Below are 136,333 nucleotides of genomic sequence, written 5' to 3'. Positions count from 1 at the left end.
TAAATGGCCACCGAAGACTAGGCCTTGGAGCTCGGGTGTGAGGTCCTTCTTCTCAACCTTCGTTCGAAGGAGAGAAGTGAGCGCTTGAAGAGCTTCACATTTTCCGACATCGTGCACTTGCTGACATAGCTTGCAACGACGGTAGCAGTAGTGGGCCGAGTGACCGAGCCCTCCGCATGCAGCGCACGGTCCATATTGACGGGGGCGACCCTCGCGGTTATCGCGGCCGAGGTTTCGATTTCCTCGGTCGACGTTTCGACGGAAGTCGCCACTCTTGCGCTGACGGTTGTCGGAGCGGGCATAGGTCCCGTCTGCTGCTGCACGTCTTTCATGATCGTTCGCCGCGGCTACGTGCCCACCTTCATCTTCGGAGTCGTAGTCATCACTATAGTCGCCGTCACTTTGATCGTCCTCAGAGTAGAGGCCGTTGCCACCTTCGCTATCGCTACTGTTGTACGAGTGTCGGCGTCGTGACGAACGTTCGGTCCGGCCACCCCTAGACCCTCGGACTTGGAGTTCGGTCATCATGTCGGCGAGCGAAGCCTCTGCCATCGAGATTCGTGGCACATGGCGCGAGTCATCGCGACGGCGGTCAAAGTCTCGGTCCCGACGATCGTATCGGTCGCGACGGTAACCGTCACGCGAAGAGTCGGTGCGTCGGTCATCGTGTCGATAGCTGTCCCGCGAAGCCTCGGGGTATTTGTTATCGCGGCGGCGAGTACTCTCACGGCTTCTCGGTGGGTAAGCCGAAGTCTCGCGGGACTGTCCACGCTCTTCCAATTTCAAGATGTCATTAATCATGTCTTCCAACTCGTGAATGTCCTTCACTCGAACGTGGTAGAGCCGCCGTTCGAAGCCTCGGTCCCCACACGACTCGAGGAACCGGTGCACATGGTCTTTCGCATCGAGACCACCCTTCTCGAACTGGAGGCCAGCGTTGCGAGCGTTGCCATTCAGTCGATTTAGGTAGTCGGAAATGTGCTCGGCACCATCCCTCTTCGCCGAGTATTACCGAGCCTTCGCAGACTGCTTGAATTGCGAGCAGTAGTACTTAATGAAGGCGTCGCTGAGCAACTTCCACTGACGTTTGGTTTTGCTCGGAAGTTGACGGTACCAGTGAAGGGCACCGTCCCGAAGGCTTCACTCAAATGCCATGCACCACTCGTTGGGCGGTGTGTGAGTGCCCTTCATCTCGTAGACGAAAGCTCGGAGCCACTGCATCGAGTTTTCACTCTTGTTGTGGGCTCCAGAAAAATGCTTGATCTGAGCGAGGGGTCGGTGGGTCGCGAGCTCAAGTCTCGGCGTCGAGCTCAAGCGCTCCATCTCGCTCACCTCCCGGACCTGGCGGCACTAGGACTGTCGCGGCCGTCAACGTGGTCCAGGTAGTCATCATCATCATCAACCTCGTCAGAGGAGGCCGACCGAGGGGCGAACCGTCGGCTCATTTTCCCGCGTTGTGTACTGCGAGTGGGCTTCGACCCCTCGGTGCGCGTAATGCGTTCCGCGCGACTCGTCGACCGGGGAGTCACCATGTGCGAATCTTGGAAGTACGGCGTACCCTCGGTACGGACCGAAAACACACCATCAGTAGTCTGCCGTCTGGCCAAGCTCTCTGGTTTCTTCTGAGGCGTCTGTGGGAGTGAGACTTTCGACGGGTCGTCCTCCTCCTCCTGCTCCACCGAGGCCTTGGTTTGGCCAACCAGGCCGATGTCTGTGGCGCCAAAGCTCAGACGAAGCTTGCGCTTCGCACGACGGTGTGTTTTCCACGGCCACCGCTCCCAGCTCGCCCTTCAGCTATGTATTGCTGGGGGGCAGTTTGCAGCGCTGATTGGGCGGCGTAACCGACGCCGTAGTGTATTGGGGCTCGCCGAGGTTTCCACAGCCCTGTGTAAGCAGATGACACATCGTCGTCCGTCGGCCACCTGAGATATATGGTCGCTAGCGACGGTTGACGAGTACTCGGTGGGTCCGCGCGTCGACTTTGTCGGCGTTGCTGGTACCGCTGACTTGGATCCGTTCGCCATCTTGTTCTCTTCTCTCTTCTTCTTCCTTCTCTCATCAATGCTCGTTAAGGGGTAATACCTACACAGACCGTAACAACAAACACTCGGTCACACCAGTCCCGGGTCGCGGCACCAGTTGTCGTGTAGGAATTCGCGATTTTACGAATCCTCGTCCCTCAGCCTCGACAAATGGGACGAGTCCTACCAACAACACACGCCTCCCTCTAAAGGTCGGCGAAGATTGTTGGGATTAAACCTGAAGACCAGGTCCGATCTCTTACACCGGGCTGGAAATATGCCTTGTGTTGAAGTATCGGTCAGGTAGGTAGAGCCTACACACAGGCACCGCCAGCCACGAGCAACGGCTGGGGTGCGTAAATATAAACGCTTTCGCGCTAAACCCGCTGTGGCCCCTCAGAAAGGAAGGGTACCGGGCCGGTCAAGGCCTTTAACAGGGGCGCCGAGGTGAAACCTCGGCCAAAGAGTCAAATACACTGGGGGGGCCACGCCACGCACCCAGGTCAACGTACAAACGTACAGGGAGGACTCTCTACCTCCCAACACTCGGCCACTATCCACTCTTGGCCTTACCAGGGCGAACTCTCGGTCAATGTACCTTAAGCTCACCGGCAGACATACCCCGCGTCGGCCGAGCGTATCCAGACCCTACAGCTAAGCTAGCTAGACTTACCGTAGACGGACTTGACCCTGATGGCTTGGGGGGAGTATTCTGCTCTGATTTAAGAGTTAGAGGCGGTGAGGCCTCGACTATAACTGATCCCTAATGTCTATACAAATATCTAATATAGACCGAGCCTTCGGTCTAATCCTACAACCGGACGAGCCTTCGTCTTAAGTCCGGATTCCAAATAGGAGGCAAAAGGTGTATCCACTGTGACTACCTGGAGAGCTCGGCGAGAATTTATTAGGACCCGCCGAGCCTTGCAGTCACTAACTAGCTTTCTGTCACTCTGGCGCGGTAAATGTGAGTAGCCAATAGGAGACCTCGGTTATCTTCTCTCAAACTCTCGACGCCGTTAGACCTCGGTCCAGTGGCTCCACTCCGCAGTCAGAACCCAATCTCACACCTGGTTTCGTTGAAGCTTGGAACACGGGAATCATGAAACGCCTTCATCTCCGGTTTGAGTTCGGGTCGTCGACCCAGAGCATCAGCGAATCTGCTCTTAGCTCCCGGTAGAAACGCAAATATAGGTTAGTACAGCGCGTATATCATACCTACGAGCCAGGCGTCGATTCGTTATCTTCTGCTGGAAAATTCCGGTAACGACTGAAACTCGTGGAATTCACTTGGCGCCTGAAATGCCGTGTACTTGGCGTTGCACCGCTTCATGCGCACTTGAAAGTACGCCGGCATCAAATCTATGTACGAGAAATAGTAAGCACCCGCCATAGAGTCAAAACTATCCACCTTGCGCGTCACAGCTATACCCTCTTGGATCGTGTTGCTGTTCAGGTACCTATAGTCGTGTACGATACGCCACCCCACAGGTTTGCGAACACAGAAAATTGGAGCAGCGTGTGGGCTGATGCTAGGTCGTATCACCACTTAGCGAACATCTCGCGCACCCACTTGTCGCTTTGTGCCTTCTGCTCAGGTGAAAGGTGTCACTAATGTCGATACATCGCTGTATTAGAGTACATCACGCCGATGTGGTGTTTCATATCACGCTCCATCGACGACCCATCAGGTAGCTCAGGTTTAAACACATTGTTCTCGTTCTCGACGAAGACGGGGGGGGGGGGGACGACTCCCAATCTTTTTGAAGGAATTGTTTTACCTTCTCTGTCCCAAAGTCGTCAGGTTCATCCGCTCGCCTAATATCACGCTGGATCTTCTTGATCGTATTGTTTGTCAGTACAATCATGAACGTCTTCGGGCTGGTTCTTCGCTGGTACCCGTGGGAACTTCCGCAGCTTCTTTCGTGTCATGTATATGTTTGACGTCATGAAGTTGAGGGGTTTGTAAGGTTTAGGGTTGAGTAAGATGAGTAATCCTGCACTAGACGATAAATGGTTTCTGGGTAAGCCAGTCGCTTACTGACGGAAGACCTAGTTATCTACCATATCCCAGGTACAGATTCCGTAACAAGGTTAACTACGCGGCAGAGGGTTTCCAAGCACCACTTTAAGTTTCTGGTCATTCTCAAATTTACCAAGTTTTCAAGATAAAGCTTCTACGATACTTACTAGCGATGTTCTCACCTCCACCGGAAGCTTCATCTTGGACATGCTGATCGAATCGCAGCTCCAGCGCAAAAGGGTGCGGTCCAAAAGCTGCCGCGAAGAAGCTAGAAAAAACGAATGAGGCGAGCCGCCTGTCGAGCAAGGTGCTGTACATACAAAACAGCTCAACAAGAGCAAGGTGCTGTACATACAAAACAGCTCAACAAGATCGGCCGGTGGGAAGAGCAAGAAGGAAAAAAACGGCGACAATGACAATCCAGTCAGCCTCACTCGTCATTGTGTCTGAGTAACCCATCCTGATAATTTGAAGCGTGATAAGGCGCTTGTGAGCGTAGACTGGCCAACAGTACTCGATTTACGCTAAATCTGCAGCACCAACGCAGTGGTAAAAGTACTACTGTCCTAGTACTATGCTTCATGACTACAATATTTTGCATAATCGACTAATACATTCCTTTCTTGCTTAAAAATGGTCATAATCGGCAATAGTCTTATTGGCTTGTGTTGACCCAACCTGAATCAGGTCTTGGCCATAACTTTGTCCGAGACAGTTCTTTCTCAAACACGTCATAGTCGTTCTCGCAATCACTTCGAGCCATGTCGTTAATTAGGCCATGTTCTTCCCTGGTGAGGGAGATGTCCTCGTAGTGACACTGCCCTTGATACGGCGGAGTCAGAAGCGATGACCAACCAATGGGAAACTACTTTAACAGCAGATAATAGTCCGTTTTGCCGGTCAGACACTGCTGTGACGCGATCTACTTCCGGTAGCGCGTCACGGACAACTTTCCAAAACCACACCCAGTGATCGTAGTTCTCCACCAGAATGAGAGAAAATGCAAACTGCAAGATGCGGTTGTTGTAGTCTTTTGCTGTGGTCAAAATGAAAACGCCATAGTTGTTCATTTCGCCCTTTCAAATGATCCCCGTCAAAACTAAACCAGCGACGTGCCATCGTGGCAACCCGGATCCCGGAGGAAGGAATAGAACATGCTTACTTGAACACCCCATAGCCCACTTTCCCCAATCGCCAGATTGAACCCGTTTTCTTGCAGGTAAATTTTCATGTGGTAACTGACCAAGCGTTAAAAAAGACTGCCATCGTCTATAACCGGTTTGATCCGAGATACTGCCGAAAGCGAAACCTTGATACCTTTTCAGCCAGGAACTCCAATATGGTTTCCCTATCCTTCGGTCGATCTTGCCCTCGTACGACGCGCGCATTTCTGTCTCCACTAGAGTTCTACACTCCTTGATACAACGTGCCATATTTCTATTGTGATTCAACGGTCGAGGAATAGTACCCTCTGCGACGGGGCGGCCTAAAACCCCAACATACGTTATGTGGTCCTGGCAGAAATTGGCTCGTGAAACCTTCCAAAATCCATCACATTCGCTGCCATTGGTGGAGAACGGTTCGGGCGCGTCTTTGTCAAAGAATTGTTGACCGTTGAGTTTCTTGAACACGTACTTTGCGTTGCCACCTCCATTGCTTTTGCTGTTGAAGCGTTGTACAACCAACTGGAAACCACACCCTCTCGCAAATTCCTTGCACCGTGCCTGCATTGACTTCTGTGATCCATGATACTCTGTACCCACGTTGTCTCGACGAGCAAAGGCGACGCCGTAGCCATCCTTCGTCGGGTCCGCTTGATAAATAGCAACACGTGGGCGCAAAAGACCCATGTCCTTGTTTTTGCTAGGTCGGATGCCTCGAGGATAAACGTAACGTCTCCGTAACATGGAGCTTCCTTTAGATTCCCATGTGCCATTGGGTAGAAGCGTGGTCGATGAGAACGCGCTTGAAGTCGTTCAGAGTAGGTAAGAGGAAGATGTATGAATGAGATCTGCGCTTTCGAATTCAAAATCTCTAAACCGCTTCCCTTCCGTTTCCTTTATAGCAGATTGTATCCGAACCCTTCTTCTTTCACCAGCGCAACGGGAAAACAAGCTCATGCAAAAATAGTTTAACCAATCAATAGTGTGAAATCAGAAAAATTAATATTGGCCAATAAATGGGGTTAGGAGCGCATTTGATTCGCACATCGCGATATAGCCAGGGGGATGGCGACACGCGCGCCGCACGGCAGCGCTGTAAAGACGCCGTGCGACGCGTATGGCAAGGCGATATTGCGCACCAACCTTTCCAAGCACTAGAAGAAGTGCAAGGGCGCCAATGAGCAGCTCTCACGCAGTGAGATTCAAAAGAAGTCGTGGGAGAAGAACCGCGCCAGGCGTGTCGGCGCCCAGCGTGCCGAACGTGCCGCTCGTGCATTCGAGCGACTTCAAGGTGGGTTCAATATATAGTGACCATAAGTTACCGTTATTTCTAACACGTGTATCCAGAGCTACGAGCGGAGCTTCTCGAACTAGAAAGTGTATCTCTTCTTCCGAAACCCGAGCCTGTAGGCTTGAAAGGGCACGAACCGGAAGATGTAAGTTGCAATTCAGACCTATTTGCGTACATATTCACCCAGGTAAGTGTTAATGGATGGAAGTCAAAAGGTTCCCATGTCTTTATTAATATCACTGTTCAGATGGTGCACAAGGACTTGCTGTCGCAAATTTGGTTTAAAAGAACATTTCTACTTTTGCATCCCGATAAGCGCCATCGCAAGTCACCTTAGTTTCAGGTGGAGCCCGCAAGCACTCTACTTCATCCACATGCAAGCGGTTGTCTTCTATAGGCAGTGTATTCTCAAGGAAGACGCAAACACGCTGGAGAGGAAGACGCAAACACGCTGGAGAGCGCGTTCGACTCCAAACGTACCGCATGTACTTACAGAAAACTCTCAAAGCGAAGATCGACCGGTGGCTTGCGATTGAGAGGATGCGCGTCACGAGAACTATTTACTTAGGACCCCTGGCCAAGACCAGATCGACGAGTTTGGTGAAGGCAAGAACTTCAAAAGGTTGGCTGAGTTTGAAGCTTCGTAATTGACGCGTTTTGCGCAGAAGGGCGAGGCTTATTAGGCTGAGGCGAAGAAAGAAGTAGCGACATCCGCCCGGGAGCGCCGTTTCGAGACTGTTTTTGCTATTGAATCTGACCCCGAGGGTAATTAAGTGATTGGGTAAACTATATCAAACCAGACTGCCGAGAAGATAAGAGCTGCCGTTGCAAACTACTAAACTAGCCACGAGCGTCGTGATGCCGCCGGTTCAGACAAGTGGATGGTGGTCACCGACGAGAATGGAATCACGTACGGTCTGAGAAACCCAGCAAAGACCCGTTTGTTCTGCAGTTCATGCGCGGACTCAAGAAGCGCAAAAGTGCGGAGTTGACTCAGCGTCAACCCACGCCTATTTCGCTGGACATGCTTAGCGTTCTACACAGCCATTTGGCGAGCACAGCAGGATTAACGAAGCGAGTCGCTTGTGGTTTACAGCGGTATCCGCATTTGCGTTCTATCGTATGTGCCGAATTAAAGAGTTGCTTGGAAACCTTTAACGCTAGGGCTCACGCGACAAAGTGTTTCGGACTTTACCTCATCCACATCGTTTGCATCATACACGATTTAAGGACAGAAAACTGAGGTCGAAGAAGGCCGCTGCTGTAGTGGGTCTAACTTGACTCACTGCTTTAGCTTACACGTTGCGCAACGTGTATGAGGAAGCGTAAGTACTTAGTAATTACTTAGGTTAATTATATTTGAATACACAAGTATAATATAAATCAGATAAGACTCTAAGTGACTTAGATTAGGTAAAATGAGAACTGTATTGTTTGTAAATTGATCTTCCTCCTTAATCTGCTAAAACTGTTTATCATCTATGAAAGGGGTTGACAGTCAGAGCCCCGCCAATATGCACGTCTCTAATTGGTAGAAAGATGCTGCTTTCTACCAATAGGATCTTTGGGTATGTGTGGACCACTCATTGTGGTGGTCCACTTCAATGTATCCATTGGTGTGTCTTACGCCAAGGTGAGGAAGCATCCAAAACTTTTAACAGATAACCTATCTGTTAAATTCACAAGTGGCTTGCAGCCACTTGTGCGTGTAACCCCGTTACACCCCCCCCCCTTAAGGTTAGACGCGCGGGGTCTCCGCACGTCAATCTTCGGAATTGACCATTCGTCAATTCTCCGCGTTTGGAGAAGAAATCCGCGCTCATTCAACGATGAGCGTGCCTCAGAAGAAGTCCACAAAGTCGGTGGGGAGTCATCTCTCCATCGACGACTACTTCGAACGCCAGAAGGCGAAGTACAGCGACGTCGTCGACTTCGACGACGACGGTGAAGACATGGAGGGCGAGGAGGACTCGCCCTCAAAGCGTAAAGACTCAGTGTCGAGCGAATCGCTCGACCCTCACGCCAAGAATGTTCGCCCGCGTGAAGGGGACGAATCGGACGCTTCGAGTTCGAAGCGTTCGCGTACTGAGAGTGATACACCACTCGCTTCAGCTGGGGCTCTCAGTACTCCGCGCGCTGCAGGTGCAGCGCGCGATCCGTGGATGCCGTCCGCGTCCGAGATCGCGGACCGGTATGGGAACTCGGTACCTCCGAATGAGGTGCCACTGTACGTGTACAGCGCCATCAAAGATGACGCTGTGGCTGCCGAGCTGCACTTTGATGCGGAAACGCATCAAAGGCGCGATTACTACATCGGACTCTTCCATGAGCTCTGATGGTTTCAAAGCAAGAAGACATCTTCTCGCAGCAAAGTGCCCGAGTGGTAGGCACTTTGTCAAAGCTGGAACGCCTCTGTTGAAAACTTCAACAAGCGGCCGAGTGCTTACCGTGATCGGATTAAGCAAGCGCGTGATCGCTTCGAGACGTACTCGAAGCGTGGAAAGTTGGAGCAACTCCACGTTGCTGCTGAGGAGGCAAATGTGCCGTGCGCTGTGCCCGAGGGCTTTCAGTGCGCGAAGTGCTTCCCAGACGCGGTCCGCTTGAGCGACCGCGACCTGAACGGGTACACGTCGTTCCGTGTGCTCGAGAGTCTCAAAGAGCTCCGTGCTAAGTTCTTAGCACGTGAGGGTTCGGGCGCTAGCGATGACCGCAGCGCTCGCACTACTTCCGCTGTGCCAGCGCGTACTGCTCCTCGTACGCCCTCACCATTTCCGGAACGTCCTCTAGCAAGACGTTCCGCGGCTCCCATGTATCTCGATGGGGAGGAAATCCTCTCCAACGAATACGAAAACGAGCCCCTCGAGGGTTCGTTTTCGGGATACTATGGTCAACAATCCGCTCAACAATCCAGCGGGTTGAGCCGCGGGCGTCACGGATCGGCGGTGGCGGGGGTGGGAACACGCCCCGGGTATGATCAGCCCCGGGCTGATCAGTATGCGCCGCTCCACGACCGGGTGACCGCCGTGGAGCGTCTGCAGGGCTCTGAGTTCGCCGCCTTGAAACAGGAGTTGGCGAACCAGAAGGCCCAAGTCGCGGCGGTCTCGCAGACCGCCTCGAATATCCAGGTCGAACTGGGGACCCAGATGAAGGGGTTGCTCCAGCGCGTCCGCGCGCTGGAGGAGAGGCTGCTCGTCGCCGAGGCCAAGTCCTCCGCTTCTGCCTCGGCTCCTGCCGAGGCTTCGGGTCCGCCGAGCGAGATGGCTCGTGCTGCAGGTATGGCTTCAGCCGTCCGACGTAAAAGGTCGGATGGAGGCGCATGCTAGACGGTATGTCTAGCGTGTATGCGTTGCCGTGCCGTGTCAACACAGTGAACGGCCCGATGAAGCGCGGAGCAAGCTTGCTTGCCCCGAAGTCCGAAACTGCATGTTTAGGCAGGTTTTGCGTAGCTAACAAAACCAATGAACTATCTTTGAATTCATTTGTGTTGCTTCTGCCCGCATTGTCTGCGTTCAGCTTCTGTCTATCCACAGAAGCTGCTATTGCATCCTGGACAAACCGGATTACGGCTTGTCGTTTGGTAAGGAAGTTTATTGCATCCGAGCTGAAGTCATTCAGGTCGCACTCCGCTAGAAGCCCGGCCTCTGCGTGGTTCTTTGCGGTGTCTGCGCCCTGCGCAGACCCGTGGTCGTTGGCCTTGTTGTTGGGGGAGTCTGCGTCCTGCGCAGACTCATGTGGTTTGGCCATTGTTGCAGCTGACACTGTGCAAGTGTCAGCGGTTTTCTGCGGCTGCTGTATTGCAGTCGTAGATCCTCCCCCACTTAAAGTGGGAGCCATCACTCCGAGTAAACTCTGTAGGCGTGGATGCCGCATGGCATTCACATAAAGCGGTGTATGCCCGGTCGAGGCATGCACCGAGTTGTTGATGGCGAATTCCGCCATCGACAAACACTCGCTCCAGTTTTGGAACGAGTGAGCGTAGCTCTTCAAAATGTCGACGAGCACGCGATTCACGCGCTCGGTTTGACCGTCCGTCTGCGGATGATCCGCAGTCGACATGGAAAGCTGGCTCCCAAGAAGTGTAAACACTTCTTTCCACAGATTCGCTGTGAAGCGTGGGTCTCTGTCCGACACGATGTCGGTCGGCATGCCATGGTGTTTGAACACAATGTCAACGAACAGATGGGCCGTCTGCTTCGCGGTCACCTCTGCCGGCACCGCAGCAAGATGTACCATCTTGCTGAAGCGGTCGACGAAGACCATAACACCGGTGTTCCCTCCGCTATCCGGGGGAAGGCCAAAGATGAAGTCCAAAGACATGGACTTCCAACACTCCGACGGAGTCGGTAGTGATTGCAGTGGAGCCTGCGCGAATGGCGCAGGCTTTGCGCGTTGGCATACCTCGCAAGCACGGATGTACTTGCGCACCCACTTATACTGGTGGTGCCAGTAGAAGTCGCGTGTCAGAAGGACGTAAGTCTTCTCACGTCCGAGATGTCCCGCAGTCGGGGCATCATGATACTCGTACATGATCCTGAGTCGCAGGTCATGGTCATTCGGCACGACAACGCGATCCGCGTTGTCGTCGACTGCATTGTAAAGCAGTAGTCCGTCGTGCACACGAAAGCGGTGTGCACGCGCTCGAAGGTGCTTGGGCAGCTTCTGACGGGACTTGTCAGAAGGCGCTGTGCCATAGGCCAGCAAGAGCTTCGCGTCCGCGTCGTGCGCGTACGCGGCCTTCACATCATCCAACAGAGATGATGTGGGTTTGCTCGATCGCATGGCGTCAATGGCATGGACGTCAACCGCTTCTGCATAGTCCGGCCGACGTGATAACGCGTCGGCCACTACATTCAATCTTCCGTGATTATATTCGACCCGGAAGTTATACTCCGCAAAGAATGAGAGCCATCTCGCCATTCTTTGTGATATATGTGGCGACTTCACTGCGGTGCGCAGTGATGCATGATCGGTGTAGACCACAAATGGTCTACTCCCAAGCAAATACACTCGGAACTTTGCGAGTGCATATTTCATGGCAAGGAGTTCCTTGTCATGCACCGGATAGTTGCGCTCAGCTGGCTTCAGCTGACGCGATTGGTAATAGACGACACGATCACGGCCCTCGTGATCGTGCTGCATCAACGCGCATCCGATCGCGAAATCGGATGCGTCACACACTACGTGAAATGGGCGATCTTGGTCAGCCACTGCCAAGATCGGCGCCTCAGTCAAGCCCCGCTTGACTGCATCGAATGCCTTTTGGCAATCGGGTGTCCAATTCCACACAGCTTCTTTCTTAAGAAGTTGTGACAGCGGGCGGATCTTGCCCGCATAATCCTCCACGTACTTGCACAAGTACGTGGCTAAGCCAAGGAACTGCCTCAGTTCCTTGACACTTCAAGGCGTTGGCCATTCATTGATCACTCTGACCTTTTCCGGGTCAGGGCGAACACCATTCTTCCCTACGAGACACCCGAGGACGGGTATCTCGCTCGCCCCGAAGATACACTTCTTCAGGTTCGCGTAGAGCTTATGCTTTCGCATAAGCTCAAGTAGCTTCCGGAGATGCACCCTGTGCATCTCTACGTCGGTCTTCCCGTCCACAGCCCGGCTGTGGATGAACACATCATCGAAGTAGCTCGGTGCGAAGTCGCGCACCGAGCGCAACAAGTGCGTCACGCACCTGTTGAAAGTCGCAGGGGCGTTATTAAGCCCCAGTGGCATTACTAGCCATTCCCAGAGCATGCCGCTTGGCGTGCTCACTGCCGTGAGAGGGATATCGCTCTCACGCATTAGGATTTGATAAAACCCATCTCGCAAGTCGAGAGCACTGTAAACGGTGCTCCCGGCCATCGAATCGATGATAACATCTTTTCGCGGTATCGGCGTCTGCGCCGGTACCGTCGCATCGTTCAGCTTGTTGTAGGCATGAACAATGCGCCATCCGCCCTGTTGGCTTTTTGACACAGAACGTCGGAGCACTGTGCGGGGACTTTGATTCCCGCACTTGTCCTGCTTTGCGACGACTTTCAAAGAAGTCGTCGATCGCTTTCACTTGCTCTCGCGGCAGTGGCCGCGTGACACAGTACTTCGTGCCCGGCACGAGATCAATCTCGTGCTGAATGCCCTTATCCTGCGGAAGCTCCGCAGAAGTTTCTTCCGGGAGTACGTCTTTGTACTCCCTCAACAGTTCGTAATAGGGACTCGACTTCAGCGAGTCCCAACCCTGTTCCTCGAAGCGCTCTCGCTACGTATTCGAACTGATAGTGTTTTCATTCTCAGTGGTACTTCCCATGAAGAGCTGTCTCAGCACTTCGCTCTCACTCTCCGTTCTTTCGCTGTCCGAAAGAACGCAGACTTGCTCGATGCGTCCATCGTGCAAGTCGCGCGTGAAGCGCTTCCAGCTCATGGCCGGAAGCGAAGTCAACTCCGACGCCGTCGTCGGAGGATTAGCGAGTTCCATCTCACGATGCTGGAATCCAGTGTCGGTGCGCGTCAAGACGCTTGGCGTCTCGACATCCGGCGTCACCGCCGCAGTCTGCCCAGCAGACTGTTCTGTTGCGTCTCGGTCCCGGACCGAGACTTGCGCAGCGTTCTCCGCATGCGCCGTCTTCTTGTTGTGCGGAGCCCGGGCTCCGCACAGTTGTTGTTTTGGTCCAGGCCCGGCCGTGAACAGTTGTTCGCCGGCGGACTCTGTCCGCGGGCGCGCGGTATCAAGCCCGGCTTGACCGCATTTTCCTTCGTGCAGCCCGGCAGCACTGTATTGTGTCCCTTCGCTGGCAGACCCTGTCTGCGGGCGCGCGATATCAAGCCCGGCTTGATCGCATGGCGCTTCATCGTGCAGCCCGGCTGCACGACAGCATGCAAATTGCGTCAGTGTGGTACGTTTGCAACCGTCCGCACTGTTTGCAGCGTCAACCCCCGGAGTTGACACGCCTTCGTCACCTCGACGCCATTCATTGGCGGAGCCCCTCATGACCGAGGGTGCGTTGGCTCCGGGAGCCGACGCGTCGTTGTCGACCTGACCGCTTCGGGTCAGGGACTGTCCCGTACACGCTTGAACGCGAGTGTTGGTTCCCGGAACCAACACATCTTTTTCTTTCGACGTCGGCAGCATTGCCGACGTTGGTCTCACTTGTGCGCGCCCTCGCTCACTTCTTGGGCACTCCGGGACAGCGGCATAAAGCGCTGTCTCGACTGGTGAGCCGCGCGCACCTGCTGGTGCGTGCGCTGCGGTAACAGGGCCATCGCTCTCTGTTCCGCTGTCGCGTCCGAAGCGCACGAGCGTGCGCTTCTTCCAGTCTATCACCGTATCATGCCGTGCAAGCCACGGCATGCCCATTACTACGTCGAACTTATCGTCCAGGTCCAGGACGATAAAGTGTTCGACAAACACTCATTGTTTGTACAAGAAGCGCACGTTTACGACGCGCTTCTCGGTCTTCATGATGGCACCTGTTGCCAGTCGTACCTCCAGAAGACTTCGAGGTACATTTACTTCCTCGAAGTCAAGTCTCGACAGGCTTCGTAGTCGAACAAAGTTGTTCGACGCGCCTGAATCTACCAAAGCTCGAAGAGAGTCTCTCGCTCTCTTCGAGTAAACCTTCAAGATGACTAGGTTCGGCCTGTCATCTTGTTTCTTGCAGTGAGAGCTGGTCTCACTGGGGGCTGCAGTCCTCAGTGTCGCGTGCCCGATGTCGGCACGCGCGACTGCATTACCAGTAGGGCGCCCCGCGCCTACTGGATGTTCGCGTTTTTTGTTGGTCCGCGGCGATGCCTAGCATCGCCACGACGGCCACCTCCAGGGGGCATGGGAGCTGTGCACTCCCTTGCAAAGTGACCGATCCTTCCGCAACGGAAGCATCGCACGTTACCTCCCTGCTGCTGGTAACCAGCAGTTGTTGCGTTCGAGAGGTCCATTGGCTCCGGACCTCCCGTCCTCGCTACCGGGCGCGGTTGCGGCCTCGGTACGTTTACATGGAGTTTAGCCTATCGCAGGCTAAACTCTTCTTGCACGGCAAGAGTGATTGCAGCTTCGAGAGTACTCGGGTACTCTCGGAAGAAATAGGTCTTCACGGGCCCATCTCTAAGTCCTTTCATGAACGTGACGACCTTGGGCGCCTCGTCAATCGGGATAGTCACGATGTTCGAGACCAAATATCGTGCGCGCTGCGCGTAAGCATGGACGTCATGCTTACCCTGCTGCAGGTCGAGGAACTCCGCCCTCGACCGGAACTCGTTTTGCGGGGGCTCAAACGCTTGTTTGAGCTCCTCTTTGAACACTGCGTACGTGCTGAAGCACGTAGGAACGGAGAGTCGGCGTCCATACGCCCAACTCCTTGCGCGTCCGCCAAGGCAGGACATGGCGAACGCGACCTTCGACAGCGGGTCGACGATGCGTCGAGCCGCTATGGCTGTGTCGAGCTCGACAAGCCATCGGAGGAGAGGCTCGCCCTCTCTTCCCACGTAATTGCTTACGCTCAATTTCAATGATTGAGCTCGCGGTGTCGTCCCTGACGACGCCGTCACTGAGGAAGCAGCATCACGCTGCTCCTTCATGATGAAGCCCAGAGCAACACCATGTTGCTCCGTCGGCGATAGCGTACGCAGCATCGTGGCTATCGCCGCCTCCCCAATGACTGTTGACAGTCGTTGGAGGGCTTCCCGCTCTGGGTCAGACAGGTGGGGGCAGTCAGCGCGTGCAACATGCGTTGCAGGCGTGTTGGAGCTCTCCATGGGCACCTCCGTGCTCATGTGGTTCTCCGCTCCGCGTTCGTACACCGCGTACGAACGTCAAGCAGTCGGTCGTTGGACGGACTACAAAGTGCTACCAGGTGTAGTGGGTCTAACTTGACTCACTACTTTAGCTTACACGTTGCGCAACGTGTATGAGGAAGCGTAAATACTTAGTAATTACTTAGGTTAATTATATTTGAATACACAAATATAAGTTAAGTAAGAAAGGATTCCAAGTGACTTAGATTAGGTAAAATGAGAACTGTATTGTTTGTAAATTGATCTTCCTCTAAAATCTGCTAAAAACTATTTATCATCTATGAAAGGGTTGACAGCGACTGGCTGTCAGCGCCCCGCTAATATGCATGACCTGATTGGTAGAAAGATGCTGCTTTCTACCAATAGGATCTTTGGGTATGTAGTGGACCACTCATTGTGGTGGTCCACTTCATTGTATCCATTGGTGTGTCTTACACCAAGGTGAGGAAGCATCCAAAACTTTTAACAGATAACCTATCTGTTAAATTCACAAGTGGCTTGCAGCCACTTGTGCGTGTAACCCCGTTACAGCTGCTATAATCTACACCACTTGGACGAGCGTGAACGACCAATTGATGCTTTGTATCATATGACGGTCTGGTTGGCGTACATCCAAACGAAGACAGATCATCGATGGAGTGACACAGATATGTATTTCCGGCACTTCCAAATATTTCAAAGCATGTTTTCAATACGGACACAGCTACAACGGGATGTGAAAATGCGCGCGTGGAATGGGGCAAAATATGTCAGAACAGGCATTCATCACCTTGCTTAACTGTGTGCTTCGTGATCTCAATCGAAATGGAACGAAGGCTCGCGGCTACATTAGACAAGCGTGGAGAGATATCTGGTTTACATCGCATACCTTTCGGCGGGCTGTGTGGTGTAAGAAACATCAGTTTTTTTTAGCACCCAAGTGGAACAGCGTACCAAATCCGCCTAAAACCGGAATCGACTGTGGTGGGTTGGTACACTGTACCAGTCAGCCGAGCTCACCGAGCTAGCAGGCTTCAGGGACGCACCACGCCCGACTGATGAGGATTCAAGACCACCGGAGACCAAGGATGGGTGGCGTCATGCAAGTAGGGGACACATGTACTGAAGCACGAAGGATGAGAGCGCTAGGAGACGCTCAGCCGAGTCCAAGGCAGTTTTCGGGCCTCGAGCTTGGCTAAACAGGGATGCCGGCCGCCCAGACGGAGTGGGGCACGGTCAGAGGCAGCGCAGGAGGACCAAGCGTGAGCCCGGTGAGCCCAGTAGCAACCAACCGAGTCAGACAGACTCCCCGCGGAGCTCGCCGGGTTATCTGGACAACTTATCCGGCTCCGCCGAGTTCGAAGCGTCGCAGCGAGGGTGATGGGTCAGCCGAGATCCGATTCCATTTCACTTGATATTTGTATAGGCACTTAGGAATAGTGGAGGCGCCCTTTCAGGGCGCCCAGAAGACTTATGAACAAACAGAGCAGGATTTGCTAGGCCCACCACACGTGTACACTTCTCCGTAAGTCACTGCGCGGGGCGGGTTATGCCTGCCGTCGGTACTCGAGAGGCATAGCTTGGAGGGTACTCGACTGGCAGCGCCAAGAGATTAGGTCGGCCGGGTTGGGCAAATCTCGCCAAGCGCGAAAGGAACAAGTCTCGCCAGGTCGGCGAGCTGGTACGCCGGACAGCCCGGGTGCAGTTACTCTTCAAGTCGGGTTGCTTCTGCCCCGGCGACCTGTAAAAGCGCTCACGCGCCGTCGTCTATCCTTTGGTGGAGGGCACAGGATTTCTGAACCCGGAGGCAGGTAGCTCAGCTGACCTCCGTGATTTGACTGGCTTGGGGTACTTGGTCTCGGCGGAGGCGAGTCGCCTCTGTCCCGCAAGGGCCGAACCGCTTGAGGCAGCTTAGCGCAGGCCAACAAGAGCCGACTAGCTCTGCAATTGTTGTGGTTTGTGCTAGTATCCACCTTTGTCGATTTTGTGCGTGCTACAACATCACAGTTGGCACACAGTACCGGTTCATGTTTGCCCTCCCTGAAAGGCGATTGTCACTCAGAATGGCAAAGTGGTGGGCTGGCTGGACACAAAATGAATCCGCGGAGATGCTTGTGCGCTATCTTCTTGACCAAGCAGCTTGCGACGAAGATAAACAACTAGCGAATTGTTTGGCCTTAGATCATGAAGTCTACATAGGTTGCCCGACGACGTTTACCGAGCGAAAGCGAAGTGCGGAAGCTAATACTAGGCATACACCTTCAAAACTCTCACTGGAAAAGCGTTTGAAGGCCCTCGAAAATTCTAAATGCGCTTTAGAAGAAAATCTGGATACCCTAATAGCGATACTACAGCCTGCTAGGAGCCCTGCGCATGAGCCATCGCGCGATCGGCCTGGATGCAGTGAACAGGCATCCATTTTTCGTCCAGCAAAACATTGGAAGAATTGTGTCGCACGTATTGGAAGGCGGATCCTTCAGGTCATTTATTCAAGCCGGTATGCGAGTGGACCAATCTGGACAAAAATAAAAGTGATATGCTTCCCAGTCGCTTTAGCGCTGCCAATCTAATTGCCCAAGATGAGTTGGAGTTTGCCACCCAAAAGGGAGTTGCTCACCCAAGGGAGGTTTCGGATGCTACACTCACCGCGGTTTTGGCTTACTATATTATCACACATTGGTTAAACGATGGTGTTATTCCAAACATGTGTGTACTCACGATTGACACAGTTGCACGATATATTCGCCTCGACAAAAAGCACCGACTTGTGAAGACTCGGTATGAGTACCTGCAAAGAATTGTGTAGTAGATAACGCCATCGTATTGTAGGGCTTGTCCTAGTACAGCAAGTCTTGTCCTAGTACTTTTAAGTTTGCCGTAGCAATTTTGGTCTTGTCTGAAATCGCTAGTACTATTAGTCTTGCCGTACAGAACGGTCGTCTCTAAGACCGTATCAAAGCGACCTAAATGCGTACTGTAAAAAAATATTTGTTCGGTCGTCCAACGATTGGTGTATATTCGCAAATAGGATATTCTGATTCGTCATACAACCCGATTTTGCATATTCCATGAGTTTCGTAACTCCTGTGATAAGAAGGAATTTTCTACCCACCTGCATCCGTTACACGGGGAGAAGTACATCAAGTAACTTGGACTGGCAACAGTTGTGCGTGTATGGTGTCACCTATTGCGTGGGCCTCATAGTCACATGTGCACTGCAATCTGCAAGATAAAGTATTATATCACAATATAATACACTAGTAATATCACTTTTACCTACTATTTCTACTATAATACACGTCTACTGAGTACGAGCTATTGTCACCATCTTAAAAACAAATCTCTGTGCTTAAGGTAGAATTATGGAAATTCATATTTTATATATGCCTCTGTGTAATATATCGACTGTTGCGCAATTAACCTAACACTTTTTTTACAGTACTGAACTCGGTCTATGACTGTACACCAGATAACCACACACAAAGTCGGCATCATGAACACCATCCCCGTAATAAAAGTGCAAGAAACCCAAGCAGATAAAACGATTTAAAACACGCCAATGGTTTCATAAAACACACGTCAATTCGTATAAAGCAAATGCCATACAAAGCTGATTGTATAATATATTATGATTGGCTGGTGAGTCCTTATTGTGCATTGCACGACTTTGTCTGTCGGCTTTGTATATAAGACATGACTCAAAGAGTTTCCAACAAAGCCCACTTGCACGGATGCCGCTCACTGCTAGGCGAACCGACGGCGTTATCAAGCGGTCCCTGCGAGCAGAGAAGATCACCAAAGATGAGGAAGACAAGACGGAAGAGGAGGAACGAGTTCTGCCGGGAACCGAATGGGCTGCCAAGCTGGCCCCGAAGCCGGAGAAGGCGCTAAGCAACAATCAATTGGTTACTACGATGATACACACGGAGCGCTGGCAGTTCGCCTTGTGGACCAGGCATATATAGAATGGGCATTCGTCGTTAAAATGGGCAACAGTGCCACTTCCTAATTTTAGAAATTGCCCAGTATAAGGAGGGGGGTTACAAGTGCTGTGAGGCGCCGCCAAAGCACTGCGAGAACGCTTTCTGCACTGGCGGCAGCACAATGGGGGAGAGATCGACAACAAGAACCGATATCTCTCTGTACGACGCGATACAGTAAACACCCAAGCCTAAGTCGAAGCAAAGGTCGACTCCTTTTCAGAGTGCCCATGAGCTCGAGTTTGAGCTCCAGGTTAGCGAGCGAGAACCATCAAATGGGAACAACGTGCTCAGCGTTCTTTGCCGTTTTTGCGCCGTCTTCGGCAGGGAAGAAAAGGTAGGCGCTAAGCGCAAGAAGACGACAAACATCAAGTACTTCCGCCGCCCCTTTCGTCCTGAGCACTATCGAAAACACCACTACAATCAGCATCCCAACAAGTGGAAGCAGTACCAGCTTCTGACTGAAGCCGAGTGCAAAACGTTGTTTGACGACCGATCTCTACATCGCTCCAGTATGCACCTGTACCTGAATGAGAACCAAGCTCCACTGGTCATCGAAGTTGACCGGGCTATTGTGGAGGGCATTATCGACAGTTTCCTCGTCGGAGACGACGTGGATGATATCTCGTGGGACCGCATTCGCTCCCGCCTGTGCTGCAATGTTGACAACACTCATTATGTGCTGAACATCGTGAACCCAGTCCAGTTTCACCTGATCGTTGACTACTTAAGCATTGGGATGTCTTTCCGCATGGCGTTGGCAACTTTGACTAAGACAAGACATCGAACTGGTTTAGCTTCGCTGGGCTCCTGTACACCCGAGTTACCGGCAAAATATGCGGGCTTTGCGTGCATGATCAATCTGCAGAAGTTGAATTCTCTAATGGCGGCCGAGTGGACGTTTGCAATTGCGCTTGACATGTCAACGCATCTTTCCGTGTCGTATCTGGATATTCGCGTTCGACTCTACTTCAACGGGCGTCTACTTAATTTCCACCTGCTCGCCATTCCGATAAATAAATGACACACTGCCGAAGTAATGTTTGGTGCTGCCGCGGCAGTGCTAGATGTGATGTGCCCCCACTGGAGGGATGTGATCATCGGCATTACCACTGGCGGCGAAAGGAAGATGACTGGCCGAATCAGTGGCCTTGCCACGCGCTTTCAGCGTGTATGTCGCGAAGGCTTCGTTCGTGTATGGTGTGGGTTGCACCAGCTCGACCTCATATTACAGTCAGCCATCAAGACGCTGAGGAATGGTCATTTCTATCGTGTTTTTACTCGAATGATAACCCAATTTCGCCGACAGCAAAACCTGATCTCCAAGATGCAAACTACCGCACCGCTACTCTCGGACACTAGGTGGGAATCAATGAGAAAGTGCTGCAAGTGGTTCAAGAAGTACCGGTCAGAGCTTGAGGCTCATCTTCGCGACAACGATTCAGGTTGTCGGCCACCTGAAGGCTGGTGGTTGGTGCTGACCATCGCCGAATCAGTATCAAGCAGCGCTATTATCTCCTTTCGTACCCTCGAAGGTAAAACGGCGCTCGTGGCCGAGCAGTCCGCGCAATTTCAAAGTCTTTTCGATAAGTACAAAGAGAAATTCAACGCGAAAGTAGGCCTCGACGATACTACACGCACGGAGGTCAAGCTCATAAATTGTGCGGCGCCCGTATGGCCGCCACTTCCTTGTATCTGCTCGCGGTATGCCTTCTCACCCAGTGGAACTATTGCGGTTGACGCTAACAGTCTGCTCGAATTGCTACGAGACGATGGCAATTTCACTATCGCTGCCATGGGCGTGATTTCGCCGGACGAACTGTACAACCTTTTGTTTGAGGTCGCCCGCGTGTTAGCTGAAATTATGGAAGGGCTTAATCAGCTTCAACCTGAAAGGGATTCTAACAACATGCCTCTCGAAATCGATCCACCACCGGTATTACCCCATCACCTGGTCAGTTTGAGGGGCCGCGATCTGCCTACAATCATTGATCAACATCGCGCGCGCATGACTAGGCTCTGGAAGGAGTCCGATCTCGATCAAATCGAGCAGGAACACTCAGCAATGCGGCAAATGTACGCTTCCAGCACTGAGTTCCGCGCGAAGGTGGAGCAAAACGTCAAGCTCGACTTTGCAAACTGCTGGGACTCGCTGGATGTTCAATATCCTGCGTTGAAGCGGTTTGCAGGTGGTTTAGCCACCATATTTCCGGGAACATTTACCGTAGAGAGCGATTTCTCGCTACTTAAGTGGGTGAAGCCGTCGTACAAGAGTCGACTGACGGATTTTTCTCTCGAGGGCGCTCTTCACACCAAGCCGTTTGAGGAGCTAGATAGCATTCCGCTCGATTAGATCACGGTCTGTCGCGAGGCTTCGCCTGGATATCTTGTACTTTGTATAATGCCCACCAATGCCCCTTCCAAACTATGCGATTTGCCCACTTTAGCTTATTTTCGTACAAACCGGTAATTGCCGATCTTATATATGTCTGTTTGTGGTTCATTCAGGGCAAGTACCCCAGCTACGTGATGGGAAACGTTTTGAGAGTCAGCAGCACGGGGAGGGCGGTTGTGACGTACCACCGCTACGTGAACAATACAAATTTACCGGAATCAAGTTCCACTTTAACACAAAGAATTGTAATGGACTGGTGGCGCAATCCGGCTACTGTGGAGCAGATGCGCTTAGCGGTGAATGCGCAGACGACAGACGTGGACGTGGACGACGGGATGCAGACGTGAGCACGACCGAAGTGAAGTCAGTGTACGCTGGATCCGGCGGGTACGGCACCTTGAAGCACCTCGTGGAGGCCAGATCGGCTGCACGGAACGATGGCGGCGCACGACGGAGAGCCGACAGAACCGAATTTGCACCGCAAGACGCAAGCAGAACGTAATTTGCGGTGGAGGACGCACGAAGACCGCGGCAAGACACCGGAACGACAGCGAGCGAGCTGTGACGAGACGAGAACGAGAGCGAGACGAGTACGAGTACGAGTTGACCGCAGGAGACGAGCTCCTGAGGACTGCGTGACGAGAACGAGACGAGCGCAACGCGTGAAGAGGTGGCTGAGTCACTGCTGAGCACTGTTGCTGGACGTGTGGCTGGGCGACCGATTGGGTTTCAGGCGGTATCGGACGTGGGTGGGAGCAACGGCGGACGAGTACGGTCCGGGGGTGTTCCAGAAGCGTCTCGGTGCGGGATCTGGGGACAGTTGATGGTCTAGTTGCTAAGACAGTAAGAGGAGTTGCGAACGAGTAGATTGTTGGCTTAGGCTAGCGTCTATTTACTAACGAGAAATACCAAAATTGGAGCGGACGCGGCGCAGGCGGACGCTCCGGCAGGGGGGAACCAAGTGGTTCCTGACGGCCATCGACGGTGTTAAGTTGAACCCGCGGCGGACAACCGACCACCGCAGCGTAGCTATACGATCTGCCCCACGACCAGGCAAGATAAGAGGTCCGTTACATGGTGGTCATACAGGGGCCTCAGCCAACGAGAACGAGCACGATGACGACTTTGACGTCCACGAGAACGAAGCCCATGACGAGATCCGGCAAGACACGCCGAGTCCAGCACACTATCAGTGACGTGATAGCGCGAAATGATGACGACGGCGACAAAAACGCGAACGACGATGAAGAGCAGAAGAGAGACGACCACGACGAGCAGGCGCGGCCACGCCGAGACCCAAGCAATGACGTTGATCAAGCACCGGCAGGCGGGCATCAGGAACAAGCATCGGCTCCAGCAGCTGACGAGACGGCGCCCACGGTGGAGGATCCTGATGACGAAGGGACGCGCGACGAGTCGTCGCCGGAAGCACCACGGACGACGACAGGCGCAGGTAGCGAAGAAAGTGAAAGACGAGCGACACCCGCACCAACGATGGAGGTCGCGACCCTCGCGACGGCACTCCAGCAACTAACGGCGATGGTGGCGGGCTTGCAGGCGCAAGTGATCTCCGTGACGACGCGGGACGAGCCTCTCCAGCCCAGACAACCAACGAATGACGATCGACGCAGGACTACCGGCAATCCGATGCCTACGGTGGCGGCGGTCACGACGGACGAGCAGACTCTGGTGGGCGTGCACCAGCGTGAGATGAGCAGGCAACCTCCGGTGGCAACGGAGACGACGGGTGAGACGCGAATGACGGCAGCAATGAGTGAACGACGGGGTGAAGCGCCTCGGTCGGCGATGGTGGATGTTGCGGCAGCAGCGACGTCTGGCACGACGCCATCCTCCGAGATGACGGCGATGGCTACCGCCGTGCAGCAACTCACAGCGATGGTGGCTCAGCTTCAGCCAACGAGTGGCGGTGGTCAGCAACCCAACAACCAGCGGACGACACGACGAGTAGCACGGACGACGAGGGCCGCTGCTGGACCCCCTGACGACGAGGGCAGCGAGTCGTCTGAATCGAGCGAAGACCGCCCGAGCAGTGACGACGATGTGAGTGATGATGACGGTGATGGAGACAATGATTCGTCTGATGATGAACCCCGTGGACGACGTGATCGGAGAGAACGACGCGGTCGACGTGAACGACGCCATGAATCGGTGAAGCGGAGCGTGAAGGACCTGGAACTCCCCACGTTCACCCCTTCGCCGACGGTGTCAGTGTCAACCTGGATTGATCGTGTAGATCTAGCGTTGAAAGGTGCTGAGGAATCGGGCCGAGGCAAGTGGTCTGACCAAGCACTGTATTTCATTATGGGCAACAAGCTAATGGATGACGCAGCTAAGTGGTGGGTGAACATGAATCGACGCTTGTCGCCGCGGAAAAGAACATGGACCAACCTCAAGAAAGCGTTGCTGAGGCGCTACGCTGAGAAACTGGACAAGTCAGCGGCAGAATGGCGAGTGAGTATGCGCCGAATGATGCCAGGAGAGACGTACGCGGATTTTGCAGCTGGGCTTCGAGACGTAGTCGGTCGCAACAGGGTCGGTGAGCGTGTGTTGCTTGCTCAGTTCTACAGATGCCTGGACAAGACCACTGAAAAGCTAGTGAAGCAAGCTCCCAAACCTGCCACGCTTGAAGAAGCAGTCGACAAAGCTACTGACATTGACGATCCGATGGACAATGTAGCTCAAGGGATGATGAATATTGGATTACCATGGGCCACTGCACCCAGTCCCTATCTGATTCCTATGGCTGGAACTACGGGCCAGACGATGGTGGTTCCCGGTATTGGCGGCACGGGTCTCCCAACGGCGATCACGGGCTCAACTATGGCGACAACGAACAACGGAGTAGTGACGCAGAGCGAAGTGGGCCAGGTGGCGTTGTTCACCAACCCACAGGGCATCTACAATGCGTGGTCTGGCACGTGGGACCCTCCTCCAGGTCACAAGTGGAACGGTAAATACTGGTACGAGCCTATGAAGACAGAGCGGAAGCGGTCGACGACGGCGGCTAGCAAACCAGCAGCTACGAAGCCCCAGGCGAAGACCAAGTCGAAGGGAGTGCCAATGGTGTCGAGTGGCGATGAGTCGGATACGAGGCCGAGGAGGAAACGGTTCAAAGCGGCGGTGAAACAAGTCGCTGGCGACAAGGACGGCGGAGACGCGCGAACGACGCGCAACATGAGCGGTGGGCAGAACGACGGTGGTCAGCGCGGCAACACCGCGTGTTTTCAGTGTGGCCAGTTGGGGCACTGGTCGACTCGATGCCCGAACGGATCGAAGTGTTTTGCCTGCAATAAATCAGGGCATTATGCGAGGACGTGCCCTGACGCGGAGGCGAAAGCACGCAGCGATGCATACCTGCAGTCGCGAGTACGGCAAGTCAAGACCCCGGCGGAAAACGAGGAGCGGACGCAGTAACGGGGTTACGGCGTTCGATGCGGAACGAGGATCCCCGGCGAATGAGGAGCGCGGAGTGTGATGGCAGTACGGCACATGTGCAGTTGATGACCGAGATGCAGAGCGGCCAAGAGGCAATGAACGACGAGCCAGTGGCGACGGTTCGGCGAAAAAATCGCCAACAGGTGTCGAACGAGGGCTTTACGGCCAAGGTTCGAGGAACGGACGGACTAGGATCGAGAGACGGTGACGACGTGACGGTGGCCTCAGTGCGAACGACGAGGACTACTACGGGCAGTACCAAGATCGGCGTGGACGAGATGGTGGACGAGATGCACGCGTTGATGGCCGTGCGCGACGAAGAGCGTGCAACACGCTACGTGGATACAGTGAGACCGCCAATGGCAGCAGTACGCTTCGTGCGTGAGGAACGCGAGCGTGAGCTACGAGACGACGCCGCTGGTAGTGGCAGTATTAACCGACGTGATGGTGGAGCACGGAGTGGCGACGGAGACCAACAGCATACTGAAGAAGGCGACAACCCGTCCAAGACTGGAGAAGGCGGCGACCCTTCTAAAAATGGAGAAGGCGCAGCGGAGCCGACGCGAGTTGGCACCGTGGTGGCGAAGATCAGCACGATAGTGACGCCGGCCTCAAGACGAGACGTAGAGATGGACGACGAGCGCATGGGTGACAAGTGCAAGCCGCAGCTTGACGCTGGCAAGGCGACGAGCGACGGGTACGAGCAGGAGCTCGACGCGCACACGGCGGTATGCGACGAGCATGAGTTAGAGCCCGACGCGTGTGAGAGTGCGATCGGCGAGTGCGATGTGGAGAACGGCAACCCGAGCTGCGAAGCGACGGAGCCGAGCGGCAGTAGCACCGACGGAGTAATGGTGGTTGACGAGCACGACGCGATGAGCAACGACTTCGACACGAAGCTCGGCGAGTTGGCGCAGACGACCGACGAGTGCGAGATAGCGCGAGATGAGAGCGAGCATACGATGAACATGGTGGCGGCGGACTCGGACTTGGCATCGGCGACGATGGTCGAGTGCACGACTGCGCAGTACGCGGACAGCGAGACCAAAGACATGAGTGCGGCTTCGGAGAGCGACGTTGGCAACGCTGAAACGGCGAGCGACGCGCAGTACGGCAGTGATGCGTTGCGCGGCGGAAGCCTGAAGGAAGCGGTGGCACGAGTACGGCTGGCGAGACGCAAGGCACGCAAGCAAGCCAAGCGTCAGCGAGTCAAGCTCCTGATGGCACGGCGACAGCGTGTCAAGAAAGAAGATGCTGACGAGCAGCAACGAGCGGCTGACGAGCAGCGTGTAGTACGGCAGCGCGTGGCGGAAGATGCCCTGGCGCAACTCGAGGCGAGGCGGTCGCAGCGACTGCACGGCAGCGCGACGAGCAGTAATGGACGGCACAGTGGAGCCGCCAGAGTGAGTTTGGTGAAGCATCGGCGTGAAGGCGCCGTGACGACGCAGAATGACACGGTGGAGTACGTCGGTGCGGACGACGGACTTCCCACTGCGTTGATGCAAGTGGCTGGTGTGACCCGGCAGGTGAAACTGGACAGCGGAGCACGCTTCACGGTCGCTGGTACTGAGTGGATGCAGTACGGTGATCGCATTGACAAAGCAGCCCCGGTGGAATTTGTGGAAGGCATCGGCGGGTTCTTGCTCGATGTGGTAGGCGTATGGAGGTTTGAACTCCGTAGTGTGTTTGACGAAGTGATCACCATTGAGGCATGCATTGTCTCTGGGTGCACGGACGAGTTCTTGGTAGGCGTCGACTTCATGCGGACGCATGGCGCTACCACGGATTTCGAGCGTAGCGAGGTGAGGTACATCGAGAGCGGCCGGTCGGTGGTAATACCTTTCCGCACGTATGATGGAGAAGGGCGTGGTCGAATCGCTGAAGTGCGCATGGTGAGGAAGACGCAGTTGGACAAGTTTATGGTGACGCCCGTGGAAGTGGCGGTAACCGCGAAGGACGGTGAGAACGGCATATTCATCCCGACGAAGCATAAGAGAGCTGTAATGTTGGCCCCGACGGTGACTACGGTGAGGAACGGCAAGGCCTTGGTGCCCGCGATCAACGCGAACGGCGAAGAGTCGCGACTCCCCACTAAGTAAGAACTCGGTAGATGGATACCGCTCGACCAAGACGTGACGATGCTGCAAATGAACGGTGAACTACGACGAGAGCGAGTCAGTGCTTGGCTCGACGAGCTCGGCAGAGATGGCGAGCCACTCGAGAACGAACGAGATGTGAACGTTGGAGTCGATGACGAAGAAAGCAAGAAGTTGATTATTAAGTTGTTACGAGTCTACCGGCAGCCGACAGCGAGCACTGGTGATTGCCCGCCAGCCACTGCCCTAGCTACTGAACACCATATTAACACGGGTGATGCAGCACCCATAATGTTGGAACGCCGACGGCAGGCACAGTCTGAGGACGAGGTGATTGAGTCGAACGTGAGGAAAATGCTAGCAGCCGGTGTGATTGAAGAAGGTGACGGCGCGTGGGGGTTTCCTGTCGTTCTTGTGAAAAAGAAGGATGGAGAAGTTCGATTTTGCGTTGATTATCGAGCACTCAACAAAGTAACACGCAAGGATGTCTATCCCTACCAAGAATTGATGAAACGCTGGAGGCATTAGGTGGAGCTTTATTGTTTAGCACGCTAAACCTAAAAGCAGGCTACTGGCAAATTCGAATGGCGGTGAGTGACAAGGAGAAGACTGCGTTCACGACCAAGCAAGGCCTGTGCCAATTCGTACGGATGCCTTTTGGCCTGACCAACGCACCATCAACGTTCCAACGTATGATGAATAGCGTTCTGCGTGGATTAACATGGATAACATATTTAGTCTATTTGGATGATATTATTGTCTACACGAGAGGCGGGATTGAGCGTCATGTAGTGGAGCTTGCGTGTGTCTTGGAACGGCTAGCTAAGGCTGCATTGACTTTAAAGCTGAAGAAGTGCATGTTCGCTACGCGTAGGATGGAGTACTTGGGGCATGAACTAAGCTCGGACGGCGTACGGCCGCTCGAACGACTTGTGTCCGCGGTGCGAGAGTTTCCGCAGCCTCAAAATGATGTCGAAGTCAAGCGATTTGTACACTTAGCGGGATATTACCGCCGATTCATCGAAGGGTTCGGTACGATCATGGCACCTATGACGAAGCTACTAAGAAAGAGTGTGGAATGGGAATGGACGGAAGCTCAACAAACAGCTTTTGAGTACGTGAAGGCGATGCTAACCACCCAGCCCTTGCTAATCTATCCCGACTTTAGATTACCGTTTCGCGTAGTGACCGATGCGAGTACGATCGGACTTGGAGCATGTCTGATGCAAGACTGTGGTAATGGATGGCAACCTGTAGCGTACGCTAGCAAAGTCAATAGCGAAACTGAAGCGAAGTATGGCATTACGGAGTTAGAGTGCCTAGCGGTGGTGTGGTCTATTAAGTTATTTCGACCCTACTTGTACGGACGTAGATTCACCATCGTGACCGACCATTCGGCCCTCAAATGGTTGATGTTGAGTCCAAACTTGAATGGGAAACTGCACAGATGGGCGTTAACGCTGCAGGAGTTCGACTTCGGCGTTGAATACCGGCCCGGTAGCACCAATGTAGTTGCAGACGCCCTTTCACGAGCACCGACGACAGTACCAGTATTGGCGGCACTTGGGCGACGATGACGAAGGTTGCAACCCCGACAATGACGATGGCGGGAGACACGGACGCGACGAAGACGAAGGTCGCAGTCTCAACAACGCCGATGAGAACGATGATGAGTGCGGTCGCGACGAGAGCAGAGGCAGCGGTGCCATTGAAAATGATAGCAACGCCATGGCGACGTGAGCAACCACCTCGGGCGACGAAGACGCCGAGCAGGCAGCAGCAGGCTGAGTACCACGGTGAATTCGATGACCACGAGCGGACAGTAGCCACGACTGGCACGTCGACGAATGGGCGGCGGAGGAACGAAGAGTCGACGGCGAGAAGCGCTGTATGGCCGGGAAGACGGGCGAAGACGACACGGGACGACGAACGCCGGACGGCGACACCGAGTGGTGACGCAGTGAGACGAACGCCGACTGCGAGCAGCGAGAAGAAGTCGCGCCTTGCGACGAGCACCACGACGAATAGCACACGCGAGCGGAGCAGGACTACGAGTGCGATGCCGCGCGGGACGACTTGTACGGCGGGTGGCGGATTAGAATCAGCACCGTCGATACGCGGTGGAGATGGCAGCAAGACGATGGCAGACGCGTTGGCCAACAAGGTCACGACGGAACGAGTCGCGCAGCATGCGAACGAGCGCGTGCGGCAGCGAGAGCGAGAGCCTACGCTCCAGCTGACGGATGATGAGATCATGAGGGCGCAAGCCAAGAGTCGGATGGTACAACGAATAGTAAAAGCAGGCGAGCACGGAGGCATGAAGGTCGAGATGCGGCATGGATTGGCGCTAATCGATACGAAGGACGGTCGACGAGTGATATTACCGCCGGAGTTGTGGGCTATAGTGTTCAAAGAAGCACACGATTCCGTGTGGGCGGGGCATCTGCATGCACCCCATACCCATGCACGAATCGCACGAGTGTATTGGTGGCCGGGCTTACTGCGTGAAGTGAAGCAGTGGGTTCGAGGATGTCAAGAATGCGGTAGTCGGAAGGCACGACCACGTGAGGTGGTGCCTCCACTAAGAAGCATTAGAGGAGGTGATGTCGGCGACAGATGGGCCTTAGACGTCGCTGGTCCCTTGCCAGCGAAAGAAGGTGGGCCACGGTACAGGTAGTACTACCACTTCCGACACCAGCTGTTGTGTATTTTTCATGTACATGAAAAATTATTGCAGGATTTAGCCACTACAGACTAATTGACGCCACTTTGAGCATCAGATCGACAATCTCGCCGTCGGCATCGCCCTCTTCAACGCCCTCGTCCTCGCCGTCTTCGTCCGGCTCGTCGTTTCCACGAAGGGGAGTCGCAAGACAAGTCTTTTGCCAACAGTGCGCCACCGTCTTGGCCTCCGTAGACGACCACAACAGCGAGCTCCATTGCATCGCCTGAAGCTGGTCTATTTTGTATGCAGACTGCCCATTAACATTTGCATCAGCCTCAAACCTTTCGATCCCGTGGTCAATCTGTAACGACCTAAAGCGTGCCTTGAAGGACGCAATAACACCGGCGTCCAGAGGCTGCAGATAGGTGGTAGTATTGGCCGGCAGCTTCTGAACTTTGATGTTCGTCAGCACCATGTCGCCGAGAGCATGGGAGGACATGTTGTCAACCAGCTTTTGTTGTTGCCGTGCAAATACTCCGCCCAAGCGCGGCTGCGTAGTACAGCCCGGTCTCGTCCATGTTGTAGGTGTCGTGGGCGTCGTAGCAGTCGGTGATCTCCTGGATGGCATGGCGTCCTTCTCTCACTACGTCGGCGTCAGCAGAGCCAGCCTCGCCGTGTCGCGGTCTGTAGCGTAGCTTGTGCCGCTTGAGAAACCCGGTCAGCCAGCCAACGGAGAGTCCGACATCGAGCGCAGGCCCGCCTACATCTTCTCGAATCTGCTCGGCCTTCCTAGTGATAGCTTTGCGGTTAAGACACAGCCCCCTCGCTTCTACGCTACCCACCCACTCCTCTAAATTCTTTTCTAAAGCAGGCGCCTTTACCTTTAGCGGCTTACGCCGTTTGCCCTCACCGTACTCTGGTTTCTTGATAGTGCTTGCGTTCTTTAGTATGTCAGATACTGTGTTGCGGGCTGGGGCTTTGCGCAAGCGGAATGCTCGCTTGGACCACCGCGCTAGCTCTGGATGGGTCATGCCAGGCTCCGCTGCGCTCTTGTCAATCAGCTCGCGCTTGTTCTCGATCGTCAGCCAGCGTCCCATTGCTCCCTCGGAAGGGGGCCACAGCGCTCAGAAGCCAGTCTGCTGCGAGTGGTGGACGCGCGCTAAGCATCCCTGTTTAAGCTGATAACGTATTATTAAGGATATTTTTTCTAGGAGGTGTCGGAAGTGGGAGTACAAGCTGTATGTGATTGCCGCGGTGGAATATGTAACGCGGTATGTAGTGGCAGCGGCGGTGAAGCAGCACGAAGCAGAGCACGTGGCGGAATTTTTGATGCGCCAAGTGGTTCTACGATTCGGCCCGTTCCGTGAATTGCTGACGGATGGAGTGCCAGAATTGACAGGGAAAGTGATTGAAAAGTTGGTCGCCATGCTACAGGCACAGCAGGTGAACCCTGTGCCATACAGACCACAGATGATCGGCTTAGTGGAACGATTTCACAGGACATGGAAGGACTGCGTAGCAACCTATATGCACGAAGACGAGCAGAGAGACTGGGATGTGTGGTTAGATTTTGCGGTTTATGCCTATAACTCGGGGCAGCACACCACCGTGAAGCTATCGCCTAATGAATTAATGATGGGCCGCAAGTTGAAGAGTCCGAACGACTTGCTACGAGTGACGAGCGTCGCGGAGGCTGGAGATGTAACGGGGTTACACGTACAAGTGGCTGCAAGCCACTTGTGAATTTAACAGATAGGTTATCTGTTAAAAGTTTTAGATACTTCCTCACCTTGGTGTAAGTCACACCAATGGATACATTGAAGTGGGCCACCACAATGAGTGGTCCACACCTACCCAAAGATCCTATTGGTAGAAAGCAGCATCTTTCTACCAATTAGAGACGTGCATATTGGCGGGGCTTTGACTGTCAACCCCTTTCATAGATGATAAACAGTTTTAGCAGATTTAGGAGGAAGATCAATTTACAAACAATACAGTTCTCATTTTACCTTAACCTAGCTACTTGGTGTTTTATTTTATTTATATTATACTTGTGGACTCAAGTATAATTAATTCAAATTATTACTAAGTACTTACGCTTCCTCATACACGTAGCGCGACGTGTAAGCTAAAGTAGTGAGCCAAAGTAGGCCCACTACACCTGGTAGCACTTTGTAGTCCGTCCAACGACCGACTACTTGACGTTCGTACGAGGTGTACGAACGCGGAGCCGAGAACCACATGAGCACGGAGGTGCCCATGGAGAGCTCCAATACGCCTGCAACTCATGTTGCACGCGCGGACTGCCCCCACCTGTCGGATCCAGAGTGGGAGGCCCTCCAACGACTGTCAACAGTCATTGGGGAGGCGGCGATAGCTACAATGCTGCGTACGCTATCGCCGACAGAGCAACATGGTGTTGCTCTGGGATTCATCATGAAGGAGCAGCGCGATGCTGCTTCCTCAACAACGGCGTCGTCGGGGACGACACCGCGTGCTCAATCATTAAAATTGAGCGTGAGCAATTATGTAGGAAGCGAGGGCGAGCCTCTCCTCCGATGGCTTGTCGAACTCGACACAGCCATAGCGGCTCGACGTATCGTCGACCCGTTGTCAAAGGTTGCGTTCGCCATGTCATGTCTTGGCGGACGAGCGAGGAGTTGGGCGTACGGACGCCGACTCTCAGATCCTACGTGCTTTAGCACGTACGAGATATTAAAGAGGAGCTCAAACAAGCGTTTGAGCCCCGCAAATGAATTCCGGTCGAGGACGGAATTCCTCGACCTGCAGCAGGGTAAGCATGACGTCCATGCTTACGCGCAGCGTGCACGGTACTTGGTCTCGAACATCGTGACCAACCCGATAGACGAGGCGACTAAAGTCGTCACGTTCATGAAGGGACTGAGAGATGGGCCTGTGAAGACCTATCTCTTCCGAGAGTACCCGAGTACTCTCGAAGCTGCGATTACTCTCGCAATGCAAGAAGAGTTTAGCCTGCGGCAGGCTAAACTGCATGCGAGCGTGCCGAGGTCGCAACCGCGCCCGGTAGTGAGCACGGGAGGTCCGGAACCAATGGACCTCTCGAATGCAACGGCTGCTGGTCACCAGCAGCACGGAAATAATGTGCGATGCTTCCGTTGCGGAAGGATCGGTCACTTTGCCAGAGAGTGCACGGCTCCCGTGCACTACAATAGTGGCCGTCGTGGCGATGGGCATCGCCGCGAACAAACAAAAAACGTGAACATCCAGTAGGCGCGGGACGCCCTACTGGTAATGCAGTCGCGCGTGCCGACATCGGGCACGCGACACTGAGGACTGCATCCCCCAGTGAGACCAGCTCTCACTGCAAGAAACAAGATGACAGGCCAAACCTAGTCATCTTGAAGATAACGTCGAAGAGAGCGAGCGACTCTCTTCGCGCTCTGGTAGATTCGGGCGCGTCGAACAACTTTGTTCGACTACGAAGTCTGTCGAGACTTGACTTCGAGGAGGTAGATACACCTCGAAGTCTTCTGGAGGTACGTCTGGCAACAGGTGCCATCGTGAAGACCGAGAAGCGCGTCGTGAACGTGCGCTTCTCGTACAAACAACGAGTGTTTGTCGAACACTTTATCGTCCTGGACCTGGACGATAAGTTCGACGTTGTTATGGGCATGCCGTGGCTTGCACGGCATGATCCGGTAATTGACTGGAAGAAGCGCACGCTCGTGCGCTTCGGTCGCGACTGCGGAACAGAGAGCGATGGCCCTGTTACCGCAGCGCACGCACCAGCAGGTGCGCGCGACTCGCCAGTCGAGACAGCGCTTAATGCCGCTGTCCCGGGGTGCCCAAGGGGTGCGCGTGGATGCGCACAAGAGAAATCCACGTCGGCAATGCTGCCGACGTCGGAAGGAAAAGATGTGTCGGTTCCGGGAACCAACACTCGCGTTCAAGTACGCACGAGACAGTCCCTGACCCGAAGAGGTCAGGTCGACAACGGCGCGTCGGCTCTGGGAGTCGACGCACCCTCGGTCATGAGGGGCTCCGCCAATGAATGGCGTCGAGGTGACGAAGGCGTGTCAACTCCGGGAGTTGACGCTGCAAACAGTGCGGACGGTTGCAAACGTACCACACTGACGCAATTTGCATGCTGTCGTGCAGCCGGGCTGCACGATGAAGCGCCATGCGATCAAGCCGGGCTTGATATCGCGCGCCCGCAGACAGGGTCTGCCAGCGAAGGGACACAATACAGTGCTGCCGGGCTGCACGAAGGAAAATGCGGTCAAGCCGGGCTTGATACCGCGCGCCCGCGGACAGAGTCCGCCGGCGAACAACAGTCCACGGCCGGGCCTGGACCAAAACAACAACTGTGCGGAGCCCGGCTCCGCACAACAAGAAGACGGCGCATGTGGAGAACGCTGCGCAAGTCTCGGTCCGGGACCGAGACGCAACAAGAACTGTCTGCTGGGCAGACTGCGGCGGTGACGCCGAATGTCAAGACGCCAAGCGTCTTGACGCGCACCGATACTGGATTCCAGCATCGTGAGATGGAACTCGCTAGTCCTCCGACGACGGCGTCGGAGTTGACTTCGCTTCCGGCCATGAGCTGGAAGCGCTTCACGCGCGACTTGCACGATGGACGCACCGAGCAAGGCTGCGTTCTTTCGGACAGCGAAAGAACGGCGAGCGAGAGCGAAGAGCTGAGACAGCTCTTCATGGGAAGTACCACTGAGAATGAAGACACTCTCAGTGCGAAAACGAAGCGAGAGCGCTTCGAGGAACAGGGTTGAGACTCGCTGAAGTCGAGTCCCTATTACGAACTGTTAAGGGAGTACAAAGACGTACTCCCGGAAGAAACTTCTGCGGAGCTTCCGCAGGATAAGAGCATTCAGCACGAGATTGATCTCGTGCCGGGCACGAAGTACTGTGTCACGCGGCCACTGCCGCGAGAGCAAGTGAAAGCGATCGACGACTCTTTGAAAGTCGTCGCAAAGCAGGACAAGTGCGGGAATCAAAGTCCCCGCACAGTGCTCCGACGTTCTGTGTCAAAAAGCCAACAGGGCGGATGGCGCATTGTTCATGCCTACAACAAGCTGAACGATGCGACGGTACCGGCGCAGACGCCGATACCGCGAAAAGATGTTATCATCGATTCGATGGCCGGGAGCACCGTTTACAGTGCTCTCGACTTGCGAGATGGGTTTTATCAAATCCTAATGCGTGAGAGCGATATCCCTCTCACGGCAGTGAGCACGCCAAGCGGCATGCTCTGGGAATGGCTAGTAATGCCACTGGGGCTTAATAACGCCCCTGCGACTTTCAACAGGTGCGTGACGCACTTGTTGCGCTCGGTGCGCGACTTCGCACCGAGCTACTTCGATGATGTGTTCATCCACAGCCGGGCTGTGGACGGAAGACGACGTAGAGATGCACAGGGTGCATCTCCGGAAGCTACTTGAGCTTATGCGAAAGCATAAGCTCTATGCGAACCTGAAGAAGTGTATCTTCGGGGCGAGCGAGATACCCGTCCTCGGCTGTCTAGTAGGGAAGAATGGTGTTCGCCCTGACACGGAAAAGGTCAGAGTGATCAATGAATAGCCAACGCCTTCAAGTGTCAAGGAACTGAGGCAGTTCCTTGGCTTGGCCACGTACTTGTGCAAGTACGTGGAGGATTATGCGGGCAAGATCCGCCCGCTGTCACAGCTTCTTAAGAAAGAAGCTGTGTGGAATTGGACACCCGATTGCCAAAAGGCATTCGATGCAGTCAAGCGGGGCTTGACTGAGGCGCCGATCTGGGCAGTGGCTGACCAAGATCGCCCATTTCACGTAGTGTGTGACGCATCCGATTTCGCGATCGGATGCGCGTTGATGCAGCACGATCACGAGGGCCGTGATCGTGTCGTCTATTACCAGTCGCGTCAGCTGAAGCCAGCTGAGCGCAACTATCCGGTACATGACAAGGAACTCCTTGCCATGAAATATGCACTCGCAAAGTTCCGAGTGTATCTACTTGGAAGTAGACCATTTGTGGTCTACACCGACCATGCTTCACTGCGCACCGCAGTGAAGTCGCCACACATATCACAAATAATGGCGAGATGGCTCTCATTCTTTGCGGAGTATAACTTCCGGGTCGAATACAAACCCGGAAGATTGAATGTAGTGGCCGACGCGTTATCACGTCGGCCGGACTACGCAGAAGCTGCTGACGTCAATGCCATTGACGCCATGCGAACGAGCACACCCACGTCGTCTCTGTTGGACGACGTGAAGGCCGCGTACGCGCACGACGCGGACGCGAAGCTCTTGCTGGCCTATGGCACAGCGCCTTCTGACAAGTCCCGTCAGAAGCTGCCCAAGCACCTTCGAGCGCGTGCACACCGCTTTCGTGTGCACGACGGACTGCTGCTTTACAATGCAGTCGACGACAACGCGGATCGCGTTGTCGTGCCGAATGACCATGACCTGCGACTCAGGATCATGTACGAGTATCACGATGCCCCGACTGCGGGACATCTCGGACGTGATAAGACATACGCGTGACTTCTACTGGCACCACCAGTACAAGTGGGTTCGCAAGTACGTCCGTGCTTGCGAGATGTGCCAACGCGTAAAGCCTGCGCCGTTTGCGCAGGCTCCATTACAATCATTACCGACTCCGTCGGAGTGTTGGAAGCCCATGTCATTGGACTTCATCTTTGGCCTTCCCCCGGATAGCGGAGGGAATACCGGTGTTGTGGTCTTCGTCGACCGCTTCAGCAAGATGGTACATCTTGCTGCGGTGCCGGCAGAGGTGACCGCGAAGCAGACGGCCCGTCTGTTCGTCGACATGGTGTTCAAACACCATGGCATGCCGTCCGACATCGTGTCGGACAGAGACCCGCGCTTCACAGCCCACCTGTGGCAAGAAGTGTTTACACTTCTTGGGAGCCAGCTTTCCATGTCGACTGCGGATCATCCGCAGACGGACGGTCAAACCGAGCGCGTGAATCGCGTGCTCGTCGACATTTTGAAGAGCTACGCTCACTCGTTCCAAAACTGGAGCGAGTGTTTGTCGATGGCGGAATTCGCCATCAACAACTCGGTGCATGCCTCGACCGGGCATACACCGCTTTATGTGAATGCCATGCGGCATCCCCGTCTGCCGAGTTTACTCGGAGTGATGGCTCCCACTTTAAGTGGGGGAGGACCTACGACTGCAACACAGCAGTCGCAAAAAGCCGCTGACACTTGCACAGTGTCAGCCGCGACAACAAGGACCAAGACAACCAGGTCTGCGCCCCGCGCAGACCTTGGCAGGAAGAACCAACGGTCAGCGCAGTGCGCTGACCCCCAGAACAAGGAGAACGAGTCTGTGCAGAGCACAGACTCCACAAGGAACAAGGACCACGGGTCTGCGCCCTGCGCAGACACCGCGAAGAACCACGCAGAGGCCGGGCCTCTTGCGGAGAGCGAGCTGAACGAGTTCAGCTCGGATGCGATTGACTTTATCAATAAAAGACAAGCCGTAATTCGGTTTGTCCAGGACACGATTGCAGCTTCTGTGGATAAACAAAAGCTGAACGCCGATAATATTGGCAGGGGCAACACAAATGAATTCAACGTGAATTCATTGGTTTTGTTATCTACTCAAAACCTGCCCAAACATGCAGTTACGGATTTCGGAGCAAGCAAGCTTGCTCCGCGCTTCATCGGGCCATTCACGGTGATGACACGCCACGGTAACGCATATACGCTAGACATACCGTCTAGCATGCGGCTCCACCCGACATTTTATGTCGGGCGGTTAAAGCCATACCTCCAGCACGAGCCAAGTGGCTCGTCTGACCCGAAGAGACAACCTCGACAGGGGAAACCCTCCCCTCCAGCGCGTAGTCGCGCTGGAGCAGTTAATACAGTCGGGCCTACAGCCCGACCGGCACGTTCAAGGCGGTCTGGGAGACCGCCAGAGCCGGGACACGAAGGAACAGAGCGGCAACCGCCGCGCTCTGAAAGTACTCCACGACCGTCACTTGGTCGTGGAGCAACACGAGATGAAGGTCAACACGGCGTTGACCATCGGGGTGTGTTTCCACCACCTCCGCCACCGCTGCGAGACGCACGCGGAGAAATTCGCTGGATCGTCCAGCGAATTGTTGATCATAGGAAAACAATCCGAGGTCCGGATTGTTTTCGCATTCGCTGGAGAGGTTTCCCTCCCCAACACGACACGTGGGAACCACGGAACGTCCTGATGGAAGACGTTCCGGACATGGTGAAGGAGTACGAAACCCAACACGCACTACCAGCAAGAAGGTAGTGCGAGCGCTGTAGTAATCTACAACGCCTGACGACTCGCGTGCTAGATAATTAGCACGGAGATCATTGAAGCTCTCAGGTATACATATAGTATACCTGTTGTGGTTGCGGTTGCTAATACGCACCGCCGCCTGGACGGACACCAGCCTCCACCGCAACAGCGTGGAGTTGTTAATACTTGCCTCACTTCGAGAAGGACTTGAAGTGCTTTGGCGCTTGCTTACCCGATCACGGTAAGCAACAGAAATTCGCTTAGAGATGTCGACGCATAGACGTGGTCGACATCGAAGAATCATACACAGACACTGTGTTGTCTGTCCCCGTGGTAGCGGCGCACCTCGCGCTACCGCGCATTGTACTCAGCAACAGAGAGTTTACACTCTGTTGCAAAGGTGGTCTTCAACTCGATCGTGCTCATTGCAGATGAGCACGGAAATCCCCAGCACAAACAATTGACAAACAGTCAATATTAATTGACGTGTCGATACCGACACGTCTAACCTTAAGGGGGGGGATGGTGTAACGGGGTTACACGTACATGTGGCTGCAAGCCACTTGTGAATTTAACAGATAGGTTATCTGTTAAACGTTTTGGATACTTCCTCACATTGGTGTAAGACACACCGATGGATACATTGAAGTGGACCACCACAGTGAGTGGTCCACACCTACCCAAAGATCCTATTGGTAGAAAGCAGCATCTTTCTACCAATCAGAGACATGCATATTAGCGGGGCTCTGACAGCCAGCCGCTGCCAACCCTTTCATAGATGATAAACAGTTTTTAGCAGATTTTAGAGAAAGATCAATTTACAAACAATACAGTTCTCATTTTACCTTAACCTAGCTACTTGGTGTTTTATTTGATTTATATTATACTTGTGGACTCAAGTATAATTAATTCAAATTATTAATAAACTCCTACGCTTCCTCATACACGTAGCGCGACGTGTAAGCTAAAGTAGTGAGCCAAAGTAGGCCCACTACAGGAGAGATGACAACCTACCACCGATGGCTAGTCGCTGCGATGCGAAGCAGCCATGTGATCGCTGAGAAGGCGAGGGTGCGTGAGCAAGCACGTCAAGCGAAGTACTACAACCGCAAAACGAAGCGGAAACGGACGTTGAAACCGGGCGACCGGGTTTGGATGTATCGACCGCCGAGAGGACCCAAAACATCTAAATTCGTACACCAATAGGTTGGACCGCTACGGGTGATTGAACCAGCGGGGTACGACAATTTTCTTGTTGAGCACGAGGACGCGGAAGGAGAACCGGAGAGGCATATTGCACACGTGTCTTTCCTGGTGACCTATTATTATCCTACAGAGTTGCTAAAACGAGCGGCGACTGACATCGCCGAGCAACTGGAATATGAAGAGCATGTCGAGGCGGAACCGGAGGCTGTACGAGCAGCGGCGGCACCGGTTAACGCAGCAACTGCGCGACGATGCCGAAAACGCAGCCAACGCGCAACGGTCGGCGCGAACGCAACGGAGCGAGCAAGTGAGTGGTTGGTGGAGATACGACGACGCCGACAACGGAACCGAGCAGGGCATTATGTCCTCGAGTACGAGTTATGGCCCGCGAGGAGCGGACCGCGCGCCGCAACGCAGGACGAACGACGATGGGTTTCCGCAGCAGAGTATGATCGGCTTTTCGAGTCCGTCAGAGTCGTGGAAGACTCTGGGGAGGAAGAAGGCGTGTAATGGACTGGTGGCGCAATCCGGCTACTGTGGAGCAGATGCGCTTAGCGGTGAATGCGCAGACGACAGACGTGGACGTGGACGACGGGATGCAGACGTGAGCACGACCGAAGTGAAGTCAGTGTACGCTGAATCCGGCGGGTACGGCACCTTGAAGCACCTCGTGGAGGCCAGATCGGCTGCACGGAACGATGGCGGCGCACGACGGAGAGCCGACAGAACCGAATTTGCGCCGCAAGACGCAAGCAGAACGTAATTTGCGGCGGAGGACGCACGAAGACCGCGGCAAGACACCGGAACGACAGCGAGCGAGCTGTGACGAGACGAGAACGAGACGAGAACGAGAACGAGAGCGAGAGCGAGTACGAGTACGAGTTGACCGCAGGAGACGAGCTCCTGAGGACTGCGTGACGAGAACGAGACGAGCGCAACGCGTGAAGTGGTGGCTGAGTCACTGCTGAGCACTGTTGCTGGACGTGTGGCTGGGCGACCGATTGGGTTTCAGGCGGTATCGGACGTGGGTGGGAGCAACGGTGGACGAGTACGGTCCGGGGGTGTTCCAGAAGCGTCTCGGAGCGGGATCTGGGGACAGTTGATGGTCTAGTTGCTAAGACAGTAAGAGGAGTTGCGAACGAGTAGATTGTTGGCTTAGGCTAGCGTCTATTTACTAACGAGAAATACCAAAATTGGAGCGGACGCGGCGCAGGCGGACGCTCCGGCAGGGGAAACCAAGTGGTTCCTGACGGCCATCGACGGTGTTAAGTTGAACCCGCGGCGGACAACCGACCACCGCAGCGTAGCTATACGATCTGCCCCACGACCAGGCAAGATAAGAGGTCCGTTACAGAATTATTAATAATCTTGCTCACGACGTCGCTGTCGGAGACGGTTCAACAGGCTAAAGTGTTATCTGGTAGAATGTCAGGGACACCAACGTGGTTCACTGAAAAAAAAAAATTATCAAAGTCGCGTGCGGCCTTGTCTTATCTACCGCTAAGACGTTCACTACCAATATGATACTACTCTTGTGGCTGGAGCCAGGCACGGGCTTCCGTGAGCGCATTACCCAGCAGATTCGTGCCAAAACACTGCGCTTGCGTCTCCACAGCTACGTCACCAGTGCGTCGAAAGGCTTTGTCCTCGCGGAACATTTTGGCGACACTGGCCACGCTGAGTCCGATGCCCCAGACCGCATCATGCCGTGAAGCCTCGTAGAGACGTTTGTCCCCCGTCGCTACAAGCTTCGCCGCCAAAGCCTCGTCGGACGAAAACTTGAGCTTCAGCGCCTCCAGCATCACCTCGTACCGGTGCTCGCTCCACACTTCGTCGTCGTAGTTTTCCACCTGACGCCCCAGCTTCTTCGCGACAGGCGGGGACTTAGCCCGAAGAATGGCAACGGCCAGCTCCTCGTTCTGCGGGTCGAACATCTCTTGCTTCCGCTTCATGAAGTACTGCTCGCTGGAGAAGAAGTGACGGCCGTGGGCGTCGATAAATTCACACGGATAGAAATTGCTCAGAAACCCGAATGTAGGGTCGCGCTGGCCGTAGAAATACACAGCGGAAGCTGTCTCCACGAAGTCCATTGGTGCAGTCCAAGCGGCAAATGCGAAACTGACTGTAGCTTATCAGCTCGGAAGCAGGTGGCTACAAAATACACCATCACTCACCAGATCCTTTCTGTCAAGCAAAAACTTGCGTGCCGACTTGATATGGAGGTGGTGACACAAGTACATGTACTTACGATCGGAGCGACGCAGACGTCTTTATAGTACTGATGGGTGCGCAAGGCTGGAATAGAAACCCTCGTCATGCAGGACTATGCGCTTCGGTACTATCTGGAGGCTGTCCGCTTACATTCTGTCAAACTCGTGTGAGCGTCAAGGAAGCCAACAGGTTTGACACGTTCCCGAACCGGGCACACAAATACGAAGAGGCGATTTCATCTACAATTATTCAGCATCCATTTTTGGTCTGATTGAGTTAATGACATTCTTTAAAACTTTCCAGCCCTCAATCTGAGTTCCACGTGTGATTGCTGAACCCAACTGAAAAACATGTGAAATGCTACGTGCTATCAGCCATGGCCATCTGTATCCTAGAAGAGCCCATGCAGCACTCAACTGAGCCCCGAATTTCAAAATTCATCTGTTCTTGAAACCTTGACATGTGCCCTTTGTCCATCTTCGCTCAGTTGTTCACAGTCGAGTTGCACCCGAGGGTGCCACTCGTGAGCTATGCAGTGCGAACTTGACCACAGCAACGGTCAAGCTCAGACAGACTGGTGCAAGCTTTCAAACGAATTGATCCGCTGTGTGCAATAAGCTTCAACGGGCTAGTTGGCCGAAAATCGAAAGAAAATGTATCGATCTGCATCGGTACAAACGCTATTCGCAGGTTTGCACTACACTCTCAGCCCGCTACCAGCACTTGAGTGAGCGGGTATCACCGAGGAGGGATCGAGTGGTGTGTTTATGTATTGCACCAATCGTCGGTGCGCATACAAAGAACCCATCGAGACTTTAAAGCATCCAGACTGCTAGGCAGAACTTGGTGACATAGCTCAAAGAGACCTGGTGCTGCTGAGCTCACGCGAGTACAATGCTGGTGAAATGACAGGTGAAGTTCAACCTTGGCAAAGTAGGACGCGACCGTCGATCGGCGACCAACATGTGCATACACTCTCAATTGGTCACGACGTGGAACGTGACCGTCACGTTACCAAATTTGTAAATTGACTTGATCATTTATTGATCATGAAATACACATAAGCATCCGGGTCAAAAGCTGTTCCATGAATTGACACTGTAAACGGGGACTTTATAGAGATCCTGGTACAGTGTCCCCGCGGAAGGAAACATTGTGCTTAACATATACCACTGAGTTCATGGATTTGTTATTTTCTTTTAGGAAGCGATGGGTATCAAACTCAAGTGGGAACGTGTGCTGGAGATTGTGGATGGCCTCACGTTACCGAAGCCCTGGTGGAAGCCGACCATGTTGGCCACTTCCGTCAGGCGTTAGCGCGATACCTGCATAACGACATCTCAACTTGAATGCAACAGTCCTGAATTTGCATCTCTCCATTCTGCATGGTAAAAACACCATACAGCGATGCTGTACGTGTAAGTATACGGTTTGGTGACAATGATTTGCGAATGTACAGGTTGTGATACCGAGCACTCAACTTTCGAGGTTTGTGTGGTAGTTACAAGGACAAGGTGTGGCACCTCGACTTAGTCGATGGAAACTAGCGCAAGGAGCTCGGTCCAACCGTCCAACGCAAACTGAAGAATACAACCGCACAGTTACTTGATCATTCCCACTTTCTCTACCCGGCAGCTTATTTCTGCTTCTCTTGAACCCACTGTTCAATTTTCGCCTTGAGATCCGTGTTCGGTTGCAATTGTTCCATGGTCAACGGTACGCGCGTGAACGGGTCACTCTGGTCATTCATCAGGTGTTGTGTGATGCACGACCGGTCCATCGTGTAGCCACTGGGCAACAGCACGGGGTCCTTCATCAGCGTAAACACCAGTGGGTCCAAGAACTCCTCCGGGATATCGCCCAGCGTCTCTTCTAGATCCGCTGCTCCCTCCGCTGCCTTCTCGACGTCCGCAACAAATGCTTCAAATTTCTGCACGTCGCTAGGCACCAGCAGCTGAGTCCGAGCCACAATGTGAGCACATTTATGGAATACCTGGCCGTCATAGAAGCCATTTGTCGCCACAGCCTCCAGGAAGCTCGGGTAGTGCGCAAAGTGCAGCAGCGTCTCCACAATTTCCTTCAGCATCGTCTTAGGACGGAACTTGTACTGCTCTGGGTTGTTTACCTTCAGCTCCACACCTCGAGGACCCGCGAGTTTAACGAGCACACTGTTCAGCATACTAACAAGGCGGTCTTCAAGCTCCGGCATCTTCACAAAAGGCTCCTGGATTTCTGACGTCAGGTAGGACATCATGTGGATGGTCTCATTGGCCAACTGCAAACTTGATGTGACAGTGCGTTCCTTGTCTGATAGCAGACTCTGTTTTTGCTCGCGTACAGCTTCATCGAGAGCCATCCACCGCACAACGTCCTGCATTTCTTCCTGCAGTAGCTTGATCTCCGGTAGAGCGATAAGCGCATCCGTAACCAGACTGTTAATGTGGTTCATAAGTCCGTGCGCGAATTTCACAAAATTTTCTCGGTCCTCAGCAATGAGAAGGAATGCTGGCTTATGACCATCGAGCTTCCACAAATATTTCAACAGACACGCGATATTGTAACGATGCTCAAGCTTTTCGTAAAAGCCCGTGTGTTCAACGTCACCGTACAGCCCCAACAAGCATGGTGCAAGATGCCGCTGTGCCAGTGGGTTAGTCATAAGCAATTCCACTCCGAAAGCAGTACCGGCGGTCTCGCGTTCCTCAGATTCCTCAGACGGCAAGAAAATATGGAACAGAACCTCGCTCATCTTGGCACGCAAATGGGGACTATGGACATACCCCGGGCTCGACAGGAAAATAATGATCATCTTGAGCAATTCGTTCAGCTCAAACGCATTGAGCGCCTTTGGCTGCAGCCTTGCAACAAACTTTAGTAGTGTGCACAGATCATCCACCAATTGTTCCGGAATGTACTTCAGAACCGCATTTGCCTTCGTATCAGGTGCTGGTAGAGGCAGTTGGAGCAATCCACTCTCGTCATACACACTAGATCCGGTACAAATGGAGTTCACGACCGCGCACGTCAGCAGAGAAAAACGAATCATCTCGTGCAAAAAGTCGGGGTGAAGCAGTTCTGCATCCATGATCATCTTCGCCGAGGCCATTTGGTCAAAGTGTGCCCGTAAGCGCGGGTCTGCATTCGGAGCATTCATACGGCTTTGGAAGTAAGAAAGCTGGCGAAGGAGACGCATATACTGTCCCATAATGCCCACGGGACCAAGGTGCATTGCCCGAGCTGTAATGAAGTAGCAGCGCGAAATGAAATTGAAGTCCGCAGGAATCAATGGCTGACGATCGTCTTGTTGCGCGGACGCATTTTCAGCATTAGCACCGAGTAGCCTTGTTTCGTCAAATGGGAACAATGGGTTCTGCATAATCAAGTACTCAGCCTTGATCAGTTGGGCCTTCTTAGACTTTGCGGCTAGGAACGGGCCGCATAATTTAAGTAGAACCATAGTCAAGTTGACGAACATACCGTTCGTGGCCGTGATGTTAGCATCGGGGTTCTCCTTCGCACGCTCCGCGTTAACTTGCATCGCTTGTTCCAACCATGCTAGTACCTGCTCACGAGCGACCCCGCCAGCCTTCAGTAGCAATGTCACAATATCCGACACTGTTGTCTGCACACTGTCTAGCTTGTTGCGGATAGTCAAGATCGAGTTATCCACATCGTTCTTCGTGCGCTTCGTGATGTTGGTGAACATTTGCGTGATGGCCGGGTCCTGGCCACAGCTGAAGCGCAGCAGCAAGCCGAGCGCAGTGGCATCCTGGAGACGGCGGCCCGTCATCGGTGGGCCGGGAGTCAGTAAAAAGCCCGGTATCTGCGTGAACGCCATAGCCAGCGCCTTGTTACGACATAGCACCGCCAGCACGTACATATTGTTGTAAAAGTTCGACATGAGCGACGGCGGGTTAATCAAAAACAGCTCCGACAACAACTTTTGAAAAATCGGCGCGAACACCGCGAGGGTCGCGTCACTCGCCTCCAGCTGCGCCACCACTCCGTCCACGAACTCAGGCGTCTGGGCGTTTCCCTGCAGTCTCACAATTTTCTCCAGCGCGTCGGCATTGATCGTTCCGGCTTCAAACGGGAAGATTTCCGGGTCTGTGAGCGCCGTGGCACTGTAGTTGATGCACATCTCGCGGATGCTGCTCAGACACTCGTGCGCCTGCTGCTTCTGGTCCGCCGCCAGCCGCACGAAGGACGACTGCAGCTTCTGCATCTCGTCCCGGCAGCGGTAGAACACCTGCTCCAGGTAGGCCAGGGCGGCCAGCGGGTGCTGCGAGCCCCCCGGAAGTTCCGCCGGGTTCATAATGACCCTGGAGTAGAGCACTTCACTGGCGTTGGCCGTAGACAGCAGCACGGCGTCCGTGCCTTCCGTTTGGGCCGCAAACTGCGGCAGGAGCAGCAGGTCGCTGCTGCCATTGGCTGGCGTCAGCGTCACGCGCAGCACGCGCTGCAGCATGTCGTTGACGTAAACTTCTGGCTGGGCGCTGGTCTTCTTCTTCTTGGGCTTCTGCTCCGCCTGCTCGGGGGGCGCCACGGGTGCTGCAGCTTCGATACGCTGCTTCTTGTCCGACGGCGACTCCTGATTGGTCATAATGGCATCATCTTTCGGGCTTGGCGGACTCGGATTGGCTGAAACTGCGGCTTGGGCCTCCTGCAGCTTCTGCAGCCGCTTGCGCCGGATCTCGTCGGCCGACGCGGGCGCCGCCCCGTCCCCCGATAGCGTGTTGCCCGTCGAGGCGAAGGCGCCACCCTCCTCGCTCTTGCCCTCCTCGTCGCCCTCGCTCTTTCCCTGCAGCCACGCGCTCACCCAGCCCGACATCGGTCACTTCCGTCGGCGATCTTCCTCTCTCAATCAACAACTGGGGGTGTACACCACACCAATATAAACCCCTCTCTTCAATGACTACCCCGTTAAAGTGATGACTGACCCGCTGACCATCACTCCTAGTCAGACATGCTGCAACGAGGGGCTGCGGAGCTGCAGCGCCGCTGCGACGTCGGCTACGCGCGGCGCTGGCTGTCGGTTGCTGCATCTACGACTTACGTCAACAAGGTCTCCGTCTCCGCAGCAGAGTCACGCTTGCCTCGCTCTCATACGACCACGTGCGCCCGAGATATGGAGCTCTTAGGCCAGCGACTGGCTCGAGGACGCCAACCAGGCGACGTGCTCTTCCTGCGCGGGTAATGGGCGCCCAACTCAGCCAGAATAGAGTGTAATACAGTATATGGAGGCTAATGCGCTGTACATGTGGCTGTGCTGCAGCGACCTGGGCTGCGGCAAGACGTGTCTGGCCAGGGGCTTCGTGCGCGCGCACACGCAGCGGCCGACGCTGGCGGTGACGTCGCCCACGTACCTGCTGGTGAACACGTACGACGAGGCGCGCGAGCTGCCGCCCGTGTTCCACGTGGACCTGTACCGGCTTGACGCCGTGACGGAGCAGGACGTCGCGGCGCTGGGGCTCGCAGACGCCTTCGAACGAGGTAGCAGAAGACGAGGAGATGACTCTTTAGGTGTGGGCTGATAAAAGCTTTATGTTGTGTTATTTTATTTTATTTTATTTGTTGCTGCTGCTAGGGATTACGCTGGTGGAGTGGCCTGAGCGCCTGGATGCGGGGAGCGTGCCGGAGGAGAGGCTGGACGTTCGGATCTCGTACGACGAGGGGGACGCGGAGATTCGACGGGTGCAGTTCGATCCGGTTGGAGAACGCTGGATGAGGCTTTTTGCGGCGGAAACGGAGTGATTGAATGGAAGGTGGTGAAGGAGGAATCGGTTGTAAAGGCTGCTTGTTCGGGACACGCTTCTGTTAACCCGTCGTTGCAGTCATGGGGGTGGAGGGCGCAGAAGTTCCGTGGCCGAGGGATAGTAGGAGGCGTCGGATTTCTTCGGCACTTGCAGTCGGCGTAGAGTGGAAGCTCTCCTTTTGTAGGGCGAGGAAGCATTTGAATTCGTGGCGTGAAATCACTCCGGAGCGCGTAGAGCACGTCGACGAGGCTACTGTGACAAAGGACTTTTCACTGCGGCAGTCGTCGTTTTCGTCGCCACCGTGGTCGTCTCCCACGATAACTACCGACGGAGATTCTTCCAGGAACCGCAGTTCCTGCTCGACACGACTGAGTCGTTGTCTCTGCAGTCGTTCTCGCTTAGTTTCCTGGATAATGCTGTCCTTTGCTGGTCGAGTGTCTGAGGGAGGCAACGCGTCGTCAGTGGGGCCATCTTGTAGCTCATCAATCGCAAACAACGGATATGCTCCGCTCTTGGACGCAATGAGTTCTTCAATGGATCGCTTCTCTGCATCTGCCATAGCGAACTCGTTGCATTCCTCCGTTCTAGTGCTGCCATCGGCATCGCAGGTAGCAGGTTCGTCGCTGGCTGTGATATCTCCAGTAAGTGAGACTTCCTCACGAAGAAGCGCCTCGAGTCTGTCCTCCTCGTCTTTCGTCATGTTACCTTTCATTCCGTTAGCAACCACCTGCTTGTTTCGCTCAATGAAATTGTTCGTCTTCTTAGCCCCGGCGGCTACTTCATCCTCTACCGACTGTCTGCTAGTTGTGCCGCTACGACCTGTCTCACTTCCAGCAGAGGTGGCAATACTTGCTTGTGTCTGTGTCACGAAGGTTCGGCTGGACAAGTTGCTCGAGCTAGACCTGCTAGTGGTATCATGGGTCGCTTTCAGTTGTGGCGGCGACTTCGCTCTCTTTTGCTTCCTTGGTACTATACTCGAGTACAAGTTTTTCCCCAGCTTCTCTTCCAGAACGGTGTCTAGCTGTCGGATACGAGCCATCTTAAACGCGATCTTTGCGGCCAAGCTACTGCTCCCTTCCGGGTCCTCATCTACACCCACAAGGATCCCCTACCAAAACAAATTAAACAGCTACTGTCAATTTTCGACTGATACAACAGACAAACGCGTAGACAACCTGAACACTTACAAATGCTTGTTGTTTGGACAGACCAGACTCGATGAGAACGCGCGACCAACTCTGCCGCGTCTGATTTCCATCTTGACTATTATCCTCCTCGCGCACATCCTTTTGCGTCATGAGGGACACCACTTGCTTGTAGTTTCGGGGAAATTCAACGAGGTGCTCCCCATTTTCGTCGGTACGTGAACTTAGCGAGTTCACATAGGTTTCCAGTTCGTCGCGGATGCGTTGGCGATTCGCTTCATCACTCAGCAATTGTTTTCTAGTTGCAAGCGCTTGTTCGTATTCGTTGTCGTCGCCAAAATCGTTGGCCACGCTGTCCTTCGAGTCTTGGAGGTTGTTGTCTTGGATTGGTACTAACCTTTCGACGCTGCTTTCGCCGTGAATATCTGTCAGAAGGGGCCCGATAATTCCGACCGCGCCAGTATTCTCGTCTTCTGGTTGAGATTGCTCGCTGTCTTGACATTGTTCCAGCGAGGAATAATTGTTGCAGACATTGCTAAGCGAGGTAGTCAACGGAGGTACTGGATTCGGAGCACTTTCAAGGCTGCATTTGGGGCCGTCTTTATTCAACCGATCGATTGAACGCTCAGAAAGCAAACGCGGAGGCGAGTCAGGCAAGTGGGCCAGAGTTGTTGCGATATGTTGCGGTGAACTGTGCCAATCTTGAGCTGTACTTTGGCCAGGAGCTGGCAGTAGTCGCTGAATACGGGGCTTCTGCGCAGACAACAAGAAAATATACACCAACAGTTCACAACTTTTTGAGCTTGAAGCACATCCCGCAGTAAGCAGTTACTACGTAATAGCGTACTGGAGTAGTGTTCGGGCGGCGAGGCTGATTCAATCCGCCGCCTTGACTTCTGCTTCGATGGTCACCTGCGTCAAATTGAAGGGAGCGTGTAAGCGGTGACGCTCGGCTTTGAGAGTGCGAGCCGGGATGTCGTCGTCCTTCGGAGCGTGGGCGCTGCATACTGGTTCAGGTCGAAGGACTAGAAGATGCGGAAAGAGGTTTGCTGCTAGGTCGTTACTTTGTGCGCAACGTTGTTGATTTTCAAAATAGTTTTACGACTGGCTCGTGCTCGGAACTGTGCCCACGTTTAGAATGAACAGAATAACTTATTATTGGGAAATCGATATTTCCGTAAAATATGAAATTGTAGCCATAATAAATATACTGTGCTTTTCAAGGTGTGAGTACCTTCGTGGTCCGCATCGAACGACTAACACCGATGAACTTCGCCAATTTCTCCTTCCAATCGTGTCGACAACCTCATTCTTTCACTTGACTTGTGTCAGGCTGAGCTCCTGCCCAATCGCAGGTGTGATACTAGGTCCTCGAGTACATTATTTGGAAACCAATACAAATGTGCACGAGTAAAAAATAGCTGTTCGTATATTAACTACTTGGACGAGATGCATGCAGCCAGGCAAACTTGAAACTAAAATCAGCACCTGGATTAGCAAATACAGTACATCGAACCATGCGGTTACGTTGATGTTTACACGAGGGGAGGCGGGGCCAAACGCAAGTACCCACCGATATGCACCAACGAAATTTGCATGATGTAGATCAGATGAATCAGTAACTTGCCCTGTATGATTCCCGCTTGGTTTTCCAGCACGAACGAAAGCTGGCGCAATGACGAAAAGCCCAGCGTGCGCTTCAGAACAACAATCGCCACAATCAGCGAGGCGAACTCCAATAAGCTGTAAATTAGGACGTGCGAGAGAGTCGAGATGAACTCTGAGGGTGAAAGACTTTCCAAAATAGGGTAATACGCGCGGTTGTGAAGGTTGTACACGATATAGTGATGGGCACTGTTTGGATGCACGGATTTTCGTTAGATATTCAAACGTTGATATTGTGAATCATTTCCAGGAGATACTTACAGTAGACAATTGGTAGAACCACCTCTACGTACTCCACCAGCAGTACATACTCTGTGATGAACAGCACGCGAGCAGTTTCGCGAATGAAAAGAGCCCGTTCATCTCGATGCTCAGCGATACGCTGGACCCACTCCGTTTCATCGTCGTGCTAAGCGGCTGGCATTTGGCTTCCACCCAGTCTTTAATTTCCTTTGTACCCACTGGAAACACGCGAGTTCCGCGAGATGGTCGCCGTGAGTGGCCTTGAATCATGTCGTCGAGACCATCTTCCGTTATTTCAGCTATGGGCTCCACTTTTCGCTGTTCATCGGGGGCTTTGGAGTTCACCCATTCTTCAACCTGAGTTCGCCAGTTCGGACTGGAGGCGTCCGCGAAGTGGCTCATCGTTCTACTCATGTGTCGTGTCTCGACATCCAGCAAGTGCATTGCCAGCTGGACAAAATTGTTTTTTTCGCGAGGATGGCCTTGGGGAATTTTCGCCATTAAAACCTTCACTTCGTGAAGAATTTCCAAAATATCGTACATTGTAAGTGCGAAATGTAGCAGATCCACAACCATGATGGTGATCGTCGCCGCTTGTGTTGACGCGAGTTGGAGTGCGTTCGAAATGTAGAGGGCATTAAACACTTCCACATTGAAAATGACAGCTTCGGGCTTCAAGTCGTTGTGGCCTTCCAGCGCGCGACTGATCCAGTTCTTGGTTATCAGCTTAATAATCGGCAAAACTATCACGAAAATCGTCTGGTACACACCTGTGAACGATGTGAATCCGTAGATGTACATCGGGTAGATGAGCGTGAGGGACAGTTGACAGTTTAACACCGTCGTTTGCCGCTCCATCTCCTTTTGTATCAACGGGTTCGCCTTGAATTGCGCTCCCCAGATAATCACAAAGCAGGTTTCGTACACGACGACGGAAGGAGGCGACGCAAGGAGCATGCTGAACGGTACTGGGAAGGTAGTCGCCGACGCCACCGCATATAAGGTGGCTATGGCCGAAAGAGCTGTCAGTAGAGCTACAGTCAATATATGACGCCACTTCACAACGAGTGCGGTGACATTCCTGCCCATCTGAAAAAGCAAGGACCCAACCATGAAACCCGTCACAAACCCGAAGCGTATGAGGAAAACCCAGTTCGCCCGAACGCCGTCTTCAGGTGGCGCCAACGGGACAGCTTCCACCATGATCGCCAGGATGAGGCACGGAAGTGGTGATAGCAGCAGTAAAGCCGTCACCTTACCCACCCCACGTTCTCCATGTAGTCCTTGAGTTTACCCAGTCTGTCGATAGAGTAGCGACCTTGGAACTCAACCTAATGAGCGGTCCCCAGAGGCGCTGAATGATGCTGGACAGTCTGCCCATGACGAGTCAGTCAGCGAGAGGTGATCAGTGAGAAAGTTGTCGCAGTGACGATTTATCGTGGCGGTTGAAAGCCGACAAGAATCGAGGTGCGACGGAGGCCAATTCTTGCGTCCAATAACAACCAACCCCACGTGTGGGGTCTCACATTATTTAATGTTCACTCTGGGCGAAGCGTTTCTCGTCGGTCCATGCTTGTAATATCTACCCCAGTAAGACACACGTAAGGTCCCCCAAGACTTGATAAACGCACTTCTACCAACTCTAAATATATAGAGATAGGTTAATTTTGCGTGATCCCCGGCTTCTCTGATTGGCTGAATATCGTCACATATTGTATTGATCGGCGACGGAGCCACAGCCGCAGCATGGGGTCCCAGGGGCAGGAGGAGGGCGAGCGGATGCACTCGACGGTGCGGCTCAACCAGTTCTCGCTGCAGTTCGAGGACGCGGCGCTGGAGGGCGCGTACCAGGCGGGGCTGCACCCGCGCAAGAAGGCGCTGTGGCTGCGCTCGCTGCTGCCTGCCGCTGCCTCCCAGATTTTATTCGCGCTGGCAGACGGGCTCGACTTCCCCGTGGAAAACCTGCTGGTGACGGTGCCCACGCGGGTGTTCCTGGCGGTGAGTAAATGCCATAATTAATTTATCTTATTTGAAGTGAAGTATTAGATGCTGACAGGGAGTTTGTGGAAATTTATATATATGCAGATGCTTCAAGTTGCCATGTTCCTGCTGGTGCGCTGGGACTTGGTGCGAGCCAAAGAGCAGACGATGCTGTTGGTGTCCGTGGCCAGCGGCATCCCCACGTTGCTGCTGTACGCGCTGCAGCGACCAAGTCTCTGCCAATGGGTAACTTTTGTCTGGATACTCTCACATTTTATCAAATTTGGGCTGGGGGTTTAGTTTTTTTTTTTTTTGCGGTAGGACGCGCTGTTCGTGACGTTTGGACTGTCGTTCTACACGATCCCCAAGGTGACGCCGCTGGGCTACGTGTCGTCGTTCTACGGCAGCTGGGCGACTGCGGCGGTGTACGCGGTGCTCACTTTTGTGGTTCGACCGCCGACCAGGAGAGCGGAGGGCGTGCTGGGCATTTTCTTCCTGGTGCCCATGGTCTGGGTCTTCAACACCATCGCCTACTACTCCGAGTACAACTCCCGCGAGCGGTTTGCGCTGCGTCGGCGGTTGAGACGTGAAAGCATCACGCTGGCGGTGGCGTGCACTTCCTCGGGAGGAGAAGCCTTGCTGCAGGACGGGGAGGACGATGGCTGGTTGTTGCTGCACACACTGTCGCTGCGGGGCTTGATGGCGGCGAATAGCAATAGCACGGCGTCTTTTGTCGTCGCTGTGATACTGTGGGGAGCTTTTACGCTGGGTAGCTGGACGTCGCTGCCCGAGACGCTAAAGTTCGTGGATGAAGCAACCGGGTGGGCTTGGTTCAGCCACTGTGCTGGTGTGACTGTCTTCCTGCTGGTGATGACGAGACGGCTGCGATGGCTGCTGGTTGTGCCAGTTGTTGGTGCTTTCCTGTTGTGGGTGATGTCGCTGGCGATGCCGGCATCGTGGATTATTTTCTCGGCGCACAGTGTGGGGTATGGTCTTTTATTGGCGTCTGTGGTGATTGCCATGGGCGTGTTTAGCTGGTTCGTGTGTGCATGGAGAGAGCTCGTTTCGTTCCTGACACGGTCGTGCTTCCTGTACCCTCAGCTGCAGGCTGGTATGGAGAGGGAGTACCCCCTTCTCGTTCGTATCGTATCGGAGTATACGGCAGGCTTTGACCCTGAAATTTTATCAGCACGGGTTCCGACGGCAACTGCAATTGAATCGATGGGAACACAAGTCGCAGAGGTGGCAGTAGCCCCGGCACATAAAGAGAATGTTGCCAAGAGTTCGCCAGCCACAGCTTCTCCTGCTGCAGAGAGGAAACAGAAAGGGGAGAATTTGAAGGTACCAAACACAGCGGAAAACAAAAAGCCTCAATCGTCTCTATCGAGCAAGCAGGATACTGTCTCTGTAGAACCTATGCCCACCGAAGATGCACAACCAAAAGATGAAAGCCGCTTGGTAAGCAAGGACGATCCCTCGGATCGGAAAATGGTGTCGGTGCTTCCTTCGTTTAAGCCAGGCAAATGCTTCTTCTGTTCCAAGAACGACGCCGAGCACTTTGTGCCTGCCTGCGGTATGTGGGGCAAGTGGACTCATTGGCGAATGAACCAGCAACACAATATGAATAACGCATCTATTGCTGCTGCATCGTCCGGGGCTGCGTTGTCAAAGGGTGCAGTTGCGGTATCGATGTGCACGTCGTACTACGATCTCCAGAACGACAAGTCCCAGCTCGAAGCTCGCATTCAAGACGAAGAGAAAAAGAACGCTGACCTTGCCAAAAAGTTTGCAACATGCGAAGAGCGTGAACAGAAGTTGTCATTGGAGGCAGTGCGACTCAAGGCAGAGCTCCATGCGATGCAGGAGAAGCACGCGGCGGAGCTACGACGATGTGAAGTGCATCTTCAAGAGAAGATCGACGTTGTGCAAAAGGAAGCAAACCGAGTAGCTCACGACCGAAAGCTTGAAACCAAAAAGACCGAGCATGCACAATCGGCCGTATTGCACAAGCGACTCGAGGCTAGTGAGCGGATGGGCGAGAAAGCCAGTATCCGCGCTCAGAATGCTGAAGAAGAGACGATAACGTTGCGAGCAAGTCTGCAACAAAGCCAAGAAGAAATCCGTGAATGGAAAGCCCGAGCTGAAGAACTGAAGAGCCAAGTTTCCAGCCTAGAGCTTCGACATCAGCAACAGATCCAGTCGCACGGTAGAACATCGCCACGTTTGGGCCCCTCCGCGTTGGATTTCTCGTTCTCGTCGACCGCGAGTGGTGGCTCGTCGGTGGATGCATCTCCTGTGGCGTCGTTGCAGACCTTGCAGCCGGCTGGTCGTCTGCCGTATGCACAGTCACTGGAGATTGAAGGTCTGCGCGAGTCCAGCAGGCACTCTCAGAATGAAGTCGACTACTCAAAGCGTTGGCGCCTTCTGCAAGCCTCGGATCTTAGCAGCGGCGACGCAACTCCATAAACAAGAAACTAAATGGCTAAATGGTAGCGAGTGGATCACAGTGTCCGCCGCTCTACAAGATGCAAGCCGAAACATGAATGAAGACTCAAATTTACGACTGGATGTGAGGGATTCTTGATCAATTAGGGTTCTTATGGACACGCACATGAAGGAATGCACTACATTGACCAAGGTACATCTCCTCGCAGTATTTGCACTTGATGACTTGTCTTGTGTCTTAGAAGAACCCAAGAGGCGGTGGCTCCACGCTGCCTGTGCTGTCAAGTTCACGGTAGTATTGTTTCAGGAGATCCGAGTAGCAGCGAAGTGAATGTGCCGCGTACACCTGGAGATAATGCGGGTATTTGACAGAACTGGCAAGTCTGCGCAAATCGTCCAGCATGGCCAATTCGTCACCTGGGAGATAACGCAAATAGTAGGGCGGCTCTCGCCGCAGTTCGGCATCCAGCAGCTCCACTTCATGACAAGGTTTGCCGCCAGGAAGCCCTTCGTTCACACTTGTGGTCGCTGCTGCGTTCGAGTCTTCCGTTGTGTTGCGATTCAAGGTACGGAAGGCGAGTGCACGGTTGCGAGCTGCAAGTTGTTCGTTCTGGAACTTGCGGTTCCCTTCACGGGCATAGCGACGCTCTTGCGATACGATGACCCCCAGGCAGGCGTCAAAGGCCCTCCACAGCGCCTGCTCCGTCCTGAGTACGTTGATGTCGGCGGCCGACATGGTCGGGTTGCACACGGTGTCTTGGAATCGGTTGTCTTTGCCATGGCGACCGTAGCTGTCGTCATCTTCGTCGACGTCGTCGTCGTGAGCTCTACTCAGCTCGAGGGAGGAGATTGCACAGCGCCCCACAAGCAGGTGATCCATGGGCGAGTCCAGGACGAAGCGGTTTGCTCGTACAACGCGGTACACGAGCAGGTGGTGGTATTTCGTGCGGACGTCTGCATTCCAGTGAAGGAAGAACATCATGTGTCTCTGCACGAGAGCCTTGAGGATGCTCTGTCTCAATTCGCCTTCGAAGTAGTCCATCCGGTGGTACAGGAAGAGCAGCGTGCTGGCGAGGATCTCGCAGTTCTCGCTCGAAAGCATGAAGCGCATGCCGGTGGCGAATGTCTGGCCTCGGAATCCAGGTGGCAAGCGATAGACCATCATCCCGCTCCCACGACGCTTATCAGCGCCCCCGATTTCCGTGAGCATCGCGGTGGCACTGAACCATTCTTCAAAGCGCGTCAGGCACACTTCGACGCTGCGAGCGTGGAGAACGTTGGTGCATTCGTACATGGCCAGCACGCAGCTCTCCAGCAACTGGTTGTTACGCAGAAGCTGAACCACATTGTCCAGTACGGTGCGGATTGCGCGAATCGAGTCAAGCTCAAATGACAACCGCTCTTCCTCTTGACTTCCTGGCTCGATTTCGATCGAGGACGAAGGCAGCGGGCCCGACGTATCTCTCACGTAGAGCCATTTCGCCCAGCACGCCTCCTTTAGCAGCAAGAGCGACACTCGAATCAACAATGTGTAGCCTGGCAGGCAAGTCCACACAACGTCACTCCCTAGAGCCGTGTTGGCCGCGTGGAGACACACAAACCCCATGAACTTGGAGAAGAATTCGCCGTCGTGACTCAATCGTTGCAACCAGCAATTGCGAGTCGTGTCGGTCATGCGGAAGATATCCGAGTCTGGGTACGGCCCCAGGTACGGCGAGAAGCGTGACCATTTGAAGAGCGTCGGGTTGTGCCTTACGAACTCCTCTTCATCGCTGCGTAGCGCTGAGGCAGATGGTATTCCTGCTGCGAAGTGTTTGCCATTGTAGCGACTTGTGACCTTGGCCGTGCTGGTTCCGTTTCCATTCCCCTCCTCGCCCAAGATGTAGCCGCCATACTCCGTCCACCTCACAAGGGAACCAGCGAAGGTGTTCCCATTCCAGGGCCGCGAGGACGAAGGACGTCGTTCGGAGTATTTAGGAGGCGGCTCCGATGTCTCCGTGTTCTCTTCAGACAGGTCCTCCACTCGCGAGTCGTGGGCGTTCAGGTGGATCCACTCCTTTTCGCGGTACGCACCAAATATCTGCTCCAGCATCACGCTCTGCAGCACTGGCACGCGGAAGTAGCACACGGCAAACACCCGCGCGTAGAACCTCGTTTCCACGAGCGAGATGTACGAGCGCTGCTTGAGTCGAGCAGCTTCCAGGTTCTCGACTGCGTACTTGAAGGTCGCGATCAACAGACAGCGATACAGATACAAATCGCGCTCGCCGTCGGAGCTATCGTCACTGTTACCTTGATATTTGTTGGTGTATGCGCCGGCGTTTTCCGAGTTGTCCAGGTCGTTATTGCCGCGGCCGTCTTCACTGAAGTCCATCCCGTTAAGTGACGCCGTGGGCGAGTTCGCGAGCCACCCCATGCCAGCCCCACTTGTGTGACCAGCTGACTGCGGAGTCTTGGTCCTTGGATTCATGGGTGTTTCAGCCTCGGAGCCACTGGTTGGTAAGTGGAATTCCACACGCTCCATGATGATCCCAATGAGCTGGAAGTACATGTTGCGCGTCTCACTTGGCAGCGTTGCCTTCTCATCGTTTAGCCGAGCAACCAGAAATTTCCAGCAAAGCAGCAGCCCACGGCGACATTGGCGAAACAGCTTGCGGCGTTGGTTCCAACTCGGCGACGCTACGACAGAACGATCAAGATCTAGTTAGCAGACACTTCATTGCCAAAAAACCTCCAGATTGGCGTACCATTCCCGTTTGGGAAGGCTTCTTTGCCAGCGTAGAACTGGCGGACTTGTTCTTGGTTTTCTCGTCCGGCCATTTGCTGTAGCAAGACAAGCAGACCCGCAAAGTCTCCAGGAACTTTACTTGCGTTGCGCTTCGTAGGTGGACTTGGGCTAGAGCAAGTGGTACACTCCGCCACGAGCTTGGGGATCCTGGACAATAGAGCAGCCCAATCGACTACCCCTCCTTTCACGTAGTCTTCTATCGTGACCAAGGTATGGCTAGGCGCCCCCGCTCCCGTGAGTGACCCAGACGTCTCCAGGCGAGCCTCCAGCTCTGCGGTGCTGAGATTTCGAGATGTTGACGCGTGGAACGCCACGGACGAAGATGAACCGTAGGGGCCACTAACGAACTGAGACCCATTATCCGAGGGCATCGAGGAGGCCGAGGTCTTTGAGTGTCCTGACGGGGAGTTCGAGTTCTTCCCACCCAGCGACTTAAAAAACCGTTTGATCTTGTTCACCATGATTCCGAGAGGAGCTCTGCCCGCTGCGCGCTAAGTTGGCAACTGGACAGCATAACCCTCCTCGCCTCGAGGGGTCCGGCTAATGCAGCACATGGAACAGTTGCAACAGTTTCTATCTTTCGCGTGAGCCCGACTGCAAGTATATAGTCAGCAAACTACGTTTTCTACGGAAGTTTTCTATCCATTCCCCGTGTTATAACTCTCTGAGCCGGAGACTATCCCCATAGCAACCGTACATTTCATTCACTTTGCTTTCGGTTTCGAGGCAGGAAGAAGACGGGTTCTGGATAGTATTTGACTGCGTTGAACAATTACTGCCGGTGGGTGCTCTCCTGCTACCGGTAGTTGTTTGTCACAACAAGAGAGTCTCACATGCCGGGTCTACACGGTAGCGTGCTCAGTCTCTCATTGAGAGACACCAAAGAATAAACACACAAGCAACAAAATACTGAGTCGCACAACGTCAATTGTGTAGCTAGCTTCCATAGCATCGAATTTTGAGCGAGTCACTCGTGTCCTCGCTACTGTTGTGTAGGTCGAACATCCGGATGCCGAAGGTTTTACACTGCAGGAGCACCAATTCTTCCATCCTTCACGGCCTTCTCAAGGTGTGCAGTGCGTGAGGAATCTCTCCCAGCGAGCTTTCGGGGCTGTGTCTTGCATCACCTGCACCTCGTTTGGCGGCTCTGTAGGCGTCGTCGGCGTCTTCTTGTACGCATTCATAAAGCCGCGGTCGAGATGCTTAACACGACACTGCTCCCTTGCTATAGTCCCTTACCGTCCCAAAGAATCCTTTGATTGAAGTGGGAATGTGGTCCTCATCGGCGTTTGAATCGTTGCCATTCACGCCGTCTTCAATTGCACTTGTGCCTCGAAGTAGTCTGGTGACGGCAACGCTTATGTCAGACGAGAGCACCCGATGCAGCAGCTTCGAGTCCAACGAAGCCAACGTCGCGCTCTTCTTGGTAAGCTAGGTTACGCCGACTGGCGAACTCGAGAGACAAGTGATGAAACCACGACCAGAAGCCGCAGTAACAGGTGCATCGTGGTTGTCGACGACGAGGAAGCTCGAGCACGAAATTTTGTTAAGGGCAAACCGAAAGTGATAGTCTTTGTAGTTGGTCCTGCTTGCCGCGTCAGTTGGGGGCCTGCATAATGTACGATCTCGAAGCACGTGGGCCGAATGAGGTTGAGGAGTGGACATACATGTATCTCGGCCGCGTTAAACTCCATAATCGATACCAAGTACCTGCTAACCTCCTTGGTTCTGTTACCGAGAAGCATGGTACACGTTTAAGCTTCAGTCAAGCGGCAGCGTGTTATAAAGACCTAGCGCTGACGCGTCACGACAACCGCACCCACAGCAGGAGTGGAGTGAACCCTCTTGAAGCCAGAAAACGAACAAAGCTTACAAGGAGTCTGACCTGGAAAATAGTTCGAGGCAAGCACGGTTTTCAATAATTGGTAGCGTGAACTGTGTTCGTGTTCTCAAACATCTCTTTACCAGAGCTCTTTAATGATGACGAACCGAATTATTTGGCCAGTTCAACCATGTCATGACGAAGCTGTTCAATAACATTCAGCAATTGTGCTGTTTTCGTATCCACGTGCAATCAGCACCTTTTGCAAGTACCGAGTATCATAGACTCACACTCCACGTTCCAACGCCATGTCACGCAAATATCTGGTGGGGTTCGTATCTGTCCGAGAGAAAACTGCCCACACATTGTGCTGTGGTGGCGCGGGCGCTGAGGGTGCTTCTTCCGACGGAAGGCTTGCATCTCTGTGGAAACCCCTCATCTCAAATGTCTTGATGACCTCCCAAGTCATTCGTGGTTCTTGCGCCAAAATCACCTCGCAGAATCTGGTCGAAGTTTTTCTTTATCGCATTCGGAGTGGGTCGGCCAAAGATATTAGTGAATTGGACCGCAGCAACGTCAACACGTACGCGGGCGTGCACCTGAAGGACGGATCGCTTCATCGACCGTCACGTGTTTTGCCAGAAGGGCCTCCAGGTCTCGGTTAGTGCTCTCCAACGTCTGTCGCTTCTGAAGATCGAGGACCGTCACCTCCATCCACTCCAGCCTCGCCTACTTTCACAGGGGCGCAGTATGCGCACTAAAAGGTGTGGCCCGACGACTCTCGTGAATTTCTGCTGCCCCCGATCAGTACCATCTCCTCTTCCAACCGCTGCATTTCTGCCTTCTTCCTGTGCAGCATCTTGGTTGAGTAACCCGCGGGGTCCTTTTTCTTCTTAGATTCGCCCGAGCGTTGATCTTCGAGGCGACAGATTCCGACTTCATCACGGAATTCACGGAAACCGGGATTATCTGGTTGTTGCAGAGCGGGGACTCCGTACTGTCGCACCCACTTGTGGTATCGTCGGAGTTGCCCTCACAGGTGTCGATGAAGGCCAGCGCTTTGACACCAAGGCCATGTCCTCGGTTTCGGGTTCCAGGAACGTCGAGATCATCGTCAGCAGAGTGCGGTACTTGTCGGGTTGACTGAAAATGAACACGACGATCTATCAATTGCAGCGTGCAATTTGCAGACGGCAGTTTTCATAAAAGTAGAGCGATAGTTGTCAGTTGTCAAGGGACGAATCCTACTACAAGTTGCGCGTTACACAATGAGAAGTACTGGGATTGGTTTCTTGTTTGTAAGTTCTTGGAGCATAATGCCGCCAACAAAACGTCACGGGCGTGGACTGTATGCTTGACTCAATGTTTACAATTTTTGGCTGAGACTCGGTTTACTTGGTGAAAGCTAGTATATTACTCCGAAGTATCTACTACAGTACTTTTATACCACCATACTGGCCGTGATGTCTTCGGCGCTGTTTTCAAGCGGAGGATGATGCGTCGCAGGTGCGAGTACACTACCAGTTGCCTCAGCCAGCTGCAGCTGACGAGCATTTACTCGTACATACGCCAGTTTGGCGCTCGTGAGAGTGTCCGTCTTTTCACGAAGCAGCAGCGGCTCCACATTCGACTCGACAATCACACGTGCGTAGCTAAACGTACAAACTGGCATGACGAAGATCCGACAGGCGATTGCCTGTAGTGCAGGCCACTTCGCGCCATCCGTAAACCAAAACTGCAACGACGATTTTTTGCGCTCCTTCAGTGTTCGAAAAACGAGCGTCTCTGCCTTGTTGGTCTTCTGGTGGAAAGCAACTTTCTTGAAATCCATATATTGGGTGTATAGCGCCTCTTTGTCCGCATCAGAGAGTGGGGAGCCATCCGCACGGCAAGACGCCATTAATTTCTGCTCTGCATCCGCTTTCGTATCGGCTGGTAAATTCTCGCCTAGTAGCACGGGATCCAATAGGTAGGCTAGCACGTGTGCTTGGCCCAGTACCTTGTCCTGAAGGCGTCGGACCAAGGCCTGTAAACCTGCCTTTTCGTCTGGATGCAGCAACGGGCTACTTGCATATTGCTGAGCGAGCTGTGAAAACGACGAGTACACTTCGGACAGTGGCAGCGTCGTCGAATTCGTAGCATCGCTCAATAAAGATAGCAGCGCATGAATGGGGCGAAGAACTTCCAAATATTTCCGTAGCTTGTCAGCGAACTGCGGGCTACGAACAATCCTGGCGAACTGCGTTTGCAAATGAGCGATACTAGCCGTTTGTAGTTGTCCGAAAACGGTATTTTCTTCAGACGGAGGTGAAAAGATTTGAGTCAACACGCTGTCAGCGTCAAGAAACGGCTCCGTTCGAAGGACAGCGACGAAAGCGGCTTCCGCAGATAAGCGTCGTCTCACGGTCACGTGCATCATACTGCCAGCGCTGCCAGCCGTTTCACGGAGGTAGGAAAAATTCTCACGGCGAGGCAGGAAAAACGCCAAATCTTCACATTGCAACGCGAACTGTTGTAAATCCTGAGAAAACGGCAGCGTTGCGCTGCGCTTCCTGTTGCTTTCTGAAGTGCCATTATTCGGGACAAAAATCTGATGGACAAGTGACATCAACGCGTCCCGCATACACCCGTGGAAGTACATGGCTGGGAACTGCTTCTCCAAAATCCCCCGTGCCTGCCTACTCTGCGCCAACGAGCACGGCAACACGCACCCTGCCACGGGACTAGACAGCTTCTCCACCACCCGGGTCACATCACGCGCTGTCCACTCCGCATCAGCACCTGCATCACCGCTACTCGGACGGTTCACCGACTCCAAAAACATGGGGAAATTGCCCGAACTCGCCAAGTTGGCCATGTAGTTCACGTCATCACCGTTCGAGTCCATTGAGAGACTCACCGGCACCATTCCACTCTTGAAGAACCCGTCCATCTGAGACTTCACTCGCTCGAAGCACCTGTCCAGCAGCTCCGTCATCAACTTGTCCTTGCTGGGCAACACAAACTCCCGACTGTAGGTCTGGAACGCCTGCACCAAAAAGGGAACTTGAACCTTTTCCGCGTCCACCAATTGGGCCACGTCCGTCGTCGTGAACAAGTGCATGGCTACATTTTCCTCCAACTTTTTCACATCAGTCACGGTACTGGACCCATTTTCCCCAATTGGGGCCATGGAAATGGGCATCATGGCCGGCTGGATGGTCTTGAGACTCGGCGTCTGCATGGCTGGAAATGGGATCGCGACCGGAATTGGGATTGCAGCCGCCGCCTTGCTGCGGCTCTGAGCGACGCTCTGCTGGCGGCGGCTGATCTCGGCCAGGTACCACTCGGGCACGTCGCTGGGAGGCAGCGCGTCCACGAAGCGCAGGAATTGGGCACATTTCATCAAATGGGTGCGCGCCTGGCCCCATTTCTTGTGGTAGTGCACCAGCTGCTGGCAGTGGCGGCACGCGGCGGACGGCAGCTTCTGCGGCTCCACGAGCGTCGTGAAGAAGGCCCAGGAGCTGGACGGCGGGCGCCCGCGCGGACGCCGAGGCGCCTCAGCCGACGCCGAGCTGATGCTGGCCATGAATGCTGTTGGCGCGGAATCTGCTTGTGTTTGGCGGACATAAGATATTAAGATTGAGAGGGGATAGTTCTGACGATCACGGTACTGTTCTATATTGGTTTTTGTATGTCTGTTCATCCACTTTTGGGGATTTCAAAACCGTGAAAAAAAAAGAAGTTTGGTAATCACTACTCTACAGTACTGCAGTTGCTGTTCAATTTATTATCTGTAAGAAGTAATTCGTGGTTTCGCGTCAGCCCCAGACCTTGACGGATCGGACGACGCGAGTGGCTGCGAACTCGAAAATGAGCGACAACACTCGCCGATCCAGGTTGTGGGCTGCTGCTGAAGTTTTCTCCGCTTCGCTGCTGTCTGAAGGTTGGCAGGCGCTGAGGAACGCGAGTTTGCACGAAAGAGGCAGCGATCGCGGGGGTAGAACTTGTCCGTGGAATTGGCGGAGACGGCGTTTCCAGATGGCACTCCACATCGTCCGCGACACCATCACTTCGAGCTTCTCGAGCGTTGCGTTCTTCTCCATAGCCATCCATAGTTCGCTGAGCGTTGGGTGGTCTAAAGGCTCAGCATACTCCTCCGCTAGCAGAGAGAGCTCTCGCAGATCCTTCGCTAGGCGAGTCGTTGGATCCCCCAGCCGCTTCATGAACAGTTTTCCTTCGCTATCGCCAATACCGTAGTAATCTTGAAATTCCAGCGTCCTGATGACCGGAGCATCTGCGCCGTCAGAGTCGCCAAGGGTTTCGTACGTGGTGGAGAAGCGATCCAAATCGATGAAGCTTTCACACAGGGACAGCTTCGTCATCTTGGGGCATGAACGCAGCAAGGTCGGCACCATCGCGTTCACGTCTACCTCACGGTGGAACGATAACGACAGTTTTTCAAGGGACCATCCGATCTGCTTGATCAGTCCCGGCAGCCCACCCGCTTCTGCCTTCAGCGAAAGTGAAAGTGACGCCAGAGGTACTCCTATCGGTGGCACCGGACTATCAGAGCCCTCGCTGGGTACAGCAATTGCACTGTCGCGGGGCACACGGCACTGTCCGTACCCTGGAATGATGACGTCCAGCCACTCACTTTTGGCTTCATCGTTAGTGTCATCCGCGTCGCTCTCCACCAGGATAACTAGAGTTTCTTGCCGCAACGTAAGAGGGTCGCCAGAAACTAAAACCCGTTCATCCCCCTTCTGCTCGGTAAATTGCACTGCAGTACCTTCACGCAACAGCCACTGTGTTTGGCAGATATTCCATTGATGGGCTACCGTTGCTTGGTATTCTTTCTCCTGGAGAACAGCAGTGATCTCAGCCAGATCATCCAACGTTAATTCGGCATCCGGGAGGCGCAAAGCACACACAGATGAAAAGGGTCCTCGTTTGCTCGAGTGGAAAAATGTCTGAGCTAGTAACTTCCAGCATCTCCGCCGCTGGTCATCTTTCATCTGGTAAGTGCACGCTCTCATCAGGGTCAGTTTGGTGATAGGGGCCTGAGAAACGGCAAAGGCTGAGCACAGCGCTTCAAATTGCCAAAGTGCTGAGTCGTTACAGTCAATACTAAGACTAGTGAATGAAGGCGTCTGCTTTTGAGTTGGGCTCAGCGGCCGAATGACCATTCCGGTCAACAGCTTTGCCAGGATATCATGGTCGATGGCTGGATCGACTCCGGTTTTAACCGCATCGCGTAGATGCATGTGAAGCTCGCTGACAAGAACCCCACGACCCAATACCTCCAGCAAACGATCGACCAACAGATCAGTCCTCTTGCCCCTATGACTCAGTGTCATAGAAATCTGGGTCAAGCGATATATAAAAGTACTCGCACAGTCCCGAAGTCCTTTAGCTGCTGATAAATCCAACTTTTGAGCGCGGTTACTTACTGCTTCCATGAATGAGCTCAATTCCATCACGTTTCCCGCAAGTTGATCTGCCGATTTTGACCAAGTGGTTAACTCGAGCGACACGGGGATCTCCAGCGATCGCTGAATTCGCTGTTGCACCTTGCGCTCAGCTGGCAGCATATCCAAAATGGACTTCTTTGCTTTCATGTACGCTGCGCTCGGCTGGTACTCAGCCAACATCAGTTTTTCACACTCTGCAAACAAGGACCCAGGGACTTCAGGGGCTCCTGGAATGTCTCTCAGCGAAATAAAGTCAAACCGAGGTTTGACTGAAATAAACGTTTCTCGCTCACGCTTTCGCTCGGAATTCAACGAGTCAGGAGGTAAGACAAACACATCATCGTGCTCTTCTTCCTCGTCATCGTCGTTGCCATCTTCTCCGTCACGTTCATCTGGACCTGCATCATCATCCTCACGTTCCGTGTCCGTGCCATCAGCATCAATCTCACTACCAACAGCCCCTGGTGCGTCCTGACCACCGCGATCAGCACGGGCATCGTCAGCGTTATCCTCATGCTGTTCACGTTCCTCGTCCTCATCACCCTCTTCACCCTCTTCTTCTCCATCATCACTCTCATCGTCCTCAAAGAAGACAAAATCGTCGTCCACCTCTCCCGGGATCATGGGTCTGAACTCCTCCTCCTCCTCTTCGCTCTCCTCGTCCTCAAGCTGCAGTCCGCAATGCTGCGTCATAAGCATGTGGAAAGCCCTCTGGTCCACTTGTGCCACCAGAGACAGCAGCTCGATGGCCTCCCTCGTCCTCCACAAGGCCTGCTCGATCTCCTTCTCCTCCTCTTGAGGGTCAACTTTCTCCTCCTCATCATCATCATCGTCCTCAAAGTTGAACCGAAAGGGTTTTTCACGCTTTCTGCGCGGCCCCAGCACTCGGATGAGGCCGCCGGGGATGGACACCAACTGGTCCTTGAGCTCCTCGCACCAGGGGGCCAGGAAATCCCACTTCGCCGAGGAATTCACGTCCATCACGAGCGCGTCCGAGGCTTCGAGCCGCTGCCGCTTCCTCTCCGGTTCATCGCTACCGGTATCCGACATTCTGTTGGAATGGCTGCCACTTGATTGGCGTGGCGGGAACTTTGAACTTGATAGGGAAAACGGGATTGGCTAACCGAAAATTGAAACTAACAGTAGTACTGGCGACGTGATGAAAATGGCATCTTGACCACTAGCAGCGCATTTGGCGTTGGGAATCCGATTGCAACCAGAAAAGAGTTTGATTGTACCGGTACATAAAGAGTTTTATTTTCCTGTTGTCACCGACGTGGGTGGGTTTCTGTGAAGAGGAAGGCATGTATGGCCTGGGGGACCCAGATCTGAGCGGAACAGCAGTTCTGAGTGTTGGTGCAGGCGTGCTGGACGGTGGGGGCGACTAAGTCTGCGGCGAACTTTGTGAGTTTCCGGGCGGCGCGCTCTTCGCCGAACAACGTGAAGAAAAAGCCGCCAGGGTCCACGCCGCTGATGACTGAGTCCAGGACGCCGAGGCAGAACTTGCAGTACTGCCGGTAGTGAGCTGCGAACATGAGGTTGTACAGGTTGTCGCGGAGATCGACGAACTCGTCCAACCAGCGTTCAATCCTGACGGTCGGGCGCTGGGAGCGCAGTCCGTCGGGAACCGGACACACCTCGTTGCAGGAAATTGATGGATTTGAAGTCGTCGAGCATGTGTTGGCGGTCGTCCGACACTGGAGCGAATCCGTGAACACCTCGACCACAAACCGTCCTTCGGGTGCACACGAAACACGGACTGCATTGACGTTCTTGAGATCCGCCAGCGCGGTCCGTCGAGCAGGTACGTAAGCTGGCTCTGATTGAGCTGTCTGGAACTTCACACTTCGTGCCTTGGACAACTTCGGCAGCATGGTATCTCGACTTGCGAATCCTTCAGGCGCTTCTTTCGGCTGCGGGCCGCAATGGCTGTTCAGAAATGAGTGTTTCTGAAGAACCCCTTGGCCCCCAAGCAGAAACAACCAAGCGGCACGACCAAGCAGCAAACACGCTGCTTTTATAGCAAGTCTCATCCGATGCGGTCGATTACAAGGGCACATCCAATCACGCCGCATAGTGCCGTGAGGTAAACACCATGAAAAATGTGGTCCACTTCAATGCTTGCCTTATCACCAGGGTTTGGTAGTAGACTAGTAGCGTTAGCTGTAGTACTGGTGATTTGGCCGATTACTGTAAAACCTGTAATAGTGCACCATGGGGCACTCCGTAGTACCCCCCCCCCTGCTAGGGTGGGGTATTATTGAAGGGGGATACTATTAAAGGGATGGGGAGCCGTGTTGATTTAAGAAGAGTCCTAAAAGCTGCCTGTGCTTGCTTAGAGATCAGCCTCTCCGATGATGTCGATGAACGAGTCGCCATCTTCAGATTCGCTGCTGTTTTCAGCTTCCACAACTACATCGTCGTTGGTAGATGCAGCCGCGCGATGTTCAGCCAGCAAAGCCACAAAAGCCTCTCCGTAAATGGAGAGCGTGGTCAGAGAGAGTTGATCATCCGCTCCGAGGAAACACCGACGGAAGCTTGTGATGGTGGTCTCGCTGGACACAGCATTCCAAGCACGGGTCAGCCAGCTTCAAACCACATTGTTTCCTGGTACGTTCACGTTACCATATCGAGTGTACTGAATGTTGCCATTCATTTTACACTGGTCAATGTTTTCCTTGGAGGTTTGAACCACGCGTAGTCTGTAACTCCTCTTCCATAGTGAACTTGCGCTTCATTGTCACGATTCACATTTGACAATGAGAGTGATCGAACCAAACCTGCGAGATTTATTTTTGCTTACGATGTCAACGATCATCTGATAATCCTGATAATTCAAACAATTTGAATTAGGGGGGTACTATTAAAGGGTGGAGCACTGTCGCAAGTCCCCGCCGAGCCGCTTGAAAATTTTGGGGTGCGGTACTATTAAAGGGACGGGGCACTATTACAGGTTTTACAGTAGTAGTGCTAATTGAATAGTAGCGAGAAAAATACCATTAATAGTGCTAGTTAGCACTACTATAGTTTTCCAAACTTCAACCTATGTGAGATCTTCGAATTGTTTTTTTCCTACTAAGTTCATGTTAGTACAAACGACTATGCTTGGAATTTGTGATATTATTATTCTTAATAATATTATAGTATTAGTAATGTATAGTACTAATCGTGAGTTTACTACCTTTCCGTAATTGAAAATCCAACCTCATCTGGAAGTGATAACAGCGTGCTACCAAGTATATTCAGCCTTTGAAGCCCAATTCCGATTTCTTTTACGGCCATCCAACCCGCTATCCCAACCTCAGCTCCTTCAATGTCTTTGTTTTTTCAGCACGTCGACCGACCTTGGTCAATTCATCGAAATCTCTTCACCATTATTATTAGTAGACACCTCCGCTTTTGGCTCCCTGAGAGCACCACCTACCACTTTGATGCAATTTAATGCGATTGATGCAACTCGATTAAAAAAATCTTGTTTAATAAAAACAAGATGCTGCACACCTTTGATCCGAACCACACGCGCAGCTGCGAACTCGAAAATTAACAAGATACCGGATTGATCCAAGCGCGTAGGCACAATCACGCCCTTGCCCGTGTTCCTTTCTCCGAGCCCCTGTGAGCTCAAAAACGCGAGCTTGGATATGGACGCGGTGACAGAACTTGGCGGTTGAATTCACAGAAGCGACACCTCCATGCGCTGAAGTTACGGTCTGACACCACAACTCACACAGTATTTGGTTCTTGAATGGATTTGTTGAGCAGTTGGTGGAGATGAAAAGGTTAGGCAAATGTTGAGCGAGTCACCCTGTCGAAACTCTGACTTACTGTGCGAAAAGCACACCTCGATTTCTCCCAACGTCATCCACATTTGACAGCCGCGGTGTCTAGATGGCCGAATCATTAACACCACAGTTGTCGCCAGCTCGTCTCAATTCGTCGCCAAGATGGTCCTGATCGATAGAGTCTGCGCGAATTGTGGACTCTGTTAGGCCGGACAGGCAGCGATAAATACAGGTAGCGCAACATCCACGTCGATAGTGCTGTCTCGAGCCGAAAAATGTAAAAGAGAGTGTCTGTAGAGTCCATCCGATTTCAGCGAACGAGACGACGTCATCATTTGGGATCTCATCACTGAAACCAAGCGACGGCGCTGTCAGAGGCTTATCTTCCAATTCACTCGCACCAGGCTTGTCCTTAGACAATACAAGTGATTCTCGAAACACTCGACACGGGCCATATCCTGGGATAAGAAGAACTGCGGAGGGGTTATTAACGCGGATTGTTATCATACCTTGCGTACGGCCTTCATTAGTAAGAACAACAAGGTCACCCCCGTCGTAGTCGAAGATCCCCCCATCTTCCTCGTCCGAACTTGGACCACAAAATGGATCCGTAAATTAGCTGTTGTGAATCTTGACGCACCAAATAGTTGTCAGGGGGATTGTGCCGCTGAGTAACATCAGCTTTGAACAACATTATTGTAAATCTCAAAAATGTCGTCCCGTGATAAGCTCATATCGCCAAGTTCAACAAGATATGATCCGGCTTGTACACAAACGTGCTAGCACAATCTTTCAGTTATTCCGCCTTAGTAGCAAGAGCAGGATGAAGACTCTTAGTTCAAGAAGTTATCGTACTTCGGCCAGAAAGCCAGGTCACGGCTTCAAGAAGTTATCGTACTTCGGCCAGAAAGCCACTCAGGTCCCCCGGGCGGAAAAGTCCACGTCCAGACTCAACGGTATTTGCAGTGCTCGATTCACCCATGTCCTTCTCTTAATGCTATCAGTTTGCATCTCCAGAATCCGCTTCTTGGTTTGCTTGTACGCCTAATAGTATTCACCACCATGTTTCGAGAAACTCGTGTCCGCCATATGGACTTATCCGGAAAACGAATTTGAAACGAGGTAAAATCAGATGGGGGGATCCTTATCGTACCCTTTCCACTTATGCCCCGTGAAAGTGTAGGCAGGATCATCTGGATCTTCATCGTCCTGGTCGTCTTTACTGTCAAGTTCAAATGCTTCCCCTCTAATTTTAATTTCTTCTGCTGCTTCTGGAGTCATATCCAATTGCATCGGTGACACAATCACGGCGTTGCCATCATGATCAGATACTTCATGAGGTCAGAACTGCGCTCCCTCTGCAATATCAACGAATCCGTACGAAAACTCATGTTGCTGAGTCGCGTTCGACGGTAGCCATTCTCCGTCACTGCCGCGATAGTTGACATGTCCGTGCTCGTCAGTGCTTCACTCGAATCGCCAGATTTGGAATGCCATTGTCGGCATTTCCTACCTTGGAGGCTCTGGTGTAGAGTACATATATTATCCACGCCCACCGCTCGGGGTTCATCGAATGGAGATATAACCTTGTCGATTGTGTCATCTGACACATTTATGCCCCTTGAGCCACTTCGAGCAGCGATAAATGCCGGGGGATTTCTGAACACGCTGATCTGCGGCCATTCACGATAAAATATGCAGGCAGCTACCGTCATAAAGAATGCCCCGAGCTCAGTGTGGAAATATATACATGCTACCGTAACATCCTAGTTAGAAGTTATCAGCGTCACGGTAGTAGCGCACGCGTCATCCGCAAGCACGGTTATCATTTTCATGCGAGAATGGTATTGTGAAATTTCATCATTGATAGACGCAAATACTGTGCCTATCTACGCTTAGAATGGCTTAAATGCAACTGAACGCCTGGACAGATCGAGTAACTCGAGTGGTTGCGAACTCGAAAATGTATGTCAATGCCCGCTGATCGAGACATTGAATGGCACTGTCTCCGTACTTCTGCTTGCTTCGCCACACTGCACTTAACAGCCCGATCTTGCGCTCAAGTAAAAGTGAGCACGGTGATAGCACTTGTCCAGTGGATTGATGAAATCGTTGTCTCCATTGTTCGGTAAAGTTTTGGTCTGGCACCACTAGCCTTAACTTCTCGAGTGTTGTGTTCCGGTTGAGCGATCTCCACGGCGTACCAAGCATCTGATTAATGTACGGTCTTCTCCAGCTATTGCTCGAAATCGTTAGAACCTTTAGTTGTTGTGCCAGTCGCGTTGTCGGATCGCCAAGATGCTCTGCGAGCAAGCACCCTCCATGCTCTCCGAAATCATCTAGGCGACGGAATTTGAGAGTAGTGAGCTGTGGAAACTGTTCGCCGCCACCAAGATTTTCGTATGTGGTGGCAAACCAATCGAGATCGACACAGTCACACCGCAGAGTGAGGCTTGTCAGGTGAGGACATGCGGTAAGTATCGTCGGTAGCACGGCATGAACATCGATGTCAATGTAACCTCGAGAAAATACTAGCGAAAGCTCTTGAAGTGACCAGCCCAGCTTGTGAAAGAAATCCCGAATCCCATCACCGTCCGTTCGAAAGCAAACTGTTAGGGATGTCAAGGGACCTTCCACGTTTGTGGCATTTCCCACACTCGCAATTAAAGCCTCTCGAGGTACTTGGCAAATGCCATACGCCGGGATTTCCAAGTTCACATCTTTGCTGGTACTGGATGTTGTGTCGTCCATCGCAAGGTTCACATGGGTATCATAAGCCAGGCGAACAGGACGACTAATCACTTTACCATTGCGGTCAGCAAACGCCATCTCCGTACCTTGACCCAACCTCCAGCTTTTCTGAGATCGGATCTCTTTTTGCCTTAGCACGTGGTTTATAACGCATAAAGCATTGTCCGTTAATTCCAGATTGGGAGCGCCAAACGTATGGATCTTCATACAAGGCGTTCCACACATGCAAGATCGCACATGAAGAAACGCGTCAGCAAGTGATTTCCAGTACCTTAAACGCTTTTTCTCGTTGACGAAGTTACCTCCAGACACGTAGACCTTTCCGATTAGGATTGGTGACGCTCGAATTGCGGAGAAAAACGCTTCAAGGAGCCACGACGCAGTTTCAAAAGCCTTGATGCTGAGTTCGTCAATCATACACTGGCGGTGGTTATTCGCGAAACGTAGTAGTGCTTTAGCTAGAAGCTCTGCGAATTCCTGGCGAGTTTTCTTTTCCTGTTTGTCAGGTCAAACAGGGGTCAAGCAAAAACCGAGATACGTGAAATGGACGCCTTGTTCTTGCATCATCAGGAGCAAAGACACCAACTCGCTCGCTCAATGGTCTTTTCAGAACCAGCGAGACCCTCGGAAAATTTGCGTCAGCCCCACTCTGCTCACCTGAGGCCGCTCCAATGTCCATAACTTCGATCACGCGTGATGCTCTGAAAGCAGCTACCGGAACCTCGTGCAAGTGCACTGAAAGCGACTCCAAACGGTACGCGAAGGTGCTACCGCACTCTCCAAAGCTCCTGACACTCTCAGATCTCAGGTCCTGCTCACAAAGATGGCGGTTCATCCCCTCCAAAAGCTCTTTTGCTCCCCTAAGATACTCCTCAAACCTGTCATTGCCGGACGCGCTGAACTCCAAATCGAGTGCCACGGGAATTTCCACTGTCCGCGTCACCCACGGTTGTCTCTTGAAGTGGTCTGATTGCATGTCAGGAATCCGTGCCTTAGCCTTCACGTACTCCTCGCTGGGAGTATACGTGAAGCCCGGTGAGTCCGCTAGCAGCGGCCACCGCCAACTGATCAACCGTCGGCTCCTTCGAACTGAGCGAAAGAGAACTTAAACAGGAAGCGTGGTGATGCATATGCCGGGGGGGGTCCTTTTCCCCTCGGAATACATAGGTATCGTCACTTCCATCGTTTCGAAGGACGTCCTCGATGTTCTCGTCCCCATACAACTCGTAGAACGTTTCTGTCTCCTTCCGAAGTGCCTTCGTCGTCGTCGCTGTCTCCGTGATACCAGCGGCATCTCCCCCGCCAGCCCCAGTTGCATTTTTCATCGAGCAGCTTCTGCCACGCGCTCCTATCGACGTGCGCCACAAGCGTCAGCAGCTCCAGCGCCTCCCGCGCCCGTCGAAGATCCTCTTTCGACTGGTGTCTGTCAAGGCCCCGACACTGGATAAAGTCGCCAGAGGGGAGCAGGCGACCGCGTAGGACCTTGCACCAAGGCGAGAGGAAGTTGTAGTTGGGCTTGCGGGCCTTCTTCTTGCGGCGGCCTGGTCGCTGGACTTGCTGGCGCTTTGGCATGAGGATAGCGGTCAGATGTACAGATGTATTGAAGTGATGGAAATATATTTTTAAATTATACATGTACTGAGCAGGTCATAAAAATGATGCGAGTTGATCAATGTGTATAATTGGTAATGTCTAAGAAATCTACAGCAATTATTTGGTTAGTCTACACGTGCATGGTGCAGGTATTATGAGAATCCGGGTCGAGTGCACTAATGCTCGCGGGGGGATTTTACTGCCCTTTGTACTACAGAGCACGCCGTCTTTCATCATTGTTGGCGTGGTGATCTGGGGCGTTCCTTGTTGCTTGCAGGTCGAACGGTGTCGATCGTATGATTCCACCAGGGTGACGAAACGACTGAAGTCCCCATGAACTGGCACTAGTTAACGCGCCGAGAGTTGCTCCGTGCTGCTGCGGTTGTTGGCTGCCCTTACACGATGCTGCTTGATTGTCCTCCTGCTCCTCCAAATCGTAAAACGCCTCGGGGCAGGACGAAAAGTCGAAGGCGTTGAAGCCAATGTGCATCTCGGTGCCGGCCGCCTTGGGCCAGTTGCCGTCTTCGTAGCCGTAACGAGACTGCGCTTGCTCCTGCTTCTGCTTCTGCCGCCAATTTGCAGAGATTTTGCGGGCGCGTCCTTCCTCAACTTCTAGACTTTCAGCATAGCGTTGTTGCTTTAGTTGTTGCTGTTGCTGTCCACGACACAGTTGGCGGTGACGGATGCGGAACTGCTCGATGGCAGCAGATGAGCTGCTGAACTGGTTGTTGCTTGGCGAGATCGCAGGTTGCGAGACTTGGACCATGGCAATCCGATCGTGCAATGGAAGGCACTTGTGCGAGACGCTTCCAATTCAGGAGTGAAACAAGCCTGGACATTTCAGGTCGACAAATCTTATCCCAAGATAACTTCCTGCCCCCATGTGGTCCGGTCGTAGCGCTGATTGGCGAGATGGTCCGACACGTGAAGTTTTTCCCACTAATCAGAGTCAACAGCGCCAAAACGTCAACTTGAACTGCTTCGTCGCGTGTTCCGAGATACAGCAACAATGTGGCGAGTGAAACACGTAGTAGCGCTGTGCCTGTTGAAGGTACCGCTGCCACCATTCCCTGCATGCTGGTTACTGCTTCTCGTGACGGAGGTCACACATCCGCTCGGCTTTCCCGAGCAAACGGTTGGGGGGTACCGCATTGACTGCGGCGAGCTGTAGATGTTTTTTTTTTTACTGTGACGATGAAATTCGGTCTGCGACATCGTATTCTTCGAAGATAATGTATATTCGTAGAGGAAATTATATATGGCAATAACTGTTTTTGATATTGATTTGGTAATTTATTCCCAGTATATTTGAATAAAATCGAAAATAAAGACGATCTGTACGGTGTCCAACGATGCAACCTTTGTCCATAGACATTAAAGCACTACAGGTTCACGCGTGTGTTATAATATTATCAAATAATGTTTATCAAAGTCTGTATTGGTTACAGTATGATATTGCCCCGAACAAAATTAAGTTTTGACATGGTGCAGATTTTACGGTCCTTTCCAAAGTTCAAACTAAAACAAATGAGGGGAGATCACACGTCGTCGTGTTTCCAATCGGCTGCCCCGAATAGGAGGCGTCCACGCTACTAGAGGTGACAGTGGGCACGTAAGTCCGCCAGGGAGGTGAGGCTCAGAAATTCTCCATCTATAGTTCACATACCGGTACAATTGATCCTCTCCTCCACCACCTTCACTTTGTCCACGAATCTTTTCAGCTGACCTTTGACGTGAACACTCGTCTTCACTGGCGAAAACTTGTCATAACCTCGATGCGCGTCCTGCCTTCTCTCGTGGAATCCCGGCGTATTCTCTTTCTTCAATTCTCCGAGTTTATCCGCACGGCCGACTTGAGAACCGATAGGGTCGTAAAATAGGGCTTCGCGCTGTTGTTGCTGCCCCGCTTCTTCCGTGAAGAAGGCTTCAGGGCACGACGACAAATCGAAGGCATTGTAGCCCACGTGCATCTCCGTGCCGGCGGGCCGGGGCCAGTTGCCATCGTCGTGTGATTCGCTAAGCTTCTGGCGCCGATTCATTGAGAGCTTCCGCCTGTGCTCGTTCAAGTTGTCTGTCCCCGTCGCGTCATGTCGTCGCTGGCTGTCACGGTACGCACGCCGTTGGCGAGCGCGGAGCTGATCTACACTCGAGATGATCTCGCAGGCCTCGGGGTCATATCGCTGCCCGGGTAGCATGGGCGAGAGGAGGCAGGACATGAAAACCATGACGTTGGAGAGAATGCAAACCGATGGTGCAGAGCGTGTTCACTTCGGAAGTGAGGATTGGCTCTGGAACTCTGTCCTCCATCAGACACCTCCGAGTTGCTTCATAGTTTCGACGCGCGTTGGTGCGGCTGTGGGGATTGGATATTCCGGCCACTACATGCGCCAAGCGTGGGTCCCCCGCCGGCACGCGCTAGTCGTCAGCGATTCCGGCGGCAAATTTCCAACGTGGACGTTAAAAAGGTGCGCATTAGCCGCAGGAAAACTACTGCACTGGCCTCAACACATGAACACCATAGACGCACACACTCGCCCTACCTATCCGACACGATTAAGTAGACGCCGGCGGCCTTTGCTGCCCGTGCTGTGACTTGGCTGCAGGTAGAACTCCGATTGGCGTTGTCATGAGTTCGTCCTGAGATACGACGAACGACCAGCGCCAAGGAAAGGTGAGTGCGCTGGGCTAGAGCTGCAGTATGCGTCAGACACTTCGTGATCTTGCTGAACACCTCGAAAGTCTTCAGAAAGATATAGTTCGAAGTATATTGCAGAGAATCTTGCCCATTCCTTAGTTCCATCACTCCGCTTCTTGCCCAAAATATGCGTTTCCTCCCAGTCCTTGATCGCTGGTGATGGAGTCATTCTCTTACGCATCATTGCTGGGCCCAAGGACATTTCGACCAAGATCGTGAGACGTAAAGCGAAGTTTTGCATACGGTATCCACAAGGATGTGGATTGGAGGTCATCGATTGCGCCACACTGCAGCTACAGCTCGCAGGGCTTATTCGTTGTCACAAATGCCGTGGAAGCCGAGGTGCACGCCGCTCTCAATGTCGCTTAGCGTTGACTGCAGGCCGATGAAGCCCATCGCCACAGCCGACAGTCCAATCGTTGCTGCTAATGTGTACACCATGATTGACTCGCGCTTGTACTTCTTCACAAAGTACCCGATACACTTCAGCCCGCAGAATCCGCCAACAAAACCGATGAAGGCGAACCACGCCATATAGTCGAACTGGAACTCGCCCGGGAATTGGCCATTGATAGCGAACTGCAGCGTCGTCGATGAAGCTGTGAACAAAATCATGAAACTCGCTGTCGCGGATTGAACCGCTGGTAAGACGCCTGCTTCGAGCATGATGGGGCCCTTGACCATTCCTCCGCCGATACCCAGCAGACCAGCAGCAACACCGGCAGTTGTGCATACGGCGGGAAACACCAGAGTGCGTCGCTTGATCCAGTGCAAGTCGCCCTCCACAAAGGTGTAATCGCTTACCACCTTCAAGCGGTTCTTCAGACGAAGTCGGTAGCCGATGTATAGTGAGATCCCCACGAGAATCGTCAGTGGCAAAAATGTGAGGACCCAGTAGTCGGACGAATTACACGACACGCCAATAGCACTAGGGGCGCCGTGGCCGCCACGAAGAATGGACTGCACCAAGATGATCAACCAGGACGCTACCAGCGGGCAAATGTACTCGAACGGCAGTACTCGCCCCTCGCGGCGTTGGATGGTGCCGCGTCGCTGAGCTTTTTGATCATCGTCCGACGGGAACGTGCCAAATCGACGATTATCACCGATGAGCGGGTCCGAACTAATTGGTTTGCGCACGACAAGAGGGGGCAGCGAACGGAAGTCCTCCTCATCTCCCTCTCGAATCAAACGAGCTTTTCGCGCCCGACGGGTTTTCTCGAGCCACCGGCGTGCGGCAATTTCGACGTCAAACCGCTGAAATATGAACACCGACAATCGATTAGTGGAAGATTTGTCGAATCGACTTCAAAGCATAGTGCAGTCGTACCCGATAGATTGACCACCGCCGGCCGCGACCGCCACCGTCCGGGCCACCTGTCAGTGTGGATTTGACGAGCGCCAACTGTAGTTTCGATTCTTTCTCTTGAATCTGAAGAAATGAAATACAATAACGAGCGTTACGCTTCCAGAACTTAGTGGTTTAACAAGCCATCTAGCAGTACCCACCTTGTTGCCCTTCAGAATCGTCTTGTAAGTGATAAACGTGAGCAACGTGACAAGCAGCACCAGAATGAGCCAATTCGGGAAAATATGATTCAGCATCACGCCGAATACCGTTCCGACAAGAGTCGTGGGTTCCATGAGCCCCACCAGCTCGAAATCAATGAGTGGACGATTCCTGTTCACTGTTTCGAGCACCAGACAACCGACGTCAGAACTGCAATCGCATGGCAGCCAGACAATCATGAAACAAGAGCCAAAGTTCGGCACTACATGAAACTTACGCGGGTGCTTCCGGCGGAAGTTGACGGCATACATGGCGACAGCGCTGCCGAAGATCGTCACCTTGGACAATGGGATGGCGTGCTTGGGGTTCAGGCCGGCGAAGATGTACATGGGTACGAGCAGCCCACCCCCGCCAACGCCGCCACCGGCGCCCAGGGCCGAGCACGAGAACGCGATCAATGTGGTGAGCAGGTCGTTGAGCGTGAAGGGCTCGAACAGGTTCTTCTCCACGCAGTAGGCGGCCTCCACAGTCTCGCCGGCCGACGTGAGTCCGTATTGGGTCTCCATCTCGCCCGAGGCCTCATTCAGCACTTCCACCACCTGGCAGCGGTTGGCCACATCGCCAGCATAGTCTCCGCAGTCGTGGGCAGTGGGCCGGCAGTACTCGCACGACCTGAGCAATAGCGACGACAATGTCAGGGAGGCAGGGCGACTACATATATGAACAGGTGATGACGACGGTCCGTACCCTTCAATGCAGGCGAGTGCCGGCACGTAGCCGCAGTCGGAGCGCTTGCTGCAGGCCACGCCGACAATGTCCGCGAGCGGCGCGTGCTGCGGATCCGTCTCCGTCATGGTCGCGCTAGCACCCAGCAGCAGCGTGAGCTGCAAGAGCAGCACTTGAGCGAGTCTCATGCGTCTGCGTCTGCAGGTGGAGGGGGCTCTGCGTCGTGAGGCGCCGACGGGAAAAAGAACAAGTGACGCGCATGGAGGCAGACAGCCACCCAGCCAGGCTCGGGTGGAGGGAGGGCGCCGTGGGATGCCGACCACAGGTTGCGACACGGGTGCGCTCCACGTTGTCGATAGATGGAGGTCCACGGGATCAGCTCCGCATCAGCGGAACTCACGCGCGCGAGCATTCATGCAGCAATGCCGGACGTGCCGAGCCTGTCTTTGACAGGTCTCATCCTTCAGAATGGTCTGGCGATTGTCCTCCAAGGTGACGAACAAGGTTTATGGTCACAGCTTCGGGCTTGACCACACGCTGCTCACAGCGCCATCGACATCTGCGTGGACTCTACGCCGTAGAGTCATGTGCGCAGGCTCCACACCAGCACAGTCGTCAGGGGTGATCTCACGACGAGATGTCACCAGAGGTTGGCTCGGCGGCGCTGATGATGCCAGCGGAATCGTTATCATCAGCTGGGGCAGCATCCCCAGCTGCCAGCACTTCAACGATGCACACGAAGTGCTTGTCAGCAACAGCGAAATACCAAACGAACTGAAACCTCCTACGTCGTGTCAGCATCCCCTCCACAACTACAGTGAGGTCCCCACCGATCAGCAGCAGCGCGCGGTCCGTCGTGCCGCCCTGCTCGATCTGCTGCGAGAAGCCGCTGCATGAAGATACTTTTTCGTCAGTAAGAGGCGAGTTACGCGTCAAGCATCTGCACAAGGAACCCGAGCGGGTGACCAGACTATAGAAGTATGCGGCACGTTCGAATCCATCCATTGTCTACCAACGACTGCCTTATTTGCCAGCTTGGGGCAATTAACTTTGCAGCGACGACACCAAGCATCTACCCATAAGTGCGGCTGTTTGCGTATATTCCCATATCCTCCTTCTCCATGCTGCCAAAGGTTTCCACATCACTACACGGAGGGCTGAGATGGTCACGAAACAAGAAGAGTTCATGTTCCTACTCCGACCCTTATTCCATAAAGAATGTTTCGGGGCAGGCTGCGAAGTCAAAGCCACATAAGTCTTCGTACCAGTCGCCAATTCCCGTCTTCGTGCAGACTGCAAGGCTTCTGTCGCCCCTGCATCACGGGCCAACTGGCAGACGTCTTTCGCGCTGTCGCTGGTTGTCACGGTGCATGCTACGCTGGTGAGCGCGGAAGTGCTCTTCAATCGAAGTACCGTTACCGGCCTCGGAGTCACAACGCGGTGGCAAAAGCAGGCGGGATATGGCAACCATGAACTCAGAAAAGATGCAGATAACTGGGGCGAGTGTGCAAGAAGCTTATGGGCACACGCTAGTCACCAGCGAGTCTGGTAGAGATATCCCAACGCACGCGCTAGGATGGCCCGCATTGGCCGCATGGAAGCTGTAAGCGCTGACCTGATTGTAAGGAGATGAGATGCCACTGAAGAGTGAGAACACCACTCACCAGGAAGTGAAGCGCACCCTGCGCGTGAGATAAGCGAACGAGCTCCAAGAGGTTTAGAAACTCCTCAAATTCAATTGGGCGCCTCGCGGCCGACTTCACACCTTCCCGTCGGACTTCAAACCGCTTCACGGATTTGATCACTTTGTTCACAGACTCGGAGCGTGTAGGATTTCCTTCCTTCCTGATAGGGTCCCACGGAACCGTGAGGCGAGGCGTGAAGCACGATATAGCCTTCTTTGCGTACTCGAGCGTCGAGGACCTAGCACGGACAGGTTTGGCGTCGTCGCTGGGGTCTGGCTCGCCAAACGCACTGTAGTTTATCCATCTGCACACGTCCTCGGGGGAGATGTTGAGTAGGTCTTCCCTGGTAAACGACGCGTTAGTAGTGTAGTTGCACCCGTCGTGAAATGACATGAACTCTGCCAGAATGGCTTTGTATCGCTTGGGGCGCATGATGTCTGTGCTGCACCTGATTCTCCTGCTTGCGTCCTGTTGCAACTGAAGCGACCTGCAGTCGCGCGCAGAGTGAAATCTAAGCTTGCTAAAGTTTTGGCGAGCGAACAAGCAGCAAAAGCTACTTGTGAAGGAATCGTGTTTTTATGAAGTGAGCTGGTAGCCCACATTAGTTCTTCTCTTTGATAGATAGTCGTACTGTGTCCTCAACAGGCGCATGCCTAACTGTCAGACGTAGCAGACAATCTCCGTAGGACAATTCTGCTACGTGGGAAAACCTCCAGCACCATCGTGCCTTCTCGGGATAAACGACCCACACATGCTCGCCTGCATCATCATGCTTCGCAAGTTTCCGCCAAGCGGCGGGGACCAGTACACTGGAATCCTCAACAGCCCCACCTACTGGTTTCAGCCGCTGCACTTGGCTCGCTCAAAACCGTCTTTGGCATAAGCCCTATGGCCTCTCTGTGCTTCTCATACTTCGCACTTGATAGAGGCTTAGTGAAGGCATCGGCGACATTTTCGCTGCCAGGAACTCGTAGCACTTCAATCTCCTTCATATCGACTCGCTCTCGGATGAAGTGATGGCGTACGTCAATGTCCTTGGTACGGCTGTGAAATGCCGGATTGTTCGCCAGCTTCTTCGCACTCTCATTAACCACGAACACTTCAGTTTGTGCCTTCTGCTGCACTTTTAGTTCTTTCAACATCTGTCGAAGATGAACTATTTCTTGCGCGAGCAAACTCAAAGCCATATACTCGGCCTCCGTCGTGTTCAAGGCCACCGTCTTCCCAGTTTGACTGCACCACGAAATTGTACTGCCGCACAAATTTGTTAAATAGCCAGCAATAGATTTTCTATCATGAATTCGATTTGCGAAGTCAGCGTCGGCAAAAGCTTCTAAATGTTGATCAAGCACCTGATCAGACCACTGCTTTCCACTAAGCCGAATACCCCAATCAAGTGTCTCCTGCAAATATCGAAGGCCCCACATTGCTGCTCTCCAATGCAATATACCTGGCCTTTCCGGATATTGACTGCATTCACGAACTAAATAGGCTAAATCAGGGCGCAAGCCCATCATTAGATACATCAAACTTCCAATAACTGATCGATATGGCTTGGATGACATCAACTGCCTCTCATCTGCATCCGCAGCACACATGCTCTTCGTCAACTTCATATCCGTTGTGCATGGCGTCTTACAGCCATTGCACTTCTCCATCCTGAACCGCTCTAGCACTGACTTAGCATATTTGTGCTGATTGATGAAGATAGTCCGCTCACGTCGATTGCGAGTGATCTCCCAGCCGAGGGTGTAATGTAGCTATCCAAGATCCTTCATGTCGAATCTCTTAAAGAACATTTGCTTCATCTCATTAATAAGTTTCATAATGGAAGCGAACAAAATAAGATCATCAACGTAAAGCGGAATGAAGACTAATTGGTCATCAATAATCTTCACAGCAACACAGGCTTTTGATTTCAGCAAAGTGAATCCTTGATCTTCCAGAAATGACTTCAAAAGCTGAAACCAGACGCGAGGCGCCTGTTTTAATACGTACAAGCTCTTCAGCAAGCGACACACCCAAGTTTCTTTTCCGGGCCCCTTGAAGCCATCCGGTTGCTCCCTATACACCTCTACATCGATTATTCCGTTGAGAAATGCAGTAGTCACGTCCATTTGGTGTATTTTATAATCCCATACCGCTGCAAGCGTTGGAAGCACTCGCAGTGTCTCCAAACGTACAACTGGCGAGTAGACTTCTAAGTAATCAATTCCATATACTTGCATGAAGCCTTTTATCACCAGTCGTGTTTTGAACCTAGTCATTTCTCCGTCTGCTTTGTATTTGACGCGGAACACCCAGCGATTACATAGCACTTTCATATTCTGCTGCCGTGGAACCAACTCCCACGTGAAGTTCTTTATCAAAGCATCGTATTCTGCTTGCGCAGCAGCTTTCCACGGCACGGCAAACTCACCCTCAATAGCTTTGTCGTACGTCTCGGGCTCATCAATCACACCCATGGTCAGACAGCAATAATCCTGCCACCATGCAAGTGTTTGCTCCTTCGCAATTGCACGCTGCATCTCTTCGCAAGCCTTCTCCCATGATATTGATGATATTGACGAGATCATGAATTCATCTGAGTTTGTGCTGGCGTATGCAACGCAGATGTAATCACCAATCCATGAAGGCGGTTTGCTCACACGACCACTCCGCGTTACTGGGCAGTTCTTAGTGCGAGCACCTCCCGAGGCCACGTACTCGCGAAGACCTCCACGTGAGGAGGTTTGTATACGCTCCGCGCTAGGTCCATCACAATGTACAAGCGTCTCCAAGCCCACGGACTCCATCTCGCGAGTCTCCGAAGACTGTGTTCGCTTCTGGACTGACGATTCTTCACGTGATGCCTCTCGTTGCAACGTAGCTTCAGCAGTCGGTGCCATGCGCCACCCCCTGCATCGCTTTTTCTTTTTGCATTTTGATTCAGTAGTTTGTTCACTTTCACTCACTTTGCGCGGGTGCTCTGCAGCACCTCGCACTGTCACGACATTCTCGGACCGCGTCCGTTTTGAGGAGGTTCACCACTTTGACTACTCTCATGTCTGTTGCGCTTTGCTCCAGCGCTAGCGGCGCCACCAGCAACTGCACCACTAGCTCCACCGCCACCAGCAACTGCACCACTAGCCCCACCAGTCCTGGCACTTCTATCATCTGCCCCACCTGGCAGGTCTGGGAGTATGTCTCTGGTACCAGCAGATTCACAATCTACGTCCTCCTCTGTATCTTCATCATGCATTTCATCAAGCATGGTGACACGAAGCGGCTCCAGAAAATTTGCCCAAGTCTCTGCTCAGTGACCCGGCCAGCGACAGGCCCGTAAGACATGCGACGGAAGAGCACAAGAGAAGAGCGAAGACACAAGCGAGAAAGAAGACTCAAGCAAGTCCAGACAGAGAGCCGAAGAAGATTGCTCAAAATCGTCCAGACTCCCGCCATAGTAAAGTCAAGTCAAACTCCAGACTCATTGGTCTCCGGACCCCGGACGCAGGATTCCAGACACCAGGCTCCGGACGAAGATCTTCGATGGGCGACCGGTCGCGCCCTGTCCCAGCCTGATTTGTACCCAGAAAGGCCTTCCAAGTTTCAAGTATACTCCGACCAAGATGTTAACGACCGACCAAGACGACCGACCATGATATGTTATGCACTGACCAGATTCCTGCCCTATCCATGACCTGCTCGACATGCGACGTGATTACGCCACGCCCCGACTATAGTGAAACCAAGATAAAAGAGCTGATTCCAGAGAGAACAGTGGATACAGAAGCCTAAGAAAAGATAATCAGAGAGTTCAATTTGCCAAGAAGGGCGCAAGTGCTTCCCCGTCCCCAGGGACGAGGTGTGCTGTCAAGTAAGCGAGAGGAACAAGCCTCGACCGGAGGGATTAACCCTGCCGGCGGCCCTAAGCTACAAGACCTGCGTTTGGACGCGTCGTGACCGCGATACCGCCGTGGAACTCTCCCAAAGGCTAAGACCAAGTTAGGCGGTGATCGGGCGACGCGCGCTCCGAGGTGATCTGTCCTATTTCATATTCCAGTTGTTGGTCCTCCATTCGGAGGTCCCATTTCATATTAACTGCGTTTCTAGGAGGTTGTGTGTAGTCACCCCTAGATCCGATTGATTGACTACTGTGTGATAGGATTGTATATTGTCTGACCGGAGGTTGTTCTCCTTTTTTGGAGTTGAGCATTTGGAAAGTCTTCCGCCTGGGGCTAATTATCTCCTTGCGGGAGCTGGTGCGCGTGAGTGAAGGGTGCTTTCGGACTCGACCGGTGGTCCGGAAGAAACTCCAGTAGACCGGTGTACGGGCCCCCGCTCAAGGGCCCCCCAAAGAATAAGTAGCGGCTGTATATTTGTATATTTGCATATTAACTCTCTGATTTTGAAGGTTTGGCTGGAAGGATCTGCTTGTGATCTCAACCCCAGTCGTGGAGACCTACGTTTGAAGTAACGTAAGCGCTCTACACCCAAGACCTTATCATTGTGAAGACAACTCATCAGGTGAAGTTCGTTCTATCGAAGATAAACGACACCTACAGGGATTCACAAGGTCACACGCCACCTCCGTTGGGAGCACCTAGTGCTGCTATCGGAGTCTGACCCCATTGGGAAAATCCGTAAGGAGGAGTAATTCTCCGGACGGGCGGCCCCGTGGCATCGTGCTATACACCTGGGCGGCAAAAGGCGCTCACCCGCCTCGCCACAGCTGGTGCGCGTGCCCGGATTTGGTAGTCCGTGGAATTTCACCGAGTTGTTTTTTATATTATATTGATTGAGATCTAGGGTGTTGACTGCTAACGATCTTCTAACCGTGGTTGATATGGCTGGAAGTGGAAGCAGGAAGAAGGAAGGGCGACGGCAGTCGGCGGAGTCTGAACCAAGCCGGCAGTCGCGCCGAGTCGCGAACTTGGGAGTCGAGCCGCATCGACCTCTGGAAGACGTCGAACGTGACGCCCGGAAGGCCAACGCGGCAAAACGCAGGGCTGCCAAGGAAGCGAAGGAAGCGTCGGCTCCAGGCGAGACGACTTCTGGACCCGCTGTTCCAGACGCGCACCAAGTGTCCAAGAACGGCGACCAAGAGACGGCTCTGGAAGATGCTGACACTTCCATGTCGGCGGACTCGAAGCTAGGTCCGGACGACGAGGACAAGTCCGCTCCGGACATGTCCGCCAAGGCGTCTGCGGGAGGCGCCGATGTGGTTGAGCCCCCGGTGGGTGGTCGAGTTTCGGACTCCCCCCAACCGGAACATGAGGTCGAGGCTTCGGACGTCGACGACGAAGTCCAATACGTTGGAACGAAGAAGCCTTTGGAAGGTCCGGCTGACGACGTCGAAGTTGTCGAAGTCGACTCCGAGCCGGACGACGAAGTGCAGCTGGTGAAGGTCGAACCGGCGGTCAAGAAGGAAGCTCACCTGTCTACGGTTCAGGAAGACCAAGTGCTCGAGGACACCGAAGTGTCTTCGCCGAAGTCCTCCGCAACGGCTTCTGCCCGAATGCCGACTCAAGTCCGACCGACACCGGTGTCTCCATCGGAAGATCAAGTGAAGGCGTATGTGGCTGACCAAGTGCGACGATGGGAGAGGGACGTCTCCGAAAGAAGTGTTCCTCCGAACATCAAGTATGAATGGCCTCAAGCTCATTTGGATTCAACGGCTTACATGTCTGCTATCCTGACTACATCTGAGTACTTACGGAAGCGGACGTCGATGGCCGTGGAGGCGGACGCTTGGATCGCCGAGATGGAACTGACACGTCGGACGTTTGGGGTCACCCGAGACTGGACGGCTGCGACGATTCCGGTCGGACTCTTCTCCCCACGCGAGTGTGCTGCGGTCCTTCAGACGCAATTGTTCGAGTCCGGCTTCAGTTTTCTGAACTTGGTTCCTGGCTGGTTCCGGACACGAGCTAACAAGGCGCACCCGGACTTGGTCCGCCACGTCGTCGAAGAGATGCTCCTGTTGCTGTCCATCGAGATGGCCGAGCTGAAGCAGCTGATGACCAAGGCGACCGAAGTCCAAGCGCAGACGGCTCGCCCCGAACGATCGCGTCCAGACTTGGCTGCACCGGAGCTTGACGCGGAGATGACCGACCACGAAGTCGAGTTGCTGGGATGCGGCTACATCCAGATGCTCAAGGTGTCTGGACTTCAGACGCCGCGAAGTCCGAGGAGCCCCGCGGTGAGTGAGCCTGGACCCAAGCGCGTCCAACGTGTGCCGGCGCTCGCACCTCCGTCGTCCATCCCGACGCCTGAGTCCCCGCAGTCTGTGTCGTCGTCTGCTTTCCGAAGTCTGGAAGGCGCTCGACCTGGCAGTGTGGCGTCCGGTCTGGATGCCTCGGTCAAGTCGGAATCTCGAGCATCGTCAAGCCTCTTCGGAACGTCAGGTGGCTCGGACGAGTCGCTTGCTAGCGCCACGTCAGGATCGCGAACCTCGAGGGACAGCTCGTCCGGTTCTTCGGGACTGAGCTGGGGTCAAGACGCTGGATCGCACATGCCGGCCGTTCCGATGGCGATGACTGCCCAGACGCTTGGTGGAGTGGCTCCGGTCGAATCCGCAGTGGCCATGTACGTCACCCAGGAAGCTCTCCCCCCGAACCCGGTGCGTGTGGATCAGGACGATGTCGTTATGTCGGAGTCCGAACGATCGCACGCCCGGGGACGGAGGTCGAAGGCATTCCGGCGTCGCTCCAAGCGTCGAAGTCCGTCGCCATCCGAAAGTTCCAGCAGCGACGATGATAGCCGCCGCCGCAGGTCCAGCCGGCGCTCCCAGTCTGAGCGTTCGTACCGCTCGGGACGGTCACATGATTCAGCCAGTTCTGGAAGCACCCAAGTTGCCTTGAACGCCATGTTCCAGGTGCAGGAGGCGGTCGCCAGGATGGAGAGGCACCAGGACTCCGCGCTCGAGAAGCTGAACACCAAGCTGGACTTGGAAGTCGCTCGGAGGTTCGGACCGCCGGCTCGGGACCCACCTGCGAAGGAGGAGTCCACCCGGAACCCGGCCGACGACACTTGGACACGCCGCGAGGTGGAGACCAGGGAAGCCGCTCGACTGGAAGCCGCGCGTCTGGAACGTGAGCGAGCGGACGCACTCTTGGCACAGTATCGTGCCCAGACGGAGACATGTCAGGCCGAAGAAGCGCAGCGCGTGGCGGCCATGATGGAGTCCTTGCAGCGCGAGCTAGAAGACATGCGCGCGGGGCGGGCCCAGGAGCGAGAGGCGGCCAGGAATGTCCAGAAGTTTCTGACTGGACAGTTGCGCGACCTTCGTGCAACATCCGCCCAGACGCCTCCGCGACCATTCGCATTCAGACCTGATTCGGCAACTCGGGACCCTCATGTGACAACGGAAAATCCAGTGGCGACCAGTCGTCAGGTCAGGCGTCCAGAATCCAGTGGCGTAATCAGTGATGACGTAATCAGGGGAGATGTCACACGGACCTCGACGAACCTCGACGAATTCCTGGCGGCCCAGCTTCGGGCGACTCTCAGCGCCGCCACCAAGGCCGACGCCGCGCCGACGCGCGCCAAGACCGAGAGCGCCCCCGACGCCTCCGCACGAGGACACGCCGACGCGCGCCCTGAACGAAAGGCGCAGGCGGAGGGCGTGCCACAGCGCAAGGCACAAGCTGGCTCGGCGAGACGGGGGAAGTCTGCGAGTGGCAAGTCGACAGAGCGAGGGGGAAGGGACGCCTCGTCCCGTGGAGAGAAATCGAAGAAGCCTCCCAAGCACCGTGGTGATCCGGATAGTTCCGATTCTGGCTCAAGCTCCGACGGGAGTTCTTCGGACTCCGACAGCCCCGATAGCTCGTCGTTTGAAGATGTCGCCCCGAACACGCCGACTGTTGCAGGGCCCGGAGGAACGCTATTCACGTTCCGGCCATATGTGAATGCGAACAGCCTGGAGGATTTCGATGAGAAGGCGTCGCTGGCGGTCCGGACAAGGTGGCTGGAGAGATTCCAAAGCATCGCGGCTCAGGGCGGATGGACGGACAAGGTCAAGATATACGAGATGAAGCTCAAGTTGTCCGCCGCTGTCCGGAACTGGCGCGCGAACCTTCGTCCGAAGGTGAGACGAGACTGGAAGAAGTTCCTGAAAGAGTTCCGTGAGATGTATTGCAAAGCAAAGACCTCAGACTCCGAACGCTACTACACGATGATTCAAAGGAAGTCAGAAAGCCCGCTAGAGTTTTACTATCGCCTGAACAAGGTGGCAGATAAGGCGGGTATCGATTTCGACTCGTCGTCCAAGCAGCGGGAACGTCATCTGAAGGTATTCACGAAGAAGCTCTTGGACTCACGCCTTCGATCGACGTTGCAAGGCCAACGCATCCGGAGACTACGTGACTTGGAGTACGTCCTAAAGCAGCACGAAGAGATGACCCAAGGCGACGACTACGATGCTCCTCAGGCCAAGCGAGACTTCCGGGCGGACAATGTTCCGCACGGACGGTTCCAGTCGAAGCGTGCCGGCCGCGCGTATGTGGTTCAGGACGAAGATGTGTCGGATGAAGGTGAAGATGATCGGGAAGTGCGGTTCCAAGATGCGGTGGAAGAAGTTCCTGCCACTCCGTCGACGGCAAGCTCGGCTGTTGGAGGAGCGCCAACCGGAGGTGATTCCAGGCGAGACGAAGATCGCGTGCAAGATATTTCAAGCACTGTCTTCCGGATTATGGAGAATTCAGGTTGGAGACCTCCTTTGAGCGGAGATTTCCGAACACCACCTCGGTCCCCTCGTTTCGACACTGCGAACCGCACCAAGTTCTGTGAGCGCTGCAATGATTTTGGACATTCTACGGAGAGCTGCTGGACCGACCTCAAGTGTGATCGCTGCGGCCGGAAAGGGCACCCTGCCCGCCTGTGCAGAGTTCGACCCTGCCTATTCTGCAAGAAGTTTCATGAAGACCAATGTGAAGAGTGGAAGAAGTTCCAAGCTGTGAAGACTCTCGCTCGTCAAGGGACACTGGACCTTCCGTCCGCTATCCGGAATCAACTACTGGATGGGGACGTCGACTCTGGGGAACAACAGTTAAACTAACAAGCCCGCTGGATGGGGATCCAGAACGCGTCGGGCTCAAGACTACCCCGGAATTGTGTGTCCTAGTGTATATTGGACCAGAGTTGAGGAACAAGCACCAAGATAACCATCAATGCATGACTGTGATTTCAGAGGAAAACGACAAGTACCTATCCGATCAACAGCGTTTGGAGCGGTCTCGGCTGGAAGAAGGTCGTCTGGGGATAATAATTCAGACGACCCTCCCGAATTCCGACTGGGGCCCGGCCAAAGGTATGGATGGTGGAAAGAGCACAACCCTGAGGACACCAAGAAAGTGGCGATGGTGCATGGCGCTGTGAACAATTATCGAACGGATATCCTCCTGGACTCCGGAGCATCTGTTAGCATGGTGAGTTTGGACCTTGCGCGTAGGCTCAAACTCCGGCTTAAGTTTTGCAAACAGCTCCGGGTGTCTGGACTGGGTGGTGTCCCGACGATTATCACGGCTACTACCGAGGTGAAGATTACCTTAGGACCTCGCGTGGTCTACATTATGGAACTATGGGTCGCGAACATTGGCGAAGGTGTGGATGTGCTTCTCGGTATGAACTTCATGTACTCGGCTGGGGTTCGATTGTGTGCTCAGGAAGGGTTGGTCAAGCTGCCGGACGAAGAGACGGTACTGTTAGCTGGTCGGACTGCGGACCACATGGGACGTGGCCTGGACCTGGCCGTCACTCCGAAAGGGAGTCTGTATTTAGCCCCAGGTGAGGCGGCCGTCGTCCGAATTGACTACGGTCAGAGCAATCCGCAACGCGAAGTCGTTTGGGCTGGGCGAGGTGACCGCTGGGTTACGCAGATTATCTATGCTGCGAAGTCCTGGCCAGTTGCTGTGAAGGTGGTCAACATCTCGGACAAGACAGTCTGGATTGACCCTCGAACGGCGGTGGCCCGGGTTGTGGAGTTTGGATTTTTCCCGACAGCCGGAAGGTTTGTCCGTCCAGGATTACGGAGATATCGAGAATGGCAAGTGATGATTTATGAAAGTACCAACTCGAGGGAGCTCAGAGAGCATGAGGAACGGCTCGCTCGAGCGCAGCAGAGTTCCGAACCGCCGTGTGTCCAAACTCCCGATTACACGTGGCCCACGAAGTTACTCACTCGGTCACCGGCTGATTCAACGAAGGTGCACATGGTGCGCCTGCAGCCTAAACCTGGCGTGAAGACGGAAGGTCGTTGCCCGGATCAGACTCCTCGCCTTTCGGAAACCGAGATATCCGGAGCGTCCGAAGGAGAATACACGGTTCCTGAGGCTGCTCCAGGTGAGGTACCCGGACCAGGCGAGAATGTTGAGAATGCGAGCTCGGTGTCCGAAGTTGCGAAGGTCCAGCTGGTAACGATCGAAGATCCTGGTAGGAACCCGGATGAGGACTCCGGTTCGGACTTGGACGAGTTTTATGACGCGATCAGTTTTGACGATGAGTGTCTGACCGAGTACGTTCCGGAAATCTCCGTTGGAGTCGAGCCGAATGTTGATCGGAGCCCTGAACGATCGTCTATTCCGGTCCGAAGGCTCGAAGTGGAGTACGAACGATGCATGCAGATGAGTACGGAAGAACTGAACCTGGAACCAGCCGTGTACATCCACGAAGGTAGTGAGTTGCTGGCTCAGCTGCGCGACGAACTGGCCATGCTTCCGGAACTCCAAGAGTTGAGTCCAAGGTGTGATATCGAGAAGGCCGACGTTGGAGAACCTGGACGGACTACTTCGGCCGAAGAGGAGAAACTTCGAATGCACCTGAGGTATCACCACAAGATATTCTTGGGAGACGGGAATGCTGCCCCCGCGCCGGCTCGTGGAGTGTGGTGTGATCTAGATGTCGGTGATGCTAAACCAGTTGCTCAGCGTCCGAGGTCAATCGCCCCACACTTAGCGATCAAGGTCTACGAGTTGCTGAAGAAGCTCTTAGAGACAGGGCTGATAGAACACTCCGAATCGCTGTGGGCTTCCCCGATCGTCATCGTCCTGAAGAAGAACGGCGTGGACATCCGGATGTGTATCGACTACCGAGTGGTGAATGGATTCATTCAACTGTCCAATTATCCTCTGCCTTTGATCGACGATCTATTGATTGGCTTTGAGAGTGCAATGTGGTTTATGAGTCTGGACATGGCGAGTGGATTCTGGGCCATCCGGATGACTAAGCGTGCGAAGCTGATCTCGGCCTTCGTCTGTCCGTTCGGGCACTTCCAGTGGGTTCGGATGCCGTTTGGACTCAAGAATGCCCTCTCGTCTACCAGGCAGTGATTAATAACTGCCTGTGGGGTTTCGTGAGACTGTCCCCGGAAGAAGAATTGGAGGTGGACCAAGATGTTCTGGACTTCCTGAGCTTGGACCCGTCCAGGAGTGACTCCGAAGGCCAAGTGTTGGCACTGACGGATACAGCGACGGTGTTCCAGAGGAACATCCCTGCTCCAGACAGCATGGGTCCGGTTTTGGGGCGGAGCTCGTACATTGATGACATCGCACATGGCGCGCCCACCTGGGACAAGCTTTGTGAGGATTTGAATGCTCTTCTATTCCGCTTGCGCTACTGGAATATTTCTGTGAGTCTCCCGAAAAGTGAGTTTGGGAAGCTGTCGATTCCATACCTGTCGCACGAAATTAGTGCAGAGGGGATTCGGGCAGTTCCGAAAATCGCTAAGGGAGTTCAAGACCTGCCATTCCCGAAGACTCTGAAAGGAGTGCAGTCCTTCCTTGGAAGTCTGAACTACTATCATAAGTTTATTGAAGACTTTCCGGTAGTGGCTGCAGTCTTGTACGAGCTTTCAGACGACCAAGTGCAAGCCGGACGAGATCTCACCAGGGCCAAGGCTGCGTTCGAGATTCTCAAGAAGAAGATCGTTTCAACTCCACTGCTCCGGCATCCAGACCGGACAAAGCCGTTCGTGATCATCCCACATGCTAACCGTTGGGCTGCTTGCGCGGTCCTCGGTCAGGAATACGATGGAAAGATCCAACCGGTGCGGTTTACTGGACGAGTTCTGAATGATGCTGAGCTCCGTTATCACATAGCTGAAAAGGAGGTGATTGCTGTGCTAAGAGTCCTTCAAGTCTTCCGAACACTTCTCGAGGGTTGTCACCTGGAAGTCTACACTCGGCACTCAGTCTTCAAGTGGATACTCCAGTCGAAGTCTGCTGACGGACGCTGTGTTCCGTGGGGGGTTATGCTCTCACACTGGGACATCACCGTCCGGAAGGTCCAGAAGGATGAAGACGGTCTGGCGGCTATCATGGGAGCTGGGATCACCCCGCGTGAGCATTTGGACGAAGTCGCAGAAGCACTGATACCTGCCAAGGGACGCGTTCAGAAGCCCCCAGTTCTCAGTGTGGAAATGCTCGACGATACCTATCAGGGCGTCGTCCTGAGTTTCGACGGTGCGGCCAAGACGTCGACTCGGCAAGGAAGCTGCGGGTGTATTCTCTGGCAGCTCCCCGGCTGGAAGGTGCTCGAAGCCCGAGGTTTCGTTTTGGACGACGTGACAGTCAACGATGCGGAGTATCATGGATTTCTGAAAGGAGTCCAGATGGCGCTCGACCGTCAGGTCGAAGACTTGGTGGTTGTGGGAGACTCTCGGATCGTGATTCAACAAGTCCAAGGTCTCATCAACTGTCACCAGCCGAACCTCCAGAAACACTTGGCTGAGTGTGAAGTCCAGAGGGATAAGTTCCGGACGTTGCGACTGGTCCATGTTAAGCGCGAGTACAATCAAGCTGCCGACTACCTGACGTCGAAGACGCTGGCACTCGGAGGGTCCTGGACTGTTCAGGATTCCGAAGAGCGGACACACCTGGAAAGAGTGTCGAAGATTGCGGAGAGGCTGATGAAGCCAAAGGTGGTCCATCTGGAAGGAGACCTATCTCCGCGTCCTGAGACTTCGGCCCGGATGGAAAGTGACGCAGTGGCTACAGACTCACAATCCGCGCCGCTCTCTCGTGCGGCAAGAGTCTTCGCTGCGTTGACGAGGTCGAAGGCCAGGGACGCCGTACATCCGGATCCGGGAGTTGAGGACATTGCTCCTCCTGGTGATGGTGAACCTCAGCGACCCATGGGTCCCCTCGAGTATCAGGCCGAACGGTGGAGACGTATCAGGACGCACCAGGATCAGGATGCTTACTTGTCCGAAATCAAGTCGTTCCTGAAAGGGGATATCGACGGATTCTCGCCGAGAAGGCTCCGCAAGATTGCTAAGGTGGCGGACTTGTTTGCGTTAGATGCTCGGAATGTGTTATACCGTCTGGCCCGATCGACTCGAGACCGCCCTCGCGACTTTGAAGATGAGCCGAGACTGGTGATCCCGGAATCCCTGCGACCAGACATGCTGCACTACGCACACGAGGATTTCCAAGGTGGCCACCAAGGCATCACCCGGACGTACGAGAGACTCCGTTCGGAATTCTACTGGCCAGGGATGTACGCTGATGTTGAGCGCTGTGTCAAGGAGTGTGTCGACTGTGCGAGTGGCAAGGGACGACCGCCCAACGAAGGACCGTCGCCCGGAAATATTGAGCCCAGACGTCCGTTCGAAGTTGTCTCGATGGACTTTGTCACTCACATGCCGGAGTCCGAACGTGGAAACACCTTTCTGTTGTTGTTCCAGGATGCGTTTTCCGGGTTCGTGATGTGCAAGCCCATGCGGTCGACTACTGCTCAAGACGTCGCAGAGGTCTACGAAGAATGTGTGTTCCGGAGGTTTGGAGCGAGCTCCATGGTCCGACATGATCAGGACCCCCGCTTCATGAGTGAGGTCTTCACACGGTTCAGAGAACTTCTGGGAAGCAAGCAGCGAGCCACTCTCGCTTATCGTCCGCAAGCTAATGGTCAACAGGAGCGGTCCGTCCAGACTGTCGTTCGAAGTATCCGAGCGTACATTGCTGAGGCGGACCAAAGTGACTGGGACGACCACGCGGAGAGGCTCATGTTCGCTCTGAACACGTCGTTCGATGCCACGCGTCTGGATACACCCTTCTACCTAGTGCATGGTTGGGACGCTCAAGGGACGCTGTCTGCGATGTTGGGTCCGAAACCCTCTAGCGTTCCGGAGCGGACTGCCTATGAGTGGCGTCGGAAGCTTCAACGACAATATAGCTACGCGCAAGCATGTGCCGAGGATCTGCACAAGAAGGCGAAACGCCAGCGTTCTGAGGTCCAGACGCAAAGGTGGAGAGAGCTGTCCGCACGACTGAAGTCTGGGTTCGAGAAGGGAGATTCGGTCTGGCTATACATTCCGAAAGTCCAGCCGGGTCTCAGCCGTAAACTTGCCCATATGTGGCATGGCCCCTTCCGGATTGAAGAGATGCACGACAACTTCCGAGTCAAGCTCAAGATTGATGACACTGGGTACCAGGTTAATCCCTGGGTACATGTCAGTCGACTTAAGCCACATGCCCTCTTCCCGAAGCGTCCAGTCGGAGAGGTCGAAGTGTCCGGAGACGATGATTTTGACGCGGCCTTACTTCCGGAGGACAGCTGGGAGCCAGACTCCGAGCGTGACGAGTATGAAGTGGAGAACATTCTGGACCTCAGGTGGTCTAAACGGACCCGAACGTCTAGACGCACTCGAGAGTACCTCGTTAAGTGGAAAGGGTATGACGACCCCGAATGGTTGCCCGTATCTCAACTCAGTTGTGGAGCATTGCTGTACGCGTTCAATCAAGGTGCACGCGCACGAGCCCGGTTCCAGACGATGCAGGCTGGGGACGATCACCCCAGAGCCTAGTACATGTCTGAACTGGATCGACTGCGCGGATGTGCCCCTCGACGGAATGTGCTTTGAATCGATAGATTTGCGATGTGAGTTCAGATATGATATTTTCGGAGTGTCAAGTGGAGAACGAGTGGAGAGTTTCGGAAAGACGAAGCTTGGAGTTTGAGAAGGTTGGAGTTTCAGGACTAAGGTGACAAAGGGATAAGAATGAGGAAAACGTAGAAGATGTATTCAAGAGGAATTACGCATAATGAGTGCGGACGCTACGCCTGCGACTTGGTCCGGAGATTAATCTTCGATCGAGTCACGCTGTCCGGCTGGAATCAGAGTGCGGCGAACATCTTCCGGCAGATGGGCGATGCGCTCGTCGTCCGAAGAGCAGAGTCCCCATTCCGTACGGGCCGGCTCGCGAGCATCCAGAAGCTCCATCTGTTCCTTCAGAGTGTAGCGGACATCGGTTCCAGGCTTGGTGTGGTCCCGACTCATCAGGATCCAGTAGCAGACACGCTTGGGAAACTTCCAGATGCCCGGCTCGTTCCAGATGGAAGCCGGGACGACCTTGTCAATGTGCTTCTCCTTGGTGGCAGCCCGCTTCCTGACGCTCTCATGGTTCTTGCCACGCCGGAGGCTGAGCTTCCGGACAAACTTGGAGTCGCAGTCTCGATCCAGCACGATCCAGTGGAGCGCATGCCAAAACGCCTCTGCATTGTCTTCCATGAAATCGATCCAATCTTCGATTGCCTTGATCGCACTTGTGCTGAGACTGGAACGTCGGTGGAAGAAGAACTCCGCCCGGCGCTCGCCGGACATCTTGACCCAAGGGCGTGTAGCCAGGAATTCCTTGAGCTCGTCGGGTTGACAACGGTCTTTCAAGATGTCCAGATCGTGTCGATTTGGCTCGAAATCCGGAAAACCCAGCGTCTGGAACGGTGCATGTGCGGTCGGACTACCAGGTTTCATGCGGACACCAAAATACATCCAGGACACTTCATTCGGGCCAGGTGACTCAATCAGTCGTCGCTCTTTCGCCGTCAGTTTGGCCGGACGCTTGGCCGCGAGTGCAGTCGGGCCTCCAGAGCTGCGACGTTTCGACTTTCCAGACTTGGACTCCGCCTTGATCCCGGATCTGGACTTCTTCCTGGACGACGACTTGGACTTGGTCTCCGGCTTGAGCTTCTTGGGCGTGCCCGATTCAGCTGAGGATTGACTCAGACGTCGGCGCTTGGAGGCTCGCTTAGCAATGCTAGGAGGGATGCCATCCGGAGAGCCGTCATCATCATCGTCTGCCTCACCGTGGTCGGATACTTCGCCTGCGTCATCACCCCCGTTGCCTCCGTCATATTCGTCGTCGACACCGTCATCCGGATCTTGCTGAGGGTCGTATTCTTCGTCCTTGTCTTCAGCCTCGTCATCATCGTCGTCCTCGTCATCTTCGAGCTCGGCTGCGTCGGGATTGAGACTCGGGAGTGAGCCATCCCACTCTGGAACATCGTCGTCGACCTTGCGCAGACTGTCCAGAGCAACCGAGGCGACTGACAGGTAACGACGCGGCACATGCTTAGTCCACAGCGCAGTATCCAGACGGTGCCAGCGCATCATCGACACGAGCATGGCCACTAGGTGATACAAGGGGAACCTCGAGTGGAGACACTTGTCCTGATTGATCAAGTCCAGTGCATCCGGGAATTCCAGACCATCCTTCATCAGGAGCTGGAGATCTGGACGCAAGTCCTTCCAGACGACCGGATAGTCCGCCAAGTGCGCCCGGGCCTTCGCGCTCGACAAAGGCAGAGGCGATTCCTCTGGACGGCACCGAGAGCTCGAGTCCGGAACCCAGTCTGTTGGGAACTCCTGCGCTTGGTCCGGAGCCACCTTGCTCGACTTGGACTTTGACTTGGGAAGGGACTCCGCTTGACCCGAACGCTTGCGCTTGGATCCGGACGCCTTGGACGGTGAACCCTGCGACAAGTCGATGACAGGACCCGGCGGAGGCGGCTCACTCTCCTTGGTCTCCTCGTCCTCGTCCGCAGGCGGGTCCAGCCGGACGAAGCTTGGTGCCTGGAAACCCAGGTTGTCGTTGGCCATGACCGTAATGACAGTCTGCCACTCTGGAGGGACTGGGGTTCCAGACTCCAGATGGTCCAGGAGGTCGCGGAGCCTAGGCCAATTCATCATGACCGCCGCGTGCGCGTGGAGAAAGTTCATCACATGAGCCGTTCGGAGACGCGGTCCTTGGGACCGTGGAGCCAGGGTGGTCGAGACGCCCGCGCGACCTTCAACTCCGCTTCCAAAGTCTTGACTTGAGCGCGCAAGCCCCGGACGTCGCTCTCACGCTCCTCCATCAGAAGTAGGAAGTCAGCACGCGCTTGAGCCATGGCCGCGTTCTTCTCTTTCTGGAGCCCCGCCACTTTGGAAACCCAGTAGTCCGCTTGGAACTGCTGCGCGCGCTTGAGCCGAAGAACTTCCTCCTGAAGTTCGACCTCCGACTTCACTGCTGCGTCCTGTCCCAGTCGACGCTTGATCATGTCGTACTTGGCTGTCACCTTCCGAAGGAGGGATACCGTTCCGAATGTGCGATAGGCCAGTTGCTTGGCGTCGAACTGAGACAGGATGCTCGCCAGCTCGCGCTTGACCCGGAAGCTCTTGAGTTGGGCCGTGAGCTCGGACTCCGAAAGCGGATTCTCGCGCGGAGTCAAGATGAAGTCGCTGATGACATCGTCTTCCTCGAAGAAGTCATAGAGGTGGGCCAACTCAGCAGCCCCCAGACTCTCCATCTGGACCAATGCCTCCAGACCGCCGAAGCCATCTTGCAGGAAGGTCCTGCCGTCATTGTGTCTCTCGGTCGCCGGAATCCCGACAACCCGGACGGTGGTGTCTGGAGCCTCCCCTGGCGCGATGTCAAACGCCGCAGGCTGACTAGGCGTGGAGCCCTGCCCGGACGAAAGCCGACCCTGCGCTTGGAGAACCTTCGCTTGCTCTGTGTCGAGCGTTTGAAGGCTCTTGAGGACCGCGGCACCTGACCCTTGTGGCTGATTCGCCGGGCTCGAAGCTCTTCTGCTGGGTGGAGGCGTGGGCGTCTTGTTCTTGGATCCGGAGGCCGGAGTCCCCCCTTTCGGGGCGGGCGGCTGCCACTCCGTCTCCTCCTCCTCCTCCTCCTCTTCCTCCGCCTCGCTCTCATCGCTCGAGCTACGAGAGGCGCTCGGACGAGGTCCATCGCCTACGCCTGATGTGGCGGAGCCAGCCCCGGCTGGGGCGCTGCTCGCGGCGCTCGTTGCAGGCGCGACCACCATCGTCTTGTTTGGTTGATGGGAAATCGCGATTTGGCTGCGTTTCGACGAAAGAAGTTTCCGATTGATGTTTTGCGACCCGATTGGCTGACGCGACATGGGACAAAGAAGGGAGGCCACCTCTGCGAGCTGGGCTACCTTGCCGCCCTCCGGACCACTCCGACGTTTGGACATTTTCGACCGCCTTGCTACGCGTGGTCTCATCGCAACCTATCAGTTCGGGAGTAAATTCCTCTATGAGAGATTGGGATGAGAGGGACGGTTGACACGAAGCGGCTCCAGAAAATTTGCCCAAGTCTCTGCTCAGTGACCCGGCCAGCGACAGGCCCGTAAGACATGCGACGGAAGAGCACAAGAGAAGAGCGAAGACACAAGCGAGAAAGAAGACTCAAGCAAGTCCAGACAGAGAGCCGAAGAAGATTGCTCAAAATCGTCCAGACTCCCGCCATAGTAAAGTCAAGTCAAACTCCAGACTCATTGGTCTCCGGACCCCGGACGCAGGATTCCAGACACCAGGCTCCGGACGAAGATCTTCGATGGGCGACCGGTCGCGCCCTGTCCCAGCCTGATTTGTACCCAGAAAGGCCTTCCAAGTTTCAAGTATACTCCGACCAAGATGTTAACGACCGACCAAGACGACCGACCATGATATGTTATGCACTGACCAGATTCCTGCCCTATCCATGACCTGCTCGACATGCGACGTGATTACGCCACGCCCCGACTATAGTGAAACCAAGATAAAAGAGCTGATTCCAGAGAGAACAGTGGATACAGAAGCCTAAGAAAAGATAATCAGAGAGTTCAATTTGCCAAGAAGGGCGCAAGTGCTTCCCCGTCCCCAGGGACGAGGTGTGCTGTCAAGTAAGCGAGAGGAACAAGCCTCGACCGGAGGGATTAACCCTGCCGGCGGCCCTAAGCTACAAGACCTGCGTTTGGACGCGTCGTGACCGCGATACCGCCGTGGAACTCTCCCAAAGGCTAAGACCAAGTTAGGCGGTGATCGGGCGACGCGCGCTCCGAGGTGATCTGTCCTATTTCATATTCCAGTTGTTGGTCCTCCATTCGGAGGTCCCATTTCATATTAACTGCGTTTCTAGGAGGTTGTGTGTAGTCACCCCTAGATCCGATTGATTGACTACTGTGTGATAGGATTGTATATTGTCTGACCGGAGGTTGTTCTCCTTTTTTGGAGTTGAGCATTTGGAAAGTCTTCCGCCTGGGGCTAATTATCTCCTTGCGGGAGCTGGTGCGCGTGAGTGAAGGGTGCTTTCGGACTCGACCGGTGGTCCGGAAGAAACTCCAGTAGACCGGTGTACGGGCCCCCCGCTCAAGGGCCCCCCAAAGAATAAGTAGCGGCTGTATATTTGTATATTTGCATATTAACTCTCTGATTTTGAAGGTTTGGCTGGAAGGATCTGCTTGTGATCTCAACCCCAGTCGTGGAGACCTACGTTTGAAGTAACGTAAGCGCTCTACACCCAAGACCTTATCATTGTGAAGACAACTCATCAGGTGAAGTTCGTTCTATCGAAGATAAACGACACCTACAGGGATTCACAAGGTCACACGCCACCTCCGTTGGGAGCACCTAGTGCTGCTATCGGAGTCTGACCCCATTGGGAAAATCCGTAAGGAGGAGTAATTCTCCGGACGGGCGGCCCCGTGGCATCGTGCTATACACCTGGGCGGCAAAAGGCGCTCACCCGCCTCGCCACAATGGCTGGGATGTTTTCCATGGCAACATTATCCATTTCAAGATACCGCTCGATGGGCACCACAGTGTCCAAGACAGGCGTCGTACCCGTTGCTATTCGCCCTGTCTTCCTATCATAAAAAACAGCGGTATGGCTTCCGTGTCTTGCTATCAAGTAGGCGGTAGCCATGCTTCTCACGACTGTAGCCAACAAAGATAGCTTCACGAGCCTTAGCTTGCATCTTTCTCCTCTCTACTTTGTCCACGTAAGCCAACACGGCACAGCCAAATGTGCGTAACCGTGAGTACGCCGGCAATTCGCGGTACCACACCACGTAAGGGACCTCCATGTCTCTTGTTGAATTAGGCATAATGTTGACACAGTAGGTTGCTGTTACTGCAGCCTCTCCCCACATCTCTTCAGGCAACTGAAATGATTCAGCAAACATATCATACGCTCAGATATTGTCCTAACCATTCGCTCCGCCACGCCATTTTGTTCCGGTTTGCGCTTAACGCTGGACGTACACACCATGCTGTACTTTTTCGTACAAATATCAGCCAGCTTGAACAGCTCCTTGGCGTTGTCATTGCGAACCGCCTTCATGCGCACATTCAACTGGGTTTTCACTTGCTGATAGTAGATGTGTAGGTTTTCGTAGACATCTGAGCGCTCAGCCAAAAGGTAGATAGGTGCGAATCGACTGGCTTCGTCAACGAACACCGCAAAATATCGCTTGCCAGAGTAGGATTTTATCGCGTACGGCCCCCCGATATCAATATGAGCACGTTCACCAATCAGCCATTCACGTGTTGGTGCGTTATGGGTGTTGCGAAAGCTTTTTCTAGTCAATTTGCCCTTGACCCACGTACCCATTGGGAACACGAAGCTCCAGTTTCCACATTGTCCACCGAGTGTGTCGAAAGAGTGCATTGAATGTATTTCGCCCTGGATGACCAAGGAGGTCATGCCACAGTTCCACTTTATCACCTCCTACCATCAGCACTGCATCGAATGGTCTCTCCAACTTCAAACGATAGAGATTTGTTTCATCTCTGTGAGCTGAAGTGCGACCCGACTGAAGCAGTACATCTGCATAATCATCTTCATCAAAATGACATCGCACTCGCTCTGCCACTAGCAACCGTGAAGCTTGTCTTCCCACTGAGAACAGGCTGCACTGTAATTCAGGAACGTATCGTACTCCATGCAGTAATAATGAAACTTTGCCACTGGACGTAATTATTTCTTTCTTAACTGTTCCAATGCCAGCAACTTCCAGCCAATTTTCGCCACCAGTACGCACTGTCGAACTCAAAGGTGGGAACGACATCAAGTCATCTTTTTGGTTCGTCATGTGACTAGTAGCTCCTGAGTCCAGATACCAGCAGTCATGAGCGAGATCAGCTACTTTTTTCTCCAATTTCATCAAACTCATTATAACATAGGCGTTATCATCGCTTTCATTACCATCGCGGCCTTTACTGTTAGTCTTGGCACCTTTTTCTCCTCCATCGAACTTGCTGCGCTTTTGCGTTGAACCTCCACGCTGATTCTCGGACGGAGGGCGCTTGCCCAGGTACGGGCAATTGCGCACTTGGTGCTCTTGTTCGTGGCAGTGGAAGCATCCTCCGCCACGCTTCGGACTGGCGCTGCCTTGACCGCGACCAGCACCGCGACCTCCTCCTTGATTTGCTCCTCCACGATCGCCAAAACCTCGTCCGCGACCACCGCGTCCACGTCCTCGACCGCGATTAGCTCCTCGTCCACGACCACGGCCCCCTGCAGCAAAGAACTCCTTGTCTTCTTCATCGCCCTTGCTACCTTCCGCCTTCCGGTTCTGTGTGTGGTCGTAAGCCATCTCCAATGCTTGCTCCAGCTGTTCATAGTTCGGTGGGTCGTCCGGGTTTTGCGTTGTGTGGCTTGAAAGAAAAGTTGAACCACATTGTCATAGTCACGCGGTAAGGAGCCAATCAGGATAGTCGGTTTTGCATATTCATCGACTGGTCTGCCAACCACCGAAATTGTCTCCATGATACGGCGCGTTTCACTTAGGTGATCTGGTAGATTCCCCTTTGACTCCAGCCGGAGACGACTCAACGTTGTTCTCTCCTCCGCATATTTTAAATAGATTTTCCCCATGAAACGTCGTTTCAAGCGTTCCATCACGCGGTATGGAGTAGACTCGTACTTCACTGTCTTCATTATCTGATTAGTCATTGATTCGTATAGAATCTCCTTTGTCCGCGACGTTTTGCTCACCCAGTCGTCATGATCAGTCTGTTTACTTTCTTCAGGGTCTGCGACGTCCTTCTCACAGTATCGCCACAGCTGTTTGCGTTGTAACTTCAGCCTGACACGCTCCAGCCACACTTCAAAGTCTTTTCCATCGAACGGCGGAATGGACTTCCTCTCGCTCTTCGACTCCTTCACCTCCTTGGTTGTATCTGCCATTCTTGCGTAGTCAGTTCCAGGCGAGCTTCACCAGCGCAGGTCTTGGGCTCATAACCTGAAGCGACCTGCAGTCGCGCGCAGAGTGAAATCTAAGCTTGCTAAAGTTTTGGCGAGCGAACAAGCAGCAAAAGCTACTTGTGAAGGAATCGTGTTTTTATGAAGTGAGCTGGTAGCCCACATTAGTTCTTCTCTTTGATAGATAGCCGTACTGTGTCCTCAACAGGCGCATGCCTAACTGTCAGATGTAGCAGACAATCTCCGGAGGACAATTCTGCTACGTGGGAAAACCTCCAGCACCATCGTGCCTTCTCGGGATAAACGACCCACACATGCTCGTCTGCATCATCATGCTTCGCAAGTTTCCGCCAAGCGGCGGGGACCAGTACACTGGAATTCTCAACAGCAACTGAGGCACGAATGTCACACGTTCTTTTTGTATGGGAAGGGTTGTGTTTCTAGGCAAAAAAGCTACCCTCTGTGCAACATATGTAGCAATGGGCACGGCTTCGAATGCAAATGTATCAGCATAGATTGCGGTCGATACCCCACGCTGACACCGCCGCTGGCCAATCAGACCTCCGTGGCGGCAAAAATACAACTTCGGTTGTATTTGGCCGGTTACGTGCATGTACTTCACTGAAAAAATGCTTGACAAAATAACTTCAGAATGGTGATTTTGGCTCATTTGAGGACATTTCCTTAACACAAAATGCTCAAATCTCGATCCCAGTTTTGGGGGGCTGCCAGTGTTTTGACCAATCAGCATTTTTCTCTTGCAAAATCTTAGCAAAACGCGTGCAGTTCAGACCTGTTTCCACTTCTATTCAATGATTTTGGTCCGGCACAAAGTATTGTATTCAGCAAAAGGGCATGCAAGGTCATGATGGTGATCATCGTTAATTCCATATTGGATTGTCTACATGTAGACACCCGTCGAGAGCTCACAGGACTCAGTAATCGACCCCATGCCTGTGGTAGTAATCGCCATCGCGTGTTGCTCGCGTTCTCCGTGTTGTTAAGCGCCATCGACAGCTATACTAGGGTTTCACACGTGAATTTCCACAATGAACAGTTTTTATTGAAATAATCGGGGGCTCGGTGCACTGCTTTGGCCACCACATCGTGGGTGGTTCTTCTCGAACAATACAGGGCAGGCATGTCCCTACAGCTCTTAAGCAACTTGGAAATTGGACTCGCTGGCGGCGATAATATCGCGTACGGAAGAGATTGTGTACTCCACGTCGTCGGGGGTTACGTGCAGGTTCGTGACCGCGCGAATCTCCTCGCCGCGCCAGTATCCGCCGAACACGATGCCCTTCTCCTCGGCAATCCGCTTCACGAGCGTGGGGGTATCGATCTTAAAGTCTGAAGAGACCTTGAAGAAGAGCATGTTGGTTTCCACGCTGTCGACGTCGATCTCGATGCCGGGGATTGTAGACAGACCGTGTGCCAGCGTTTTTGCATTCTCGTGGTCCTCCGCGAGGCGGTCGAACTGGTGCTCCAAAGCATACAGACCGGCCGCAGCAAGCAGGCCCGACTGGCGTAGCCCACCGCCGAGTGACTTGCGTAGCCGCTTGGCGTGGTGGATAAACTCTTCGGAGCCGGCCAGGATGGAGCCCACGGGGGCACCCAGACCCTTGCTGAGGCAGAAGGACACCGTGTCGGCTCCCTTTACGAGGTCCTCCACGGCGACGCCCGAAGCCACACTGGCATTTGCGAGGCGTGCGCCGTCCACGTGGAGGCTCAGGTTGTGCTCCTTGCAGAACTGCTCCACCTCGCGGATGTACGAAAGGGGCAGCACCCGTCCGCCGCAGGTGTTGTGCGTGTTTTCGATCTCGACGAGGCTAGTCCGCGGGTAGTGGATATCATCGGCGCGAATGGCGCGGGTCATGTCGCTGATCTTGATGGTGCCGTCCTTCTGGTTGGGGAGCGTTGCCAGGCTGACGCCCATGTACGCTGCGAGTTAAGAAAAGCGAGCACGATATACGAGTCAGGCCCCTGTCTCAATAGGTAAACATGTCGACGAACGGGGATGAGGGGGATGGACACTCACCACTGGCGCCGGCACCCTCGTACGTGAAGATGTGGGACTTGTTGCCGCAGATAACCTCGTCGCCGCGCTGGCAGTGCGTGCCGATGGCGATCAAGTTGGACATGGTGCCACTGCATATTGTCAAACGAAGATCAGACAGTCAGTACCAAACTTCAGAAAGCCCGACGAACTTCAGACTTGAAGTGTGAACTTCAGAAGTGTAACGTACGAGGGCACAAACATGGCATCCTCCTTGCCGAGCATGCTGGCGGCCACCTTCTGGAGCTGCTGCACCGTGGGGTCCAGGCCGTACACGTCGTCGCCGACCTTGGCGGCCGCGATGGCCTTGCGCATGGCGGGCGTCGGACACGTGATGGTGTCCGACATGAAGTTAATTACGGCGCGCTGCAGTTTGGTCATCGTCGTTTGGCCTCGAGCTGGAGTATCTGAAAATGAAACGAGTGAAGCCCCGGCGGGCTGGGCGCTGACGACGGCATCGGCCTGATGGATGGACAGACGTCGCGCCTGCGAACGGGCCGTTGCAAAATGCTCGCGCGCCAGGATTTATGCACAAATGGTGAAACCATGAGCATGCAGAGTTGCGCTGGTCGCAGCGACATGACGCCGAACGCCTCGGCTCTGCGTTGCAGCCAAGCACCAGACCACAATAGACAGTCGAAAAGCGGCGTCCAGGCCGAGCTGCTCCGCATCGGTAGATTTATTTAGCATACAAAACACAAGTTTGCGATCAATTGTACAGCGCAGTGGCAAAAGATAGCGGTCAAGCGTGCTTACGCAAGGCTTAGGATTTCGGTGACATACAAACTTCGAGACAACGCCGCTCACGCAGGGGAAGATTCTCGTGGCGGACCACGTCGTGTGATCGATAGCCGGAACTGGGAACGTTCATGTGGTGCTGCTTGGGTCGCAGCCTCGACATGTGGCTCTGCTGGGTGAGATACTTTACTGAAGGACCCCGTTGCACTTTGCAGTGCTTTAGTTGTCGAGGGCGCGTCGCAGGGCGGCAGAACACGCCCAATCAAGTTCCGGCGCCCGCGTCCGTCATTTCCGTCATCAGGGCGCACGCATCATCTCGATCAAGCCCGGGGTCAACTCAGCAGGCTGCGAATCGCCGCCACTGTGTACTCGACGTCCTGGCCCGAAATGTGCAAATTGGTGACGGCGCGCACCCGGTTCCCGTCAGCGTAGGCGCCAACGAGCACGCCCTTCTCGGCCTCAAGCATTTGCACCAGCGTCGTTGCGTCCAACTTGGCGTCGGATCCCAGCGCGAAGAAGACGATGTTCGTCTCCACTGCGTCTGGGTCGATCTGCACTCCCGGGATGGTGGAGATGCCGTGCGCGAGCGCCTTCGCATTCACGTGGTCATCAACGAGGCGGTCGAACTGGTTCTCGAGCGCGTAGAGCCCCGCGGACGCGATGATGCCGGCCTGGCGCATTCCGCCGCCGAGCGACTTGCGGAGCCTCTTGGCGTGGTAGATGAACTCCTCGGATCCGGCCAGAATGGAGCCCACCGGAGCGCCCAGCCCCTTGCTTAGACAGAGCGAGACCGAGTCGGCGCCGCGGACGAGCTCGTCCATCGGGATGCCCGACGCCACGCTGGCGTTCGCCAGTCTCGCGCCGTCGACGTGAAGGCGCAGGTTCCGCTCATCACAGAACTGCTCAACGTCGCGGATATACGACAGCGGCAAGACGCGGCCGCCGCAGGAGTTCTGCGTGTTCTCGATCTCCACGAGCCTCGTGCGCGGGTAGTGCGGGTCGTCGTCGCGGACGGCGTTGGTGATGTCCGTGAGGTCGAGTGTTCCGTCTGTCTGGTTGGGCACCGTGTGCAGGCTCACACCCATGAACGCTGTGGGTTCAGACAAGAGAGATAGGAGTAGCTCAATCAGCATCATAGCAGTGGATCGCCCACCAGCATAGCTTGCTCACCGTTGGCTCCGCCGCCCTCGTACAGGAAGATGTGGGCCTTGTCGCCGCAGATGACCTCATCCCCTCGGCGGCAGTGCGTGCCGATGGCGATAAGGTTCGACATGGTGCCGCTACGCGCAGAAACACACACACGTTAGAGCCAAGCACCCATTTGCGCAACTCGCGCGCGTCTCCAGACGTACGAAGGCACGTAGAGCGCCGCTGCCTTGCCGAGCCGCTCGGCCGCCACTTTCTCCAGCCGGTTCACGGACGGGTCCGCGCCGAACACGGCGTCGCCCACCTCCGCGGCCGCGATCACCTGGCGCATGGCGGCGCTCGGGCACGTCACGGTGTCGGACAGGAAGTTCACGGCGGCGCGCTGCAGCTTGGTCATCGTTCGGCTTCCGCTGCGCTTGACTTGACTTGATCTGGGTATGGCTTCAGCCGTTTCGAACAGTTGCGGGAAGATCGCGGCAGGCCTCACGTTGACCGCACGTTGAGTATACATTTGAAGCTCGACGTTGTGTGCAGCACATCAAGTGCGTGGCGAGCTTCCAGGCTCGAATCCACCAGCTCAGTTTCCTTGTTGCTGCGCGTTTAACACGAACTATGCTGTCGATCGAGGATAATGTGACCGTGGACGTCAAAACAACGGCGCACGCTTTAATAACATTTCGCTGGGTCCGACAATTAATCACGATCGTTGCCGGACCTCCGGAATTCGGCGTGATCAAGGCAACATGAACCCGTTGAGAGGTTTCAGCAACGGAAGCTGCAAGTGAGTAGCAAGCAACGACAACAGGGTTTTGTGTTGTGGACTGAGGTAAGATGGTATATTTTCTAAGAAGAAACGCTGCCTTATAATACACGCTAGCAAAATGGTATCAAGTATCCTAATATCCCGGCTCGCAGCGCCCACAGACGAGGGGCGACGGCGGGCAAGGCTTGCGAGGGCACTTGACGTTACTTGTACATCGAAGGAAGCTTTCTTCCGACTCTCCGCGCTACGAAAAATAGAGAAACTCCACGGGTCCTGTCCGTCTGCAAAAGACACTACGGCCGACGTCACGACACGCTTGCTCATCGCTCCAAGTCTTCTAATGGCGGACAACTGCTTGCCATCTTCGTGCCGCCTGTCAATTACCAGGCGCTGTTGTCCTCGCTGAAGCCTCCGCCGCGAGAACCACCGCCGCGGCTGCCGCCACCGCTGTAGCCGCCGCCACCGCCGCCGTAGCCACCGCCGTAACCGCCGCCGCCGTAGCCACCGCCACCGTAGCCGCCGCTGCTGCCGCCACGGGAGCCACCGCCGCCTCCGCCGCGCTCCTCGTTACGGTAATCCCTAGCACCGAAGCGGGAGCTGCCACGGCCACCACGGCCACTGCGGCCGCGACCGCCGCCTCCGCCACGGAAGCCGCTGTTAGCCATCTGGTCCAGGAATGCCGGGATCTCCTGGCCGTTCTCAGCCATCAGGTCGTACATCTCGCGAGCGATGTTGCGGTTCTTCTCGTTCATCATGGACAGTGCGTAACCGACGTTACCCACACGGCCTGTACGACCGATACGGTGCACGTAGTCGTCGATGTTGTTGGGCAGGTCAAAGTTGATGACCTGCGTCACACCGTCGATATCAAGACCACGGGCAGCCACGTCCGTAGCTACCAGCACGGGCGTGCGACCCGACTTGAAGCTGGCCAGAGCCTGCTCACGCTCACGCTGCGAGCGGTCACCGTGGATCGACGTGGCCGGGAAACCCTCGCGGCACAGCATGTCCTCCAGGAAGTCGGCGCCACGCTTGGTCTCCACGAACACCAGAATCAGGCCGTCCTGCACCTGGTTCAGGAAACGCACGAGGTAGTCCTCCTTGTCGTACTGCTCGATGTACTCCACCGTCTGCTTCACATCCTTCGACGCCGAACCGACACGGCCGACCGTCAGGAAAATGTAGTCGCGCAGGAAGTCGGATGCAAGGCGCTGAATCTCACGCGGGAACGTGGCACTGAACATGAAGGTCTGACGCTCTCGCGACATATCCTCCTGCTCGACAATGCGGCGAATCACGGGCTCGAAACCCATGTCAAGCATGCGGTCAGCCTCATCCAGAATCAGGAATTTGATGCACGCCAGCGAGATGCGGCCGCGCTCCATCAGGTCGACAAGACGGCCGGGGGTGGCCACCAGCAGGTCGCAACCGCGCTCCAGGTCACGCAGCTGGCGGCCGACCTCGGCACCACCGTAGATGACGACGGGGGCAATGCCCGTGCAGTAGCAGAACTTCTTGGCCTCGTCGTGGATCTGCGACGCCAGCTCACGCGTGGGTGACAGCACCAACCCCGACGGGTAGCTCTTGCGCGAACGGCCGTGGCCGGCATCAGGCGGAGGCGAGCCTCCCACGCGCAGCATGGCCGCGAGCGTGGGGAACAGGAAGCCGCCCGTCTTGCCGGAGCCCGTCTGGGCGCAGGCCATCATGTCGCGGCCGGCCAGGCCGATCGGGATCGAGTACTTCTGCACGGGCGTGGGCTTGGTGTACTTGCACAGCTCCAGGTTGCGGATGACCTCGGGGCCCAGCTCCTCGGCCGAGAACTCCGTCACCGGGTCGGGCACGTTCTCGCCGCTCGTCTCGACGGGGATGTCGTCGTACTTGTCGAAGTTGATGCCGGACGACTTGGCGTCGCCGAACAGCTCGCGCTCCAGGCGCTCGTTGGGGCGCACGTCGCCGTGGTAGCCCATCTCGTTCACGCGCGCGCCGCCGCCGCGGCCGTAGCCGCCGCCTCCTCCGCCGTAGCCGCCGCCGTAGCCTCCACGACGGTCGTCGCCTCCGTAGCCGCCGCGGCGGTCGTCACGGCGGTCCGACTCGAAGCCAGACCAGCGCGAGTTGGTGCGCGGCGGGCCGTCGCCGCGCTCGCGAGATCCGTAGCGCTCGCGCGAGCCTCCGCGACGGTCGTAGCCTCCGCCGTAGCCTCCGCCGCGGCGGTCGTCGTCACCACGGCCGCGGTCGCCGCCGCCGCCGCCGCTGCCGCGCATATGAGGCGGCACGTATGCAGATCTTCCTGTGGAGCGGGAGATTCCCAAGCAAGAGAGCGGCCACGTCAGTCAACCGATTTTGCACCATAACTCAGACAATTCGATACGTGGCGCGGCGGCCCGGGCACCAGAAGATGCGCGAGAGGGAGACGCATCTTCCTGCAGTGCCGAGGGTCGCGGGCCGCAGCTGTGGGAGCCGTCGCGCACGCACCTCCTTCCGCCATATTTGTTGCTCCTTCTTCTTCTTGGGGCTTCTTGCTCACAAAAGTGAATGGGGGGTCGCTATCGCCTCAGCGCCATTCAATTTTCAAGTGCCACAGGGAGAGCGCGCATTGGTCGATAAGAAAGCCTTTTCGACCAATCCAATAACTGGAACTCGCATGTCGCAGAGCTACTACCACCGGGCGGTACACAAAAAGATACCACATGATACAGACCTGGCGACCTGACAGCAAAGGTATCTGCTGTCTGCAGCCTCTGCCCCTGCGAGCGTCTGGCAGGGCCAAACATGGCGTTGCGGGCCCTGCTGGCTGCGAATTGGTTGGTGCTAAGGCCGTCCGCAGACTGATTTCTTGGCAATCCATGCTGCCCCAATAGCGCAGCGGCGAAACCACCTGAGTGCCTGCCTATCAATAGCCGGCGGTTACGCCAGGTTGCCTTATCTGTTACATGTTGCATGTTGAAGTGTTCCGTGTGGCATTCCACACTTGAGTTGAAGTGAAGTGCAGCATGCAGAGCCTGGCCAGCAGCAGTAGCAACCAAGACGACGCCGAGGCGCGGCGGGCGCCTGGCCGGGAGATCACCGTCGAGGTGCTGCTGAACGCCACCAAGCTCAGCGTGGGCAAGCACGAACACCTCGCGCACTACCTCAAGCGGATCACGCACTTGGCGCTAAACGGCGACGCCAGCAAGGCCCTGCTGAAGGGCGGCAGCGATAGTGGCGGGGCCATCCGCAAGATCCAGAACCTGCACCACTGCCCCAACCTGAAGGTGCTCTACCTGTACGACAACGAGGTCGAGGCCATCGAGAACCTCGATGCCGTGCCGCAGCTCACGCACCTGCACCTGCAGGGCAACTGCCTGCGTCGCATCGAAAATCTGGAGGCGCTGACCCTGCTGGAGAAGCTGTATCTCGAGAAGAATGCCATCGAGAGGCTGGAGGGCTTGGCGGGTTGCTTCCGGCTGCAGGAGCTGTACCTGGCCAACCAACGCGTGCCGCAGGATGCATTCTTCTCGTTCGAAGAGGAGACGCTACGGACCTTGGCGGTATTCTTTTGGGCGATGCTTGCGATTGTATGCTGAACTTGAGCTGATAAGGTTCGTGCCGCTTTGTCTGGTGTCGCCACTGCAGGGATCTCTGCGCATATTGGACCTGTCGAATTGTCGCGTGGCCTCCACCAAACCGCTTTCACTGCTGCGCAACTTGGAGCAGCTTGATCTGTCGAAAAACCTAATTGAGGAGCTGGAAGATGTCTTCGCATTGGTCGGTGGGGCCACATCGCTGGTGGAGCTGGACCTGCGAGGCAACCCGGTCACTGCAGCAACAAAGTATCGCGAGAAGACGATCACTTTTTCGTCCGCGCGCTTAGGTAAAACCAAGCTTACGATTGTAATCCAGTTGACGATGCTAATTGTTGCTGTTTTGTTTCACGAATGCAGCGTTGCTGGACAAGAAAGACGTGGATCCGAATCAGAGACGCATGATGCAGTCGCATCTTGCGCACAAGTACAGGTAAGCAAGCACAGTGAGCATGCGAAGATTGGAAAATCGAGTCTAACCGGCTGCAACGTGTTACAGGAAACGCCTCGAGCCGACAAATGCTCGCCGTCAGAGTCCGGAAGGAGGTCGCAGTAGCGGTCTCAGTGAGTCAACGAGACTGCTGAAGCATGGCGCGACGGTGCACCAGCTGCGCAGCATGCAGTTCACAGCAACTCACGCGAAGTCCCGTTCGGTGCGTGAGGGACTGGGCGTCGCTGGTGCATCTTGCAGCCCTAGCAGCACGGCTTTGATGAAGGCGAGCAATAACAACAGCAAGTACAATTGAGGCTTTCGCCGTAGAACTATCGATATGGGTAATGCTAACACGAAGGGGGCAAAACACGCGAGGTTGTGTCTTCAGTCGGCTTAGTTCTTCTTGAAAAGACCCACCGCCAGCACGGAGGCCACGCCCACAGCGATACCGGCCGCGAGGCCCAGCACCGCCTGCTGTTGGTCCTTGGAGAGCGTGCACGTGGCAGGCTTCTTGGTGAACTGCGGGCTCGCGCGCGGGTTCTCAAGGAACTCGGCGATGAGCACGGCGTTCAGCGCAGCACCGCGCAGCAGCTGGTCGCCAGACACGAACAGCTCCAGGCCGTGGTCGCCGAAGACCAGGCTCTTGCGCAGCCGGCCAGCTTCGATGTTAAACTTCTTGGTGGCGTTTTTGGGCATGGGGTACAGCAGCTTCTCGGGCTCGTCCACGAGGTCCACGCCGTCGGCCTTGGCCAGCAGCTCGCGGGCGCGAGCGATGTCCACGGGCTTGACCGTCTCGATGGTGAGCGCCTCCGAGTGCGCGCGCATGATGGGGATGCGGGCGGCCGTGCAGCTCACGGCGAGGTCGGGCTCGTCGAAGATCTTGCGCGTCTCCCACGTGACCTTCATCTCCTCCTTGGTGTAGCCGTTCTCCTGGAACTTGTCGATGTGCGGGATGAGGTTGAAGGGCAGCGGGTACGAGAAGACCTTGTTGCTCACGGGCTCGTCGGCCAGGAAGGCCTTGGCGCCGTCGCGCAGCTCGTCCATGCCGGCGGCGCCGGCGCCGCTGGCGGCCTGGTACGTGGACACGATGAGCTTCTTGATGCCGAACTCGCAGTGCAGCGGCCAGAGCGCCATGGCGGCGATGGCCGTGGTGCAGTTGGGGTTGGCGATGAGCTTGGGCTGCGGCTCGCCGGCCTTGGGCAGCAGCACGTGGCCATTGATCTCCGGGATCACGAGCGGGGTCTCCGGGTCGCGGCGGAAGGCCGACGAGTTGTCGATGACCACGGGCCCGTTGGGCACGGCGGCCAGCTCCTTGGCGTACTGCAGCGAGAAGTCGCCCGACACGGCCAGGAACACGTAGTCCAGCTTGGCCGCCTTCTCCACCGAGAAGAGCGAGATGGTCACCTCGCCGAAGGGCGTGGCCACCTTCTTGCCGGCCGAGCGCGCCGACGCAAAGAGCTCCAGCTGCTTGACCGGGAACTTGTGCGCGGCCAGCACCGAGATGATCTCGATGCCCACGGCGCCCGTGGCGCCGCAGATGCCGACCGTCTTGCCGTGGGGCGTCGTCATGCCTGGATAATACCGGTAGGTGCTGGGCTCTAGAGGAGGAGCTGGCTGCCAATGCGATTGTGACTCGACGGATGGAGGTGAGCATACGACTTGCGGCCCAAACTAATCTTGTGGTGGGTGACGCGCAATCGTGACGTCGCTCTTTTCATCGTACTTATACGAAGAGTCGTACAGCTTACCTTTATACTCCTCTTAAATGCGATATTACTTGCTAAGTGCGTTTTAAGTTCGAGTTGAAGTTGCACGACGTGCCCACGTCGGAATCCACGGGATCCGCCGCAGACGGAGAGATCCCCCCACTACGCGACCGAAGCGACAGACGACAATGCTGACTGCTGCCGCTGTGAGACCCGCGCTGCTGCGGGCGCCGCGCCTGGCCGCCACGGCGACGCGCGCGCTGTCGTCGTCGGGCGAGCCGCTGGTGCTGGTGGAGAAGAAGGACAAGTACGCGGTCGTGCGCCTGAACCGCCCGCCCGTCAACTCGCTCAACACGGCGGTGCGTCCACAGAACGGAGACGCCGGTGCTAGCCCCGTGCCGCAACTGACTGTTATATCCTATCTACTGTTGCAGTTGATCCGGGAGCTGGACGCCACCATCAAGAAGCTCGAGGACGACAAAACCGTGCGGTGCGGACGCCGGCGACAACCTTTTCCTCTGGCTCTAGCATAAATGCTGACGAACCCTTGTATACATTGATACAGGGGTATCATTCTGGCGTCTTCCAACCAGAAGGTCTTCTCCGCGGGGCTGGACATCATGGAGATGTACCAGCCACAGGTAAAGTGAACCACTGCACTGGAACCAGTTTGAATTCAACGGCATCCCAACAATATTTTTTTATATTATGTAATCCACAGCCAGCCAAGATCACCAAGTTCTGGACGTCCCTCCAGGATCTGTACCTGCGTCTGTACACGACGCGTCTGGCTGCAGTCGCGGCCATCGAAGGCCACAGCCCCGCGGGCGGCTGCCTGCTGGCCATGTGCTGTGACTACCGCATCATGACCAGCGGCAAGCCCATGATCGGTCTGAACGAGACGCAGCTGGGCATTGTGGCCCCTACATGGTTCCGCGACACTTTTGTCAACACCATCGGCCACCGCGAGGCCGAGAAGATGCTCGGGCTGGGGCTGCAGGTGGATGCGACGAAGGCTAAAGCGATTGGCCTGGTCGACGAGGCTGTGGCTCTTGAGGAGGTATTCCCTCGCGCGGAGGCCGCGATGGGCAAGTGGCTTGCCATTCCAGGTCCGTGAATAACTTTTGTATCTTCACTGGAAATGCGGCTAAAGTTGTGATACTTGTTGTGTGCTAGACATGGCACGAGTGAAGACCAAGCTGCTTATGCGCCAGGACACGGCAGACCGACTGCTGGCCACCCGCGAGAAGGATCTGGAGGCGTTTACGGACTTCGCGCAGACCGACAAGGTGCAGAAATCACTGGGTGCGTACCTGGCTTCTCTTAAGAAGAAGTAAACGGTGCATGTTCAAGCGCGACGATGGGCAGCGGCGATCTAAGTCGAGGCACTGCTAAATCTTGGTCTTGTTTTGCTTGGCAACGCAATTGCTGAATATATTCTGCATCCTGCATTACTTCTTTGGACTCTAAACGATGCTTGGAAACGCTATGCTATGGTATGCTATGCTTAATGCTAAACCTCCGTTCACCAATACTGTACACGATCACCGCACTATGTCCACCAGCAATTAAAATCGCTACTCTAGTCCTTTCTGATACATGTAGGGTCCGAAACACTGCGGGAATCGCTCTATCGATGTTCATCAAATAACTCAATAGTGCCATTTTATTTATGTATTATTATTATTTATTTATTTTTTTTTTTTTTGGGGGGGGGAGGGCACAAAATGACCCTGCCTCCGCCCCTGCTTTCGCGGGAGCAGGGACATATCGGAGGCACGTATTTTCGTTATAATACCGTTGCTGTTTCTCTCTCCGTAAAGTGGACCCCATTTTGACACCACCACTTCCTTTTTGTTCTGAAAAAAAAATATCCCTATTGTTTTGTTCACTCACCTCTGCCGTGGGCTGGCGATGCATTTATTGATTTCCACGCTGAGGAGTATTATATCATTACGATAACATTGAAAGCTCGTTTTGAGTGCAATCGCTGGTACGAATATGGTACATGACATTGTATGGTCATTTTTCAGAAAATAACGTTTCAAACAGATTAAAGAAACAGATACGCTTGTATATCGTTAGATACGGTACGGCTTTGGCGGAGCCAGACCGAAAATTTAAAGGAATTACGCGGCACTCTTTACGGGAGGGGGGGGGGCATGCCTTCACCATTGCACCGGTATCAGCATACGACTCATGAGCTCGACGAGTTGTTGTTGACGGATAAAGCAGTCCCTTTCCCTCAAATTGCACAGCCTGATATGCACTCGCGTCTGTTGAATACATGTACAGTTTGTGCGGCTTTGAGATTTGAAGAACGTATACTCGATCAAGTCGTCAATACTTTTTAAAATATTTTAAAAAATGCAGCGCTTGTTCGCTTCCTGGAACTAGCGGTGTTCACTTAGTAGTATGCATTTAAGAGAATAAAGCACCCGTATTGAGACGATTGAATAAGTTTTAGCGAAGTTAGTATTTTATTCCCCCAAAAGATATACCAGTAGTAGTGTCCTGCGCGCATTTCGGGAGGACGGTACAATAGCGCAATCTCTTTGTCAATAAAGCTTCGCTCCACATATGGTACTGCAACCTCTAATTGCGTGATACAACGGGACAGAAATCTCTGATTGCGGTACAGGTGAACGAATCAAAAACTGCATCCGGAAAAGCCAGGCAATTTGCCATTTGCCGGCGTGCCGTCAGCTCCTCAACAGAAAATAACCCAGCCTCGACGGAAACATACTAATGCGATTCTACAACGTCGTTCTGCTGGCAGTGACCACCCTGCTTGCAACTGCTGACGCCCTGTCGACTTCCGGCCAGATCACCTCGCTCGAAGCTTCGCAATGGGATCGTTCGCGTACTTCGAAGGAGGGCCATTTGCTACGTAAGAGAGAACAGATCGATGAGGAGGAGAGAGCTATTTCTTTGGAGAAAGTTCCGTCCGTGCTGGAGAATGTTCCCTCCTTATCGGATGGTTTACCCTCGCTGATCAAGAAGTTCAACAACAAGTTCGGAAGGCTAGCTCAATACAACGTTTGGATTTTCAGAAACCGAAGTCCGGAATGGGTCACCGAGAATTTCCCCAACTTCGCCAAGAGTTACGCGAGATTTTGAGAGAACAGAATGGTTCGAGGAGGCAAGTACAATTAAGTAAAGGCTGTCATCGCAGTCTAGTATTACTTTGGAAAGTCGAAATCGCACTCCTTAAGTAGCTAGGCCTGGAAAGTTATCTTAACACATTGCAGTGCACTTGACCAATTCGGCCATGGCACTATTCAAAGGCGAACATGTCCCGAAATACGCTCATGTAAACACTGATGCCGTGCAGAAATGTTTCCTTCGCCAGGCTTTCGTTGTGCTCGTGCAGCAGGATCTCGGTCTGCTTCATCGGCGAGAAACCGATTGCTGGAACACCCACCTTACGGAGAAAGCGACTGTCTGTAGCCGCAGGAAATATCTCTGTCTCCAGCTTTTCCCCGATACCAGCGCAGGAGTTCTGAAAAAGATGCCACCACACGTTATCAGCATCCAGAGAGGTGACGTAGTGCTCGTGCATCGGACTCGTCCACAGAGCAAACCCCCACGAAACACCCTCGGCAGCGCACCAATCATCTAGTTTCGCTTTCATGGCGTTCAAGTCCATCCCAGGAGACACGCGGATATCAAAACCTGCGATGGCTTCCGTGGGGATCACATTGAGGGCATGGGTCTTACCCCCGTCTTGGGACACCCCGCTCTGCAGTGCCGTGATATTAACGGTCGTCACGTCACCGAGTTTTTTCTTCTTCATATCGCCGTGCTTGCATCCACTATCAGCACCAAGTTCCTTCTCCTGCTCGCCACGGAACGCTAGTGCCTTGTTGCAGATGTCGATAATCTTGGAGGTGGCCGTGTTCTTGATAAACCTGCTACCATGGCCAGTCGGACCTTCAGCTTTGACGTACACCCACCACGGAGACCGTTCACCGTAGAATACAGTGAACGCGTCACCTGGGTTGGCCAGACCCTCATCAAACGCGAACGCAAGGGGCATGATCGCCTTGAACTGCTCGCTCTCCAAAAAGGCCCCCATTCCTTCTGCGCCGCCAATCTCTTCATCCGGCACGAAGAGCAGGTAAATGTTGCGCTTGGGCTTGAACCCTGACAACATGAGGGCATGCACCGCCTCCACGTACTGGATGCAAACACTCTTCATGTCCTGCGTGCCCCGACCGTAGATGCGACCATCATCCAGCACTTTTGCCTACGGATTACACGTAACCATTAGACTTTCCTCCATCTCTTCCCTCGTTGAAAACCAAACCAGAAGTTCTCACGTCGAAAGGGTCAAACTCCCAGTGCTCGGCAATTGCCGGCACCACATCGTAGTGCGAGTTCAAGATAATCCCCGGAAGCGTCGGATCTTCACCTCTCCAGGTCGCCTACAACAACATTAAACAAAGCAAAGGATAAATCCATTGCCCACCCAGATGCTTACCAGTTCCACGCACCAGAACGACAGGTTTGTTCTCCATAGGCGAGACAACTTGCACGGGAAGACCAACTGCCACAACACCAACAATGGCCACAGCGTTGGTTCAAACGAATTAATTTTTACATCATACTAGCAACAGCACTATTACGCTCTCCCAGATACCCCCGCAGCCATTCCGCACACTAATCAGAACACAATAGCCCCCAGACGGTCAGCACTTGTGCTACGGCCTCCATCTACCCAGCGATTCCACCTCGTTGTAGCTGCCGCTGGGCCCCTCGGAGCTCACGGTGCGCAGTCGCAGCAGCTCCAGGAGCCTCTCCACCGGGTCCTTCCACGCCACGTTCATCAAAATATGTAATACCACTATAAATAATAAAATTCCACCGAAACTTCAAGTCGTGGATGATTTCATCTACAAGAACACCTATCCGATCCGAGACTCTTCTCCCTGTACAAGAACACTTGACCGTGATGGAGACGACCCGCCGCGCCATCCGCCAGGGGCGGCTGCTGGCGGCCGAGGGGCTCTACGCGCACGCGCTGGACACGTGGAAGGCGGCGCTGGGCGGAGCGTACTCGCAGCAGGACTTGGCCGCGCTCTTCGTGCTGTCCTGCAACGTGGGCGAGGCCTGCGTGGCGCAGTCGCAGGCGACGGACGTCGCCCAGGCGGCGCAGCTGCTGCGCGAGGCCCAGGAGAGTCTGGACTACGCGCTGCAGGTGGTGGAGCAGTGCTCGCTGCGCGGCGTGATCGGGGGCTACAGGACGCTGTGCAGGGGCGTGCGGCGTGCCGAGGCGCTGAGGAGGAAGGCCGCGCAGCTGGCGGATGAGCTGCAGCGAGCAGAGGAGGAGGAGGAGGGAGGAGAGAAGGAGAAAAACGAAGAGAAGGGAGAAGAGGAGTTGGTGTGCACGACGTGTGGAGGTGCAGGAGGGGAGCTGGAGGTGGTGCTGGATGAGAACGACGGGTACTTCTACTGTAGGAAGTGCTACGACGACTACTATGGAGCTGTGGGGGTGGAGGTCTGTGGTGGAGAAGAAGAAGATGATGATGAGGAGGAGGTGGCTGCCGATGGGGATATTGACGAGGTGGTAGAAACTGAAGTTGGTGTTGCGGAGACACACGAGGTGGCTGGTGCTTTTGACGACGGCGGAGATGTTGATCGGGTGGAGGCAGGCGAAGAGATGGCGAGTCTGGATAATGCAGACAATGACGGCCTTGTTACCGAGACCGAAGGTGGCTCGGAGGTCGAGTCGGGTGCGGTCTCAGAGCCGGCTGAAGTTTCGACTGGGGATAGGAAACAGGATCGGATTCGGTACGAGCGAGTGGAGCTGGGTTCACTGGCCGATTTCCTGGCGGGGGAGCTGCCCGTGGAGGATACTATCGGACAGATCGACGAGACACAGCATGGCGACCGTTCCGTTTGTGTAGCTGAACCGTTGGCGCCAATTTCTAGTGGTGCTAGCCGGACGGATGAATTTGGCCACGGAGTGCCTGACCAGGATCCTGTCGCCGAAAGTGAGGAGCGCAGCGGAGAAAGCGCCGAAACAAACCCGCCCGATTCGGATTCCGCGCGCGGAGAAGATCCGAGGTCGGACGAGGATGCAGCAGCTGTCGGTATCGCTACCGCTTCCGCCCCCCCTGCCGTCTCCAAGAAGCTCGAGTACTCGATCGCCGAGCTGCTAGAGCTGCGAAAGCAGTCGCCCACCGACTGCCCTGCTGCTCTCTTGTCCTCCCCCGCGCGCGACGACGGCACTGCCCCAACTCCTGTTCGGCACAAGGCCATCACAAACTCGAACTCTCGGAAGAAGTCCAGCGCCAAAAAGCCCGTGAGGTAAGCACCCCGACACGTGTCCCGCCTGAAAATCCACTCGACTCACTTGCAAATCTGGTCTGTGCGCGCGTGCCCCACTTGTCAGATCATCAGTCGCCCCTAAGCAGAGCAAGATAGAGGCCGCTACCCAAGTGGAGACACCCGAAAACGACGTTTCGCCGCTGCCGACGCTGGAGCTGTGCAACACGATGCGTACTGCGCTCCAGGAGCGGCAAAAGACGAGCGCCAATATTCACTGCAACAGCTCTGGGGTACTCGACTTTGACTTGTCTTGTGCATCCGCGGCCCATGTCCGCCTTGCAGCGGAGCGGGAGCAAACGGCCTGATAACGACAATGACCTATCCGACTCATGTTGCCCAAGCTCATCAATCGATTCCGTAATCAGCACCTCGTGCGGGACGCTGATTGGACAGTCCCTGCCCGTTACAGAAAACCGTCGGCACGCGACATCAAATGCGTCACCGCCATCTCGAATATTCGCTTCTTGCAGGTTGTCCCTCTCGAATGTATTGCTACATACAAATATCAAGTATAAATTGAACCCGTGTCTAATGGACAACATTCGCGGATTATCTGATATCGCGGGGTGGTGGCGCTGGCACGCATCGCGTATCGCAGGTGAAAATGCTCCGCGAGTGTTGGTCCCTCCTCGCACCACTCACCCCACACACGAAGAACGAAGCGCGCGCGGACGACAGGCGAAGTGCAAGAGCGAAGGAGCCACCTCACCTTCATCTTCCCTGAACGCCGACCCGTACGCCGCCATGGGGGAACACCAAGAGGCGTCGAGCGCGGAGCTCACGCGCAGCTTCCTGAGCTTCCGCATGCTCAAGGAGGCGCTGCAGTCCACCAACATCAAGGACGACGAGGAGGTGGGTGCGCGCCTTTACCTCGCGGATAAGTGGTGTTAAATTTAACACCACTTGGGCAACTTTCTCTTACTGGCAATACTTGAAGGTTAGGTGGTGCTAACCATGATACTTGTGTGGCTGTGTTGCCGAATCCCAGGCCGTCATGGTCACGCGCATGTGCGTGGACCCTCGCCACGTCGAGGAGTTCGAGCGCCTGCTGCGTATGATCCTAAAGACCACACACACCGTGGGCCACGTGTCCACGTGCGTGGTGCGACCTCCACCTGGAGAGTTCACCTACACGTCGATTGTACGTCTCTATCTGCCTGGGAACTGCAAATGCAACTGCAACTTTCCGCTTAAGGTAGTGCTAACCGGGTTAAGTGGTGCTAACCAACCTCTTATAATTATTGCCCCTTCCAGGTAAAATACTCGGGGCTGCAGGCAATGAGGCAGATCTACCCGTCCACAGTGGAGAGCGGCGTGGATTTCTACAAACTATTGGCGGCCCGTGACTCGCTGCTGCTGGAGCCGCCCACGTACCAGATCGAAGCAGGTTTCGGCACTTGGATCGAGTCGGACGGCAACACCAAGCCCATGAGGGGCGACGACCCTGAAGAGGACGACAATTTGGTGTACCAGAGCGTTCCGGGCCCCTGCTGCAATGATTCGTGCGAGAACCCGCACGGGTTGAACGTCCGGGCGTCTTTCGTGGCCCCCACCAAAGATTTCCAGCTCTTCCGGCCGCGGTACCAGCGCAACAACAAGAAAGGAGGCCAGAAGAACTTGCGGTGCTTCCCGTGCTGTCGCAACGGGCGCCACGTGAGCTCGGGCTTCTGTGGAGACTCGATCCGAGTGCACGTGGCTGTGAGCCGCGTGACCGAGTCGGGAGGTGTCAAGATCTGTCCCATTCAAACGACACGACCGGCTGTGCTGGCCTTCGCGCGGTTTTTGAACTTGGAGGGCACGTTTGACCAGACCGTGTCGGGTCCCGAGGTGTTTCCTGGACAGACCATCGAGAAGACGGACGTGTTAGCATGGGTGCGCGACAAGGAGCACCCGATGAACCCACTATTCCCGGGAATTCTGCGCGGCGCAGCGATGGAAACCTCGTCACAGTCGGCAATTTTTGAGTTTAATGCGGAGTGCAAGGCGTGGCATTACGGGTGGACGGCGCCACGTGGACAGGGGCTCTCTGGTAGCGATGCACAACACGTGCTTGAGGTACTGTTCATGAAGCCCATGGGGTCGTACATGTACTGCCTTGAGCGTCTGCGCTCGGACGGATTTTCTATCTACTCCAGCCGAAGAGCCAGCCATGCCGTGACTATTAAGCCTGAGGCCGAAGCCTTCGAGAACCAGGAGACCGCTGACGACAGACATCTGAAGCGAAAGCGCACAGTGCGTGCCGAGGCTGCCTCGCCTTCACTTCGTGCAGTATTGCCGCCTACTCCGGCGTCACCGGCATCAACAATTGTGTCAAGTTGCGCTACCGACTCTCCAATTGTATCTCCTTCCAAGGAAGATATAACGTATGGTCGCCGCCCCAGTGCTACGCGTGTGACGGCGCCTCCGACGTCCACGGGCTTTGTGGATATTTCATCGCCAATGACAGACGTGCCGCCATTCAAGATGGAAAACATTTTCGGAGCGGTATCGTCTCCTATGGCAGTTTGCCCTCCGTCATCCTCTGTTCTAGTGGACAGCGCGTCATCGGGTTTCGATTATCGGGGACTGGATAATTTGATGTGCGGTGGAGGGATGTTGCAACAGCAACAGCAACCTCAGCAGCAACAGCAGCTAAATCGTCAACAGCAGCAATTGTTGATCAACCAGCAGAACCAACAGCTTCAGCAACACCAGCGCCAGCAGCAGGAATTGCTGCAGCACCAGCAGCGACTTATTCAGCAACTCGCGGAGCAGATGATGATCAGCCAGCAACAACAGCAGCAACAGCAGCAGCAGCAACTGCACGTCGACCACCTGCAAGTTCCAGGAGGTCTCCAGAGCCACTCGCTGTTCCAAGAAGAGCAGCCTGCACGGCGGGTCGTTTCAACGGAAGAGCTGCCGTGGTCGGAGCTGTACAACTTGTTTGATCCCGCACCGTTGTCCCCAGCCAGCACTGACGATGATCCTGACCACGACGAGGAGAGCCTGCCCAGTCCGGGAGGCAGCCCGGCGCCGTCTTCGGCTGCGAGCTCGGGGATGGCGTCTCCCTCTGTGGCGCCAGGGCAGCAGGCCATTTTGAATTACTTATAACATAGTTCAGGGGTCTGCCGCTGCGGTGATTCAGGTCAAGTGAACGCACAGGGAAGGAGACCAGGAGTCTCCAAGACGACAAACGGAGCAGAAGCGCAAATAGGGCAAGACGACAAACCGAGCAGAAGCGCGAATAGGAAGATCCGAGCGCCGCCGTCTTCAGCTGCAAGGCAGCATCTGATGCGCTCGTATTTTGGAGGTATTTTCCATTAGCTGTTTTAGTGTGGGTGTTGTGCACGGTGAGTAGTGACTATCGCCACGAGGAATATCCACTGAGCGCATACATGTAGTACCTCATGAGAGAGTAAGAGAGCAGCAACCAACAAGGATATCAGCAACAGAAGCACAAGCATTGTTTATTGTGTGCCCTGCAAGTTTTACATATGGGGAGGCCTGTGATTGGTTGGCTCAACGGGTTTGGCGGGTAAAACGCGAAAAACGCGGGTAAAAGTGGCGGTTCAAATGTTTTACCCACCACCTGGGTATAGTGACAGATCTATCTAAATCACTACGACCATCCCCAGATAGTCTCTAACCGCAGTTCCTTATCCTTGAAACACGGACCTTCTGTCGATTGTCAAAGCCTCTTTTCCCTCCCCAAATTCAAAATCGGAAGGAGGAAGTCGCCGCTAGGAACCTTCAAGCTCCTCGCAGGCAAAAGCCGACAGAGAGTGCAACGCGAAACAAACGCAGCGCACGCAGCTGCCAACAGCGTTAGAGACTGGCAAGCTTAACCGCACACGCGACCGCCATGCTCGACTCCAGCCGACATGACGCCGAGACGTTCCGCGTGGCGGAGGAGCTCATCATGCTCAGCAGCCGCGCGGCCGCCGCCTCCCCATTGGGCGAGAGCGGCGACTCGCCCTCCAACATTTCAGGCTTCTGTGAGCACGTGCGTAAAGAGGATATACGTTTAGAGACGTTTAGAGAGGAGATGGGTCACCGTTTTGGTTAGAGAGGTTTAGACTCATTTGTTGCCGTTGCTGTTGGTGATTTCTTATTCTGTAGAGGACAAAGGGGAAGAGGACGCCCAAGGTGAAGGTGAAGGCACGAGCCAAGAGGTGCGCACTGGCACAATTTTTCCCAGTCTTATTTTCTGATAAACTGACGAGTTTTGTGTCAAATGTAGGAGTCTCCGAACTCCGGCTGCACCTTCAGCTCAGGTATTGTACAACTTCATTTGGGATACTTTTTCTTGTTCACAGCATGATTCTAACTTGGTTGCCTTTTGCTCATATATATACTTTTTTTGTAGAAGGTGAAGAAGCGCTCGTCCCGTGGGGTTGCGCATAAGAGCAGCGATCGAGACAGCACCAAGCAGGAGTCTGCACAAGTAGCACCCGATCAATCAGCAGTACGTTCCCGTTAACGTATATATCTCTATCCTTGCCTGTTCTTAATTTGTGGGGTGCTTGTGTCTGGCAGCAGGACATCATCAACTCGCGTTGCGACGTCTCCCTTTCGGAGCTTCTTAAGGAGCACCGCGTTCGCTTCCGTCGCGTCCGTCGGCGGTACGAGCAGACAGCAGTGGACAGAGGAACCGATTTGGAGCGGAGACTAATAACTTGTTGTGTGTTTGCTGCTGGTTTGTGGCTGCAGATGGAACATCGAGCAGCGTACCAAGAACCAGGAGTACCTCGCTCGCTTCCACGTGCAGGGGATCCCGCTCGTGCAGCACCTCGAAGCGTTGACACACTGGCGGTAACCAAACGCTTTTAGCCAGAGCAAGTGAGCACTCGGTTGGCTTGCTGCTACATAGTATGAAGGCTAGCCCATGCGGGTTGGTGCCGCTGCAGTAATCTACAAAACAAAAATCTTTGAGCTCAAATTCGATAGTTTGATTTCGTTGTGGATACTATCTACGCTATCTAGCTGGGTCATGTACATTCACTGACGGTCCTTGACTTAACTTCTTTGACGGAGCTGTTTGACACGTGCAATTTGCCGCAAAAAACTTTGTTTGGCGAAGGCAGAGCTGTACTCTTTGCTGACCCACTGCTAGCCGAGTACTGTCCTGCATTGCGAGCGTAGCATAGCATAGTGTGAAACCGCCGCAGCATTGCTGTGGCCGGAACGGGTTGAGGAGACCTCGGAAACGTGCATCCCCAATGTTCAGTTTCCGGACGCCGAACGTCCAGCGTGGCACACCACGACAGCTCACTCAAATCAAATCAGCAACTTGGCGACCAACTCACTGCCTCAACAGGTCGAACACAATGCGGCCATGGGTACTAACCAAGCGGCAATGCCATCTTGGTACGGTACTCTGTCCTCGGGGACATCTTGACCACCCACTCCGCAGCTGCTTTCCGACCTCGTAATGTTGCCTACAGTATTGTGCAGGTGGACTACAGCAAGAAAGATATTCATCAATATCTGCTTTTGGCAAAAGCCTGCGGCAAGCCTTTTGCAGGCAGCCATAGGCCGGCAAAGCCCGCGCGCTCACTTCAACGCCCTTGAAGCCCGCCCAGTTTCTGTTGGTTCTCAGGCATCCCAGGTGAGCTCAGCATGATGCAGGCAGACGCCGGAACCATTATTATACCGGCCGACTCGGCAACAAATAAGGTTATGTAAAGAGGCCGCATTTGCTGGCATTTCCTCAACTGCAACAGCGAACCAAACAGCGTTTTGTTTTGTTCAAAGCTTGCGTATTACAGGCGGTCTGTTCGCTGGTGCTGGCGCTGCGTGTCTACAGTACAGTACAACGTGCGCCCCGACTCTGTCCCCATACAAAGCGCCATACAAATTTAGCGCTTCAGCCAGCCGCTTGCTTTTTCTCACTGCGTTCTTCTTCCCCTCAAACAAGAAGAAGAAAGAGCGGAGCCCGTCGACGGCAACACTCGGGCACCTAAAGCGACAGGGCGCGGCAACACGAGGACCAACTGCGGCGCGCGCACGGCAACAGCGGCCAAGGACAAGACGGCGCTCGAGATCGCGGCCAACGAGGCGCTCTTCGGGGGCGGCGACGCCTCTTCGATGGGCAACTACGACCGCGACTCGCACCTGCGGATGCAGTTGCCGAGCCACCGAGTGAAGGCAGCGGCGCCCCCCTCCAACACGAGCGGCAACAACCCCAATACAGGACCCTACTTCCACCACTTCCTGGAGAGAAGCAGCAGCGCCAACAGCTCCGCCAACTCGCTGCTGTTCGCCCCCAGCAACAGTTACGCAGACGCGGCTCCACCCAATACTTCAGGCAAGAGACCTCGCCCCGGCAACATCAACAGCATCAGCAACAGCAACAGCAACAATAACGGCAACTTTTTAGGTGCATTCGGAGGGTACCCGTCGCCTCCTCCTTTCGATGCGGACCACCCGCTGCCGGACTTTATCACTAACTGGGGGTTCACCAGTCGAGCTGGAGCCAAAGGCAACAGTGCCATCTCCACCGCCCCAATAGTGGGCGGTTCCAGTGCAACAACCACGAGCTCGCACAGCAGCAGCCACGTGACCACAAGTTCCAGCTTGTCGGGCATCGGCTCGCCCAACGCGGCCTCGATGTTCGCCAGCGTGGATTCTTTCCTGCCAGATTACGATTCGTCCCTTTACTCTCTTTGGAACGCCCCGGGGGGCTACGACACGGAAAACGACGCTGCTCAGGGACAGCAGCAACAGGAACAGGTGCAGCCTCCACTCTACATGGCCTCGGAGGACGAGCTGAAGATGGATTACCCGCAGCTGCCAGAGTTTAATCAGGATCTGGACTCGTACCTGAATGATACCATGGACTCAGGTGGACCATCTCCGACGACGCCTCTTGGGACGTCCACGGGGCATAACAGCAGTGGCATGATGAAGATGGACCATTTGGTGACGACAGACAGGAGGACAGGTGGCTCGAATTTGACGATGGGGACGCAGTTGGAGAGGTTACTTGCCCCAGCGGCACCGACCTCAACTTTAACTTCTACTGCCATGGCAACAGCGACTCCTGGGTATTTGAAGCGGGACCGTGGAGAGGAGAGCACGTCCGGACGGTCGGTGAAGAGATCTTGTGGGGCTTTTGACGATGCGTACGCTACTGATGCTCCAGCTAGCAGCGGCGCGGTGACAGGGACCAGCGCGAATGATAACGCCAGCTCTTTCAAGACTACGATGATCGAGCCGAAGAGGGCTTTGATGCCGTCGCTGGGGTCTTTTCACACAGGAACGTCTTTTCTGATGCCGACGCCTGCAGTATCGAGTCAAGTGGAAGCACCCTCCCCGAGCACCGCTGTGATATCGACAACGACTGTTGTTACGCCGACGTCTGCTGCGTCTGACACAGCTGGCACGAAGGGGTCAAAGCGTCCGCGTAGTCGACAGTGCGAATTCCCAGGCTGCCAGAACAGGGCTCGATCGCACCAGAAATGCAAGAAGCACGGCGGCGCGCACCAGTGTGTGTTCGAAGGATGCACGAAGAACAGCCAGAGCCGCGGACTGTGCATCGCTCACGGCGGCGGTTCTCGGTGCACCCACGAAGGCTGTGTACGTGCAGCTCAGTCAAAGGGCCTCTGCAAATCGCATGGCGGTGGCGAGTACTGTGCTGTGGAGGGCTGCCGCAAGAAGGCCCATCTGAAGCATTTGTGTCGTACGCACGGCGGTGGTGTCCGCTGCAAGGTCGAAAAGTGCTTGAAGTGGGCACAACGCAAAGGCTGGTGCATGGCACATGCCAAGGAATTTTCGGCGACATGATGAGGATGGAGCTATTCGTCTGAGGTGAGGCCATCATCGGTGACCGGGTGGGGTCGTAGCAGGATCGACGCAGTGTTGGGACCAACCTACGGGTCTGCTTTCTCGCAGGAGTGGAGTTCTCTCTCAGCTTAATTTCTTATTGGAGGTGGAATATTATGCCCAGTCTCACTATAATATAGCGGTTTTTGATGCAAATTGGAAATCGATTTGGTTTCACAAAGTTTTGCCTTTTGAATAGGTTGCAAAAGATTCAAATTCAAATACTTAAGTAAGGTAGCTAGGTTGAATAGCTACAGATAGATAGATACCTACGTTTCTGCTCATGGCGCATCAATCGATCGATGCCCAACAAAACTTTCCCCCATGCTCCATGTGCCTGGGCGTGTTTCGACCATCTTGGTTTCTCAAATGTGCCGGGTCTCCTACTCACACCGGCATGTTGTCGGTGAAAAACTGCAGCGACGGCGACGAGGAGGCCGAAGGCGCCGGTGACGGCTTGCGGCTGTCCAGGAATCCGTCGCCGATGAGACCAATGCCGCTCGGTTGCGTTGCAACCACCTTGGAGTGCGTCATGCACATTCCCTGACGCTGGGCCCACTTATCGCATCCGGTCACGCAGCACTTGGCGCCACCGCCGTGCTTGCGGCACAACCGCTTCAGATGCGCCTTCTTCTCGCAGCCGGCAACGATGCACGGACGTCCGCCACCGTGCATTTTGCAGCGACCGTGACTCTGCGATGCTCGAGAGCACCCAGGCTCCTGGCAACGAGAGCCCCCACCGTGGCGGATGCACAGCCCGCGACTCTGCACGCTCTTGGTGCAGCCCGGACTCGAGCAGCGCTTGGACCCGCCATGCCGCTTGCAGCGATTGAAAGCTCGCGCTTGGCTCTTGCAGCCTTCCACGCAGCAGAGTTTGCGCTTGTCCGGCGAGAACTTGGGCTCCTGCACGGTCGTCATGCTCGTGAACGGCGCGGTCAACCGACCTCCTCCGCGCTTTTTCGCGTCGTGCATCGGCTCGGCGGCGCTGTACTCCAACGGTGAATTGTCACTTGGCATGTCATGAGCTGGGTAGCCCCCTGGTAGAAGAGTCAGTGGTGTCTCCGCCGATATGGTCGTGTTCGTCGGCGTTGCGGGCATCGCTGCGGTGAACATGACAGGAGACGCGTCGCGCGGCATCTCATCGTCAAAGTTGTCTCCTCTTTCTTCAAATTCAGGCGCAGGTGGCTGTTGCTGCAGGTACTGCCCAAAGATCGACGGAACAGGGCTGTGCACGCTGTGAAGAGTTGGGATGCCTGCACCCGCAACAAGCAGGCAGAATCGTAGTCAATAACCAAACGATAATACAGCGATAAGCACATTCTCGAAAAACTTACTTTCGGGGAAGTAGTCCGCAGATGGACGAATTGTAGACTGCAGTACCGGTGGTGGCGGCGTCAGCGGCATCGCCGGCGCGTAGTAGCTCGTCATCACCGACGGGTATTGCCCGAACTGCGGCGTGGAGAACTGTTCACTCGGCTGCTGTTGGAGCTCTGGTAGTGTCGGTGGCTGCTGCTGGCTCGGCTGGAGAAAGGCACTGCCCGAGAACCCGGAGCTCTGGGACGGAAAGAACGGCTGGAACTCGGTAGACTCCTCGAGCTGCGGCATGCCCAGCGAGCTGAACGACTGAAGCAGCATGCTGCCGTTGTCGCAGTTGTTGCTGCCATTGTGCGCACTCGAAGACTCCAATTTGAGCGACGGGATCGACGGCGGAGGCGGCAGTAGCACGCCGTCGCTGCCGAACCGACTGGGTCTAAAGATCACATCATGCTGTGGGATCTCTCGAGTTTCCTCGTCTTCATCGTCGTCGTTGTTGTTGTAGTACCAGTAGCGAGGCCGAGCTGGTCGCTGGAGAAACGGAGACTGGCTGCTCGGGAGTTGGAAGCGCGAGTTGTTCCACTCCATGGCGAACCCTCTGGACGAGGCGACAGATGCGTGAGGCGTGCAGTGTACTGTTCCCAGATTTCAGAGAACCGGTTGACGTGACGGCGCGAGACCTCGATCCGCTCCAGCAATGGCAAATGCCTCCAAAACCAACGGAACGGGAAGGGAGCGGAGAATTCTGCGACCATCGCTCTGCAACCGGCAGCGCGTGAAATCGCTCTCAATTCAAGCGCGGTCAGCGGACCTGTCCCACAAAACCACAGCACTGACAGCTACTGACCCAACTTTCGGGGAACCACAAAAACCTACAAAACCCACTTCAACACCGGTACATATTCAAGTTTCACGAAAATAAAACCGTCCACTACCCAATCAAATCGTTCCAAACCACAACATTCATGTTTTTAACCCCACAATTGAATTTGTGCGGACAGCGGAGACCGTGCTCCCGCGACCAAAATGGCTGCTCGACTCCTGCTCGCGCGTGCTGCAGGACGCCCCCGCTGGGCCTCGCCCCTCGCGAAACACTGTAGCCCCTGCTCACGAGGCGGCGGATTTGGGCGCTTAGCCGCGAGCGCGTCCTCTGTCGTCCACCCGTTGGCCCGTCGTGGGGCTTTCGCGTCCACCCAGTTCCCTGGAATCCAGACGTCACTGTTCAGCTCGCTCCCGTCGCCCCCAGCGTCCGAGGACAAGCAACGCAATGTCCTGGAGGAACAGGGAGCTGTGCATCTTAAGACCGACGCGTTCGGCATTGAAAAGGACACGTGGGCCGAGCGCCACAGCCCCGAGTGGATGCTGCCGTACATCCAGATCTCCCGCATTAACCGTCCCGCCGGCACCTTCATGCTGCTGTGGCCCTGCTTCTGGAGCATCTCCATGGCCGCACCGGCAGGTCAGTTGCCGGACTTGAAGCTGCTCGCGCTGTTTGGTACGGGTGCCTTCATCATGCGCAGTGCCGGGTGCACGATCAACGATATGTGGGACAAGGACTTCGACAAGCAGGTGGAGCGCACGAATAAGCGTCCGCTGGCTGCGGGAAAACTCACGTATCCGCAGGCGTGGGGATTCCTCGCAGGGCAATTGTCGGCAGGGCTGGCGGTGCTGCTACAGCTGAATTGGTACAGCGTGGCCATGGGTGCGTCCTCACTCGCACTTGTCGCCGCGTACCCGACCATGAAGCGGTTTACCTACTGGCCGCAAGCATTTTTGGGGCTGACGTTCAATTATGGCGCGCTGCTGGGCTGGGCTGCGGTGCACGGGTCGTGCGAGTGGCCCGTGGTGCTGCCGCTCTACGCTGGTGGTGTGGCTTGGACGCTGGTGTACGACACATTGTACGCGCACCAGGATAAGAAGGACGACATCAAGATCGGCGTGCGCTCCACTGCGCTTCTCTTCGGCGACAACACGAAGCCAATTCTGAATTTCTTCTCGACTGCTGCCATTGCAAGCTTTGGCACTGCGGGCTACATGGCGGGCTTGGATTGGCCATTTTTCCTCGGCTTAACTGGCGGAGCGGCGCACTTGGCTTGGCAAGTGAACACTGCCAAGCTCGACGACCCGCTTAATCTTCAGGCACGGTTTGCGTCGAACAAGTGGTTTGGCGCGCTCATGTTTGCGTCGGTTGTGGCGGGTAACGTGTTGTAGAGGAACATTAACGCATATAGCACATAGACAATCTTGCCGATTGGAAATAAGGGAATTTGCCACTTTAGTGCACTAGAAGCATATTAGTGCACTAATAGAAACGACCAATCACGCCAAAAACCTACGAGCTCTGGTATATTACTGGATGAAATATTCGAAACCGTAAAACCTGCCATTATGTATACAGCTCCTGTTGGCTAACTCTCGACCACCCGATTTGTCTCGTCTGCTTTTGCAGTTAGTACTAGTGGCATGAGCTTAACTATTTGACTATCACTACCAACTTGCCTCGCCCCGAGAATCATGACCAAGAAGCGCGGAGACTACACCAAAAGCAAGCTAAACTCTACTGCACGCTAATTAAGTGGGTAGTCAAGCGCAAGAAAGGCGAATCGATGGAGTCTCAGTGACGTGGCTCTCAACCACGCCTGACAGCTGAGGCAGAGCAAAACCTTTGTGAGTGGATAATGGGGCGACAGCTTATCGGGAAGCCGGCCAAGCGTGGGGAAATCAATTGCACACACAGATGAGCAGATAATCGTACCTTTATAACAGTGCGGAGAATTAACGTGTCCGAGGGGACTCGAACCCGCGACAACCCTGCTCCCCGTAGGGCCCTCATTAAGCCAGCGACGTTAACCGACTGAGCTGTCAGCACTGTCGAAATGACAAATTATTTCCAAGATATATATCCTTTCAATACTGATGTGTTTGCATTTTTATCGTGTATTATAGGTTACCTAACCACTGAACGAAAGAAACACTGTCCCAGTTTGAGAATTGCTGGTTCATACAAATACTAAGATAAAAAGGAGCACTAAACTGGCAATCAGCAGGAAATAGGCCATTCACTACAATCCAACCAATCTACCCAATAAGAGCCTCTCCATACCAGAATTAATCTGTGGAAGAGAGTAAACAAACACCTGTCTGGGCATGCATATTGCACACTGAAACTCACAGTAGACTTTCGGCTACCGCGCCTTGACTGATGCCCTTTGAAAAGTGCACTAAATTGGCAAATTCCCTTACACCAGTACTTTTACGTCGAACTGTACAGTCACTGTATCAACAACAACAGTCACAGATAGTCGTAGTACCCTCGGATATCTACTGCAATGCCGTGCTTCGCCCGGAACACCTCTGGATTTTAATTTGCGGACCGCACAGCATGCAGCAATAGGTAGATCCTCGCTGTAGTACTGCTATCGTCTTTTCTTCAATAACAGGCAATAGTCCGTTTAGTTGTTGCTTCCACTGTCCTACTACCCTAATCGGATCTACTTGTATTCCAGTAGTAAGAGCTAAAACAGAACAGCAATGCAATAATAAATGGGAAGTTCGCCTTCACTTTTTACCAGTCACACTCCGAGAGAGCTTTGCTTGAAATTGACACTGTATTACTGGATAAGACTGGACATGGGTATGGGTCTGCACAAGGAACTATGCCAATAATACGGACGAGTTGGCTCGCGCGGACCGTACGATGTCCGGGTTATTCGTCAAATGATTTTATTACCCAAATCGTTGCACTTTCGAAACTTGAGTCGCACGATTTGATCGAGGAATATTGGCAATCCATGAATCTTGAGGGATTGACTGCAAGTCACTTATGTTGTAAAACTTCGTGGTACCAAAAAGCAGTCAAAGTTTAGTTCAATCCACTGTTTTCACTTGATCAAGACATGCATTCTCTTATCTTTCATTTTATTTTCCGCGGATAGTGCCGTTCGCGCTCAGGGTGCAATCTAGTTTTCCTCCGTACCTGTGGCTACGGCTGTATTATATATTTCTGTTTTAGTGGAATATAATATAATACTCATTTACAGAGTTACAGTTATAGTTTACCTAGCACTCCCAGATAGAAAATCCTGTTACGCACCTACGTTGGGCGTCGTTACTCACAAATTCACCATAATACAGCCACAGTCTCAACGACGAAGGTGTCGCTTCCCATGGCCACCGAATGTGAGCGTCGTGCCACGTACTCTCTGTTGGAGTAATGGACGTCACATATGAATTTAGGACAGAGGAGGACAGTATGTCATCGACATGTATAGATAAACACAATTCGTCGTACAGACGACACGAACAGGGATTGGTAGTAATATCGATTTCGCCGCTAAAATAATATTAATAATTCGGGAGATGATTCTGATTTACGTAGTATGTTGATATTACTAATTGGGTACGTGAAAAATGTAATATTAATAAATATAGTTACTAATAATAAAATCAAACTACTAAAACGCCCTTACCACAGATTCCGCTCGCATTTCCTCATCCGCCCAATCTCAACGTAGTCGTGATGAAGAATTGGCTGGCGCTGGGTTCGCGCATTGACCGAGCGTGTGCGGAGAGGGCTCAATACAAGCGAACCTGTCGAAAAGACTCTAAAACCTGTTGAGGAGCAACGGGCGTCCCGAGCTCGGGATGGTTTGTAATGGCCAATATCAACCGGAATCCCAACACCAGATTTACGACCCGCTGTTGCTTGAGTAAGGTTGTCAGATTCCGTGAGAGTAGCTTCATCCACCTCTGTAGCTTGACTCGACACAAATATCCCTTGAATGCTTGCTGGGGAGGGCTCACCGTCCTGCTGATCGTTATTCCAGAAGGTTAAAACGCACCCTGGTACAAAAGCTACGCATAGAGGTGAACGCGTTAGATGCTAACGAACTATGGACCCAAGTAGTGATAGCCGTACCGTTTGGAAAACCCTGCCTCGCCCCAGACTTCATTGCTACAGATATGATGACCAGGACGACCGCAGATACAACACGGCGCCTTTGACGTCACATCAGGCAAACTGCTATCGGCCTTGGAGCACCTCGTCAGACCCGGTGTGATCTTCAAGGAGGAAAACGCAAAATGAGCGGGAGAATACGACAGAGCTGCTCGGCAACCACCCGTTTGCCACCCAGTGCGTGTGCTTTGAAGCTACACTCCTGACCAAATTAATCCGGCCACCCACACTTTGAAGGGTAACTCACTCAGTTTTAACGATCTGGCGCTGTGTTTTGGGTATGTTGTTCCTGTTGTATGTATTAGTACGGGGTTTGTGCTAACAACGCAGTTTTTTGCGGTTTGAGGGGTAGCTCCCATACAATAAACCGATTTGACAAAGTGGCCCAAACTTCCGGCCACTATCGCCATAGTTAAACCAATACAAATGTACTGAAATGATTGTACATACGCAGCTGCGTTGCTGTCTAACCACGGAATTGATGGACGATAGCGTCGTTGCTGTTAGCTTATCCGAGTAGTCTTCATTCGCTGTTATTCCCGGGCATGCCAGCGTGGCCGAGCGACAAGGAGAGAGGGTGTATCTGCGGGCTGAGGGAAGGCGGGCTCTCAATAAGAGCCATTGCAAGGACTGTAAGACAACAACGCGACGCGGTCGAGCGCTCTAGCAGCAACACGCTTCAGCACACTACGTCTACTCGGTATCAGAGTTTTGGTTGCCCTACGCCCATCTAAACTACGGTGCAGACTTTGTCTACCAACAAGACAACGCATCGATCCATACGTCTAAGGAGCCCATGGAGTTTTTCGAGGAGCAGGAGATCAACTTGCTCAAGTGGCCTGCCCGCTCACCCGACCTGAATCCTATAGAAAAACTATGGGCGCTGTAGACCCGGAACGTGTACCCAAATGGAAGGCAGTACTCGAATGTTGGTGAGCTAACTACTGCTATCTTAGCTGAGTGGAATTGTATCGATCATGCGACGCTAATGAAGTTGGTTGAGTCGATGCCGTGACGCTGCATCGAAGTGATTGAGATGAAGGGAGGTAAAACACATTACTAATACAATCATTTCAGTACATTTGTATTGGTTTAACTATGGCGATAGTGGCCGGAAGTTTGGGCCACTTTGTCAAATCGGTTTATTGTATGGGAGCTACCCCTCAAACCGCAAAAAACTGCGTTGTTAGCACAAACCCCGTACTAATACATACATCAGGAACAACATACCCAAAACACAGCGCCAGATCGTTAAAACTGAGTGAGTTACCCTTCATAGTGTGGGTGGCCGGATTAATTTGGTCAGGAGTGTATTGACCTTGAACTTCAACCTGGAATTTAGTAGGATATTTAGTAGTTTTTTAGTACTAATATCGTGATTTTTGTTCCTACTAAGTTTATGTTAGTACTAACTGCGATACTTGGAATTATAATATTACTATTACATTACTATTACTAATAGTACTGTATAGTACTAATTGTGATTTTACTACCTATCCCTGTACACGAAGCATCATATAGAAACGTTTCTATGTAATTTCAATGCTGAAGAGGCTGTTTAGAAACTGCAAGGAAATGAGAGACCAGTCGCGATTGGAGATATGGTTGCATGCCTCGAGGAATTGCTGGTGAACACTACGTTAAAGAACACCAAATACATAGCTGCTGCCAGTCTTCGATGGCTGCAACCCGTAGCAGTGGGACCGAACAACGGCTTCGAAAACATGCACTCGATGAAGCCTTAGTTATCAAGCGCGACAAAGGTTACATCTTTTCGGGAGAAGCCACCGACTCGTTTGGTAAAGGGCTATTGGTACGCGTGGCACGTCCGGGAGAATCACTTCACAGGGACATACTGGGACAACGCCGCCACAGAGCTGTACAAGGGCCTCTTCACTCGTATATCCAGCGGATACGAACAGGACGAGTCTGCGTCGCTCCCTAAAAGCACTCACCACGAGCCCCATCTGTGTCGAAGGCTATGTGGGTAGGTGCTCTTTGATGTAGCGTTCGCCAGCAATTCCAGTGTGACCACGATACCAAGTGAGGAGTGATTCCAGTTGGCAACATTTGGGCCAGACGATAGCATTTGCCCGACGAGAAGCCCTTCTCACGTTGGTACCATGGTCACACTAGCGCATTACAAGGCTGAAATCGAAGAGATGAGAAAAGGTCTCGCTCAACAACTTGGGCATACTCTCAATCGACGTATTCATGGATCTGTGACGACAATGGAGGCAGCATTTGCAGCTGTCCTTGCTCGCTCAATATTTTGCAACTCTCATTCAGCAGATCCAGTTGGCGAAATAGAAGGCTTTGTCTCTGATGTTACACTCCCTCTTCATCTTCATCACTGGGGAGGCAGCTTTCGCCGAGTACCGGAAGGATTCATCCTTCCGGCTGGAACTCATCGCATGATCTGGCAGCGCTGGTGTGTAGGACGACGGCCTCTGCGGTTACTAAACAAGCATGACATGGCTACAAGAGCAATGAAAATTCGTCTTGCGGAGTTTCAACGGCTAATGAGAGTCGTTGGACGTCCTCTCACTCAAGAGGAAATCCGCAGAACGCATAGCTCTCCCGATTCAGCAGACCTGTTATTCGCCAAGTAAGAAATCAGACGCCATGGTCGTCTTCTTCGGGAAAGGAAGGTGAACGGAGGATGGACCAGTTGCCATGGAAGGTATTAGCTAGGGAGTTAAGAGTTCAAAGTTCTACTTGAGTCAATGCATTCTGAAGCGGAGTGGCCTCCTTGGTGCTGGTCACGCAGAGATGGAAGCAACGACAACAATCAGCTGGGCGGCAAAAGCCACCTTGTTGGTCCAGCGTGTATTCTCAACTGAGCCGTTCTTCTCTTAGATTCTTCTCTTTCAACCTTTTTGTCTTACGCCTACTGCAAGTAGTATAATGGGGATCAGTATAATCCTCAACAGCCCCACCTACGGATTCCCATTAACTTGCAGCTCCACATCTTGCCCTCGGTAATAACCCCATTGCAGCCCTGTGTTTTTCAAATGCAGGCCGCGCTAATGGCTTGGTAAACGCATCGGCCACGTTATCCACTCCTGATACTCGAAGCACATCGATTTCTTTCAAATCGATACGCTCACGTACAAAGTGGTGTCGCACATCAATGTGCTTGGTCCGAGAATGAAATACAGGGTTGCTGGCAAGCTTCTTTGCGCTTTCATTGTCCACAAAGATTTGTGCTGGTTGCTGTTGCTGCACTTGCAGCTCTTTCAGCATTTGGCGCAAGTGCACCACTTCCTGCACCAGTAGACTTAGAGCCATGTATTCCGCTTCCGTCGTGTGCAGCGCGACAGTCTTCTCAATTTGGCTGCTCCACGAAATGATGCTCCCACAAAACTGAGTCACATAGCCTGCAACAGACTTTCGGTCGTCAACTCGGTTAGCGAAGTCAGCATCTGCATATGCTCGTAGGTGATCATCCAGCTTTTGATCTGACCACACTAATCCACCAAGCTGGATCCCCCAGTCCACTGTCTCTTTCAGGTAGCGCAAACCACGCTTGACAGCTCTCCAGTGCATAAACCCGGGTTCTCCAGGAACTGGCTGCACTCTCTCACTAGGTAGGCCAAGTCGGGTCGGGTACCAAGCATTAGGTACATCAAACTGCCGACCACTGCACGATATGGCTTCGATCTCATTAATTTTCGTTCGTCATTTTCCGTGGGACTCATAGCGTTGCTCAACTTCAAATCTGCCGTGCTAGGC

General features: G+C 54.1%; 32 protein-coding genes across 34 annotated transcripts; 12 read left to right on the top strand and 20 right to left on the bottom strand.

Annotated features, from left to right (window-relative positions):
- Window positions 1-19,462: 19,462 nt before the first annotated feature.
- Window positions 19,463-20,256, top strand: IUM83_04868 (ABC transporter C family member 5; the record flags this gene model as incomplete). The annotated part of the gene is made up of 2 exons (XM_067928969.1): window positions 19,463-19,485; window positions 19,560-20,256. The coding sequence occupies 2 exons, from the start codon at window positions 19,463-19,465 to the stop codon at window positions 20,254-20,256; spliced, it is 720 nt and encodes a 239-aa protein (XP_067796101.1).
- A 2,487-nt stretch (window positions 20,257-22,743) lies between these two features.
- IUM83_04867 (uncharacterized protein) lies at window positions 22,744-25,062 on the top strand (the record flags this gene model as incomplete). The annotated part of the gene is made up of 1 exon (XM_067928968.1): window positions 22,744-25,062. One exon carries the CDS (start codon window positions 22,744-22,746, stop codon window positions 25,060-25,062), a length of 2,319 nt encoding a protein of 772 aa, XP_067796100.1.
- Window positions 25,063-25,103: 41 nt separating this feature from the next.
- IUM83_04866 (uncharacterized protein) lies at window positions 25,104-27,182 on the top strand (the record flags this gene model as incomplete). Its single annotated transcript, XM_067928967.1, has 1 exon — window positions 25,104-27,182. The coding sequence occupies one exon, from the start codon at window positions 25,104-25,106 to the stop codon at window positions 27,180-27,182; it is 2,079 nt and encodes a 692-aa protein (XP_067796099.1).
- Window positions 27,183-30,347: 3,165 nt separating this feature from the next.
- IUM83_04865 (Eukaryotic peptide chain release factor GTP-binding subunit) lies at window positions 30,348-30,941 on the bottom strand (the record flags this gene model as incomplete). Its single annotated transcript, XM_067928966.1, has 1 exon — window positions 30,348-30,941. One exon carries the CDS (start codon window positions 30,939-30,941, stop codon window positions 30,348-30,350), a length of 594 nt encoding a protein of 197 aa, XP_067796098.1.
- Window positions 30,942-40,845: 9,904 nt separating this feature from the next.
- IUM83_04864 (NADAR family protein) lies at window positions 40,846-41,409 on the bottom strand (the record flags this gene model as incomplete). Its single annotated transcript, XM_067928965.1, has 1 exon — window positions 40,846-41,409. The coding sequence occupies one exon, from the start codon at window positions 41,407-41,409 to the stop codon at window positions 40,846-40,848; it is 564 nt and encodes a 187-aa protein (XP_067796097.1).
- A 1,757-nt stretch (window positions 41,410-43,166) lies between these two features.
- On the bottom strand, window positions 43,167-46,361 carry IUM83_04863 (Ubiquitin conjugation factor E4; the record flags this gene model as incomplete). Its single annotated transcript, XM_067928964.1, has 1 exon — window positions 43,167-46,361. The coding sequence occupies one exon, from the start codon at window positions 46,359-46,361 to the stop codon at window positions 43,167-43,169; it is 3,195 nt and encodes a 1,064-aa protein (XP_067796096.1).
- A 135-nt stretch (window positions 46,362-46,496) lies between these two features.
- Window positions 46,497-47,284, top strand: IUM83_04862 (YjeE family ATPase; the record flags this gene model as incomplete). The annotated part of the gene is made up of 3 exons (XM_067928963.1): window positions 46,497-46,723; window positions 46,806-47,023; window positions 47,118-47,284. The coding sequence occupies 3 exons, from the start codon at window positions 46,497-46,499 to the stop codon at window positions 47,282-47,284; spliced, it is 612 nt and encodes a 203-aa protein (XP_067796095.1).
- Window positions 47,285-47,347: 63 nt separating this feature from the next.
- Window positions 47,348-49,311, bottom strand: IUM83_04861 (Fibrous sheath-interacting protein 1; the record flags this gene model as incomplete). Its single annotated transcript, XM_067928962.1, has 3 exons — window positions 47,348-48,394; window positions 48,474-49,184; window positions 49,279-49,311. 3 exons carry the CDS (start codon window positions 49,309-49,311, stop codon window positions 47,348-47,350), a joined length of 1,791 nt encoding a protein of 596 aa, XP_067796094.1.
- A 552-nt stretch (window positions 49,312-49,863) lies between these two features.
- Window positions 49,864-51,296, bottom strand: IUM83_04860 (uncharacterized protein; the record flags this gene model as incomplete). The annotated part of the gene is made up of 4 exons (XM_067928961.1): window positions 49,864-49,919; window positions 50,005-50,285; window positions 50,358-50,408; window positions 50,881-51,296. The coding sequence occupies 4 exons, from the start codon at window positions 51,294-51,296 to the stop codon at window positions 49,864-49,866; spliced, it is 804 nt and encodes a 267-aa protein (XP_067796093.1).
- A 789-nt stretch (window positions 51,297-52,085) lies between these two features.
- IUM83_04859 (uncharacterized protein) lies at window positions 52,086-53,536 on the top strand (the record flags this gene model as incomplete). Its single annotated transcript, XM_067928960.1, has 4 exons — window positions 52,086-52,337; window positions 52,425-52,565; window positions 52,641-53,356; window positions 53,509-53,536. The coding sequence occupies 4 exons, from the start codon at window positions 52,086-52,088 to the stop codon at window positions 53,534-53,536; spliced, it is 1,137 nt and encodes a 378-aa protein (XP_067796300.1).
- Window positions 53,537-53,735: 199 nt separating this feature from the next.
- IUM83_04858 (uncharacterized protein) lies at window positions 53,736-54,785 on the top strand (the record flags this gene model as incomplete). Its single annotated transcript, XM_067928959.1, has 1 exon — window positions 53,736-54,785. One exon carries the CDS (start codon window positions 53,736-53,738, stop codon window positions 54,783-54,785), a length of 1,050 nt encoding a protein of 349 aa, XP_067796301.1.
- A 217-nt stretch (window positions 54,786-55,002) lies between these two features.
- Window positions 55,003-58,013, bottom strand: IUM83_04857 (Uncharacterized protein family UPF0592; the record flags this gene model as incomplete). Its single annotated transcript, XM_067928958.1, has 2 exons — window positions 55,003-57,443; window positions 57,512-58,013. 2 exons carry the CDS (start codon window positions 58,011-58,013, stop codon window positions 55,003-55,005), a joined length of 2,943 nt encoding a protein of 980 aa, XP_067796295.1.
- Window positions 58,014-60,815: 2,802 nt separating this feature from the next.
- IUM83_04856 (putative transposase) lies at window positions 60,816-62,942 on the bottom strand (the record flags this gene model as incomplete). The annotated part of the gene is made up of 1 exon (XM_067928957.1): window positions 60,816-62,942. The coding sequence occupies one exon, from the start codon at window positions 62,940-62,942 to the stop codon at window positions 60,816-60,818; it is 2,127 nt and encodes a 708-aa protein (XP_067796296.1).
- A 232-nt stretch (window positions 62,943-63,174) lies between these two features.
- IUM83_04855 (uncharacterized protein) lies at window positions 63,175-65,877 on the bottom strand (the record flags this gene model as incomplete). Its single annotated transcript, XM_067928956.1, has 2 exons — window positions 63,175-64,215; window positions 64,807-65,877. The coding sequence occupies 2 exons, from the start codon at window positions 65,875-65,877 to the stop codon at window positions 63,175-63,177; spliced, it is 2,112 nt and encodes a 703-aa protein (XP_067796293.1).
- A 218-nt stretch (window positions 65,878-66,095) lies between these two features.
- Window positions 66,096-66,701, bottom strand: IUM83_04854 (uncharacterized protein; the record flags this gene model as incomplete). Its single annotated transcript, XM_067928955.1, has 1 exon — window positions 66,096-66,701. One exon carries the CDS (start codon window positions 66,699-66,701, stop codon window positions 66,096-66,098), a length of 606 nt encoding a protein of 201 aa, XP_067796294.1.
- Window positions 66,702-67,162: 461 nt separating this feature from the next.
- Window positions 67,163-71,777, bottom strand: IUM83_04853 (Pogo transposable element; the record flags this gene model as incomplete). The annotated part of the gene is made up of 3 exons (XM_067928954.1): window positions 67,163-67,382; window positions 71,447-71,561; window positions 71,663-71,777. The coding sequence occupies 3 exons, from the start codon at window positions 71,775-71,777 to the stop codon at window positions 67,163-67,165; spliced, it is 450 nt and encodes a 149-aa protein (XP_067796038.1).
- Window positions 71,778-73,164: 1,387 nt separating this feature from the next.
- IUM83_04852 (uncharacterized protein) lies at window positions 73,165-73,719 on the bottom strand (the record flags this gene model as incomplete). The annotated part of the gene is made up of 1 exon (XM_067928953.1): window positions 73,165-73,719. One exon carries the CDS (start codon window positions 73,717-73,719, stop codon window positions 73,165-73,167), a length of 555 nt encoding a protein of 184 aa, XP_067796299.1.
- An 892-nt stretch (window positions 73,720-74,611) lies between these two features.
- IUM83_04851 (uncharacterized protein) lies at window positions 74,612-75,148 on the bottom strand (the record flags this gene model as incomplete). The annotated part of the gene is made up of 1 exon (XM_067928952.1): window positions 74,612-75,148. One exon carries the CDS (start codon window positions 75,146-75,148, stop codon window positions 74,612-74,614), a length of 537 nt encoding a protein of 178 aa, XP_067796297.1.
- An 809-nt stretch (window positions 75,149-75,957) lies between these two features.
- Window positions 75,958-78,072, bottom strand: IUM83_04850 (uncharacterized protein; the record flags this gene model as incomplete). The annotated part of the gene is made up of 5 exons (XM_067928951.1): window positions 75,958-76,905; window positions 76,979-77,080; window positions 77,158-77,336; window positions 77,436-77,830; window positions 77,906-78,072. The coding sequence occupies 5 exons, from the start codon at window positions 78,070-78,072 to the stop codon at window positions 75,958-75,960; spliced, it is 1,791 nt and encodes a 596-aa protein (XP_067796298.1).
- A 439-nt stretch (window positions 78,073-78,511) lies between these two features.
- IUM83_04849 (uncharacterized protein) lies at window positions 78,512-80,001 on the bottom strand (the record flags this gene model as incomplete). The annotated part of the gene is made up of 3 exons (XM_067928950.1): window positions 78,512-78,597; window positions 78,673-78,773; window positions 79,526-80,001. 3 exons carry the CDS (start codon window positions 79,999-80,001, stop codon window positions 78,512-78,514), a joined length of 663 nt encoding a protein of 220 aa, XP_067796106.1.
- A 22,944-nt stretch (window positions 80,002-102,945) lies between these two features.
- IUM83_04848 (L-allo-threonine aldolase) lies at window positions 102,946-104,226 on the bottom strand (the record flags this gene model as incomplete). The annotated part of the gene is made up of 3 exons (XM_067928949.1): window positions 102,946-103,730; window positions 103,831-103,937; window positions 104,036-104,226. The coding sequence occupies 3 exons, from the start codon at window positions 104,224-104,226 to the stop codon at window positions 102,946-102,948; spliced, it is 1,083 nt and encodes a 360-aa protein (XP_067796105.1).
- Window positions 104,227-104,915: 689 nt separating this feature from the next.
- Window positions 104,916-106,126, bottom strand: IUM83_04847 (L-allo-threonine aldolase; the record flags this gene model as incomplete). The annotated part of the gene is made up of 3 exons (XM_067928948.1): window positions 104,916-105,673; window positions 105,754-105,863; window positions 105,936-106,126. 3 exons carry the CDS (start codon window positions 106,124-106,126, stop codon window positions 104,916-104,918), a joined length of 1,059 nt encoding a protein of 352 aa, XP_067796112.1.
- A 746-nt stretch (window positions 106,127-106,872) lies between these two features.
- IUM83_04846 (DEAD/DEAH box RNA helicase) lies at window positions 106,873-108,977 on the bottom strand (the record flags this gene model as incomplete). Its single annotated transcript, XM_067928947.1, has 2 exons — window positions 106,873-108,779; window positions 108,965-108,977. The coding sequence occupies 2 exons, from the start codon at window positions 108,975-108,977 to the stop codon at window positions 106,873-106,875; spliced, it is 1,920 nt and encodes a 639-aa protein (XP_067796111.1).
- A 505-nt stretch (window positions 108,978-109,482) lies between these two features.
- Window positions 109,483-110,798, top strand: IUM83_04845 (phosphatase 1 regulatory subunit 42 protein; the record flags this gene model as incomplete). The annotated part of the gene is made up of 4 exons (XM_067928946.1): window positions 109,483-110,019; window positions 110,105-110,342; window positions 110,413-110,485; window positions 110,552-110,798. The coding sequence occupies 4 exons, from the start codon at window positions 109,483-109,485 to the stop codon at window positions 110,796-110,798; spliced, it is 1,095 nt and encodes a 364-aa protein (XP_067796114.1).
- Window positions 110,799-110,878: 80 nt separating this feature from the next.
- IUM83_04844 (aspartate-semialdehyde dehydrogenase) lies at window positions 110,879-112,054 on the bottom strand (the record flags this gene model as incomplete). Its single annotated transcript, XM_067928945.1, has 1 exon — window positions 110,879-112,054. One exon carries the CDS (start codon window positions 112,052-112,054, stop codon window positions 110,879-110,881), a length of 1,176 nt encoding a protein of 391 aa, XP_067796113.1.
- Window positions 112,055-112,379: 325 nt separating this feature from the next.
- On the top strand, window positions 112,380-113,528 carry IUM83_04843 (3,2-trans-enoyl-CoA isomerase, mitochondrial precursor; the record flags this gene model as incomplete). The annotated part of the gene is made up of 5 exons (XM_067928944.1): window positions 112,380-112,550; window positions 112,626-112,681; window positions 112,757-112,832; window positions 112,913-113,300; window positions 113,368-113,528. 5 exons carry the CDS (start codon window positions 112,380-112,382, stop codon window positions 113,526-113,528), a joined length of 852 nt encoding a protein of 283 aa, XP_067796108.1.
- A 1,940-nt stretch (window positions 113,529-115,468) lies between these two features.
- IUM83_04842 (ACY1-like metalloprotease) lies at window positions 115,469-117,020 on the bottom strand (the record flags this gene model as incomplete). The annotated part of the gene is made up of 5 exons (XM_067928943.1): window positions 115,469-116,440; window positions 116,514-116,618; window positions 116,688-116,740; window positions 116,820-116,853; window positions 116,925-117,020. The coding sequence occupies 5 exons, from the start codon at window positions 117,018-117,020 to the stop codon at window positions 115,469-115,471; spliced, it is 1,260 nt and encodes a 419-aa protein (XP_067796107.1).
- A 125-nt stretch (window positions 117,021-117,145) lies between these two features.
- IUM83_04841 (Cell differentiation protein RCD1) lies at window positions 117,146-118,829 on the top strand (the record flags this gene model as incomplete). Its single annotated transcript, XM_067928942.1, has 2 exons — window positions 117,146-118,503; window positions 118,589-118,829. The coding sequence occupies 2 exons, from the start codon at window positions 117,146-117,148 to the stop codon at window positions 118,827-118,829; spliced, it is 1,599 nt and encodes a 532-aa protein (XP_067796110.1).
- Window positions 118,830-119,268: 439 nt separating this feature from the next.
- IUM83_04840 (uncharacterized protein) lies at window positions 119,269-121,614 on the top strand (the record flags this gene model as incomplete). The annotated part of the gene is made up of 4 exons (XM_067928941.1): window positions 119,269-119,376; window positions 119,513-119,665; window positions 119,779-120,756; window positions 121,129-121,614. 4 exons carry the CDS (start codon window positions 119,269-119,271, stop codon window positions 121,612-121,614), a joined length of 1,725 nt encoding a protein of 574 aa, XP_067796109.1.
- A 751-nt stretch (window positions 121,615-122,365) lies between these two features.
- IUM83_04839 (WRKY transcription factor 19) lies at window positions 122,366-126,288 on the top strand (the record flags this gene model as incomplete). Of its 3 annotated transcripts, none has more annotated exons than XM_067928939.1 (7): window positions 122,366-122,506; window positions 122,623-122,675; window positions 122,744-122,777; window positions 122,873-122,968; window positions 123,040-123,125; window positions 123,214-123,315; window positions 124,491-126,288. In XM_067928939.1, 7 exons carry the CDS (start codon window positions 122,366-122,368, stop codon window positions 126,286-126,288), a joined length of 2,310 nt encoding a protein of 769 aa, XP_067796307.1. The 3 variants fall into 3 exon arrangements, with proteins under 3 accessions (XP_067796307.1, XP_067796308.1, XP_067796309.1); XM_067928940.1 differs by having other exon boundaries at window positions 122,870-122,968; window positions 123,043-123,125; XM_067928938.1 differs by having other exon boundaries at window positions 122,870-122,968.
- A 426-nt stretch (window positions 126,289-126,714) lies between these two features.
- IUM83_04838 (WRKY transcription factor 19) lies at window positions 126,715-128,229 on the bottom strand (the record flags this gene model as incomplete). Its single annotated transcript, XM_067928937.1, has 2 exons — window positions 126,715-127,580; window positions 127,662-128,229. 2 exons carry the CDS (start codon window positions 128,227-128,229, stop codon window positions 126,715-126,717), a joined length of 1,434 nt encoding a protein of 477 aa, XP_067796310.1.
- Window positions 128,230-128,667: 438 nt separating this feature from the next.
- On the top strand, window positions 128,668-129,852 carry IUM83_04837 (4-hydroxybenzoate polyprenyl transferase; the record flags this gene model as incomplete). Its single annotated transcript, XM_067928936.1, has 1 exon — window positions 128,668-129,852. The coding sequence occupies one exon, from the start codon at window positions 128,668-128,670 to the stop codon at window positions 129,850-129,852; it is 1,185 nt and encodes a 394-aa protein (XP_067796126.1).
- Window positions 129,853-136,333: the final 6,481 nt, after the last annotated feature.

The sequence above is a fragment of the Phytophthora cinnamomi genome (genome assembly GCF_018691715.1).
Source record: "Phytophthora cinnamomi strain GKB4 chromosome Unknown Contig17, whole genome shotgun sequence".
In the NCBI taxonomy this organism is placed as follows: domain Eukaryota; phylum Oomycota; class Peronosporomycetes; order Peronosporales; family Peronosporaceae; genus Phytophthora; species Phytophthora cinnamomi.
This window is presented reverse-complemented; position numbering and strand designations above follow the sequence as displayed.